Genomic DNA, 144179 nt, shown 5'->3' on the forward strand with positions numbered 1-144179 from the left:
TTTCTATGAAAAACCCGACGTTTCTCTATATTTCACACAAATTACCATGTAATATACTTTACACAATATTTGAATTTGTGTCTAGGGATGTCGAAAGGCCAAGAGCTTAAAAGATAGATACAGTGAATCAGAGAGCTAAAGAGATATAAAATTTAGAGTAATATATTCATCTTGATTGTGCTAACCTTTCCCCACAGACTTTGAATAAAATTACTTCTGGAAAAGAACGAGTGTTCAGAGGCTTTAGGTTGTCGAGAAAATGAGGTCAGTACATAAACGGTGGTTAAATGCATCCATAAAAATGATGACTTCAAATTCTGGTATACTTGAAGGAAGTATTTATCAAGTCATATAGAAGATTTTCTTATAAAACTTACGGATCTTAACATTGTCCATTTGGGGATTATTTAGCAAGGCATATTTAACTATCTCAATATATCATTTTCAGAACTTATTCTTTATAAGTAATTCAACTACTTCACTGTGATTTGTGGTCATTTGGAAGAGATTTTAGGTCTTTTTGCCAAATATTGGGCCAAAGGTAGAATCTAATTCATCTTTATTTTTCCAATAATAAAAAATATTACAGATTTTTTAGAAGAGAAACAAATCCATTAGATAAAGTGTGTCACTCAGACTGATTGCAAACTGTTGACTATTATACCACTAGCCAGAAAATATAGAAATTTTAGTTTTTTATGTAATACAATGCTTTGAAATATTTTAATAGTATTAATTTACATCCCGGTGAGTTATTTTGGGCCACTCCCATACACAAACACTTTTAGGTCAAGTTGAAAAATTATTTCACATATCTTTGTGGTATATATTTAGATTTTCTTCCAAATTTGATGTGGCTGTGTGACTTGCTTTGGCTAAAGTAATGTGTGCTTTTTTTTTTTTTTTTTTCCTAAATGGAAGCCTTAAAATCCAGTGCATGGTTACTTCTATTTTATTCCTTCTGCTACAGTGAACCTGAGAACATGTCAAGGTGGAGTCCTTGTCAGACCAGGTCTCTGAGTGACTACAATGAACAGAGCTTCTTTGCTGACCTAGGTTGCATATGGAACATATATGAGAAATGTACCTTTTGCCCAATTCTGTTCTTGTTTGTCTCTTCATTGTAATTTAGCATCTTATGACTGATACACTATGTGGGAAAAAATAATGTTTATGTATATGAATGGCATTTATGTGTATTTAAAAGCGTAGAGAAAGTTACACATGAACATGATTGTTAGTAGTCTTATCTAAAAAAAAACTAGACACATATAGTACCTAGGAATAAATAATCATTATGAATTATGACTATGTCAGTTCAAATCTAGCCTTCAAGGTTGTTGAGAGAATTTAACCTGACAATGATTGTATGGCTAGGACAGTACAGAGCCTCTTATAGAGGGCACACTTCTTTCTTTAGCTTTTACCTGGTAAGGCTCTAACTAGTTCATTTTTAGCAACAATTTAGAACTTGACTAAAATCAGTATTAACCGTGTAAAACTTGAATTATTGAATTCTCAGGTTACTGCATTAATAAAAGCCCTCATTCAGAGTTCTAGAGGGGAGGAAGGGTGTGGGGGGATGGGTTAGCCTGGTGATGGGTATTAAGGAGGGCACATATTGAATGGAGCACTGGGTGTTATACGCAAACAATGAATCACGGAACACTACATCAAAAACTAATGGTGTAATGTATGGTGATTAACATAACATAATAAAATAATTAAAAAAAAAGAGGGTTAGGGCACCTGGGTGGCTCAGTTGGTTAAGCGACTGCCTTTGGCTCAGGTCATGATCCTGGAGTCCCGGGATCGAGTCCCGCATTGGGCTCCCTGCTTGGTGGGGAGTCTGCTTCTCCCTCTGACCCTTCCCGCTCTCGTGCTCTCTCTCTCATTCTCTCTCTCAAATAAATAAATAAAAAATCTTTAAAAAAAAAAAAAAGTGGGTTAAAGCTCTCATTCACAAAGGATTATAATTTTTTTCTTTTTTTCTCTTTTCTTTATTATTTTATTTTATTTTAATTCCAGTATAGTTAACATACAGTGTTATATTAGTTTCAGGTGTATAATATAGTGATTCAACAATTCCATACATCAAAGGGTTACAGTTTTTAATTAAAGCATAAAGCCCTAAATTATCAGTGATCTACTTCCTCCAGGGTAAAGTAATCATACTAGGTGGGTTTGTATGTATTGATAATTCACAAATTAATACAAATACTAAGTCATATGTGTATATGTGCCATAAAATGGTTGGTGTGTCAGTGTCGATATATGATATATGTCATGTTTTCTCATAGCTACATGCTTACACATACGATGCTTAACACATAATCACATACTACAATCAGATATAGTTGTTTATCTTCCAGACATGTCCATTTTCTCCACAACATTGCGATTTTCTGGATTCATAAGAGAGGATTCATTAACAATTTTATGTATTTTAATGTTCAAAAGAGTGTCAGATATTTAGAAATGACAGAAAGAAGCAACTAAACCTGATTGGGCTTTAACTTATTTCTGTATTTGACTTTCCTGTGATGAAACTGGCCATTTATATCCACAAAATATCCAAAGTCTGACAAATTTCTGCCACATTTCCTCCTGCCATTACTTTAATCTTGACTTTTATCCTTCCACAGAAATTACCACAGTAACTTTTAACTCACTTACTGCAGTCCGTCCCCCTCTTCTTATTAATTCTGCATTAAATCACCAGAGTAAATCTCCTGTCTCTACTCTGTACAAATAAAACAAGCACAGCAATACTAGGAGACAGCACTCCTAAAGCTACCCTCAAATCTCTCCCATATTTCTATATCCAAGTGGTATGAACCAAATATCCTATTTCACCAAAGTGGTCAGTGACTGACCAGTGTCCTAGCAAGGGTTTGTCTTTCCATATGCAGGTTAAATTCCATATTAAGCAATTTCTTCCCTCACTAAACCCCTAAAGAACTTTTATCCCATAAACTTCATTTGGTATTTATTATTTATTGCATAGTATTATGAATTCCTTTGTATTGCATCCACACATTATTTCTGTAACTAAATTTTAAACTCATAGAAAGAATGTTTTGTATTCTCCCAAAATATCTATGACACCTAATGGATATTTATCAATTTAATTCTAAAAATTGATATACTTTAATTTTTTTAAAAAAGAACATTGAAAATTGTCACATTCGTAAGAATTTACATGAGAATTACCCTCAAAAATGATAAACTTATAAATAAATATGTTCTGAGACTTAAAAAAACAAAAGATTTTATATTCTCTAATATTCAGAAAATTTTAGTAGTCTCAAGATCTCTTTTTGTGAAAACTAGTTAAATAAGAGAATTGATCCCTCCTCTCCAATGCTCAGCTTTCACCTTTTGGCATTTATAAATAATTATCCAATCAAGGTGACTTCCATTTTAGTGTGATACTATCTCAAAATGGAGAAGAATAAAAAAGATCCCCAAAATATCTTTTAGAAGAGAAATATGGTTAAAAAATTTAAAAAGACAGAGAAAGAATGAAGGAATGGAAGGAAGGAAGAAAAAGAAAGAAAAAGAAAGAAAGAAAGAAAGATGAAAGAAAGAAAGAAAGAAAAGAAAAAGGAAAATGCTTGTTTTTGTCAAAGCAAACAACAAAGGTAAAGTGGTAAAAGATGGCATTTGTTGGGGCGCCTGGGTGGTTCAGTCGTTAAGCTTCTGCCTTCAGCTCAGGTCATGATCTCAGGGTCCTGGGATCGAGTCCCATGTCGGGCTCCCTGCTCAGTGGGAAGCCTGCTTCTCCTTCTTCCACTCCCCCTGCTTGTGTTCCCTCTCTCGCTGTGTCTCTCTGTCAGATAAATAAAAAATAAAATCTTAAAAAAAGAAAAGATTGCATTTGTTAGTGAGCAAATGGAGCCTCCATGTTAATGAAACAATGGGAGATGTGGTTGTAAACTTAGCTACAAAAATAAAGATTGAAAAAGATGAGGAGGATTCATAAAATGTAAGGAACATAAACAGAATTTCAAGTCCAATTGTTGCAGGTGTGTGGGGAGTTAAAATTGCACATTGCTGGAAGCAGGAAACAGCAGAGTTAACAATGATAGTCCCAGATATTTTATAAATAAAGTCCCAGATATTTTTTTTAATTTTATTTTATTCCATTGTATATATATATACCACATCTTCTTTATCCATTCATCTGTTGATGGACATCTTGGCTCTTTCCATAGTTTGGCTATTCTGGACATTGCTGCTATAAACATTGGGGTGCACATACCCCTTCAGATCACTACATTTGTATCTTTGGGGTAAATACCCAGTAGTGCAATTGCTGGGTTGTAGGGTAGCTCTATTTTCAACTTTTGGAGGAACCTCCATACTGTTTTCCAGAGTGGCTGCACCAGCTTGCGTTCCCACCAACACAGAGAAGGTGTGTTTACTGTAGTATAGAGCAATGATGACTGGGATGGGTCCTTGATAGCAGTCCTCAAGTATTTATAGGGCTTTCCCTGGGAGAGCGGCCCCGCTTAGGGTCTGGGTGTAGGGGACGACACACTTTCTCTGCGAACTGGCACGAACTCTGGATCCCGGGCCTGTCTCAAAACCCATAATGGCTCCAAAACGCCTGGCTGTAGGCACCAGAAGTTTAGCCTGGAGGAACCTAAAGCAAAGTCCCAGATATTTTATGAGCAGAGTCAGTCTATTCTCTTCTCTAAGAATCTGGAAGGCCAGTGGAAAGAAGAAAGAAAATTCTCAGTCTACAAAGACTAACTAGCCAATTGCTTAAATACTAGATGCTAAAAAGTCAGTCCTCCAAAAGGTCACATACCTCCCTTCTGTTTCCAGATCCCCTTAAGAAATAATAATATCAGGTTAATTTTTATAAAATATTTGGTAGCAGAAAGATAGAGCTGGTTTTGGGACTTAAATTTAGAGAGATGACTAAAACTAATTTCTAAAAAAGCTAAATCTAACATAACTGTAAATGCTTTCAGAGAGGAATTATAAAGCAATTGTATCATTTCCCTTCTCCTGGCATTAACCAAGGCCAAGGACAGGATTCAACTCTGGTGAATCTTGGGGTTTATCAGCTAAACAGCCAGATTCCCCCTTGCCCAGGATACAGGGAGAACAAACTTCCTCCATGTTAGAGATGGTGTTGAATCATGAAGATGGTAAACTTTCAGAGTTCTTAGATTGGATTCCTGCTCTTCTGAGTATTTGGAAGCCTAACTTTTGCCTTTGTTTTACCTCCTCACACCTGGTTAAATTTCTGTACTGTGTAGCAATTCCTCTCTGTCCCCCTTTCCTCCACTCTATCCAGTCCACAAAGCTCCTACATTTAGATTTCTTGTCTCATTGTTCCACCATAATGCTCTTTCATGCTGTGCACCCCAACTACAGATGATGGCTGCGTGTCAAGCGACATAGCTCTCTAGTCAAGTCTCAAGTCTTGCCATAGACGATTAACAGCCAGCAAGTTGATTGTTGAAATAACATTGTTCACTGTGCTTGATAACAACACTATTTTTTGCTTTCTTTTAGATGGAAAGAATAATGCATTACAATGAAGGATCTCCACATTTCCTTTTGTCACGGTTCATCTTCAATAAAAATATTAAAATATGATAGTGTCAGCGGCAAGATTTGTATTTATACCAATAACGTGCTAAAATTCCGAAGTATATGTGGTTTTAAATACTTCCACCTGCCCTAAAAACATGGAGATAATCCAATCCATCAAGAATACTGATCATTATAGCTGTGTGAATAGTACCTGGGAAAAGTTCATTGAAGTTTCCATACTTACAAATGGTAGATCAGCACTTAATAGTGTGTATTAAATGCCAGATGGTGTGGAGAACACTGTCAATGCCTCAGTCCACCAAGTTTTTGCTCTTGTGACACAATATTTGTATTTGGATCTTATTCTCTCAAATTCTCATTCTCTATCTTCTTTCTTCCTCTTTCCCTTTCTCTCTCTCTCTTTCATCTTTATAAACAAACCCTGGATGGGAAAATTTTTTATTTTTTAATACAGAGTATATTTTCAGCTGTGTGTGTGTATATATATAATATATATATAATATACATATATATTATATATATTATATATATGTAATATATATTATATATATAGGATATGTTTGTTGCTATTTTGTTTCATTTAATGTACTATGTATATATTTATTTTTTATAATGTAAACACATTAGCATTTTTATGTGTTTTCAAAATTTTTGTTATTTCTCAATGTAGACATCCATAATTTCTGTTATCTTTCATAGGTCAGTCCCAGGAGCTAATCATTTTAGTGGTTCTTAACCTCTAGATTGCCATTATCATGTTATCTCTCTTTGTGCTTAGTATTTGCTCATCCTTAGTGTTGGATCCTCCCCTCTGGTTTTAGGTCAATTTTTACTTCTGTTATGCTATGGGTTTGCCATATTGACCATATCTGTGAAAGGAAGGCTATTTTTCCCTGTGTTCCATATTACCACTTTTTACTTAAACTATATTAACTATACATAATACTTCCTTGGAAATGTGCAAGAGATTTTCTATTTAGGAAAAAAAAGTGAATTCTGTTCGCTATACCTTTTTTTCTCTTTTATGCCCAGTTTTTAGTTTTTTCTAGCATATCTAGCATATCTAGTCCTTCCTCCACCCCAATGCCACTTCTACCCAACTATCTCTCTGGTCCACAAATGTTGTCTGCCATTGTTTCTCTCTTTCTTAAAATATTTTCTAAAAAAAATGTGCTTCTTAACTTTGATGCATGACATCTTGAAATAATTACCTGTAGGTTCCATGCTGGAACTTACTAGAACTGGAACTGCAAAGACTATTAACAAAGTTTCAAAAATTGTTGCCCATCTAAGTTGTGAAACATGATGCCCACTATTGTTTTAGTTTACATTGCCTACCTTTATTATTATCTTTCAATTTGAGAGTATTTCTATGTACTTACAAGCTAATTTTAGTAATCTTCACATCTTTATATTATAAAGATTTCCTATTCCAGAATATGAAATATTCTAGTTTATTCCAGTTGTCTTATATGTCCTTCATTAGTGTCAGCAATGCCTTTATACGGACTTTACACATTTGTAAGTTTTATTCCTAGGTTTTTTGTAAGTTTGTTGTTTTTTTTTTTCATTTAATTTTTTCTATGTTGCATAGAAAAGTTATGAATGTTTATACATCATTATTTTACCTGGTCACTTTAACACTTATGTATTATGTACTACTATATGCAATGACATTTCTAGTTTCTGAGGACAAAATAGTCCTTGTTCTTACAGAGTTTACATATCAGCTTATATGATGAGCTTAATGACAGTTACAAATTTTCCTTTTCAAGAGATATAATGTGTGTATCTTATCAAAGTGCTTCCAAGTTCCCCTCAATTTTTCTGTGAATCTTAAACTGCTCTAAAAAATATAAAGTCAATTAAAAAAATACTTCTAAAATAGTACTGAATAAGAACATCATTCTTATCTAGTCCTTGGCCATAATTGAAAATGTATCTAATTTTACAGCATTAAGTTTGAAGTTTTTGATAGATTTCAGATAGATATTAACCAAACAATTTACTTTTAAATCTAAAATTGTTGCTATTTCTTTGTAATCACAAATGCATGTTAAATTTTCTTGAGTACTTTTTCAATACCTATCAAGATTGAATGGGATTTCTCAACTATATTCAGGAAGGATAATTAAATTAACCATCTTTTCTTTCCTGCAATTAACCATATTGTCATAATATATGATACTTTAATCAGTTTGAGATTTTATGTCATAATCATCAACCATTTTAAAATATGGACTGTGATTCATAGCTTAATTTCTTTCATTATGCTTAAGAAGTAATTTAGATTTCAAACACTGGTTTAACCATTTTACATTGTAGCTACTGTTTATTGTATTCTATATCTCTCTTTATTTAAATTGCTTTGTAAAAAATTCTGCCTTACATTATCATGGAATTCTTTTAAAACTCTTTAAATGACAAGCTGATGAACTAACAATTAATATTTGAAGAGTACTTTTTGACTGAAAATATGTTTCATCTTCCAAAGTTAAATTATTACTGGGAATACAGCTTTGAGTTGAAAATAAATTTCATCCAGAAATTTAAAGACATTATTCTATTTCTAGTATCTAGTGTTTAAAAAGAGAAATTTGATGCAAATTTTATTCTTATTCCTTTACAGTTAATATTTTCATTCCCTCTTAAGGCTTTTAAACTCTTCTTTCATCTTAAGATTTCCATAATTTTGCCAGTTTGTTAATAGGTCAGAGTTAAAGGAAAGAATGAAATAATTGTTTCTCAGCATTTGATAGATTCTTTCAATCTGAGGACTAGTTCTAGGGAAATTAACCCCTTAAAAAGTAAAACTAGGGCAACAGCAAACAAAAGTAACCATAAAAGCTACATACATTTCTCCTCTTCCATTTTCTTTATTCTCTTCTTAAGGAAAACACATTAGAGAGGCCTCTAAATATCTCCTTTGGACTGATGCTCTAGGTTCTGAAAAATTTCTGATTTTTCCTTTCAGGTAACAAATTTTATTTTTATCTAAATCCATCTTTACTTAACTATATTTTTAAATTATAAGTGTGTTATATTGGTTAATATTATCTCCTTTATCCCAGCAGCCTTTTTTTTCCTGGATTAATTTTTCCCAAAAACTGCTCGGAGGGGCACCTGGGTGGCTCAGTCAGTTAAGCTTCCGACTCTCGATGTTGGCTCAGGTCATGATCTCAGGGTGGTGAAATCACGCCCTGCTTGAGATTCTCTCTCTACCTCTTCCTCTGCCCCTCTCCCAAGCTCATCTGTGCATGTGTGTTCTCTAAATAAGTAAATAAATAAATAAAATCTTTTTAAAAAACTTCTTTGAGAATTTCTAGTACTCAGGATCTTCTTTGACTTATGTTCTTTCTTCTGGGCTCAGTTATTTTGGTCATTCACTTTTGTCCTTCTCTTTAGGTCTATTAATTTCCTCAAAATTTTAGAAAATTTATTACATTAAGGAAGGAAAATGGAGACTTATATAGGTATTTAATGTAGGTTTCCATTCAAGTGATATAGGTTGATTTCCCGAACAAGTCTCATCCCAGAATTGGGGCAGGGAGAGGGAGGCTGTCTTCATATTCTGTATAAGTAGGTAAAGTGTTACCTGGCGGGTTTCACTTGAGACTATATGAGTGAAGCATAGAAAGCCTAGTTATGTGCCTTCCTAATTGCCAAAATAAAGAGAATTTTATTCTTGGGATATTGACTTTTTGAGGAGTCCCAAATTTCTAGGCTCTCTTATACTTTTTCTTTTAGTCACTCCCTACCTCTGACCCTTGTCAACACACTAATAAAACTCTTTAGGGGCACCTGGGTGGCTCAGTCGTTAAGTGTCTGCCTTCAGCTCAGATCAGGATCCCAGGGTCCTGGGCTGGAGCCTCACATCTGAGCCTGCTTCTCCCTCTGCCTGCTGCTTCCCCTGCTTGTGTTCTCTCTCTCTGACAAAAAAATAAATAAAATCTTAAAAAAAAACTCTTTACAGAGCTATGCTGCTGTAACAAATTTAACTTCAAGGAAAGTTATATTATTAATTAAATACTCTGAGAATTGACTAAGGAGTCCCTCTCCATCCCTTGTTTCTTTATGTTAATTTTGGAATATCATGGAATTACAATAACCTTTGCAGTAGCTTGCTTTGTATTTTACATTGTGGTGGGTTTGCTTTAGGATCATTATGATCCTAAAGATTATCTATCTCCTAAAAGTTTAAAAAATACATGGCCTATTTATGGTGTACTTTTGTTTTCCAGGGCTATTAAGGGTTTTCCTTTAACAAAAATAGCATTTATGCCAATTCATGATATATAGGCTTGGAGGAGATATATAGGTCTTCTTGATCCTCTGCCTTGATCCAATTTTTGAACCAAACAATCACAATTTGTAAAATAATGCACCATCTTAGCACACAAAGTAGTATTTGGGGTAGACTGGCCCACTTGAAACACTATTCCAACTTCCTTTAAGTGTGTTGAAACTATCTTTCCCAGTTTCCTAGGAGTTAGGACCTTGGATCTGATTTCAATTTTGCTAACCAGATGAATTAGTGTGAGATTTGAATTTGGAAATGAGCTAAGCTAAGTGGGGTAAGAGGTGTCCAAAGCATTTTTTTTTTCTGCTAGGAGATTAGTGAAATGGCTCTGAATCCAACATTCTAGAGGGCCATTCTTAATTCCTGATTATAACTGCAAGCCAGTTGCTCTTGGAGCTGATAATTGCAGTTGCGGCTTTCTGATCTTACAATTTCCTGGTCATGATAGAGGTTTAGGGAGTTCTTCCCAAGAGGTTTAGCCTTGAGTTTGCTACTAAATTCCTTTCGTTTAATATCTTTAAAAGTATTAGAAAAGTGCCAGGCACAAGTTAAGCACACTCAAAAAAACTTTAGGTATTATTATTAATTGAATTTTTGTTTTCTGCTTACTATAGAGCTTCCATAAAAGCAAGGGCTGTGTTTACCTGAATCTTTTACACTAATGTACTCTTGCTGAATATATAAGTACAAAAGGAATATATGAAACTTATTCAAAATAATTTTTTTAATTCACAAATGTAAACTATAAGACCTATGTTAGGTTTAAATTTTACATCTGAAACGTACAACAGAGATTTTATTCTTTTTCCTTAGCAGTGAATAACTTCAGAAGAATGTTTATCCTCCATTTTCATAAAAGTCAAACAGTATTTTTAAGTGTATTCATCAGGACATACTATTAATATAAAGAATAATAATAGAGAGAAACTAAATATGTGTGATCATATTCAAGCCAAGATTACAAAGTAATTATCAAGTAAAACAAAACCTACACCATTTTTAAATAATGAAAAACCTGTAATAGCAATTTAAAAATTATTTTTCATTAATGTTTTAAAGATTTTTTGGAGAAAAGATTTACTATAGAACTGTACACTCATTAAATTCATGAGTATGGCAATGATTTAATTAGATTAAGAAAATTGTCTTACAAAGTAGTTGGAGAGTAAACTGTGGAATTCAAAATGAACCACACTTGAGAAAGAATCTTTAATATTGAATTAACTTTCTTGTTTTGTATACTTTAGCAGCTACAACTCGGTTAGACATTAAATAGAAGGCATATTAAAAGGGGTCACACAAAATTATAAGATTGAGAACAAATTTGTTTAAAAGTAAGTAGAGAGGGATGCCTGGGTGGCTCAGTCGTTAAATGTCTGCCTTCAGCTCAGGTCATGATCCCAAGCTCCTGGGATAGAGCCCGGCATTGGGCTCCCTACTCAGCGGGAAGCCTGCTTCTCCCTCTCCTTCTCCCTCTGCTTGTGTTCCCTCTCTTGCTGTATCTCTCTCTGTCAAATAAATAAATAAAATCTTTAAAAAAAAATAAAAGCAAGTAGAGAAATATTTCATTCCTAACACCTTATTGATTGTTTTAATGGTTTATATAGGAAATCCTGATAATTGCTCAATCATAGCAAGACAGGCATGCCAAGAACAGGGTAGAGAGATGGTATGTTATTTTAATTATAAAAGCTATATTATTATATTTTATATATTTTATTTAGCTTTTATATTTATATTTTATTTATTTACATTTAATATGTTTTATGATTTATATACATCACATATTTTATTATTTACACACACATTTTATAAATACAGTATTTTTTATCTACCCATTGCTTAAAGATCATGTAGTAGAATGATGGTTTTCAACTAGACTCTTTGCAATTCTCATTTAAAAGATTAAGTATTATTGTTGAATGGTACGTGATAAGAACAAACAGCAATGGAAGAAGCAGGCAGGGCTCTGTTACCTGTGCCCTTGATTTATCCATTTCATCTCTGTCTTTACCTTTTTTGTGTATTGGGATTTGTGGTCAGTTTTCCTCTGAGAACAGGACTCTGTAACTAAAAATAAACAAAAAATAAAAAATAAACCAAATGTTTAAAAACAACTGATCTAGTTCAAGCTCTACAATGTCAGATGAAGGAACTTAAAACATGCTTACATTAATGCCAAAATCACAATCTAAGACCAATTCCTAATTCATGCTCCAATCCTATTTATGCAATGACATATTGCTTCTCTTTATGTTAGTCTTTATTCATTCAACTTAATTGCTTATTTCAATGAACCTATTATGCTACTCCTGTATTCCATGCATATATTAAGCTCTAGAGATGTGAAGATGGAAAATACACGATTTCCTCCCCTCCACAATTTCAGTTTATTTAAAAGACAAGCAGTGAATATAAATTTTTCAGAATACACAAGTAAATGCTATTGTGAGGGGCATCATACTCAAATAGAATTAAAGTTTTGTTATGGCAGAAATAATTGAAAAAGGGATTTTTTCCTGATTTTCTTCATTTTGGGAACAAAAATCTTAATTCTAACATTCAGAAAACATCCACATGGTTCATATATCTATATGAAACAGTATTGGGGTGTTTTCATGTTTGTTTTTACTCAGAAATATTTGAAGTTGACAAAAGGATTTACTAGGCATAACTAAGTCTACACTCATTTATGAAAACTATATGGGATTTACTATACCGTTATTATACAGTGAACTCTAAAGGAGAATGACTTTTGAAATTTATTTCCGGTTTCTCTGCATTAGGTAACAAATAACATTTACCCCCCCCCTTTTTTTTTAATAAAAAAGAAGCTGTCGTCCAGTCTGTTTTTTTTTTGTTTTTTTTTTCTGGCATTCATCATGTTCTTTTCCACATCTTCCAGTCAATCCTGAAATGTTTATATTTCACTTCAAGACTCCTGTTACTGAAGTCTTTTCTCCTTGTCACTGTAATGACTGATCTCTATCTCTGATCTGAATAATTGTGTCTCTTGAGCCTCCATTGAATCCATGAGTTCCCAAAGGTATCAATGTTTTTCTGACTGGTAGTTAGAGATGGGTTATACTTTAAATCCCTTTGGCTACAAGAGTTCCTCTGTTCAACATAAAACAAGGCTCCCATTTGCACAGATGACATTCCCAGGGAATCATCATCAGCAATAGCTCAGGACCTGACTTTTTCATCGTGTACTAGTCAATAGCACATGTAATGCATAAGGTGAAGCTCAGTGTAAGCTTAATTTATCAGAATTTTCTGCAGCCTTCATTAGAAAATGTCCTACAAGGAAATATCATAACCTGACAGAACTCTTCTCCTCTTTGAGTTATATATACAATACTAGCTTCCAATATCTTTGAGCTATTACCAAGCATCTATTTTATTACCAGACAGTGACTTAAAGATTCAGAGACCATGGCTCATATTGCTTATATGAATGATTTTTATTTTCTAGTATTTCTCTGTAGTCACCATTACTGTTTGTACTTCTGTACCTGATAAATTATGTTCACCTCTGTAACATTGTGATTATTTAATCTTGTCTTTGAGTAAACCTATGATCTCTTTAATGAGATGCTATGATAAAGACGCTTGAGCTGATGTTGTGAGACTGATTTTCTTCATTAGCAGATTCTGATATCCTGAGTTTAATTTGCAATCATAAAGTACTGTCAACGAACCCATGCATCTAATAAGTTAGAGCTAGTGAACAAAGAAAAGATTGAGAAGATATCTTTAAATTTAGGTGGGAAACATTATGTTAGTTATTTTGGGTATTCACGTGCCAAGTTTCTCTTATGATTAAAGAAACCAATGCTTTTTTACCATTGGTATCTAATTTGCAATTTCTTTCTTTGATGTTTTGCTGACATCATGTTACTTAAATGAAGCAAATATGCTCTTAGCTTTAAGCAGCTACTTAAATCCTTTTGAAGTATAGTAGAAAACAGCAGGGCTCTGGAGTTAGGAAGATCTGAGATTTAAATACCAGCCTGCTATTAAGTAGCTGTGTAACCCTGGGCAAGTTATTTAACTTCTCTGAGTTTCCTTTATTTTGTCTATAAAATAAATATAATAATATTAAAGTGGAAGATTTCTTCTAAGGATTAAATTAAATGAAAAATCTATGCAAAGAGATACATACAAATCCTACTAAAAAGTAATTGTTCCTTTAATGGCACATATTATTAATTTTATATACTGACACAATTTTTAATTTTAATAGTTTACTTTGAGTATACAAATATTTTAGAATAATATCTCATTTCAGCTAATTTTTTCTTTGAAATGTTCTAGAAGCTTTCAATTAGTTTTTCTGACAGAGTTTTTTATTTCCCCCGTGTCTCAATCTTCTTTCTCAATTGTGAAATCTACTCTTTATCTCCAGATGAAAGATATTTCAGTAGGAAGTCAAATCACTGAATGCTACACCAGTGTCCGAAAACTACCACGTTTGTCAAGGAAATATGCAGTGAAGACACTATAGTAAAGTCATTTTTTATTACAATAAAGTGTTTTGTAAAACATTCTATAGACTCTTTAAGCTGTGAGCTAATCTAAGAAAACAAACAAAACAAAACAACAAAATGAAGATGGAGATCTCATAGTTAATACTAAATATTAATAACCCTTCTTGGAAATTCATAAAATACATAAGCCTTTGAGAATCCCTACAAGATAGGAACCTCAAGTCTCTTGAATCCAGGATTTTCATTTTCATTTATTTGAATCAAATGCAGTTGACCCTGGAACAGCATGTCTTTGAACTGCATGGGTCCACTTACATGTGAATGTTTTTCAATAAATGCAGTACAGTATTGTAAATGTATTTTCTTTTCTTTATGATTTTCTTAACATTGTCTTTTCTTGAACTTATTTTGTTGTAAGAATACAGTATATAATACATATAACATACAAAATATGTGTTAATTGACTATTTATGTTATCAGTAACATCAGCTTCTGGTTAACAATTGGTTATTAGTAAGTAATTTTCTGTGGAGTCGAAAGTTCACATGGATTTTGACTTCACAGGGTTTGGTGGCTCTACCTCCCACATCTTTCAAGCGTCAACTATAACTTTTTTTTGGAATAAATTTTTGGAAATAAATAAAACCCTTTAGAATTAGTGTTGTGTGAAAGCACTTCGGTAAATCCTGACACATGGCTTTGACACCACACCTTTACAAAGAACACTGAGCTCTGATCAGCAGGGTTGGACAATACATATTTGTATCAATAAGACTCTCTGTATTCCTTTTCTATGGTCTTCATTAAGTATACTGAGTTATATCCTTGGCTCTTTTCTTAGGTACTCACAAATTTCTATCTTAATTCTTAATATTTTAATGGCAAGAAGAATAAACTAATGACAAACTCAAAGAAAAAGAGACAAGCAGCACAAAGTATATTTCTGATCTGAGTATTAAATACCAGATTTATAGTTTTGGAGATGGAGCATTTAGGTGTAGAAATAGTGATGAGTCTCTAAATTTGAGCAGAGGAAGAGATCAAGAATCTAAGAGACTAGATGATAGAATTGTTAAAATGCAAACACTTTATAAATTTATTGTAAATGGGATAATTTATGTAAAGTATGTAAGAGTATGCCTAGCATATAGTAGGCATATACTAAATGATATATTCATTCATTGTTGGTATCCTCAATTTTTGGTAATGATGATAATCAACAATTCCAAAGCATGTCTTAAATTGAAAAATGCTTTTGCAAACCAATGTGTAAATTTGATATTTTTGTCTCCACTTTATAAATCTGCATATTGAACTCTGAGAGGTTAAGTAATTTGTTTACACTTACATATTTAGAAAAGTACAAGAACTGAGAATAAATAAACAAATAAAACATTTATCTCAAACTACATTTCTCTTTTTACTAATTTCTAGTAAAAGAATATTCACTTTTCTACTTATAAGTACCAGTTTTATTCTTCACAGGGAGCTACATCAAGATAGCTATCATATTTTGCTACTTAATTTGATTTCTCATTAGTCTCCTAAACAACCTGTTTCATACACTAATTCTTTAGTCTCCTGGATTGTTCTCAAATGTCATAACTTTTCATTTGTTAATGTTCCTCTTTATGTAGGACAACCAGAATTAAAACATACAAATGTAGTTTCATTACTTCGGCACTCAGTTTAAACTTTGTTTTCCTTGCTCTTTAAATAGACTTGTATTAATTTAAGTTTTGATATGTATGTACATAAAAGATGTGGTACTTTGACTTCTTTTTCACATGGATTATAGTCATTCCAATCCTTACTTTTTCTGTCATTGTATAATTATTTTTGTATAGCTAAGTGTAAACTTTCATTTCTGCTTAGGATGTAGGAAGCTGCAATAAATGTTCGTGCTACCCTAAAAACAAAAAAAGATTAATAATCTACAAAATCAATACTTTCTTTGATCCCATCAGATTGCTAAGGGGTAAAGGCAACTGTGTAAACAAAGTCCCAAAGAGGACAGAGGTGACACAGAACTGTTTCACTTTTGGCAAGGCTTAGAAGAAAGAGGAGATCACCATACAACTGAGTAAGAAGAAATTAAAAAGAAATAAGCATAATTAAAGGTAAATCAGGCTAACATACCAGTCTGGAATCACTGGGGGCCCCGGATAAAATGGGAGTCCATGTTAACTAGGAAGCTCTTCTTAACAGGACTTCCTCTTATTTTCACAAGAAAGGTTGAGGACAAGATAAAAACAAAACAAAACAAAACAAAACTGGAGAAAGTTGTACTTTGTGGTGCTGGTGTACATGACGATAGGGAACCAGAGGATGACATGGTGCTGACACTCTCAAAGCCCTGCCCGCCTTCCTGGACCCTTCTTTCCAGCAAACTAAGAGACTTCACACCACTAGGAAAGAGGCAACAAACAGCTGCACATCAGGATGCAGAAAAAGCCTTATTGCTTCTGGGGGAGGGGTAAAAGCAAAAATCTCTACCCCTTAAGAGAGGACTAGGAGACTGGGGCTCAAAATTCTATGTATAATGAAGCATACATTTGGTACCACTGGGAAAAAACAGAGGACGCTCCCCCAAGACTAACCATATATAGAAGGAAGAATCTGGCTGTCACGAGGAGGAAGAGAATAAATGCCCAGAAAGCCCTACTCCAAAGTCTAGTAATACAGGGTTAGTCAAGACTGAGACTGCACCGGGGAAATAGCAAACCACCATCTGTGCACAGCACACAGTTCAAGTACCAAACAAGCATCAACGGTCTGGCACTTGAGAAAGGGCAAAAATGTGTAGAAAGATCCTACTTGGAGTGCAGGTGTGCAAAACTGGTTAAAGTTGAAAAGGGAGCAGAAACACTAAAAAAATGTCTAGCATTCTACTCCTTGCTTTATATACAAGGTAACAACAGCCCAGTTCTAGAGGAATTTGAAGACTATGTATCTATATTAGTCAGGGTTCTTCAGAGAAACCGAATTAATGAGATATATGTGTGTGTGTATATATATATATATATATATATACACAGATGTGTAGGAAAAGATTTACTGTGAGAAACTGTCTCATGCTATTATGGAGATTAAGAATTCCGATGATCTGCCATCTCCAAACTGGAGGCCCAAGCCGGTGGCGCAGTTTCAGTTCAGACCCAAAAGCCTGAAAACCAGGAGACCCAATGGTGTACATCCTAATCTGAGTCCAACGGCCCGAAGTCTCACATTCAGCCCAAAAGTTCAAGAATTAGAAGCATTGATGTCCTAGGACAGGAGAAGAGGGATGTCCCAGCTCAAGCAGAGAAAGCAGATGAATCTTGCCTTGCCTTTTTCTGCCTTTTTGTTTTATTCAGGTCCTCAACAGATTAGATGATGCCTACCTGCATTGGTGACGGTCATCTTCTTTACTCAGTCTACCAGTTCAAACCCTAATCTCTTCTGGACCAGTCCTCACAGATGCACACCTGGGAAAAATATTTTACCAACTCTCTCTTAGCCCCGTCAAATTGACATATAACATTAACCATCATAGTATCCCTAAAGATAACCATAACAAAACCCAAACTGTGTTCAGCTATGAACTAAATAAGCACATCCCCTACACTAAGAGCATGCCTATTTCCAATAATAAATATTATTTTTAGTCTTTATCATTGTATACACAATGCCTGATATTTACTTAAAAATTGAGACACACAAAGATGTAAGACAAAAAATTAAGATTATTGTCAAGAGATAAAGTAATCAATGAAATCAGACTCAGAAATGGCCTGATATTTGTGAGATAGGGACTTTAAAATAACTAAAATTAATATTACAGGAGATACTAGAAAAGGTAGATAATATATATGTATGAGGAAATTTAACAAAATGTAGGATAATTTAAGAAAGTAAAATAAAAATGCTAGAGTTTTTAAAAACACTGTCAGAGATGAAGAATTCTTTTAATGGGTTTATTATTAGATTGGACACAAAAGAAGAGAGAAAAGAAAAAAAGAGAGAATCCCAGAGCAGAGAAACGATAGGAAACAGGCAAGCATACATGTAATTGGAGGACCAGAAGGAGGAGAGAAAATTGGGGTACAGAGAAAATATTTGAAGATATAATGGCCAAGAAGAGCATAGAACCCCCATCAGCATATATACTAAGAAAACAAACCAAAACCCACCCACCTAGGCACATCTTATTCAAAATATGGGGAGAAAAGGAGAAAAAGAAAACCTTAAATGCAATCAAGAGAAAAAAAGGACACTTCATGTACCAAGAAAAATACAGAAATTGTCTTAAACTTATTGACTAGAAATGATGCAAGCCAAAAGGCAACTGATTTCCATCATCACACCACCAGAGGAAAAAAAATAAAAAAAACGGGAAGCAGAATTGTACATAAAAATATATCTTCCAGTATTGTTAAAATATCAATGAGCCCAAATTGATTTGTGGATTCAACACAATTTCAAACAAAATCCCAGCAGTGCTTTCTTTTGGGAGGGGGGATTGTTTGGTTTTGTTATAGATTGAAAAGTGTATTCTAAAATATTTATAGGCATGTAAAAAACCTAAAATAGTCAAAGAATTTTTGAAAATAAAGAATAAAGTAGAAGAACTCCCAATACTTGATTTCAAGATTTAAATCTACAGTAATCCAGGTAATTTGATATTGGCATAAGGATAGACATGTAGATCACTGGACCAGAATAGAGAGTTCAGAAATAGGACTTCATACCTATTAGAAATTAATTTCCACCAGAAGGGCAAAGTAATTCAATGGGAAAAGGATAGTCTTTCCAACAAATGGTGATGCACCAATTGGGTATCTACAGACAAAAAAGAAGATTTGATGCATAATTAGCAAAATAAAGAAAATTTAACACAAATTGAATCATAAAATTAAACACAAAACCTACAACTACATCTAGAGAAGTCATACGAGAAAATCTTTTTGACGTTGGAATAGGCAAAGTGTTTTTAGACAGGACACACACAGCAGAAACCATAAAAGAAAACTGAATTGACAACTGTACTTCATCAACCTTAAAAATTTTTAGTCTTCAAAGAACTAAAGAAAATAAAAAGACAAATTACACACTTGGAGAAAATATTTACAAACCCTATACAGGCATACCTCAGAGATACTGCAAGTTGGTTCCAGACCACTGCACTAAAGTGAGTTAAATGAGTTTTTTGGTTTCCCACTGCATATAACAGTTATGTTTATACTATACTGTAGTCTATTAAGTGTGCAATATCATTATGTTTCAAAACACAAGGTACATACCTTAATTAAGAAATGCTATGTTCCTAAAAACCACTAACCATCATCTGAGCTTTCAGTGAGTTGTAACCTTTTTGCTGGTGGAGGGTCTTGTCTCCATGTTGACGGCTGCTGACATCAAGGTGGCGATTGCTGATGGTTGGGTGGCTGTGGCAATTTCTTAAAATAAGACAGCAATGGAAAAAAAAAGACAACAATGAAGGTTGCTATATCTATTGATTCTTTTGTGAACAATCTCTCTGTAGCATGCAATGCTGTTTGATAACACTTTACCCACAGTAGAACTTCTTTCAAAATTGGAGTCCTCTCAAATCCTGTCACTCTTATGTAATATTCTAAATGCTTTGTTGTCATTTTGACAGTCTTTGCAGATTTTCACCAGGAGAGAGAGAATCTCAAGCAGACTCCGTGCTGAACACAGACCCGGATGCCAGGTCAGTCTCAGGACCCTGAGATCATGACCTGAGCCGAAATCAAGAGTTGGGCGCTTAACCAACTGAGCCACCCAGGCGCCCCAGAAGTAGATTCCATCTTAAGAAACCACTTTCTTTGCTTATCCCTAAGAAGGAACTCCTCACCCATTAAAGTTTTCTCATGAGATTGCAGCAGCTCAGTCCCATCTTCAGGCCCCACTTCTCATTCTAGTTCTCTTGTTACATCTACCACATCTGCAGCTACTTCCTCCACTGAGTCTTGAACCCCTCAAAGTCCTCCATGAGGATTGGAATCCACTTCTTCCAAACTCCTGGTCATGTTGATATTTTGACCTCTTCCCATGAATCACAAATATTCTTAATGGCATCTAGAATGGTGAATCCTTCCAGAAGATTTTCAGCTTACTCACCATCAGAGGAATCACTACCTAATGGCAACTATAGCCTTATAAAATGTATATTTCTTAAACAATAAGACTTTAAAGTTGAAATTATTCTTTGCTCCAAAATGGATGTTGTTTTAGCAGGCATGAAAACATTAATCTTGGTACACATCTCCATCAGAGCTCTGGGGTAACTAGGTTTACTGTCAACAAGCAGTAATATTGTTTTTTTATTTTTTTTAAGATATCATTTTTTAAGTAATCTCCACAGACAATGTGGGGCTTGTACTCACAACCCTGAGTCACATGTCCTATCAACTGAGCCATCCAGGCAGCCCTGAGCAGTAATATTTTGACATAAATCTTTTTTTCTGAGCAGCAGATCTCAACAGTGGGCTTAAAATATTCAGTAAACCATGTTGTAAACAGATGTGCTGTCATCCAGGCTTTGTTGTTCCATTTATGGAGCACAGGCAGAGCAGACTTAGCATAATTCTTAAGGGCCCTAGAATTTTCGGAGTGTTAATGAGTCTTGGTGTCAACTTGAAGTTACCAGCTGCATTAGGCCCCTAACAGGAGAGTCAGCCTATCTTTTGAAACTTTGAAGCCACCATTGACTTTTCCTCTCTAGCTCTAAAGGTCTGAGATGGCATCTTCTTCCAATACAAGGCTGTTTCATCTCTATTGAAAATCTGTTGTTTAGCGTAGCTACCTTCATTAACTATTCTAGCTAGATCTTCTGAATAACTTGCTGCAGCTTCTATATCAGCACTTGACCTTTATGGCCTGGAGATGGCTTCTTTTCTTAAACCTCATGACTCAACCTCTGCTAGCTTCAACCTTTTCGGCAGCTTCCTCACCTCCCTCAGCCTTTATAGAGTTGAGAAGAGTTAGGGCCATGCTCTGGATTAGCCTTTGGCTTAAGGGAATATTGTGATTCGTGGTCTATTCAAACCATTCCAACTTTCTCCACATCAGCAGTAAGGCTGTTTCTCTTTCTTACCATTCATGTGTTCACTGGAATAGAACTTCTCATTTCCTTCGAGAACTTTTCCTTTGCATTCACAGCTTGGCACAAGAAGCTTAGCTTTCCATCGATCTTGGCTTTCAACATGCCTTCCTCACTAAGTTTAATCATTTGTAGCTTTTGATTTAAAGTGAGAGACATGCAGCTCTTTCTTTCACATAAACACTTAGAGACCATTGTAAGGTCTAATTTTAATATTGCTGTATCTCAGGGAATAGGGAGTCATGAAGAGAGGAGAAAGGAGAGGGAATGGCCAGTTGGTGGAGCAGTCAGAACACACACAACATTTATCGATTCAATTTGCCGTCTTATATGGGCACGGTTTATGGAGTCCCAAAACAATTACAATAGTAACATCACCATAACAAATATAATGATAATCAAAAAATTTGAAATATTACAAGCATTACCAAAATGTGACACAGAGACATAAGGTGAACAAATGTTGTTGGAAAACGGCACAAATGGACTGGCTTGATGCAGAGTTGTCACAAAACTTCAATTTGTAAAAAACACAGTATCTATGAAGCACAATATGCCTATATCCATTAAAAAGCTTGTATGAACTCTCACAATTCAATAATAATAATAATACTAATACATCCACTAAAAGTAGAAAAGAATTGAACAGACTCTTCCTTATAAAAGAGATATGGATGGCAAACAAACACATTCAAGAAGTTCAGTATCATTATTTATTGGGGAAATGCAAATGAAAACCCAAATGAGATTCATTACACACATATTAGCATGGCTAAAAAAATGGCAATGCCAAGTGATGACAAGGATGCAGAACCATTCTTATACATCGCATTCAGGAAAGCACTCTGGAGAGCAATTTAGCACTTCATATATAATATATAAGATGCACGTATTATGTATGTAACATAATATAGATGTAATATGAAAATAATATAATATCGATAATATAATATAAATAATATAGTATAATAATATAATATGCAACCAGCAATCTCCCTCCCAGTCATCTAGCTAAGAGAATGAAGACATATATCCAGAAAAAGACGTGTATACAAATGTTTATAGTAGTAACTCTATGCATTAAGAAACATGCATCAACTGGTGAATAATAAATAAATCTTGATACAGTCACACAATTAAATATTGTTTAGCAATAAAGGAACATAATATCAATAACACCTAATAAAGTAGAATCTTAAATTTATTATGCAAAATGAAAGACGCAGACACACAAGATTGCATACTTTATGGTTCTATTTATATTACATTCTGAAAAGGCAAAGTATAGAGGTAGAAATCAAGTCAATAATTTCCAGGGCTGGTTGTGACATGGACTAACTACAAAGGTGCATGGGGAAACTTTGTAGTAATTGGAATATTCTATATCTTCATAGCAACAGTGGTTACACAACTGTATCCATTTTTTAAAACCCATGTAATTTTTCACCTAAATAGAAAATTTTACCATTTGTAGATTATACTTCAATTACCATGATTTAAAATAACTTAAATGATGTTCTTTATATTCATTTCTGCATCAAGGTTTTTCAAAATTTAATTCTGTCATTTAGCATATTAGTAAACTTTCTCTCCTAGTTCGTGTATTTCACTGTCTTGCAAAAAAGTCCTTTAACCTCCCTTCAAGGTGACATTGATCAATTCAATCTATACTGTCCTTGTTTGGTTGACTAAACAACCTTAAACCCACAAAGACTGAAGCTACTAGACAGATTGAAGTAACATGGACTACAAGGACATCAAAACTATGACCTTCCACCCTGTCAACAGAAAGTTCTTGCAATGCAGGTAACTAAACTCTAGAAGAGGGTTGAAGTTAATGAAATGATCTCAAAGTACCAATCTCTATCTTGAATTCCTTTATGGAAAAAAGACAAAAACAAAAACCCAAAACTTCTGTGGCTATTCCATGTGTAAATTAATGTGGATAAGTCTTATTGTCTGACTTTCTTTCTCGATCACACGTATTCTTTTTATTCTAAGGGTATATGAGTTCATGGTAATTGCACTATGCTTAAAATTTAAATGATGTTGGTGGTAGGCCTAGAGGAAAGATCAGCATACATGCAAATCAACAGCTGTATGAGTACTTTAGGCCAATAGCCCTTAACCTTTGAGGGAAGGAAATAAGGATCCCTGTAGGTAGTCACATATTTGCTGAATCAATGAGAATGAGATGGAACTTCTTCTGGGGCTGTGGGGGGTGGGGAAGCATGTATTTTATTTGTGTAAAAAGGAGTTCAAAGACTGTGAATCCCAACCGTCCTTTCATTATGAGGTCACCAAACCCTAAGAGAAGGATCACTATTATAATGGCTTATAAATACATGCTAAGTTCTTGGAACTATTTTAACATTCTTAGGAAGGTGATAAATTTAGCAAAGCAGTAGTTTACTTGTATATTCACTGAACAAATATGTACCAAATGCATTTTGACATTGTATTTGGTGATTTTTATGCAGGTTCTCATATCCTTTACTTATGTATCTACTGAGAGGTTTCTTACAAATTTCAGGATTTTACCTACTGAAACTCTGAATCAGATTGTACAGAATTTCTATTTTTAAGTGCTCCACTAGGTTCTTCTGTTAAATAGGCAGGTTTAGAAATATGGTTCAAAACTTAGTAAGTCCTGTGTTACTTTTCAATGTTTATAAAGGCATGAGATTATCTAAATGTTCTTTATGTTAAACTTCTTTTCAATGCAAAAAATTGCCAATGATAAATTTATTTCTAAAGACCATGGCAGAAAATTCCATGCCTTCATAACCATTTTAAACATTCGTTCTGGGCAGAATAATTTATAGATGCCTTTAGCAATAAGGAAGAAACCATTACCAAGTGAAATACTGACTTTAGAGAACTAATAATATAATAATAAAATAAAATATAATTTTCAGAGAATAACACACAGATGTTCATAATTTTTTGACGGGAAAAATATCACTGAAATTAATACTATAAAGACCTTTAAGAATCAGCACTAATCAAATATTCAATATTAGAGAAATCCTTAAAATATTATGCATATATGTTTTGTAAATTTTTTCCTTCCCATCTACTCTACTTATAAAATATTTTAATATAAATTTGGTTCTATATTCATTGCCTCATAATTTGCTTCAGTAATTAATTGTCCATACTCCTGGTCTATACCACTACCCTGTATATCCAGACAAATATATTCCTCTTTTTTACCCATGGAATCTGACACAATTTCCCTGGTAAACTTTCAGGTCTTGTTTTGATGAACAGAAGTGCAGTATACACAATTCTGAAGGGCTCAACTTGCACCAAATCCTTGTACCATCTCCATTTCTGATGAGAAAACTCTCCTCATATTAACCTTTATATATCCCATCCTATGCACCCAAGTTTGTAACAAGTCTCCAGTTCTTAATTATGTTTTTATGACTTAAATGTTGTTCTCATTTCTGTAGATATACATACTGACAGATAATTCAAAAATTCACTCTTTTTCATTCAACAGTTACAGTGTGCCCACTATAGCCAGATATTAGGAACACGAAGACAAAAACGAGAGTCTTTGCCATAGAGAGTTTACCATTTAGTGACAAACACCATAATATAAAATACAAACTGCTATAAATGGAATACAAATACAGCGTAGAATTACAGAAAAACAGATGTAGATATCAGATGATGATTGCTGTGTCATGTGAGATCTGCCCATAAAGATTTTAATGTAAAAATACTTCAATACTGTGACTCAACACATTAGACCTTGTTTATTTTCAAATACTCTTGGAGACTTTGTAATTTGGACCTTTTGCTTTTGCAAAAAATGAGTCAGCCTTCTGTAGAATTTTGTGGGTAGGACCAAATAGCAATTGTGGAAGAAGTGAAAGGATAGAAAGTGAAGAAAAATTGGAAACTGGGGTGTTTTTCACAACCTCCCATCCTAACAACTCAGCTAACTTGCAGAAGAAAATGGCATCCTTGGAAGGGTCCCATTTAATCAACTTATTCCCAGGCAGCTAGTTGATGTCCCTGGGGACTGGTACCATATTGGGAGCTAAGTATTAGTATCTGTTATTAAAAAGCTGGGAAATTATTTGGGTGCCTGGTGGCCTGGGATCAATGGAGCCCTGCATCAGGCTTCCTACTCAGCAGGGAGTCTGCTTCTCCCTCTTCCCCTCCCCAAGCTTGTGTTCTCTCTCTCTTTCAAATAAATAAGTAAAATATTAAAAAAAAAAACTGGGAAATTGTAAGTCAGACTACATTTGTTGAATCTATGTTGTTGGTACTATGCATAACATTCATCCCTGCTGCCATGTCCACTTTATGTAAGAGACAGTCTGTAAGGACAAGGGTGGCTGGAGAAGGAGGCTGATAGTCATACAAGACATCATCTTGTTCATGTGATTATAAACATCTTATTCTGCTGAAACTACTCCTTGGTGAGCATTCATAGATGGATCAAAAAATATCTTGATATTCTGTGCTCATTCAGAGATATCTATCCAGATATCTCTTCCCATTTCTTCCTGTCACGATTTTTCCTATGTGTTCCTTCCAATCTCTGACCTTTAGTCACAACTTAGGAATCAGTGTGGATCCTGCCTCTGACCATCTCTCACTTCAGGAAAAAAAAAACTTAACAAAATAGTTATACTACTCACAAGTTCTGCCTACTGGGAGGACTTTTCTTCCCCACTTTATTTGGAGGCATCATGGAGTGAAACTGTGGAGCTGCTGTTGTCTGCTTTGGGGTGGTTCTAGTCAATCCTACAGAGCTACTTGTAAATAAGGCCTGATTTTTCCTTCCTCAGTTACTAGTCATAGGAAACTCCTAATGGGGTTCTAAGAATAATGATTGAGAGAGAGGGGTAATGGAGCTGGATTATGGGCCATAAGCATCTGAGCCATTTGCTCATGTGACTTAATCTATCTATGCCTTCATGCTTCACTCAAGCCTGATCTCATGTGTTGCTTTCATTTGTTAATAGACTTCTGTCCATGCCCAACAATACCAACTGGTGAAGGGTAGCTCAGGTTGTATGGTAACTTGGTGGCTCATAGAAAGCGTTCATTTTCTGCTATAGACCAGTAGCAAGCCAGAATCTATTTCTTTTTTTTTTTTTTTAAAGATTTTATTTATTTATTTGACAGAGAGATAGACAGAAGAGCACAAGCAGAGGGAGTGGCAGAGGGAGACGGAGAAGCAGGCTCTGCACTGAGCAGGGAACCCGATGCGGGACTCGATCCCAGGACCCTGAGATCATGACCTGAGCCAAAGGCAGACGCCTAACCATCTGAGCCACCCAGGCGCCCCAGAATCTATTTCTTAAAAGAAGAAAATAATCTGAAGAGAATGGCACTGCTTTGCTCTAAAATCTTAAAAGTCTACTTTGTGGTTAACCAATAGGAATTTGTCCATCAGTGCCATAGAGTGTCCCTATCTGCTACCATCATTTCGAACATAATTGGATTTGCAGTATCCCGTGGCCCAAATGGTAGAGCAGCTTATGCAATAATCTAAACTTACCGAATTTTCTCTTTTCTGAGTCCTGATAAAAACAATAAAAGCACTAATAAAGAACAGACTTTAAGGTTACCTGGCAAATGGGTTGGAGTAATAAACCGGAATAAGGAATCTGTTGCCTCCAAAATCCAGAGACATTCTGTTCCTTCCTTAGTAATAGGAAGGATCTGATACAGCAAATTTCCTTTCACCTTCACAGAGATATCTGAACATGTGCAGGCCATTGAACCCCTAGAAATTTCATCAAGATTGTAAGGCCCTGAATTTTTGTGGAATTCTTTACCACCTTCAGTTAGCATGTGTCTTATCAAGGTGTTTCGCATAGTTCCTTCTTCTTTTTTACCAGGTCCAAGCATTATGGTGTCATCAATGTGACAGAACAGTACGATGTCTTATACAATAGAAAGGCAACTGAAGTGCCTTTAGACTAGATGATGTCCTCAGGATGGATGTTAGATTTAGCCCTGAGGTAACTCAGCAACAGTGTATTGCTGACCCTTTCAGCTAAAAGTCAACTTCTAATGGTTTTCACCAATAAAATATCTGCTAAATACTATTTGTCAGGGGACTGTGGAAATTCCAGCAATGAAAACACATGATAACAACACCTTTTAAGTCCTTAATGTGGCAGAAGTATGGTACTACATTTTGCCTATTTATTTTGGTAGATAAATGTAGTTCTGTGGCTTTTACCTGGGTTTTTCTCCACAAGTCAAGGAACAAATCTGGTTTTCTGTCAGTTGCTGAGTCTGTTTCTCACAACCATGCATTTTATGGCTGGGATAAAATCACATGATGAGTTTAGGTGCACACAGGCTTACTGTGGTAACCAAACCATATATCCAATTATCTCTATAGACATCTACCATGGCTACTGGACTACAGTTGCATTTTGGATCTCCAGGTATTGCTTGTTAGTCAGAACCAGGGCCTTAGAGCCTCACAGTCTAGATATTCAACTTCTACAATACACAGTCATTCTGATAAATGTTGGCAGAGAGGAAGGCCATCAAACTGGATTCCCAAAATCCAATGGTGATAATTTAATTCTAGTGATTAAGTGCTGCCACTCAGCTCCTGCGGTCCTGGGGTTTTATCACACCCACTGAATATAGGGAATCCCTGGGATCCCATTATCCCCATTGGATTTTGGGAATCCAGTTTGATGGCACCATTTGCCGCTGTCATCCTTGGCCTACAGGTAATAGCCACCCCAGAATTCTTCAAGGCTGCTGGAGCATCCCTGAGGAATACATTAAGGTTAAGGAAGTGTCCTTGGACAAATTTAGGTGCATAGATTAGAGTTGGTGAGTGGGACAAATCTCTGCTAATAACCATTTCTTTCTAAAACTTTGGATACCTACTTTTCGGTATCATAAATGTTTTAACTTCATTATTTCTTACCTTGGGGTAAAAGCTTTAATCAACCATTAAAGCAAACTGCTACAAATACTCTTAGCCCCTTGATTAAACATATTGAATCCAAAATCTTTGCTTAGTACATGTGCTCATTTAACACATTTTGAAAATCCAGCATTATCCTTCCACCCTGATCCAACAAACTTAGAATTTATACTTATAAGGCTCCCCAGATTTCTGTCAATAAAAATAATTCTTTTGGTGTTCATGGTACCTCGTCACACAGCTAAGAGGAGAGTTGAAGACCATACATGGCTTCCCAGTATTTACCTGTAGTTGCTGTGTTTTTTGCCTGACCAAGGGCTACATGGAGACAATAGAGGGGGGAAATAAACAAGTTGAAGGACCTCTGGATCTTAATGGCTATAGGAAGCTATATTATTTTTTAGCTGCTAGCCAAAACCACACAAATAAACATATTGCGGGCTATAAACTAGATGTTAAGGGAGTTAGGTATTGGATAGGGCCCATTCAAAGATGCTCTGGGGCTACTATTTCAATGCCAGTCCTGCCAGCCAGGCATTTTTTTTAAAGATTTTATTTATTTATTTGAGAGAGAGAGAAAGCACATGAGAGGGGGGAGAGTCAGAGGGAGAAGCAGACTCCCTGCCGAGCAGGGAGCCCGATGCGGGACTCGATCCTGGGACTCCAGGATCATGATCTGAGCCAAAGGCAGTGGCTTAACCAACTGAGCCACCCAGGCGCCCCAGGCATTTTTAAAATAAAATATATTAGACTATATGAGTAATTGATATAATAAAGCTCCATCAAGACCTTTAGGTTTTTCATTAAATGTCAGGCTTTGATGAATCTCCAAGTGCTGGATCTCTCTCCTGTAAGTGTCTCATATCCTAAACAGGACTATATTCCTTTGAAACATGGCTGCTTAAGGGTCATTTTTTAAAACTCTTTCCCACCTTTGACATTTTTATGGGCTGGCCCTTTAAAATAAAATATGAAAGATTTTCACAATAATGATGCCCTAGTATGTAGTCACTGAAATAACAGTGTTGGTTAACCTGAGAGGGGAAAGATGTCTTGGCAGACATATGGATGATTTCCTTTAAAGCTGAGATCATGACTTATTGGTCATCTAAAAGACAAATATCATGTAGCAGGTCAAAAAATGGGCTCTGAAACCTGAATCCCTAGATTCAAATCTCAGCTCTACCACCTACTTGCTATGTGATGTGGGGAAGTAAATCTCTGCTGCTTAGTTTTGCCATCTGTAAAATAAAGGAATTGTAATAGTAAATGTCTCCCAGGATTGTTACAGGCTTTCAATAAATTAAGATATCTAAACAAATTAAGATATCCAATGTTTAGAAAACTGTAAGACTATGTCATTGTTAGTTCTTGATATTTTGTATTTCTTTGTCATGCCTTCTTTAATTACCATAATTTTGTATTGATCATCAAAAAATAATAATAATATCAACAACGAATACTTCTATATCATTTAATGATTTACAAAGAGTAATACTAAAGTTTTTTTTTTAATCTTCATATCTGTTTTGGTAGGAGTAATTTTCATCTCTATTTTCTAATTGAGAAACCTTAGGTTACTGAGATAATTGAGAGATATCATGGCTTGCTAAAAATCACAAAAATAATTAATGTAGACGGATTTAAATTTATGTGACCTAATTCTACATTTCATCTTTTTCCAAATATAACTTAATTATATGATTCATGGTGCTTACAAGGGTTTACTTATGTAATTCCAACTTTCTTGTACTTTCATTCCTTCATTCATTTATTCATTCAGGAAATGGCTCTGATGGGGCAGGATACCAGACATTGGGGACAGTGTGCAAAAAGAAGAAGAGATAAAGTCTTTTGTTATCAAGGAATAACAGCCTAAATAAGAGACAAAAATTAAACAAATGTTTATGGAAAATATGTTTAAGATTGAAGATATATGTAATTTATATTACAGAGAGCTCAATAAAATGCTAGCTCCATGAGAGTATGAAACTGTTTTGTTTATTATGGTATCTTTAGTATATAGAAGAATGCTTGAAACCCTAGTGCTTAGTGACTGTTTCTTAAATCAAATAAATCAGTGAATTATAAAATATAGCAAGTGGAAGGAAGGAAGAAAAAGTACTGAAGAAGGAAAGGAAAAGTACCGAGGAAGGAAAGGAAAGGAAGGAAAAGTACTGAGTGCTACTGGATGGCATAATGGAGGACTTAATTTAAATTGGGGAATTAGAGCTTGCTTGGAAATGTGCCTGTTAATCTGAGACTGAAAAGAGGACTATAGCCAGATGAAGGGGGAAGGGTGAATGGAGTGATCCAGGCATGGGGAAATCACCTGTAAACCCCAAAGGTATCAATGAGTCACAATAATGAAAAAACCAAAAGAGGCTCATTCTGGCTGGAATACTTTGAAAGAAGGAAAGAGGTGCTAAGATGGAGTAGGGGAGAAAGGGAAGGACCAGAAGCTAGAGGGTCTCAAAGGCCATAATAATAATATTACAGTTTTATCCTACAATAGGAAATCATTGAATGATTTGCACAGAACATAGTCAATTTTCTACCATCTGCTAGTTATATGAAAAATAAATCAGAGGTAAGTATGACTGGAAATGGAAGGTGTTGTAGTAGTCCAAGTAAAAGAGGATGGCTGCTTGGATTAATTGGCAGTAGAAATAGAAAGAAGTTGGAGAATGATAATAACAATAGCAATAATTAAGATTAACTGAGCGCTTACTATGTGCCAGACACTGTTCTAAGAGCTTTATATTCATTGACTAATTTCATTTTTACAGCAATCATATGGGAATTAAGGTATTAAAAAATAAGTAAGCTTCTTATTCTTACACAATTAGTAGTAGACAATCTTAAGTTTAAACAAGGGCTGTCTTATTTATGAGACCATGGTCACTGCAATCTACACTGGATACATGGGAGATAAGATCTGGGAATACTGAAGAGTTCATGATAGATTAGATGATGTGTATATCGAGGAAAACTGTGAGGTTTCAGTTTGACTAGGCTGGTATTAGTTGGACATATGTGTCTGAAGTCCAATAGAAATTCCAGACTTGCAATGTGATTTGAAAGGAATCATTTCCTTTTTAATTTTTTTAAAAGATATTTTATTTATTTATTTATTTATTTATTTATTTATTTATTTATTTATTTATTTTAGGTGGGGAGGGGCAGACGGAGAGGGAAAGAAAGAATCTCAAGCAGACTCCTTGTTGAACGCAGAGCCCAAAGTGGGGCTTGATCTCACAACCCTGAGATCATGACCTGAGCTGAAATCAAAAGTCAGATGCTTAACATAACTGAGCGATCCAAGTGCCTTTTTCCTTTTTTAAAAGTTACATATAGATATAGATATAGATAGAGAGCCTGGGAAATAGATGAGTTTGCTTAATATGAGAGTGTGATGCAAAAAGAAGTTGAACTGATATTTGAGCAATTCCACAATGTTGGGGCCAGATAGAACAAACATGTAAAGAAGCTTAAAAAGAGTTAGCTAAAGATGCATGAGAAAAACCAGGAAAGCATGGTATCATGACATGCATGAGTGTTTTGAGAAAGGAAATTGTCAACTGGATCAAGTGCTGATGAAAGATTATAGAAAGCGACTAAGTGGAACATCTACAGGATTTAGCAACATAGAGGCATTGGTGTCATGGGGGCGGAAGGCAGACCATAGAGTTTGGTGAGTGATGAATGGGGAAGAAGTAGGGAAGGATGGCTATTAATGGGAGTAAGTGATAAGCATGGAAGACAGAGTGGGAAATGAGGTTAATATGTGTATATGCATATTTTAATGTTATACATGAGCATATTTGCATATTGGTGGGGAAATCAGATAGAATGGAAAATAGGGAATAAACAAGAAAAAGTAGAGAAAACCAGCAGCAGAAAGCTATATTAAGGAATTACAATACAGAACCAAACAAAAAAATGGGATGGACTTAGGGTTAAAAGCTATAGATCCATTGCTGTCTGCCACCAAGGATCAGTTCTGAACTCCCTCTCTTAGCTGCATTCTAGAGACCACATACAGGATTCAGGAGGTTGGACAGATTGACAAAGAGTGTGCCTTCAGTCTTGAAATCTCTTTGTGTTGGCCCTCTCTTCGGTTTAAGTAATAACTTGATTATATAAATTAAGATGATGTGGTTTGTTGATTTTGATTATATTGACCTATATATAGGAAAAGTAATTAATTCCCATGGTCCCATGGAAGGAGTAAGTTAAGCAACACAATCTAGATTTTGTCTACTTGGCGATGGGCACTGAGACTTACGCTGTTGAAGAGAGATCCCTTAGGGCTCCAGAAATATATAAAAGGCTTAAAGCCATCAATGTGTTTATTCATTTGATTATACATTGAATACTTAATTATTCTGCAGATATGTATTGAGCATCTATTACTTGCTAGCCACTGCTTTGGACAAAGGGGGTGATGAAAATAAGTGAAATCTCTGCCTTCATTGAGCTACACTCTAGGGAGAGAAAGGTAAAGATATACATACTATCATGATATTAAATATACACATATTATAATATGAGGTCTGATAAGCACTATGACTCTTCAGTATAAAATTTAAAAACACAAAACTGACGGTTTGGGCAGCAATCCAGATAGTTTCCAAAAATGGTGATATATTCTATGATACAAATATGAAGTGGTTATTTTAAGTGAACAGAGGACTATATGCACCTGTAATTTAGAACTGATAAGTATAATGCCTGGTGACACATAGTAAACATTCAGTAGGTTTTAACTATTATTATAGGACAGACTATACGACAGACTAGCATGGAGTGAATAAGCAATAAGGGCTTGGGGGAAAAATAAGCCCTAAACTTAACTAGGAAGGATGAAGAGAGCAGGCAAATGAAGAGGAGGAAAAGCTTCCTAAGCTGAGGGAGGAGCATCTGACAAGGCGAAACAAGTATGATACTGAGGGATACATTTAGGAACCTGTTATTGTTTTGACTGAAGTACAGTTTGTGGCCATCTGAAGAAAAGTGCATTGGAAGAACCAGAACAGGACTCCAGTGTCTTCTAGCTCTGGAGAAGCCAGGAATCATGGTAATGTTGAGGGCGGGGTGAGAACAGCAGTGTCCCCTAATCCTCTCCACTCTCCCTATTAGACTGTAGCTACTAGAAATAACTACCTGGTGCCAGGTATTATACTTAGGGCTGGAGGAAATAAATTACATTTGAAACCTACTTTCAATGAGTTAACAACAACGACATTTTTTTGAGTAATTTCTACATACATGTACTGTTTAAAGTGATCCCCATATATTAATCCATTTAATCCTTAAAACAACTCTATCAGCTAAATAGAATTCTTATCTCCTTTTTATAAGTGAAGAAACTGAGGCACAAAGTTGCAAGTCTTGTTCACCATTGTATTCTTAAGGCCAGGCATACTGTCTGACATCAGAATTTTTCAATACATATTTTTAATGAATAAATTAATAATGACCAGATGAATCATGTCAAAAACTGGGTTTGTTGGGGCCAGGGTTGCATGTACATAATCAGGTCACTGTCTCCCTGGTTATATTGTGAGATGATTATAGGACAATGGTTCTCAAACTTTCTGATGCATGATTTCCAGAGGCTCTTGCTAAAAATCTTATTAGGTCTAGGTAGAAGCCCATGAATCTGCATTTTTAATAGGGATCTCAAACATTTTATTCTAAGATGATACCTGAACAAATTCTGGAAAACAGAAATTTGCTGTGCACCATGAGTTGATAGTCATTGGAGCTAGATACAAGACAAGTGATGGTGGTTGTGGCTCAGCCTATCAAAGGAAGGAGAAGGGGAATGGTGACTTCTAAGAAGTATAAGGAAATCATCAAGTGCAGTGGAATGGTGGTTACCTATCTCCTTCATCCATATTGCAGGGGTTCTCAACTTCAGTTTATTGACAATTTGAACTTTTATAATTCTTTGTTGTAGGACAGCTTTCTTTTCAGTTATAGAATGTGTAGCAGCAACTCTGGACTCTAACCCTAGATGCCAGTAGCTTATGCCTCCCCCGCACCCCAGTTGTGACAACTGAAAATATCTTCAGATATTGATAAAGGTCTCATGGGGTCAAATGACTCGAGTTGGAAATGACTGCCACAATGGAAGACAGCGAGCTTTCTCCAGTCCCTTAGCGGTAGCAATTTCTGGCCTTCTAACCTAGAATCATGCATGACACCTGATCTGTTTTCTCTTGAGTATTACTCTGTGAGACACTCTGCTTTTTTTTGACAAGTATAGTATACTTACTTGGCTTTTTCCAGGACTCACAATATGTGTCACCGCCCCCCCCCCATCTGGTTTATTAAATCAAATGAGACAGACTCTCAGGGTCAAGACATGGCTGATATCCAAAATAATTATTCCTTCTTCGGGTTCTGGAGGGCTCAGATCCCTTTTACTCAGTTTACAGGGAATTATAATTAACTATGACAGCAAAATAGGATCAGTTTCCCAGAAGATATATATTATAAAAAGGAAAAAAATCAAAGAGATAGAAATAGTCAGATAAAATTGCTTGAAAGAAAGGAGTGAGATAAATTTGAAAATATTTCAGCATAAAATTGTCAAAAATCTAGAATTTGGAAAATACAGGAAATTTCCCAGTCTGGAAATTACTCCAGTCCTTTATCTTCCATAAAAGTAAACTGGCAACATGTAATCACCCAAGGGTATATCCTTCACCTTTCCTCTCCATTAATTTCTCTTAACTGTTCTCAGCATCTTTCAGTTATATATGGGAACAGTAAGAGTGAAACCTTGTTAAGAATTTTTGATGGAATAACTATCAACTACTATTGTATAACACTATGCAGTATCATATCCCCAGTAATATATGCAAAAATCTTAATCTTAGCATAATGCAAAGAGTAACCAGGCAAGTATTTGCTATTCACTACATACTTCTAGTGAATTAATTCCTAGTTCACTGGCTAATCAGATCAGTGAATTAGTGTGGGCATCCAATGAAACAGTTAAATAGTTACCCAAAGCACATTCTTTTTTTTTTTTTTAAAGATTTTATTTATTTATTTAACAGAGAGAGATACAGCAAGAGAGGGAACACAAGCAGGGGGAGTGGGAGAGGGAGCCCGATGTGGGACTCGATCCCAGGACCCTGGGATCATGACCTGAGCCGAAGGCAGACGCTTAACCGACTGAGCCACCCAGGCGCCCACCAAAGCACATTCTTAATTAAAGCAGAAAAAAAAAATCTACTCAGATTTATATTGACTTCAACTTTTAACTAAATTTATTCACCTCGGAATCTATTATAACAAACTTTATTGTTAAATAAATTATTTGGTATGAGCTACCTTGACTAACATGCTTTGTTGAAGAGAATAATGCTGCCTAATTAACGTTTAGTAGGAGAAGAAAGACAAGGAGGTCAATACTATTTTCAGAGGAGACCAAAAAGATGGAGAATCAGTCAGAGAGAAGAGAAAAGCCCAGCACTGCACCATCTGTTATTTTGGGCCAGGAAATATCTGTAACCTTGTTACCCCCATCCAGTTCCTTTAAGTGATTTCAGAAGATAAGGTAGCAACAGTTACCTTATGCTCATGCACAAACACTGTTACTTCTGCCTTGAATTGTTTGCCCGGAGACAAATACTCTCAAGTAACTCCGTGGTTTTTACTTGCCCTTCACCCCTGAATCTGGTCAATTCCAGGTGGTTGTGGGGTGATCAGCGAGACAGCCAAAGACTCCAACTCCAGGTGGCTTCAGTGGGAAGCAGGGATTGAGGAAAGCATAAAGGCAGAAGACGGCTGGGCAGAGACAGCCTGCTTCTACCACCACCACCGTCTTCGCCCGTACAGTTGTTCAAGCTGCCAGAGGCTTCTGGTTGCCATGGCAACTGTTGGGCTCTGCTGCAAACTCAAAGCAGAGCCTCTGAAGTTAGGTACCAAACACGGAGCTCAACATACCGGAAGGCAACTGGGGATTGAGCAGAGAGCAAGGATTGCCCATGTAATAGGTCTCCAACTCCTATGGCTAAAAGGACCATTTTAAAATAGAATTTTTGTTTATGTTTCTGTAAAATGCGATAGTTCTTGCTGGGCGTTATTCATGAGCATCCTTTGGTGCCCTGAGAGAGGAGACTGCCAATCGTTTCACTCGTAAAGGCAGCGAAAGGGGGGTTGGAAACGTGATTACCAGGAATGCACCGAGCCCGCTCATTCATTCATTCAATTAGATATTCAGCCTCTCCTGAGAGCTCATTTGTGCCGGGCACTGTGCCAGGTGCTGGGACTGCAAAGCGAAATGAGACACCGCCCAACACTCAAAATTAACGATAATTAAACATTAGCAGAACCTTCGTGAGCCTGGGGAAAACCGATTAGGTATGTAAGCTTGCCACGGGTCTCTCTGGGAAGGCGGATTCAGAATTCAAACGCGGGAGAGAAAGAGGCAGTGGCCCCCGAAATAGTGTCAGGCAGGAGGGTAGGCCAGGGGGAAGAGGGAGGCTTCTTCCCCTAGGGAGGGATTCTGTCGAGGCCACTCAAACGTTTCTCCGAGGCTGAGAGAGAGAGCGAGAGAGAGAGAGAAAGAGGTTTGTTTTTCTTTTGGAAAGACGGAGCCCTTTCCCCCACTGGGCTCGATTTCTAGTAGGAGAAGCCCCGCCTCTTTGGGCCTTAGATTGGCCCGACTCTTTTTCAGATAATTTATGCCAGCATCCTCTGGGTCTGATTGGCTCCCCGGCTCGATTCCGCTGCGAGTCGCATCCTACCTGGTTGGGAGGTGTACTGCCTTGCCACTCTCCCCCGCCGTACTCTCCTGGCTGCTGCCTAGGTGCGAGAAAAAGTCCTAGCTTGGAGAACTGAGCGGAAAAAGCGATCCTGATGGGTTCTTGGAAAGCTTTTCTCTTCTCGCCTTTTCTTCTGTGGAGTCAAAGTAGAGTGGTGAGGCTGATGTTCTTGTTACTGACCCTGCATCTGGGAAACTGGTGAGTAAATTCAAGGACTTAAAACTATTCTTTGGGATCAACCCCCTTCCCCCTCATTTCTTTTCTTTTTTTTTTTTTTTTGAAAACCATTCTAAGTCAAGTAAGTAGCATTTCTCTGGACACAAGCGCGGTATTTTACCATCATTTTATTTTCTGGTCAGATACACTTATTTTCAGATAGGATGAGACGAGCCTATGTATGAAAGCATGGAAGGCAGTTCAGTTTTGGATTTGTTTTGTTTTGTTTTGTTTTGGCTTGTTTGACTTGGCATAGTAGAAACTAGTAAAGGTTCAGTTCCAGGGAGATGGAGTAAAAATGATTTTGCTACTAAATTTAGCGAATGAATGTCACTGATGAACTTTCTGGATAATTCTGCATTTTAAAGAGAAAGTTATTTTAGAAACTTGTTACACAACATGGTATGTATGATGATTTTCTATAAACAAATATTGCTTTTTCTCTTACCTTTTTTTTTTTGCTATTCTGGAAAAACCCAAAGTTACATATGGAGAGAGATTATAAATATGGCTTAAAAATCAGGGTTGAGAGTGTGTTATATTTAAGTTAGAGATAACCATGTATATTTTATTGAGCTATCTGAATAATTTTTGTTTTAATTGGTTATCTACAAGGAGGTAAAAAATTGTATGGATATGAATATGTGTGTGTGTGTGTGTGTGTGTGACAAAGAGAGAGAGAGAGAGACATTAGCAACCCCAAGCCTCCAATTTAACAGGAACAGGATTTGGACTCCTTGGACTGTAATATCTTCCAATAAAACTTTGAAATCGTTCTGACAGAAAAATAAAATGCTCAGGTATTGTACCTGGATATAAGAGTAGTGGCTGAATGGAGTTAAAATATATTAAGACATAGACACTATTAAGGTCTTGGACATACTATTCATATCATGTAACTGTATTTTATATAAATGTATATTTAACATATTATTGTATTATGTGATCTTGTTTAGAACTCAAGTAAAATGCAATCACTATGCAGATGGAAACATGTCTTTATAACTACTTGCATCATTACTAAAAAAAATGATGATGATGATTAATTTTACTATACAGCTAGAGTGAATATTTATGTCATTACCAGCAGATAGAACAACTATATTTTCTCTCCAAAAACAGAGAATAGATTAAGCTATGCTAAGCAGTATTTGACTGGCCAGAAAATGTTTGACATATGATTTTTTAAAAAAGTATTACGGTTTTAATTTATTTACCCTTTCCCCTTAGAAACTTAAATTTGTTCTGCATGGGCATGAACATACTACTGACTAATTATTTCCTGTATATAAGTTGTATCATAATCACTTATTTCTTTGAATATATTGTAAAATTATAGAAGATATTTTGGTCAATCATGTATCAGTGTTTTCATGCATCTTCATAATAATACAAATGAATCTGTATTCTCATAAGTAAAAACAGATTTACCCAGTGGTTTTCTGAAGTAACAACCTGTATGCTCCTTTGCCATTGTAAGTGCAAGTTTCCCTTGGAACCTAATAGACAAGCTGATTGATGAAATATCTAAAACAAAACATCTAAAGAGATAGTAAAGAAATCATATCTTTTGTTTTTGAGGCTATTTATATTACAATTATCATAATTGGCTCCAGAACTCTCTTCAAGTTGCTCAGAGTAAAAGAGTTATGTAGTATAGTGGACAGAGATGGGTTCTGGAAGTCTAGAGACATGATCTGTGTCAAGAGTCCTTACCCTCTTTGAACAGTTAATTCATCTAGGAAATGAAGGGCAGTAGGAGATCACTTATGCTTTCTACAAGTTTTCATATTCAGTATGTTTTAGATTTGAACTGAAACATAAAACAACTCAATCGTTGCTCTATTGGCTTTTCTTTGCAGTTTTCAAGAGTGAAATTCTAATTGGAATTCCATGTACTTTTTTTTTTTTTTTTACCATATGTAAGAGTGAGTGAGAGAGAAGTGTTATGCAGTTAAAATAGATAAATAATTCATTTTATCATAATAGTATAGATGATTTGGATTATTTTGGCCAAACAATAAAAGAATATTAAAAAAAATAAAGCTATATGTTGCTGTTATAATTAGCTGTCAGGGCCTCCATGATGAGAGTTTATGTCTTTAAAGTATCTACAGTTGTGGTGAAGTTTTCACCCTTTTAATATTTAGCTGGAGATAATGGGTGTCAACATGTATAAAACAGTTACATTCATATTTCCTTCTCCCTTTCTCCTTCTTTTGAGGGACGTTTCTTTTAAAACTAATCACAAATGGTTCTGTTTATAAGAATTCTGTTGTCATTGCTGGTTTCTAAAATAAATCTTCAAAGTCACCTATTTGGGGATTTGCCAAACTGGAAGTTGTTATTTCTTATATTTAATCAGAGACAATAGCTTGTTTCCTCATTAGTTTCCATCAAATGCATAAAGGAGAGACACTATTGATTTTTATATTGCTGAACTATGAAAGCCTATCCTATTGTTGTAACTAAAAGCTGTAGTCAAGGTTCCTGTGTTTCGTTCTCTGTGAAGCTCTATGGCATCTTGACAAGTTGGTTAAAATCTCCTAAGCTTGATTTGACTTATTTATAATGTTGAGAAAATCTAACTATAATCAGATTTTTAAGAAGCGTTGAAAAAAGTGCTTGGAGGTTTTAGTTATTCTAAAAAGTATTTATGATAAGCTTTGATTAAGAAGTTATATTTTGAGAGAGCCCAGGGAAAATAACTTGTTTTTTTTTTTCCCAATTTCATGAGTCAATAATCATACAACTTAGCAGTCAGTTGCCAAAATGAAAATATTCAAATACACTTCCTTTATAAAATATATTATTTTCAAGTAATTTCAGTATTTTGTGGAGGTGGTAGTGATTGATTTTTCTTTAGGCATCTAATTTTTGACTTAATTTTCTAATAAAATACTGATGCAAACTTGAGGACAAAATTACCAAGTAATGATGTTCCATGATAACAGAATATTCAAAGAAGGACCGAGAGACAAAATGTTTTGAAACTAAAATGCAAATACTGTAATAGATCAATCCCCTGTGTATAGAGTCTTATAGGTATATCCTTCTATTTTGTTCCATTATATACTATGGGACATACTTTTGCCTAAGCAACAAAAGGAAATGTTTGACTTTTCATTCAATCATTAAATAGGCTAATCTAATATTTTATAGTTATATAAAGGTGATTAAAATTTGTCTAAGAAAGTATTAATGAAGGCAGGGTCCCAAAGGAGAGGGGACAAGGCAGGGTGGAAAAGTGGGGGGAAAAAAAGCTCTTGAGATATTATGAAAATATGATAAATGACTGCCATGAGGGAAAGAGGAAAGGTGTGCATAAATTAAATGTATGGGCCTCAGGGGAATAATTCACATATACACAAGGTACCAATTGAGAATCCTGGACTTGGCCATGAGAATGTAAATTCTAGTTCTAGCTCCACCATTTCCCACTAGGGTAATTTCAGGAAAATCTTTGAGGCAGAGAGTCCTCATTTGTGAAAATGGAAATGAAATTCTCCTTCCTAGCTTGTGTCAAGACCAAGAGAGAAAATTATTGCAAAATACATAACACTTAAAATTTTAACTGAAAAGATATAACAACAGATATTCTGAGAATTACAGTGATTCTAGTATTATTTATGCTGGTTAAAGTTGTCTCAAGTGCAGTAAAGTCCTTGAACCCTTATGCATTATTAGATATGTTTTGGATTCTGGAGAGATCATTCATTCTTTTATTCAACAAATATTTCTTGAAAGCCTGTTATGGGCCATACACAGTACAACATGCTGGGTTTACAGTGGCGAGCAGACTAGACCTGAGTGTTACCTGTATGCAGTTTATACTCACTGCTAAGGCCTAGATTTATGGTATTAATCAAAGCAAAACATCTTGTAGTCACAATAAAGAAACATACATTCAGAACTCCCAGGATGAACAGAACAGTCTGCTATTAGAACAGATCTCAATCAAGGAAAGAAAATTAGAGAGCCATGAGATTTCTCATCACAGTACCAGAAGACTATGGGGGAAATGGCTCCAAGATTATAAAAACAAATGTTCAGCCTAGAACGTTACACTTAGCCAAGCAACCAATCAAGTATGAAGGGATAATACTCCTTAGATACTGTTCTTTTCCCCATTTTGCAGATGGGAAAACTGGGGCACAGCAATTTTTAGGAACTTGCTAAATATCTTCTTGCTGATAAATGCTGAATCCAAGACTCAAGTCCATGTGTTCTATGCCCAGAGCCTGCATTCTTAACCACCACACTTCTCAGATTACAAATGCAATATAAGTCAAAGCAAATAACATGACTATGGATGAGTGGGGGGAAAAAGGATAAGAGGGATGGAAGGAATGAGGAAAGGAAAGAACAGACAATGCAATTGATAGAAACAGAGGAGGTATAAAAATCTACTGTGTACCTATCACATAATCTGGAATATTATGTGCAGTGCTAGATTAATTATTTTCGGAAAAACTTTAACAAAGTGAAGCCCTTGATCTAGAAAAAATATCATAGGATAAAGAGTTAAAAGCAAGAATTTGGAATTCAGATAAGTTTTTTTGAGGACTCAAATAGGAACTTATTTCTAAGGATGCTATATAAAATCATGGTTGAATTTATTACACATAGGTATAGCGGGACAAACCATAACCACGTAGTGAAAGCTACGTGAAGGCAGATTTTCTTTCAAAAGGCCTCTAACAGGGGCGCCTGGGTGGCTCAGTCGTTAAGCATCTGCCTTCAGCCCAGGTCATAATCCCAGGGTCCTGGGATCGAGCCCCGCATCGGGCTCCCTGCTCAGCTGGAAGCCTGCTTCTCCCTCTCCCACTCCCCCTGCTTGTGTCCTCTCTCTCGCTGTGTCTTTCTCTGTCAAATAAATAAATAAAATCTTTTAAACAAAAACAAAAGGCCTAACAAAATAATGGATGCCTTATCACTAGACTTCTTCAAGTAGAAGCTTGTTAGAGTTCTTGTACTCTGTGGGAGGCAGATGAAATTTATGTCTCTATTTTTAAGTATCTCAGAATCTAATTCTGTTTGTAGTAAAATAGTTTAACCAACTGAAGCCTCATGTTTCAGGAAATAGTCTTAGCTATTAATTCACTCAGTAAACATTTATTGAGCATTAGCATTCATTCAACAAATATTTATTCAGTGCCTACTATGTGTTAAGCTGAGTTCTAGCAACTGGAGATGCAGTGGTAAGTCAGACAGAATCCTTGCCCTCATAGTGTTTGTATCCTGTGTATAGGGCATGTATGTAACAGAAAAATGCTAGATGTGCAGGACAAAGAGGGCAGAGTCCCTGTCCCCAGTGACCCTGTACTCTAGCCGTTTACATTGATGATAAAATGCTGTATTTGCTATTCAGAATTCTAGATGAGCTATAATGGGGACACCAAGGAAACTGGTGTCAGTTGCAACTCTGGGGAAACACTGAATGTTCTCACTGTCATGGAACAGTATTAGTGAAGGAAAGAGAGAGAGAGAGAGAGAGAGATAACATTACTAGTCTGTGGCCAGTGGTATGGTTTAGTAGGCCTTTTGAAATTGAAAACTGTATTCCTATATCTTCTGGGAGATCCTTTACTCTGGTCATCTAACCTGTGGCATTAAAATAGCAACATCCTGTTATAATCTGTATCATTTAGTTTAATAGTGAACTTCTGAACCGTGGGGATCCTTTTCTCCCAGATACAATGTATTTGGAGATTTAAAATTTCTCCTTATTTTTAGACAAATACATTGAGTAACAGATACATTGAGTAACCCAGTAGTAGAGATCGCGCTAAGCATTAAGGACAGAGAAGTAAAGTTGACAAAGACCCTCCACTCTAACCTGCAGCTACATGGGCATATCAGAAAGTCTATGATGAGAATATAGTTAGCCTAATATAAATATTTTAATATTGGTGTGATTTGGTTCTCCAGGTAGCTTTAAGACTGCTAGAATCAAGGATTCTGTACAAGTTAATATCTGAGTAGAGTTAATATTTGAGTAGATTTCTAGGACTGTTACTTGTACAATTTGTGAATTGCTTAAATGCAGGGACATTACCTAACCTCTTATGCATCAGATATGTATAACTGGCAGAATAATCTTCCAACACATGAAGAAGATTGTTTTGAGTAAAGATTGCCTTTTCCACAAAATAGCCATATTGACTAGAACAAAGTAACCATATTGGCTAGATTAAATTTAAGTGTTACTCAGACATGTATGTTCTATAAACTAATCTGTGGTTCCATGCAGGTGGCTTATGAGTGTATGTTTGTGTTGTCATTTCCTTAGTAAGGGTTCTTTTTGAAAAACCTTCAAACTGTCACACCTGGAATGACTAGAAAGATAGTTTTGCTGCTTTTGTTCTATGCATCTGTATTCTCTCCTTTTTAAGTGAATGGGTCTGAAGGTATCCTTATGTCAATAAAAATATTTTAATCTCTCATTTTGTGATCCCAGGACTTAGGAAAAAAAGGTATATTTTTCTGCATTCAGAGGAACTAATTGCCATTTCTGTCTTTGGTTTAATTTTAAGATCTTTTAATATGTTTTCTAATTTAATAAACCTCCTTTTTGCAAAATTTTTAGCAGACTTCTAGAATTTATCTGATGCATAAGAGCACTGAAGGCTTAGAGAATGTGAATGTCATAAAGAATTATATTGTTTCTAAGGCTAATTTATGTTCTGTCAGGATCTATGTATATAAGTTGGAACAATAGAGAATTTGGTTTTTATTTTAATATACTTTCAAACCAATGGTCATTTTTAATAGACTTAATGAAAATTATGGTTTATTTTACCTCCTCTAAAAAATATGTTTTCTTTTTATTCTGGCAGGGCAAATTTCATCTAACAATTCTCTTGTTTAATGATTTCTTATAAACTCCCATATTGATTCTTCTACTTAGTTATGATGATTTTAACCTCTTACATCTGAATTATGGGATTCTGATTAAAACTTCATTAAATCTATAAGGTAATTTAGAGATAATATATTAACAATGTTGTTTTATAGCCAAAATGTTTACTGTGCCTTTATTTTTTTTTTATATTCTTCATTTTTTTTTGTTTTTTCACATAAGACTTATATCTTCCCTATTACATTTCCTCTTAATAATTTTGTAAGTCATACTGTTATTATGAAAGAAATATTTTTGTTTTTATTTATGAGGGGTTAGTGCTAGTATCAGAAAGATACTTTGTTTTTTTAAATTAATTTTATATTACATTAGCTACAATAATAAATTCTCCTACTAAGGCAAATAGTTATAGTTTTTAGTTGTTTATTTTCTTGATTCACTGTAATTTTACCTGCAAATAGCAAGATGGGATCTAATATTCTTTCCATTTATTCAGTGAGTATTTTTATTGGACACCTACCATGTGTTAGGCATTGGGCTATGTGCCAATGATACCACATTGAAAACCTTAACCCTTACCTTCAATGAGCTTAGAGAAGGTCATAAATAAATAAGGTAGTTAATTAAGATGCAATGTGATCAATTTTATAGGAGAGTTAAGCCCTGAACATTTTGGAAACACAAAGTGGAACACACTTACTTAATATTCTAGGCAAGGCTCCTTTCTCCTCCCTCAAATTTCCTAAGTATTCTTCTCTATGTGTGTTAAGTGATAGATCCTGTATTCCATTGTGCTAAAAAAAAAAAATGATCATCGAATTGAATGGACTATCATTTCACCTCTCTAAAACTCTGAAAGTTCAGATCTGTAACTGTAATGCTTTTACTTCTTTTGCTTCCCTACTAACTTTTACAAATAATAAAAATGATTCAGAGCTACAATTGTAGAAAGGAGCTTTGTACAAAAGAATTTAGCAGCTAGAATATAAAGGAAAAAAGAAAACAAGAAAATTCACATTTTTATTTTTTACTTTACTTTTCTTGTCTTAATTTCAGATCTAAAATCAATGGCTATATCTACTCTTTAAAAGCTAGCTCCCGTAGGCTTTGGCATTAGGATATCTTCTACTCAGAAACATTAGAACAGGTATGTTTCTTTCCTGGAACTTGTCACTTGACTTATGCTTATAGAAACATATCTGATGTTTATAAACAAACACTAATCTGTAATGAGCAACAGCTCAGCTGAGGCCTGGCTTTGGAGTTTCATCTCCATCGTCTAAACAGATTAACGGAAGAATTGTCCCCAGGTGTCAGAACCAGGACATTACAGTCACCTTTATATGAAGTATCTAAAGGGTGACTATATAATTTATCATCCAAATTAGGCCATTTTGTGAGTGAAAGAGGGTGCTATTATTATTCTAGGACAACAGGTGTAAACCAAAGCCATCCTGCGCAAACTCTGATGAATGTTTAGCCTTTTTATGAAAGACAGTTTCTATTAATTGATTGACTTGCTATAGGCTTATATTATTTTTCTCTAGCTATAAAGATGAATTCTCTTTATAATTGTATGGTATAACATATGTTGTTTTACTTAGTCATCACTAGTTCAAAACTTTTGCTTGTTTTATTAAGAACAGTAATACACTCATTAAAGCACTTTTTCACATGCAATAACTTATATAAACAGATTGATTTGTATCATGTCTTAAAATAGCTTAGACAAAAAAAGACAAACCGACACTGATGTAGGTGACTCAAAACTTTTTGTTAGTAAATAATTAGCGCTGTCAATTAAAAAATGTGAGAAGCAGAAGCCTTGGAGATGCAGATGCCAAGATGAGATCAGACATGGAAGAGATTTTTGAGAGAAATGCCTGTGTGAGATAAAAAGGAGAAGTGGAAGCAAGCTGAGGTCTGACACCTCCATGGTGGTCGGTGGGGCAGGCCGGGGGGGCGGTGGGAAGACATTTGTGTCAAAAGAGTCTCAGACTGTCGAGCACTTCTAGTAAAGTTTCGACCAGGCCAGTGAGAGTTGTCTAACATGAGTTGCCCTTTAGAGGAGCCCCTCGTCCTGCAGGGATGGATGTGTACTAGGACTGCCTCTATGTCCAGTTATTGCTGGAAGCAGCCCAGGGAGGTTTGGGTCTGGTGCAGATGTAGGTCTGGTCCGGAGGGCTGGCAGCTGGAGTGTCAGTCCACATGTTCCCGTGGAAGAGCCAGGCAGCAAATTTTCAGGGCTGCCATTGTTTTCTTGGCAGAGCATAAAGCTCTGCTTCTCTCTATAAAAGGCTCTGTTTAATTATTTGATTTTATGATTAGAAATTTATTTAAAAATTCTATCTGACTTATAGGAAAAGGCAGCTCATTTTTAGGTAGGCATTAATGACAAATGTATTTATATTACAAAATTCTACAGAAAGACTGTAGCATACTATTAATATACAAACAAAATTCAATTTTCTACAGCTCCGCTAGTGTAGAATACTTAGTGTACTCATTATGCCGCTTTCCCATTAAACCTTCAGCCATTTTATACATAGGTTTTGGTAAAACAAATTGTTATATGTTATTTTTCGTATAACATTAGAATATGAAAGTAATTTTCTATTTTCGTAGGCTATTCACAAAATCAGTCAAATGGATACATCCATTACACCATAGGGTTACATAATTATTTACTTAAACATACTCAGTATTTAAAATTTGTGCTATCATAGATAATACTGTGATAAACATCTTTTCATATGATAGTCTTCTATATCATTTGTTTGAATAGTTTTCTCCTTTATTAGAAAATAAGATAATTTAGATCAGGAATACAACTTTGTCTTTGCATTTTCAGAAGTTAGCACACTTGCATTACATGATATTTCCTCTATAAATGAATTAAAGCATTGTATTGGAAGTTAAGCACACATGTTAGAAAGTCTTTTCATCGGAGAATGTGTGTGTGATTCCCTGAAATTATTATTCTAACCTTTTGGAATTCAAGGATGGAGATTAGCATCCTATCCATGCACAATCCAAATGTACTAATTACCTACCATAAGTGTTGCTGCATTCTTATGAATTAGAAAACTCACAGTCCAATCACCCTGGATTTTTTAATAAAGATAAAATGAGATGATACTATGGAACCTTCCAAAAAAAAAAAAAAAGTGAGAGAAAATAGCCTTCAAATTAAGTTAATCTTCCTGGTTTTATTATTTAATAGGGTATGTCCTGGAAACTCTATAAATCTATTTTTTCTCATCTGTAAAGTAGAAATATTAATATTTATTTCATGAAATTACTCTGGATTAAATGACATAAGATGTGGAAAGAACGAAGCACACAATTCCTGAAACATGGTAAGAACTTAATGGTGCCCTCTAGGCACTCCGTGGTTGTTAGTAACAATAAAAACATCAATCTTTAAAATAACAGTTACTAATGTTTTATACTCAGGGGTCTAAATGTATTTCCATTAATTATAAAATTATACTTACCCAAATTATTTAAAAGAAGTGCTTGAGCATGAGTCAAGAAAATCTCATTGTTACCTAAGAAAATCATACTTCTTTCCCCCAAATAAATGGTCACTCAATGTATATAAACATTACAAAAATCCCCCAGCCTGTGAAAGATATTGAGACATCAGATAAACTATGTGAACTATTTTTTTAAATTATGACAAGTACTCTTTAATCACCCAAATAATATCAATAAGATCTTAATGTAATTAAAGAATATTCTGAAAGTAATTTAGAAAGCTTGGAGGGAAGATGTAGAAAAATCAACTATAATGAAATTTCCTTTCTATTATTGCCAAAAATGAGGACAATTAGCTTTGTGATAGCACTGAGATTCTCATATTACCTCTGAGATAGCTGGGAAAATGGGAATATAAACCACTATGAACATGTGCTTTTGGATTATCAAGATGTTGCTACTGTTAAAAAATAGAAAAAGCTTTTTATTATTTTTTTTTCCTGGAGACTTCCATTTAACTACAATCATGTTTCAAAGAAAGATCAACTGCTTATATGTGCAGTGGCCTGCCTCTAACCCCCAGATGTTTCATTCTATAAAACTGGGGTTTAAAGTTAAATGGATGCTCTAAAATTTGGGTTGTTGCCAGTATCTTAGCAATTCTAATTAGATAAGATAACTTTCCTGGAGGACACACCAGCAGGGATTCTTAATACTTCAGGATTCTCGGGGCACCTGGGTGGCTCAGTCGGTTAAGCGGCTGCCTTCGGCTCAGGTCATGATCCCGGGGTCCTGGGATCGAGCCCCATGTCGGGCTCCCTGCTCGATGGAGAGTCTGCTTCTCCCTCTCCCTCTGCCTGCCTCTCTGCCTACTTGTGCTCTCTCTCTCTCTCTGTCAAATAAATAAATAAAATCTTAAAAAAAAAAACAAAAACTTCAGGATTCTCAGTGCTTTAGTTTATGAATGAATGTGTGTGTGGGTCTGTATATATTTTATTGAAGGAAATAAGAAATTATATTAAATAAATCATATAACTATATTTCCGTAGTATATACTTTTTGAAGTTAAAGACAGCAGTACAATTAATATAAATAAGCTCTTCATTAAAAACCTGTTAACTAAATGTACCATAGGGGTTCACATATGAATTTAAGTTGTGTACTGTGGTGGTAAGCTACCCCCAAATCTCAGTGGCTTATGACACTAAATGTTGATTTCTCACTCAGGCTACATGGCCATTGTAGGTCAGCTGTGGCTTTGTCCATGTTGTCTTCACTCTGGGAATGAAGTAATGGTGTAGCCTCCAAGTATGGCTCATCTTTTGGTAGAAGGACAAGAGAGATATGGTGAACTGTGCACTGACATTAGATCTTCTGCTTGGTAGTGATGCATGTCACTTATATTCCATTAGCCAAAGCAAATCACAAGGCCACACCCGAGTTCAATAGATCAGGGAAGTATAATCCTCCTGTAAGGAAGGAACATTTCAGGTCACACGACCAAGTTAGAAGTCAGTGGAGTGAAAAGTATAGTTCTCTGACAGGAAGGAGAGAAGAAATATTGAGAATAATAGCCCACCTTATTATCTGCCGATAATAGCTATCAATAGAATTACTATGGAGAAGAAATAAGGTAGCAGATACTATAAAGGTAAAGTTTTAATTTATAATGTTAATTTGTACTCATTAAGGATAAAAAGGGTGGATGTTGATTAAACTTATGGTAATAATTTTGCTATATATATATCAAATCATTCTGTTACACATTTTAAATCTGTAGTATAATATATGTCAATTATATCTCAATAAACCTAGAAATCTTTTTAGAAGATTTATTTATTTTAGAGAGAGAGAGAGTGCATGTGAGTAGGAGGAGGGGCAGAAGGAGAGGGAGAAAATCCTTAAGCAGACTCCCCTCTAAACTGGGAGCCTGAAGTAAGGCTCGATTTCAGGACCCTGAGATCATGACCTGAGCCAAAATCAAGAGTGGGCTGCTTAACTGACTGAGCTACCCAGGTGCCCCTGGAAAAAAATTTTTAAGAAGGATAAAGACGGTGAGGGCTGCATTAGCTAAGATGTTTTAAGTCCAAAGCAAAAGAAATCTAAAAGGATACCGTAGAAAAATCAACTCAAGATACTGAATTAAATTTGCATGTTTACTGCTAGAAGGAAGACTATCTCTGAAACATATGGAAGTAACTCATGTATTTTGGATTTATCTGACTTCACCAATGTAAGTGTTTAGTCTTTGGACCCTTTCTCACTGGAGGACTGAGATTTACTAGAGTAGGTGTTAAGTCTAAGAAGATCATACTCATTTGAAGATGGCATTCTTTATGAGTAATAGAGAAGAGTAGTTTGTTACTTTTGATGAATTGTAGATGAATATCTATATTGCTGCATTTTCTACCATGGTGCAGAATTAAGCTGAATCCATGGGCTTGTTAAACACGGGGGTATAGTGAGAAGCATTAACTGGAGAGTTAGGACTTGATTCTCAGCTTTGCTAATAAGTGAGTTTGTACATTGGCTAGTTCCCTACTGTCTTCAGTTTTCTCATTTATAAAATAAAGGCAGTGGTGTTATTTGATTTCTAAAGTCTCACTTCTAGTCATAAAACTTGATAGTCATGTCCCCCACCATATATGTGGCAGGTGAGTCACCCATTCATGATTTGATGACAAGATATTCTCTGACAAAGTTCTTGGAATATGATGCCTGTGTTCTTCTGAATTGAAAGGAAGAAACATAGATGTGTTCAATACTTTTTCCTTTGGTCTTCTTTTCTACACATGCATTTTTAAATATCTCACCAGTTATTACAAATTTTCCTGTATTTATTTACCTTTTATTTTGTATTTTTGGGTATGGTGGTTTAGAGTCACCACGTACAGTTGTGCAGAGTGTGTAGTGCACAAATCTACGACCACAGTTCACATTTTCAGTGCCTAATCTCTACAGCCTTTAATGACAGCTGTGGTGGCCAAGGTTTAATTTATTATTTCAATATTATGTGTTATGTTTCTTGTACTGAATTCTTAATTTTTGAGTATTATTATATCAGGATGGTTCATATGAGGAAAGGATTAGCCTTACTGAATGTAAAATATTATTAATGCTTTTTCCCCTCTTACTATTTCCTAACAAAATTATAAGAATTATGATTATCTTAAACTCTGTTTTTCAATACAGAATTTGGTTGAACTTTCTATCATTCAAATTTTTTTTGAATTATTTAGTGTTGATAAAGTGGATGACGAAGATGATGAGGATTTAACAGTGAACAAAACCTGGGTCTTGGCACCGAAGATTCATGAAGGAGATATAACACAAATTCTCAACTCATTGCTTCAAGGCTATGACAATAAACTTCGCCCAGATATAGGAGGTAAGTTTGAGTTATCTGTTTGGGATTTTGGTGACTTTGGAAACCTTATTTACTGATGTTATTTTAATCATATAGCTCATATTCCTTGGGTATCTGCTGTATGTCAGAGACTGCTAGGTTTGATAATTATTAGTTAAATTGGCACTGTTGAAAAATTCACAGTCTGATGTGGGAAGAAAGGCATATAAATATTTTTGATGTAATTATTTTACAACTGCTACAATAAAGGGTACAATAGCAAAGTTTTGATAAAACTGCCTGAAAAGCTAAGAGGTATTTCATAAAAGAGAATATCTGAAAGGTAAGTAGGGTTCTAATTTTGTGTCAATGCAGCACTGTTTTAATTAATTATAAGCCTGTAATAGTGTTGGTAATCCTACTTTGTTTTTCTTAGTCATTTGCATTTATGTATAAGTTTTATAATAATTAACTTCTAAGTCCCCCCCAATGGCTTATTAAAAACAAACAAAAATTATAAACCAGCCAGCATTGTTATTGGGATTGCATTAAATCTATGGTCAATATGGGGAAACTGAAATCATTACCGTATTGAATTTTTACTATACTAAATTCATGAGCATCATGTATTTCTTTCTTTATATATATATATTTTTATTGTTGCCTATGAAGAAGTGTTGAATATATCTTACTAGATTTAATTCTATGTATTTGGAATTTTTGTTGCAAGTGTAAATAGATTTTTAAAAATTTATTTTCTAATTTTATATTAGCAGTATATAGAAAAAAAGTTATTTGGCATATTTATTTTGTCCACAGGAGCCTTGTGAAATTTTAATTACTTACTGTTGTATTCTTCTAGATTTTCTACAAAGATAATGACTTACAAATAATGACTACATTGCAAATAGTATCTATTTGCAAATAATGAATATTTTACTTTATTTCCAAAATTATACTGTTTTCATGCCATGTTGCATTGGCTAAGACTAGAGTAAATTTTGGATAGTTTTGGGCTGTTCCTAATATCAGGAAGAGCAATTCATGTTTCACTATTAGGTATGATTGCTGTAGGCTTCTTTTTTTAAGACATTCTTTGTAAATCCTTTCTCTCCTTATTTTGCCAGAGTTCTTTTTTCCTCAATGTTTCAAATAATTTCTGTACAGCTATTGAAATAATCATATGATTGTATATTGCCCTTTATTCTACTTACCATTTGTTCTATAAGTAACTGTCTGATTTTTAAACCTTAAACCAAATTTTCATTTCTGGAATAAATAGCACTTAGTTGTGATATGGTAACTTTAAAAAATATCACTAGATTCAGTTTTGTATTTTGTTTTGGAATTTTACATCTATGTTCATAAAGGAATAGCCATTTATTTTACTTCCTGTAATGTCTCTTTCAGTTTTGGAACCAAGATCATGCTAAGGTCTACAAATGAGTTCTGTTGTCCCTCACTTTTCATCTTTGAAAGAATTTTTCTAAAATGGATGCTATTTCTTCCTTAAATATTTGGGAGAATTATTTGGTGAAGTCATGCTGGCCTAGAGTTTAATTTGGGAAAGAATTTTTTAACAGTTCAATTACTTTAATAGTTTTAGTAAGTTGAACCTCTTAAGGAATATAAATTTTCAAATTTACTAGTGTTAAATTGTTTCATAATAACTTTTGTGATATTTTTAATGTTTCTAGGATCTGAGTTTTTTTCCCCTTTATCATTTCTGATATTAGTAATCTGTTCTTTTATTTATGAATCAATCTTGAAGGACTTTTTCAATTCTATTAGTATTGTCATAAAATCAAAATTTGGCTTTGTCAATTTTCTCTGTTGAAAAATTTACTTTTTTTTAAGATTTATTTATTTGAGAGAGAAAGAGAGAGAGAGAAAGAAATGCGCAGGGGGAGGGATGGAGGGAGGGAGAGAGAGAGAATCCACAAGCTGACTAGGAGTGTGGGAGCCTGGCAGGGAGGCTCAATCCCAAGACCCTAGGATCATGACCTGAGCGGAAACCAAACATTGGCCACTTAACCGACTGAGCTGTCTGGGGGGTCTGAAAATTTTTCTTAAATTTCATTGTTTTACAACATTTGGCTTATTATGTTAATCTAATTTCCTCATATGCAATTTGATGTTTTCTCAGATTGCTTTAATTATTTAATTTTAAGGTAAAACTTAGACTTAATAAAATAGCATCCATACGTGGAATTTCCACAAACCCTTTAACCCTAATGTTAACATTTTATATAACCATAGAAATCCTAACCTAAGTCAAGAAAATAATATCAAGAATACCATTAACTACTCTACAAACCTTATTTAGATTATGGCATGTGCCTCACTAATGTCTTTTTATTTGTTTCTGAACTCCAACAAGGATCCCACAATGCATTTTGTTCTCATGTCTCTTTATTTTCCTCCAATCTGATATAATTTTTATTTTTCTGTATGTTTCATAAACTTGATAACCTTAAAGAGTACTGGCCAGTGGAATGTCTGTCAGTTTGTCTGATGTTTTCATTATTCCACTAAGTTGATACATTTTTTGCTAAGGATAACACGGAAGTGATGTTGTGACCTTTCAGTGTGTTCTATCAGGAGGTACATGATGTTAGTATATCTTACTGCTGGTGATATTAATTTTAACACTTGGTTTAGCATGGTTTCTTCTAGGTTTCTCCACTGTAAATTTATTATTTTTCCCCTTCTAGATTAATACATATGTTGTGAGGAGATACTGTCAGGAGGACAGCCAACTATGTAAAAATGTCTCAGCACATGTTTGTCCATTAAGCTAATATCCATCAATGATTCTTAACTGTAACAGTATTTATTACTGTGCTGTTTGCCAAATGGTGACTCATTATTATCATCACTCCTTCTATACATATTATTTGTAATTCTACTATAAGGAAGAGCTGTGGCTTATCCTCCATTTATTTATCTACTCATTTATACTCAGTGTAGACTTATACATATGTTTTATTTTATAGTTTATAACCCATTATTATCATTATTTTGTTGCTAAAAATAAACTTGGCACTGGGACTTCCTACAGTTTGGCTTCTGTGTCCTTTCATACGTCCCCATCATTTTCTGATCACATCCTTACTTTTTAGTACATAAGATATTCCTGGCTTATCTTGATCCAAGCAATAAAATTCACCATTTCTCCAAGGTATTTAGAAATCAAGATCAGGGGTGCCTGGGTGGCTCAGTTGGTTAAGCGACTGCCTTCGGCTCAGGTCATGATCCTGGAGTCCCGGGATCGAGTCCCACATCGGACTCCCTGCTCGGTGGGGAGTCTGCTTCTCCCTCTGATCCTCTTCCCTCTCGTGCTCTCTGTCTCTCATTCTCTCTCTCTCAAACAAATAAAATCTTTAAAAAAAAAAAAAGAAATCAAGATCAGGGCAGTAGGCATATTCATTAATATTGGGTGTTGTTGCTTCCTAACCATTTCAGTGAGCAGAAGTAGAAAATATATGTTCTACAAACACATTCATGGGCATCTATATTTCTATATCTGTCCCTTCTTACATGTATTATAAACCATGAGTTCATACTGATAGTTCTGCTTCCAAACTAAACACCATGGGGTTCATTCTAGTGTTTCCTCTTTCCTCATTTGTAATTCCTTTTTCCAACAGTGAGACACCTGGCTCTGATTTATCCATAGTATATTTTCTTATTTTTTCAATTCCAGTAAATACAAAATGTAGTTCTAAAATTTTAACATGTCATTTGTCTATGAAAACAAATTAACTAGAATAAAATACTCAAGTACAATTATTTTCATCTTTAGCTTTACAGAATGTAATTAAAATATTGTTCAACAAAGTTAACTTAGGTTCTTATCTTTCCTATTCCCTTCAATGGTTATTTTATTCATTTCTAATACAGTTTGGCTCAAGTATTACTGGCTATATTCCACTTTGAGTGGAATTCATCCATGTCTACTTTTAGTACTTGCATGGTTTTATTTGTTTATATTTAATTCCCTAGTCCATTAGGAGTTACTGTATGGTACAAAGTATGAATCTAATTTTTCTCTTTACTGAATGGCTTTTCTGTTGGCTAAACATCATTTATGAAAGAAATCAATCTTTGCTTCTGTTATTTGAGACACCCACTTTCTCATATTTTACATTTTCTTATGAACTTTGGTTATTTCTGATCTTTCTGTTCCATTCCCTCATTTGTTTTTCTATGTGTCACTACACTATAGTAATAGTAGAGACTCAACAGTATATAGAGGCTAAAACATTTTGTATTAATGTCTTATAAGGCTAATTCCAGGTCGTATTTTCATTTGTTTTGTTTTTCCTTTCAGTTTATCTGGCTTCTTTTTTTTTGAGAGGGAGAGGGGATTGGGGGGGGTGGAGAAAGGGAGAGAGAGAATCTTAAGCAGGCTCTACACCCAGGGCCGAGCCCCATTCGGGGCTCCATCTCATGACCCTGAGATCATCACCTGAGCCAGAGTCAAGAGTTGGTTGCTTAATTGACTGGGCCACCCAGGTGCCTTATTTTTGCATTTTTAAATAATAATAAATTTAGCTCTATTAAAAAAAAAACCTCACAATACTTGTTTGTATGTTTATTGGGATCGCGTTAAATTTGTAAATTAACTTTGGGAGAACTAAAATCTTCATAACACTGAGTCAACTAATATGGGAACATGGGCTGTCTTTGAATTCTTCATATTTATTTTGCATCTTTCAGGAATATTTTAAAGATTTACTCATACAGATTTTTCACATTTTAAAAATTGAGTCCTAAGTATTTAATTTTTTCCCTGACCTAAAGGGTAGTTTCTCAACTATAATGTCCTCTACTGGTTATTAATTTTGTGTATCAATGTTATTGATTTATGAATGCTTATTTTATATCCTACTACCCTCCTGCTGCTTTACTGACTTTTTTATGGTTTAAGCATTATCTGACTTTTCAAAATATGCTATTGTATCGTATATAAAGATAATTTTAGGGCGCCTGGGTGGCTCAGTTGGTTAAGCGACTGCCTTCGGCTCAGGTCATGATCCTGGAGTCCCGGGATCGAGTCCCGCATCGGGCTCCCTGCTCAGCGGGGGGGTCTGCTTCTCCCTCTGCCCTCTTCCCTCTCGTGCTCTCTGTCTCTCATTCTCTTTCTCTCAAATAAATAAATAAAATCTTTAAAAAAAAAAAAAAAGATAATTTTATTTTTTCTTTACCAATTCATATGCAACTAATTGATGATGTCTCTTATCTAATAGCATTTACTAATATCTCTAGTATAATATTGAGTAATAGTGGAGACTGTGAGTAACTTGACCTTTTTCTAGATCTTAGTGGAAATGACTAATGTTTTGTCCTACAAAGATTTACATTAAGAAATTATCCCTCAACTTTCTTGGTTTTGTTTTTATATTATTTATTTATTTATTTATTTATTTGAATGAAATCCTTTTTTTTTTTAAAGATTTTATTTATTTGTTTGACAGAGAGAGACACAGCGAGAGAGGGAACACAAGCAGGGGGAGTGGGAGAGGGAGAAGCAGGCTTCCCATGGAGCAGGAAGCCTGATGTGGGGCTCCATCCCAGGACTCTGGGATCATGACCTGAGCCAAAGGCAGACGCTTAACGACTGAGCCACCCAGCCGCCCCTGAAATCTTTTTTTTTAAGATTTTATTTATTTATTTGTGTGTGTGGGAGAGAGAGAGCACAAGCAGGGGGAGCGGCAGGCGCAGAAAGAGAAGCAGACTCCCCACTGAGCAGGGAGCCTGATGCCGGGCTTGATCCCAGGACCCTGAGATCCTGATCAAACCTAAGGCAGCCAATTAACTGACTTAGCCACCCAGGTGCCCCTTGATTTTGTTTTTAAATCAGGAAATTGGTATTAAAATTTGTCAAAGGCATTTTCTGTATTTCTGGAAATAATTATGAATATTTTCGTCCTTAGATCTATTAATATGATAAATAATATTAATTGAAACAATTTGCATCCTGGAGTAAAGCCTCCTTGGCCATGAGGTGTTGGATGAGGTGTTGGATTCCATTTGCCAATGTACTATTTAGTATTTTGCATTGGTATTCATGAATGATATTCATGTTTCATTTTATATTTGAGTACTGTCTTCATCTTTCTTAGATATCCTTTTTATATTTGTTTCATGATAGGGAGTTTTCATTTATTCTCAAAAGTCTAGCAATTTATTGAGCTTTAGTGACAACTGGTCTTTGGAGATTTTATAGAATTCCATTGTAAAATCATCCAGGTCTCATGTTTTTTGGAAATAATCACCTTGTTTTCCTATGGAAATTGATCTTTTTATACTTTATACTCTGTCAGGATGAATTTTGGTAATCTGTATTTCCTTAAGAAAAATGTCCCTTTTATCTATGTTTTCAAGTTTATTTGCAATGAAGTCTTCAAAGTAGTGTCTTAGGATTTTAAAAAGTTTCTTCTGTTTCAAACTTTACTTTTGCTTTTGTAATTTCTTACTTTATATGTTGTATTATTACCCCCTTTTTTTGGCCAAGAAAATTAAAATACTATTTTCCTCTACTTTGTTAATGTCCTCCAAAGCTCAGGATCCCATTTATTAATGAGTTCTACCATTTTTGTCTTAACTTCCTCATAATTTCTACCTTGTCTTTATTATAACCTTCATTGTATTTTATTTTGTTTTACTTTTTTCTTGTTTTTCTAGTTTTTGACCTGGGAATTTAATGATTTCTTTTCATTCTAAGTTTTTGGCATGTTACTATCTGTCTTTCCTTGCTTCTTTTGTAGATTTTGCCTCATAAAAGTAGCTGCTTTGTTATTTGGTTTATAAATATCCTGTGTATTATCTTCACAATGACTTGTGGCTTTAAACATTAAAAAGGAGACCTTAATTGTCGTTTCTAAAGCTTTTTGACTTAATTTATGCTTAAAATATGCTTCTTTTTCTTCTGGTTCTTCAGTTCAATCAATTCTCTGGTCATTTCTTCCTATTTGTTTTTTTCATGTGTGGGATGGGGAGAGGACATTTCTTTACTTATTTCCTGAATTTCTGATTCAAGGGTTTTTTTTTTTTTCTTACCCTCAAATAGTTGTTTGAATCCTTTCGACCGTTTAGAGTATTGTCTTACAACTTTTTTATTTTTTGGGTTAGTATTTTTTGAAGAGATTTTCCACAGTTGATTTGTCCTGGGTCTTGATTTCTTATTTCTGCAACAATTTTGTATGGATCTCTTCCCTTTTTTCCCTACTGTGTTTCTAGTTTGCAAGTATTTTTCAAGATTCCTAATTCATCGACGTTCTTTTATGTCATTATAGCAAATCCAGATACTTTAAATGAATTTGTTTGTAGGTGGTGCATATTTGTTTCATGCTAGGGGAGGGATGGTATGATTTCCAATTCACTGGTTCTCTTTTCTTGTAGGAGCATGAAATCCCCCCCTTTGCTTCATTTCCTGCACCCAATTTTTAAAGCCCGCTTCTTTTTTCCCTTTTGACATTTTTTTCCACCCCAAAACTACTTATTTTGGAGACTGCTCTTTTACATCACATATATTGGTAGATCGCTTTCCTGTTAGTTCTTGTTCTGGCCATAGGACACATTTTAAACACTTTCAGATTTATGGCACACTCATTCTCTCTACTTGTCCTCTTACATCTACTTTTGGTAAGTAACTCTCTTCTTTCTTCCTCTGTTTAGCTTAGTCTGCTTTGCTTACTACAAATTCTTGCATTAGAACAGATTTGAGAAAGAGCTTGAGAGATTTTTTTGCCAGGATTTGGTGGTTTTTGTTTTTTTATTTTTCTTTTACAGTTGTTTTAGAATTTGGGCATTCTCTGTCTTCAAGTTATGCTGAGGCCATAGTTTTTGGGTACTTGTATTTTTCCCTTTTTTGTTGTTCTATATATTTTTGGAGGAAATATTAAGAGATGAAGACATAAGAAATTTGTACAAATTTCCTCTAAACCTTTCTTTAGCCTTTCACAGTTTATTCCTTTATAATTACTTCTTGGACACATTGGCTAGTTTAAGTGAATAATGCTTAATTTAAAAAACTAGGTTGTGTTGTGGGTATATTTTTGTTATTGATACCTAACAATTCGATTTTCCTCCAAGAACATACTCAAGTTCAGTTTATTATTCTTGTTGCTCAAGTAATCTATATAGCAACTTTTTTGTGTTATTTTTTATATTTTTGTATTAAAAATATCTAACTGAAACCATTAATTTTTCTATTTTTCTTAAGTCCATTCAGTTTTTGCTTAATATATAATGAAACTCTTTAGGTACATACAAATTTAGGATTCTTATGACTTTTTATTGAATAGAAGTTTTATATTTGGATTTTGTTTACTTTATTATTAAGTATTACAATCTTTTTCTTTTAAATAAAGTGGTTAGCGCAGATAAATTTAAGGTAAGTATTGTATATATATTTTTTAAATCTACTGCTATTATATTTGTTTTGTTTTTCTAATCTGCTTAATCTGCTCTACAGTTTTTTTTTCTCTATTCTTTCCCTCACTTGGATTCATCACATAGTTATAGTTTTATTTTCTCTTTATAGTATCTTATTAAATATAAAATTATTTATCATTTTTAGTGATTAAAATGTTTATTCTTACTTTATTAGATTTAATCATAAGCAAATAACTTTATTACAATTCAAGGACATTTCAAGCCATTTACCACAGAAACTCTAGTCCTTTTTTGATATTATATCTATGTATTTTTATGCTATATTTTGAAATAACAAAATTATTTTAAAGTGTTTAAAAGCAATTAATGTCTACCAAGAAATTACTCCCTTTGGTATTCTTTCCTTTCTTCATACTGTGTTTCCATTTAGAAAAATATTCCTCTCAGTATTTCTTCTGGTGTAAATCTCATGGCAAAAAATTATTTCAGTTTTTATTGAAAATATTTTTATGTCACCTTCATTTGAATGATATTTTCAATGAATATTTAAACTCAGGGTAGCTGCTGTTTCCAAACTTTATAAACCTCACTCCATTTTCTTCTCAATTCTATTATTTCCATTGAAAAAAATCACTTTTCAACAACAATGTTACTGTTTTAGAAATAAACTATTTTTTAAATCTCTGTTTGTAGGTTTTCTTTGTCTTTGTTTTCTGCAGTTTTATATAAGGTTCCCAGACTTTTTTGTTGTGTTTTTGGTATTTGGGAGAATTTGCAGGATTTCTTGAATCTATTTGTTGGAATTTCTGATTGCTTTTGGAAAATTCTTTGCCAATATTTCTTCAAATATTTTTTCTATCTCAATTTCTCTGTGGCTCCAATTGCTGATGTTTGACTCTTTCCCTATGTCCAGCATGTCTCATACACTTTTATATAATTTTCATTGTTTCTCTCCGTGTTTCATTCTCTTTTTTTATTATTGACCCCTTTTCTAGTTTCATAATTCTTACTTGTAGTATTTGCATCTGATTTTTAAAGTATTTCAAGTATTTTATCAAATTTGCCATCTTTTCATCATTTTCTTATATATATTAACTGTAATTATTTTAAAGTCTGATAATCACAATATCTTGATCACTTGTGTGACTTTTTAAAAAATTTCTTTTTTGGGGCACCTGGGTGGCTCAGTCGGTTAAGTGTCTGCCTTTGGCTCAGGTCATGATCTCAGGGTTCTGGGATCGAGCCCTGCATCAGGCTCCCTGCTCAGCGGAGAGCCTGCTTCTCTCTCTCTCTCTCCCTCTGCTGCTCCCTCTGCTTGTGCTCTCTCTCTATCTGTCTCTCTTTGTGTCAAATAAATAAATAAATAAATCTTTTTCTTTTTCATTTTATCTCTTGGTTTAAGGTGATTGACCTCTGTTTCATTTATGGTATGTTAATTTTTTATTGAATGCCAGTAGAGTATATTAAAAATAATGGAGATTTAGATGATGTTATTTCTTTCCAGAGAGGATTTTAATTTTGGTAGTAGAGTCAAGAAAGGAAATTGCCTTCATTTGGCTCAAACCAGTATATTTCCTTTTGTAAAACTTTCCTTTTTCCCAGGGCATAACCATTTGAAGTCTCTCAACTGATAGCCTGAGGTTTGTACTAAGAAACCTTTTCCTTGATGGCCCTAGAGATGCCGGAAATAGCTGAAACCTCTCCATATTATTTTAGACGCCTAGCAGCTGATTTATATTTGGTTTCTTAACATCACACTGTGCATATGCACAATTTAGGAATTAGTAAAAACCTTGAGGGGGAATTTCATGTAGAATGTCTGATTGAATCCTCTCTTGTTCATTTAGTTGCAGGGAAGTCTTGGCTGTCTTGACAGCCCTGAACTCCAATTTTGTCTCTCTAGCCCAGTGAGACAGATACAAGTTCTAAGTCACTCTCCTTTTTTAATCACCATTTCTGTGCAGTAAAACAGCAAATGCACCAAAGGGGAAAAGTGGCCAGTATAATGCAGAGCTTACATCACTGCATTTACATTCTTTCCAGGAAATTGTTGCATCATATCCTGATTTTGTTAGCTGCTGTGTGATTCTTTCAATAATTTTTTTAATTTTAAATAAATCATATAGTCATGTTCATTGAGATGGTTAATTTGATACCAATTATTTATCATAAGAAGCAGAAATCTGTACTTCCATTTTACTCCTCATACTTCACTATTATTAGTTGATACTCCCTTTTCTTCCTGTAAATAAGATCCCTGAAATAGATCATCACCATATCCCTGGTCGCTAAAACAATACTTGAAGCATAAATTTAAGGTTTCACTTACTGTTTGCTGAATGAGTATTTGCTGAATAGAAGCCAGTGTATATAATCTTTTTTATTCCATGTGTAGGTATTTTGACAGTTCTACCTCATCAATTTAGCATTTTAAGTACATTATTTCAGATCAAGATATGGACTTTCAAATTCCATGTACATCTGTGACATCGTCACTTAGTTTAATAGTGTAGCTTAAACATGTCCTAAGAACCGTGATAATCATACTGTGCATAGCAGCATTTTCTCTGTGCACCTCAGAGTATACATAATGAATGTCTTACTTGTTGAGGTGCTCTTTGCAGGCATTCCTTTCTGTCCAAAATTTCATTAGCATCTTTATTCTTCACTGATGTTATGAAAACTTATATAGTGAACTTACTGAAGACTTTTAAACTTAATGGCAAATTGACATTAAGGTTTTATAATTCTAGTAAAGGTTGTATAATTCTAGTAAATTTTCAACTACTGTATGTCGAATCCTTTTCATTTCTTTTTTTTTTTTTAAGATTTTATTTATTTATTTGAGAGAGAGAGAATGAGAGACAGAGAGCATGAGAGGGAGGAGGGTCAGAGGGAGAAGCAGACTCCCTGCCGAGCAGGGAGCCCGACGCGGGACTCGATCCCGGGACTCCAGGATCATGACCTGAGCCTAAGGCAGTCGCTTAACCAACTGAGCCACCCAGGCGCCCTCCTTTTCATTTCTTAACAACTTTTTGGGTAGAGTCTATGGCTTTCCAAGAAGTTTCAGTGATTCATATAGTTTGATCTAATCCAGGAATTAATATCTAAATAGAATTAATGCTATCACTCTCCCAGGACACAGGGTAGACGAGTGCCACCAGAGAAGGACTTGGTGGGGTGAGGAAGGGAGCAGATATCATCTGCTCTTTTATTCAATCTGCTTTACTCTTCTAGGTTCTTAGTGATGGGAACATGCAGGAGATATGAAGAGGAATGGTCTTTGTGTTCATTTAATTGGGTGCAGTTGAAACCTTTGTCTTGTGAGTTTTCACTTCATTTCTGGCACACACCAACTGGCCCTTGATGTACTTTGAGAAGCAGTTGTATAAATAACAAGTTTTATGGGTAGGAGGGTAGGATTGGTTTTTGTTGTTTGTTCATAGGCATTTTAACTGTTTATTTCCTTGACGTGGGGAATTGAGATGGCTCTCTCTTTCACCCGCCTTAACTCCTTTCATCAACAAGATCATGCTCCTGGTGTACAACTTTCTTGTGTCAAAAAACTGGTGAGATCCCTCTAGCCTAGTCAGTTTCTTTCGATGTGAGTTATACTCACAAGAAATTACAATATCCTAGACACACTAAAGAGTAGGTATGCAGACACTCCACTGCTTTTCTTTATTTAGATCCCATCAGTCCTTTCTAACTTTCTTCCCACCGCCCTATCCCCCCTGGATCAGATATAGGAGCAGGAGCAGGTTGCTAAGTCTGCTGTCTAAAGAAATGTTTAGCTATAGAAGGAGAAGCCCATCTTCTATTTTCCTAAGATGACATTTCCAATAATTAAATATATATATACTTGATTAAATATATGTATGAATTATATTACATTAAAATAGATTATTAAATATATATTAAAATTGTCATATGTATGTGTATTGAGTACTTGATATTGGTTATTGGCTACGGACTACTTGAAATATGGTTAATATGGCTAAGAGAATACATTTTTACTTTAATTTAATTAATTTCTATTTAAATTTAAGTAGGCATATGTACCTTGCATAGTAGCATTTTTAAAAATTTTTTTATTGTTATGTTAATCCCCATACATTACATCGCATAGTAGCATTTTATCTGTTCATCTCAGAGCATACATAATAAATGACTGAACTATTGAAGAGCTCTTTGTAGGCATTTTTTTCTATCCAAAATTTGGGTTAGTATCGTTTCTGGCTTATTGTGTTGGTATCTATTGGCTAAAGTATTAGACTGCACTTAAGAACTTACTTATCCATATGTACCTTTTCATCCATACGTATCCATATGTAACCTGCAGAAGGAGATGGTGAGTGTTAGTTGACATTTCCTTGTTAGCAAGGCCTGGGAAGAAGTATCTGGACCCCTGGGATATCTTTGGATTGAGAAACCCCACTGTCTATTCTAGGGCAAGAAAAACATATTAGTTATGGTTTTTTCAAAGTCTGTGTATTTTAACGGTAACGTATAAATCATTGGAGCTATTTCTTTTTTTTTAATGCCTATTCTGTCACAACAGAAAAGACTGTTAAACTTATGTTCCAGGATTAGAGATTTTAATTGACCCGAGTTAATTTTTAATTAACCTTAATTAATTAATTAATCTGAATTAATATACAAAAGTGACCCAGAAGCTACACAATCTGCTAAAGATATCTTAGAGCCATTTGAATATGTCATCTAAGAAAGCATGGTTAAAAACAATTATGAAGTATTTTTAAAATCTGTTTTATTTTATATCTTCTGATTAAAAACTGATTACCCATTTCTACAGTTGGCTGTTTTCCGTTTTGCCTTAGCTACATGGAAGCTGAGTGTGGAAACTTCATTGATCCAACTGCTTTCTTCTTTTTAAATTCTTTTTTGCTTCTTCTTACTGTTCTCTGCATTTTCTTTAAGTTGCTCGGAATGTCCATTCTTTCTTATATTCATTCCCACTGAGAGTTTATCTTATATTCTGCTGAGATACTTAAAGCAAAGTACTTAGAATCACAACGCAGAAAGAGGCCTTGCAAAAATAATCCAGTGTCCTCTCTACCTGCCTTTCATCTATCAAAAATGTAATTTGCTAGGGTATTACGTTTCTTTCCGTCATTATTATGCTGTCACAAAAAAAGCGATCTTTCATCTCCATGTGCGTTGAAGAATTAAACATAGTCTGTGCCCTCTTCCTAAAGATCGTTTAATGAGCCTGGAATGACAATTTCCTTTTAGTCTCCTTTTTTATTTTTGAATGGATATCTGATGTTTTCTTTTTTAAGTATCACTAAAATCTTCCAGTTGAACAAACTTTGTACTGAGAAAATCATAGAGCTAAGAAAATGTACTTACTCTACCAAGAAGCCTATATTTTAAGTGATTTCACCCACAAGTATTGTTCATAGTATGAATCGATAAAAGTGGTGATGAGTCATTATTAAGGAACAATGACAGTTTTCTGTTGTTTTCCTCTTTACTCTATATTTTGAAGCATATCATCCCTAGCTGGGGTTTTAAAATTAATCTGAAATATTTTAGTTCCCTTTCAGACTTATTCTTTCTCATGTTTTGGGACTGAAGTTTAAAGAACTAGATGAGGGGCGCCTGGGTGGCTTAGTCAGTTAAGAGTCTGCCTTCGGCTCAGGTCATGATCCGGCTCCGAGTCAGGCTCCTTGCTCAGTGGGGAGCCTACTTCTCCCTCTCCCTCTGCCTGCTGCTCTGCCTACTTGTGCTCTTTCTCTCTGCCAAATAAAAAAATTAAAAACAAAACAAAACATATAAAGAACTAGATGAAATACCAGCAGCCCCAAGTCATAAAATAGGGTACATAATAACTAAGGAAATACTCATAGTTTGCAAATATACATTTATTAAGTTACCTATTGAATATCTTCATCAATAGCAATGATCTACATTGGACTCACTAATGTGATTCTTCTTTTGTCTTATCTCAGATGAACGTGATTTCTGTTGCTCATGAACTATTTCAGTGTGGCTCATGTCCTAATGCAAAAGTTAATACTTTTCTAGTGTTATATATTTGTCTCATGATTGGTTAAGGAAATACTGATATCAGGAAACCAGGATAGAACACTCATATCTAAAACTTTCTATACTATATATGTGAAAAGTATGTCGTATAAATAAAAATGCCCCCAAGAATCATTTATTTCTCAGCATAGGCAATGTTCAGCCCTTATTATCATGTAATAAAGAGATGTTCAGTGTTCGTTGATTTATCAGATGAACTGAAAAAAATCTAATTAAATAAGTCTGGTATGTTGCACTTAATCGCTTATAACCGGCAATAAATATACTTACAAATGGAACTAATAAACGTATGTTTTTTTAAATTAATTGGCTTTCATAAAATCCATTCTGTAAATCTAGCTAAAACTAGCTTAATTGTATGATATTTATTGGCTTCAATTCATAGTCAAAAATAAATGGCAAACAATTAAAGCAAATCATCTCAGAAGTCATCAGCCTAAGTTAAATTATAAAGCCTTCTATAAATCATATGACCTACTTTTATTTAAGAAATCTAATTGTTGGCTAGCAGATTGAATTACATTACCATGTATTGTATAGGTCTAGAGACTTATACTTTTGCATACTAAAACTATTTTTAACAAATATGGTATATACCATGTAATAAAATCTTTACCTGAGGAAAACCAAACTATGTAAACATTATTATGTTTTTCTAAGTGTAGTGTGTTTTTTAATTGCAAAGGATAAAATTAAATATTGTTTTAAAATTATATAATCACTGTTTTTCAAAATACCTCAAGTTTTCCATTGAATTCTTGCTAGCATGGCAAATCTGCCAAATTGGAAGTTTCCAAGACAGGGGGCTTGGGGCTGGATAGAGACTCCAGGCAGGCTTAGCTACGTGTTAGAAGGGGAGGTGTGTCCTGCCAGGTCGAACATAGCGTTTGAATTGTAAGAATGATAAATATTAGGCCAAAAATGGGAAGTCAGATAAACTTTAGAAAGGAGAACTGAGTAAGTGTTACTAAACATGCCACTTTATTATAGAAACTTTCAATCTACAAGGAGGTTTTTCTGCTTTATTTTGTTTGCATCATCTCTATAAAAATCTCTGTGAGATATGATAGGTTTTCTTCTTGAAATGGTTTTCTTCTTCTTGTCTACACTGTGAACCCTTTACATTCACTCTTCAACAAGTATTTGCAAATTAGTAAATGAATTCTTTATATTTTATTTGGTGGGACAGGGGAAATAAAGTAAACCATGTGAAAATACTTTTCATAGCAAACTAAAAACCATAATCCAATATTATTGCAGGTATTCATTAATCATGTCATTTGATAAACACTTAAAAGGCTGGATCTGCACTACACATTTTGATAGACTATAAAAATACTGATATACAATACATAGCACTTAAGACTAACTGAGAAAACACAAATGGTTATGTACAAAACACAATAGATGAAATCCACAGTGACATCTCTACAATACACTCTGTGAAATTTAGACAAAAATACACTTAATTCTGGAGCCAGCATAAACAACCTAAAGGAATGTTGTTAACAGGGAAGAAAGAAGCAAGAACAAATATTTATGAAGCTCCTCATAAGAATCAGACCTGAAGGTGGATGGTTTATAGACATTATCTCCTTCAATCCTCATACCCATGCTTCAAGTCCCATTGTGTGCTAGAACATCCTTTTGCTGGCTCACAATAGCTATTTATTAGATACTGTCCCAACTCTGCATTCAGTGACTTCACGTTTGTATCCTTAAATCAACCATTGTGGGAATATTTACCCATGGGTATCGGCAAAATCTACAAATCAGGGCTTCCCCACTATGGGAACAAGGCTGTTAAACAGTTACCAACACACCACTGATAGGCATTAAGTAGGATTGTGTAATATTTAGGTTCTAATATCCATTCGAATTCTAAAACCCTATCATGTAGCAGAGAGTAAATTATCTAGTAAATTTTATTGAATTTACTTCCTTAATTTTAATGAAGGATTTAGATATTTGTAACTTTTTTAGGTTGTACATTAAAGTGTTTTTAGGGTGCCTGGGTGACTCAGTTGGTTAAGCATCCAACTCTTGATTTCAGCTCAGGTCATGATCTTAGGGTCTGGGATCAAGCCCTGAGTCAGGCTCCACATTCAGCATGGATTCTGCTTGGAATTCTCCCTCTCCCTCTCCTTCTGCCCCTCCCCTTGCTCATGCTCTCTCTCTCTCTCTCCCTCTAAAATAAAATAAAAAAATACTTAATGTTTTTAGTTAAAAATGTTAACTTTTACGTACATAATTGATTTTTTAACTGAAAAGATATTTGTGTTTTTGTAATGGGCAATGTTTCTTAATTTCCCAATGAGGAATATTTTATTATTTAAATGGCAAATGTTATTTATGAAGATTTATTTAAAGCTAAGATTTATTTAACACAACCTCTAATCTTATCTTTGACCATTCTTTGTGTTGGTATTTTGCAGTGAGGCCCACAGTAATTGAAACTGACGTTTATGTGAACAGTATTGGACCAGTTGATCCCATAAATATGGTGAGTGATGAATATTAAAAATAATTGTCTGCCATAGAGTTCTTGAGTATATACCCCAATAATAGAATGGATATGTGATGAATTCTGATAGCTTATCCTGAAAGAGTTCAGAGCAACTGTGAAATGAATGTGTGCCAGGTTCAGGGACTAGCGCTAAAATATCCCATATCTAAGAATGTGTAACCTCTTACTCCAATGTGCTGTGTTGGTAGGAACTATGCTAGGGCATGAAAAATTATCACCTCATCCATCACGAGTAGATCCCTGAAGAAATCTGGAGAGAGATAACCACAAGGACTGAGGGGAAAATAGAGAAGGAAAAGGACTTACTGGCAGAGTGGGAGCATGCACAAGATGATGGAGGAATGCAACAACCTGATAAGATCAGGGGAACTTCCAGGGGTTTGATAACACTGGAACATAAAGTGCAAGTAAGGAAGTGAGGCTGACAGAATGTCTATGGTCCTTATTAAGGAGAGTCTTCTCAGCCATGATAAGAAGTGTGTGTTATATGAATTGTATTCCCTTAGATCAGAGAAATGATGGAAACTTTTCATCAGGAGGGTACCATAGGTGAATTTATATTTTTAATAAATCACTTTCCAACAGTGTGGAAGATGGACAAGACCATTAAGAGGGTTAGAGACACCAGTTAAGAGGTTGCTGTAGTCTGGTCAATGTATCTTCTATTCTGAGGTAATCCCAAATTCATATTCTGAGATACTGGAGTTTAGGGCTTCAATATATGAATTTTAGGGGGACACTAGTCAGCCCATAACACCATCCAAAGATAATTCTTAAAACTTTGCTGATTTTCTCTCTTAACCTCATTTATTCATTAGTACAAGAGTCAGATCATCCCTTTCTTATAGACCTTAACCCCTTTTTTATCTTAATGGCCATCATGCCTAACAGTTGCCTGTGTCTGATGATTACTGTCAGCCCCGTTTTTTCTCTTACTTAATATGACGTTCACATGATTGTCATTAACTTTCACAGCTGCCTGCATTGACTACTGTACTGACAACATTTGGGCCAAACCATAGCTAACATCTTTGTCTCCTTATTACAAAGGAATAGGAATTGGCTGTGGAAATAAGTTGAATTTGAGAATCTGAAATGAGGAACTCTCAGGAGAAAGTTAGAGCTGGAGCAAGTATTTGTCAGAAATGAGCTAAACCTCTTAGAGATGGGAACAACAGTCTTAAAGTAAAGAGAAGAAAAAAGGAATAAATATCAGACCTTAAGGAACACATACATTTAAGGACCTGAGAGATGAAGCTGAGATGGTAAAAGAATCAGCAAGGTTGGCAAGAAAATGGAGGCAAAACAGTGGCAAAGAGACCAAGGTGAAGGAAAGTTCAAATACGTTTTCGAGTATTGGCTCTGTCCCAATTGACTTCCTAAACAAACCGCTGGTTTTTGTAAAGCTAAAGCATTCTCTATGCCTGTGTGTATTAATTTAACACTATGCAAATATGAAATTTTATAAAGTAATAGATTATTAAAATGCTAATTTTCTTCTTAGGAGAATCTTACAACGTTTAGTTTCCAATTAACCAATGCTTAAAGAAGACAGGCCCATTAGAGCTTATGGGCGTCTACATTTTCTGAATTGTATATGTTTAGTCTTGGGTTCTTGTTTTTAATTTGAATGAATTGATTTTAAAAAAATGTGGTCATTAAAATAAAGAGAAATAGGATTCAAGGCTGTATTCATATTCCAGAGATACTTTGACAAGAATGAATACTGAGGGGCGCCTGGGTGGCTCAGATGGTTAAGCGTCTGCCTTCGGCTCAGGTCGTGATCCCAGGGTCCTGGGATCGAGTCCCGCGTCGGGCTCCCTGCTCCTTGGGAGCCTGCTTCTCCCTCTGCCTCTCTCTCTCTCTCTGTCTCTCATGAATAAATAAATAAAATCTTAAAAAAAAAAAAAAAAGAATGGCTACTGAGAAACTTCTATGATGATCTTCCTATATAAAAGTTTCATGGTATTAAAGATTTAGTTTTCTCAGGAGGGCGAACTACATACTTATAACCTTGGCCAGTGATAGTTTTTTAAAAAGCTAATTAAATGAAATTGCTATTAAAACTGGTGATACTAAAGCACATACAAGAAAAGAAGACATAGAATACTTGCTAGTGTTTATTAAAAGAGAAACATTGTCATACTGGGGATTAATAAGGAGGAGTTTACATAGAAGACTGTTTTAACTAAACAATGCAGGGAAATTAGAATTCAGTTTTCATAAAATGAACAACATTGTTTTGCATATGAATGTAATCAAGCAAGCAGATTTGAGTGTAATTAAGCAACCAAGAGGATAGGTTTCCCCTTCCCCCCTTAACAACTCATACAATTTAAGTTACTGGTAAGGAACAAAATTAATGTATTAGCTTAATGGTTTTATTTTTTTTTAATTAGCCAATATTTGGCTTCATGAAAAATGGTTATTTATTTTTAAGACTGGCTATAATAAATAATATCTCTTTAGATTACTGGTAAGACCTAAAACATTATTCTATAATAAGATATGCTTTTCCTTACCTTTTTTCAGGGTTAGATTAATGACTTCAATCGTGGTATCACTATCAAAAAAGTAGGATATTCAATAATTGAACATTGAACAAATGTATAATTTAGTCAATAAATAGATTAATTCTATAGCTTACATTTTGAGAATTTAAATTCAAAATGAGTAACAGATGCACTAATGAGGACTGAACAAGAATAAAATAATTTGGATAGAGGCTGTTCAACTATGTGTGCTCTAATTAAAACTCTGAGTTATGTATGAGCACTGAGAACTGTATAGAATTGCTGAATCACTATATTATACACCTGAAACTAATATAACACTGTATCTTAACTATACTGGAATTAAAATTTTTAAAAAGTTAATAATAAAAAACAATCTTAAATATAAACAGAACAAAAATATACAATCAGAACTGAAGGCAAAAAAAAATGTTAATAGAGGTTATTAGCCTGGATTTAAATGTTTTTTAACTTCTTAATTTTGGGGGCTTTGGAGAAATTATGTGATTTTATTCTTTTGGGTAAGTGTCTTAGGATTATAAAACAATAGCAGCTTTTCCTCTGACTAGCTAATACAGCGTTCAAAGGGCATAGCAATTCTCTGAATCAAGTCAAAATCAATAAGACATCTAGGGAATCCAAGATGAAATTATGGGTAACTAAGGAGGCTAAACACAAGGGGAATAAGGGGGCACCTGGGTGGCTCAGTCGGTTAAGCGTCTGATTTCGGCTCAGGTCATGATCTTGGGATCCTGGGATCGGCCCTAAGGCAGGCTTCCTGATAGGCGGGGAATCTGCTTGTCCCTCTCCCTCTGCCCTACCCCCCAGCAATGTGCTCACTCTCTCTGTCCCTCTGCCTCTCTCAAATAAATAAATAAAAATCTTTATATATAAAAAACACAAGGGGAATAAGTACAGAAACAGTGATAGATGAAAATTCCTGGTATAGCTTGGAGGGAAAGGCCAAGCAGGCTCTGCACGAGGTGGTAGAAATACCACCAGGCCATTGGGTAGGCATACACCATGACCTCCCTGGAAGACACACTGACCATTGTCACTGTGGACCACTCCCATGTCTTCATCTTTGGCAGGTACACCCCCCTGGCAACTCTATCTTTGGCCCCCATGGTAAGCAATACAGACAAGAAGTCCTTCACTGCCATCCTGTATGGCAATGGGCCTGGCTACAAGTGGTAGGCCATGAGCGAGATAATGTCTCCATGGTGGACTATGCTCACAGCAATTACCAGGTGCAGTCTCCCATGCCTGTGCACCCTGAGACCTATGACAGGGAGGACGTAGCCATCTTTGCCAAGGGTCCCATGGCACATCTGCTGCACGGCATCCAGAGCAGAACTACATTCCCCCATGTGATGGCTTACATGGCCTATATCAGTGCCAACCATGACCACTGTGCCTTGGCCAGCTTAGCAGGCGGCGCGTCCCCAGGCCCCCTGCTTGTTCAGCTAGCCCTGCTCCCCTTGGGCATCCTATTCTGAGGGTCCAGGGCCTGGGCACCCACCAACCTATGACAGATGGCCAGCCTTCCTCTTTTAGCACTGCCCACAGCCTGGGAGCCCACATCTCAATGGCCAGGTGGGTGGGGGTTTTCAAAGTCTCTACAGCTGCCAGGAGGAGGACCCAGGAAACCAAAGATGGCTGCCTGCCTCACTCTTCTCTGGAATCTTCCACTGAGGCCAGACCAGTGCCTGGCCTCCAACCTCTGCTCCCTCCCTGCTGTTCTTTTGGCCAAGACAGTAGGTTTCTCATGGGTAGGTGGAGAACACAGACTGCAGAAATTCCCAAAGCATCTTATTTTTCTAGCAAACATATTTTCCAGACCTGGAGGCCCTGGAGCTTCCATGGAACATTCCAGATCTAACCTTTCCACTCCCTTCTCCTCTGGAACCACCAGGCCCCACATGCTCATGTCCCTACCTGCAGAAGAGACCAAGTCCTTCTCTGCAGGATGGGAGTTTGCTCCCTCACTCATTCCAAGGCCTTCCAGGGCTCCCATAAAGTGAACTCCTTGGACTGGCCATCCAACCCCAGGGTGGCAGGGCTGGGAAGAGCAGCCTGGAGAGACAGACACTTCCCAGCTCTCAATATGCATGCCCACTCCTCTCTGAAGTGAGACTCCTGTTTGGAAGGGCAAATTTCTTTTTCTCTTTTTGTTGTTGGTTAAAAGGGAACACAAAACATTTAAATAGAACTTCCCCCGCCAAAAAAAACCCCTTTCTGAATATTTCTGGCAATAAAAAATAAGAAAATTACAGGTATGATTTGGACATGGGTTTACTTATAGAAACTGGTACACCCTTATTTAGTCCAATATTAAGAGATTACTGATATGAGCACTTGGAAAGCATGGGCCCAGAGAGAGAAGCAAACTCAATGACATAGATTCATCTAGAGGGTGTTATGCTAAGCAAAATAAGTCAGTCAGAGAAAGATAAATACCATGTGATTTCACTCATATGTGGAATTGAAGAAACAAAACCAATGAGCAAAGGGGGAAAAAAAGGAGAGGAAGAGAGTGAGAGGCAAACCAAGACACGGACTCTTAGCTGTAGAGAACAAACCGATGGTTATCAGAGAGGAGGGGGAGGGAGGATGGGTGAAATAGGTGCCCAGCACCAGGTGTTGTATGGAAATGATGAATCACTCTGCTGTACACTTGAAACAAATATTACACTGTATGTTAACTAGCTGGAATTTAAATCAAAACTTAAAAAAAGAATGAGGTCCCAGTTGATGTCTGAAGAACTCACTTTATATCATTCTAGCTGCCCGAGTGATACATCACACAGTCCTAGAGTATGGAGCTGAAGCTGACTAGATCCTTCCTGCATTAAACTGCGATTGGTCTTGGTAATGGAGGCAGAGCAGAGGAACCAGGGCACGAGTTATGGGGGGCACAACTTAGAAAGTAGCTGGGGCACCAGCTGGGCTGGACTCCAAAATCACCACTGGCTGGAGATACCTACAAGACGGTCAGCAGGACACAAACCCTTAAATAAATTTAGCAAAAACCAGGATGCTTTCTTCATGGCTAGTGTAGGCATATTTAAAAATAATCCCCCTTTTCAGACTCCTTTTACCAGAAAAGGAAAATCCAAATCTTCCCTATAAAAGAAAAACAAAACACTCTTTAAAAAAAAAAAAAAACTATTTATTTGAGAGAGAGAGAGAGAGAGCGCATGCGTGCAGATGCGCGCGCACAAACCGGGGGAGGGGCAGACAGAAGGAGAAGCAGGCTCCCCGCTGAGCAAGGAGCCCCATGTGGGGCTGATCTCAGGGTCCTGGGACCATATTTTGAGCTGAAGTCAGATGCTTAATGACTGAGCCACCGAAGCGTCCCAAAACAAAACACTTTTTTTTTTTTAATCCCCAAAACAAAACACTCTTAAACAAAAGTATATGTAGCATTACAAAAGTCATAAACATGATTCATTATGGAGTGGAAATAAAGGATTTTCCCAGCAATCAAATTTTGTTCCATTCATTTAAGTGGATCAGCCAAGTATCAAATGTGTGTGTGTGGGGAGGGTGATGGTGAGGGGGGTATAGTTAATAATGTGCATGCAAATGGTGAGGGCTGACTTTTCTTTTTTTTACTTTATCTTATCACTCATTTTTGATAATAAACTCTCCAGACATATAACTTGTGTTTAAACATTCTAGATATATTGAGAAAGCTGGTGCCCACACAGAGATTTTTCTTCAAGAATTTCTTACACTGCAAGGAACAATTTCAGTGTTTCATGCAATTGGTGCTAATGGTCAACTGGTTTCTCTACCTCTCTCTCTCTGTCGTTCTCTCTCTTTTTTGCCCCTGCTGCTTCTAGATTCAAGGAGGTAATGCATTAGGCATAGCTTCTACATATCAAAAAAACCCTGTTTATTCCTTTTACTATATTAACAGGAATTAGTTGCTCCTTGCCAAGTACATTGAGGAATTATGAAACAGCAAAAACATAGAATATATATATATATATATATATACACACACACTTTTGTATCTGGATAATTGACCTGAATATGCTAATGGAGGGAAGACAAAGGGTTTTTGTTTTCTTGGCTGTGATAAAGTACTTGAAGAAATGCATTTATATTTAACGATTTTAAGTTTATTTGCTTGGTTTGTACAATATTTTAAGGCTTGTTTCCATGGATTTAATTTTTTTATTTCTGCATTATGTTAATTTTTTTGGCATTAGATACTCTAAAATCTATTTCTTTTCACAAGCTTCATCTTAAAACAACATAAAATTTACGTACTTTTTGATTCAACACTAGCAGAGATAAAATTAAAATTTATAAACAAATGAGTGTTATTTTCATCTCTATGCTTCTTTGATCCAGTATGCTCATTTGCCCCATAATTAGGAAGTTAAAGTTCTAAAATTAAGGAAATTAAATTAACCTCTGAATCTCCAAAACTTATTAAAATAATTTTATTATTTCTTGATGTACACAAATTCATTTTAATTTTTATTTTGTGGTTTTGTTTGTCTTATATTTATTTACTACCTGTATTGTGACAGTTGGTGTATTGGCTGCTAAGTTATAAAAGCTATGACCTCCTTCCTTCAGAGAGGCATAAAACCTAATGGGGAAGATGGCTAAAAAAATGCAGATCATATCAAAACAGAAGGGGAAGTGCCAGGAAGAATGCAGTGTATGAGCCCATACTTATTTTAAGTTACAAATGGTGACCCTATGATTTTTTTCTTAAAAAAAAAAAAAAACCACCATAAAAATTGTGTTTTTTTTCTTCTTATAAAAGAAATACATGTCCAATATGGGAAAATTAGAAATTCCACTTAGGCCAAAGGAAAAAAATTTAGATTATAACTATCCAGTGTAACTATTGTTACTATCATTTTAATATCTTTATGTACATAGTTTTACCAAATGCTGTAATATTACACATATTGTTTTATAACTTTGTAACTTTCCACTTATTATATCATGACTGCATTCCACTTAATTACTTTTTAAAAAATGTCATTAAATATCACATAATATTAGGGGATATATTTGTACCATAATATATTAATAATCCATTATTTAACAATTGGAATGTTTCCAATTTGTTGTGATTAAAAGTAATGTTATCAAAATCCATTGGCCACCCATAATTATTTCCTTAGAATATGCGTATAAACACCTCTGAGATCTCTGATACAGCTTGGTCAGATTTTGGAGGTATCTATTTTGAATTCTTTTCTAATGATATGCCTCAAGGTAGAGAGTCCCGGGTTAGTTCCAATTTGAGTCCTTTATGAATTAGTAAATATAGAATATTGTAGAATGAGCCCATACTACTTGGTAGGTCTGGCCTCAGGCTAGGCATAAAAGGGAAAGTTCTGGCAGAATGAGGGTCTAGATAGCTGTTTCAACTTGTGACTTTCATACATGTGATTAATAGCTGGTTTTAGCCTTGTTTTCTTCCCAGCTGCTCCAAGTCACTATTTCATTTATTATAGTTGACTCAGACATACCTCTTGATTCCCCTTCTTTTACCCCTTTGTTTGAAATTGAATTATTTGGGTTATATGGTACCTACCAAGGACTTTCAATACTGAACCCAAAGTTAATAGGCAACAACTTAAATTGTTTTGTATCTCAATATAAAATTTATTTATAGAAGCAGAGTGACAAGTGCTAATGCTTTGCTAATAATAGAAAAACATAACAAAACAATAAATGTCTAAGAAAAGGCAGTTTTGCACATGTGGTGGTACTTCGACATGGCCTAAGGTAACTTCAAAGGGTTAATATTTCATGCTTTTAGAAGGCTACATTCTAAAATTGTGTAGAGGTACATATTTTAGTTGAATGTTAAAAAACAAACTTCTCTTAATTACACACACACACACACACACACACACATACACACAAGTTCTCATATGCTGATTAATAAAGGGAGCTTATATTTAGAGAGATGGCAGCCTACATGGTTCATTTTGAGGGAATGCTACATAAATTTTCCCATCTGTAGATACTGACTGCAAAAGGTGTTTGAATGCCCTAAGGTTCACAGTTAGAGATCTATTATTCTGTACAGCAAGGATCTCTCTCTCTCTTTTACTTTCTTCTTTTTTCTTTTCGTTTTTTTTCTTTTTGTTTTTTTGCTGTGCTGAAAACTAGTGGATATAGTATATAAATGGGTGGAAGAAAGGATAGACTCTTGTCAAAAACTTCCCAGCCTTTATAACCCAAACTATATATAAGAAAATAATATTTTTTTTCTTAATAAGAAAAATCCAAATTCTCAGTCATCACTCCAGGAGATTCTGATTCAGTAATTCATGACAGGGATCTGGAATCATAATGTTGAGATGCTCTTCAAAGATTTCTAGTCAACCAAGTTTGGCGGCCGTTGCCTGAAGCCATTTTCAACAATCAATTTAGCGGAAATTAAGTGGGATTAAATGAAAGTAACAAAAACACATATATCTCAAAGTAATTTTATGGGGAAGGGTCATTGAAAAACATCATGTTCATTTTAGCCTTTATCCTTGTTTATGTTTAAAGCATTTGTTTTTAAGATTTTATTTATTTATTTGACAGAGAGAAACACAGCGAGAGAGGGAACACAAGCAGGGGGAGTGGGAGAGGGAGAAGCAGGCTTTCCGCGGAGCAGGAAGCCCGACGCGGGGCTTGATCCCAGGACCCTGGGATCATGACCTGAGGAGAAGGCAGACACTTAATGACTGAGCCACCCAGGCGCCCCATGTTTAAAACATTTTTAAAATTAATTTCTAACATTTTATAACATTCTCATGATCAATAATGTTTTCATGATCACCAGGCTTTAGAGCTCAGGATGATCATAATAATGATCTTGCCTCTTGCCCTCATTTTTCCAGAGAGACAGAGTAAGTGACTTGGTCAGCATTATATTCTAGAAAGTCACAGATTTGGAACTATGGTATGATTTCCTGATTCCAACCAACCAGTGTTCTTTACACTACATCACAACTTCTCACTACAATACCCTCTTTTGAGGTATCCAGACTCATTTTGTTGATTATCTGACATGTATTTAAAATTGTGCATATAATTAAAAGACAATGCCTTATCTCTTATTCAATATGTTATTTTTATATTTTTTAGTGGAAATGATTTTAATAAAATACTAACGTTTTAGGCCTAGATTGGCAGTGAATCTGAACAAACATCATTTGCTCTGCAATTTAATTAAAATATGAAGGAGAAAGAACTTGTTTAAATGTCTTGACATTTGATGTTTTGCTATTATGGAAATTATGACAAATTTCTATAATGGAAATTCTGCAAATTGTGTGCTAAACCTTGGATTTTCTCATAAGAACACTCAGCTTTCTGATATGCACATTATATTCAAACTACTGAGGTAAACACTGGCAATCAGTTCTTCTAAAGCAGTACAAACAATGCCATTCTAGCAGCAGACTGACAGTGTCAGAAAATTCATTTTCTGCATTAAGAATATGGACAATGGAAAGAATCTATAAAGTGGTAATTAATATAAATGATTTAAAACCTGAGACATGCAGATTCTCTCTAAATATATCATTTCCAAATATAATGTTCCATCTTGCTTAGATAGGAAGACTAATTTTAACAGCAAGAAAATCTTTTTCAGCTTTATTGATGTACCATTGACAAATAAAAATTGTATATATTTAAGGTGTACCACTTGATGTTTTGATATACATACACCTTGTGAAGTGATCACCATAATCGAGCTAATTAACATATCCATCACCTCACATAGTTACTTTTTTTTTCTTTTTCTTTGTGTGTGTGCGTGTGTGTGTGTTTGTGGTGAGAGCTCTTGAAGATTTTTCCTTTTTTTTTTAAGATTTTATTTATTTATTTGAGAGAGACTGAGCAGGAGAGAGAAAGAGAGAGAGAATCTGAAGCAGGTTCCACTCTGAGTAAGGAGCCCAATGTGGAGCCCGATCCCACAACTGCAAGAACATGACCTGAGCTGAAACCAAGAGTCAGATGCTTAACTGACTGAGCCACCCAGGCATCCCGAGATCTATCCTCTTAATAAATTTCAATATACAAGTATAGAGGAATATATTTTTAATACAGTGTAACTACAGATGCAGGAATACTTGTCACACTCAGACCACAGAGCAAAGAATCTAGCTATCTAGCATTGAACCAATCAATGGTAAATATTGCCCATGTAGATGGAACACAGATGGTTCATTGGTGATAGGGCTTCTCTAGGAAGCAGAGTCCTCCCTTGAGTATCAATCATCTGTTGCAGAGAATTCCTTACCATGTTTTTAATAGTAACCATGAAGATGATTTCTTTCCAGATGTCATGCTGTGTATTTATACGTTCCCCCTTTAGAATGTAACATTCTCTCACATGTTGCAGAGGTAACAGTATTTGTATAACTCCAGTTTAGATCATAGACCTGTAACTATGAATTTAGTTTAGATCATAGAGCTATGTAACTATGAACTCAGGCATGAATTTATGAGATTTTGGCCTAATTCTTGAAGATTAAGTCAAATGCATTACAGACAGCAGGCATTAAAATATATGTATCATCCATTTATCCCATAAACAACTATTTATTGTCTTTTATATGCCAGACACTATTTTAAGAGTTGAGGTTACAGGTCTGATTCTGCTTTTTTTTTTTTTAAAGATTTTATTTATTTATTAGAGAGAGAGCACATGAGAGGGGGGAGGGTCAGAGGGAGAACCAGACCCCCTGCTGAGCAGGGAGCCCGATGCGGGACTCGATCCAGGGACTCCAGGATCATGACCTGAGCCAAAGGCAGTCACTTAACCAACTGAGCCACCCAGGCGCCCTGATTCTGCTTTTCATTTGTTTATTCATTTGTTTTGTTTTTTAGATTCCACAAATAAGTGAAATCATATGGTATTTGTCTGTCTCTGTCTGGCTTATTTCACTTAGCATACCTTCTAGATCCATCCATCCATATTGTCACAAATGGCAAGATTTCATCCTTTTTATGACTGAGTAATATTCCATAGTGTGTATATATACACATATCTCACATCTCCTTTATCCATTCATCTATCAGTGGATACTTGAGCTGCTTCTATATCTTGGCTATCGTAAATAATGCTGCAATAAGCATAGGGGTGTATATATCTTTTCAAATTAGTGTTTTTATTATTTTTGAGTAAATACCCAGTAGTGGAATTATTGGATCATATTGTATTTCTATTTTAATTTTTGAGGAATCTCCATATTGTTTCTACAGTGGTTGTACCAAGTTACATTCCCACCAAGAGTGCACAAGGCTTGCCAGAGGGGAGGGATGTAGAGGTTGGGCAAAATGGGTAAGGGGGGAGCAATGGGAAATATTGTCTTCCAGTTATGAAATGAATAAGACATAGGAATGAATAAAAAGTACAGCATAGGGAATATAGTTAATGGTATTGTAATAGCATTGCATGGTGACAGAAAGTAGCTACACTTGCAGTGATCTGAGTATGTTAACACATGGAGTTGTTGAATCACTATGTTATATGCTTGAAACTAATGTAACATCATGTGTCAATTATACGCAAATAAAAAAACAAAAAATAAATAAAAGAAGAATGCTTGATTTAAAAAAGGAGTTCAAATTATAGTATTGAATAATCAAATACCCTTTGCCCTCATGGAGCTTACATTCTAGTTGGGAGGCACTATAAAATAAGTAAATATAAAACATATGAAGTGGTAATGAATGAATAAAGAGAAATGAGGCAAAACACTTGATAGGAAGAAGGGTCAGGATGGTGGTGAAGTTCTAGTGCATGTAGTAGCCAAAGGAAGTGTCACCCACTAGGTGACATTTAAATAGAAATCAACAGTGTTAAAGAAGAAAGTCAAGCAGATACCTGGAGGGTGCTTTGCCAGAGGGAATAGCAGGAGCAAAGGCTCTGAGATAAGAATGTGCATGGAACAACAAGGAGAACAGTAGTGTTTGTAGTAAAATTAACAAGGGTAAAAAGAGGTAGGAAAAGTTGGTGTATTAGGTTTCAGATCATCTGGAGTCCTTAATACATTGAAAGGATATTGGGTTTTGTTTTTGTTTTTGTTTTTGTTTTTTGTCTGACTGAATATGGGAATGTGATAGAAAAGTGTTGATTGATCAGAGGAGTGATATGACTTAATATTTTCCATGAGACCATTATCCTTCTGAGTGAAGAATAAACTATAGGAAGCTAATTGTGGAAGCAGGGAAACTAGTTACAAATAATTGCACTGATCAAGGAAAAAGTTGATGATGGTGAAACAAATGAGAATTTATCAGAATCTGTAAATAACTTGAAAATGGGGACACCAAGGTATTTTGAAGACCAGATGTGGAATTGTAGAGAAAAAGGGGCATGAAGAATGAGTCCAAGATTTTTTCACTGAAAACTTGGAAGAATAAAGTTGTCATTTAATGAAATGGAGAAGAGAGACAAGAGGTTTTTTTTGTTGTTGTTGTTTTGGGGTTTTTTTTGGAAGATATTGAAGATCGAGAGTTCTATTTTGAAATTTTAAGATTGAGGTGTCTATTAGCTATCCAAATAAAAACATTAAGGAGGCAGTTATACATGCATGTTGGGATTTCAAGGGAAGTATTTGCACTTGGAATATAGCCTTTGCATTCTTCAGACTATATACGTGATACTTAGTCATGAGATTGGATGAGATTATCTTGGGAGTGAAGAGAATGGAACTGAGTATTATTAAACTGGAGCACTGCATTGCTTAGGCATATGAAAGATGCAGGGGAACTAGCAAAAGGGACTGAGAAGGAGTGGCCACTGAGGTAGGAGAAAAACAAGACTCAGTTGGTGCCCCAAGTTTTGAGTGGGCCAAATATTTCATGAAACAAAAACTGACTAGGTGATTCAATTCTGCAGATGAGCTAATAATATGAATATTTATAGCTTTCCAGAAGCTAGAGAATTTTTATGACTTAGAATCTTGGTATTGGAACTGGCTGTCTCTATACATGAAGAAATCTCCTCAAAAATAAAACTATTTCTATAAAATGTTCATGTCTTCCAGAGGAGGCATTACATGGCTGTGTCTTATAATCTTTGTAAATTGGAATGTTTGCAAAGGCCCTGTTGCCCCCTTTTTAAAATGATATGACGTCTTTCCTTCATTATTATGACCGTAATATTATAGAATACTTATTATGTGTGAAATCATTCTTTTAAGTAATTTACATTAAATATTAGCAAGAACCTTATGTATTATAGACAGCAGGGATTCGAGAGAAGGAAGTGAGCCATAACAAGCTGGGAAATTTACTCAAGGTCAACTGAAAATTGTTATATTCAGAATTCAAACCCCAGAAGACTTCCCAATGGTAGCATTCATCCTTAATCACTACACTAAACTGCCCCCCTCTAGATGCAGTCTCACCTCATGAATTCAGAATAGTCCAACTATCCACACTGAAAAGAAATTGGATTTCTCTTGATTATATGTTAGGTTTTTCACTTGGGTGCTTTTTCTCCAGCCGTTTAAGTTTCGGTCTTTGTGACTGATGCAGTGCTATGGTGAATCTAGAAAGCCTTTCTTTTGCCTTCCAGATTGTCTTTGTTTCTCACTTCAGCTCCCTGTGTTGCAGATGACACACACTTCATGTGCATATCCTTTCCTCTTTTATATCCATCTCAGAAGAGCGGGATGACCGTAAACAACCTTTTGATGCCCATGCATTGGGAAAGTTCCTTGAATTTTTTCAAGAAATTGTCCTTCCGTGTGATATTTGGTATCAGTAGGTCATAATTTTGATGAAACTTCTTAGGGCATGCATAACTGTGGAAGGTTAAATTCACAAATTTATAAATGCTTAGAGGACCTTACTGTTTAAAATTTCAAGATCTGAAGTAATGGATTTCTCATGATAGACTGATAGAGATATTATTGACATGTCCAAGACTTTTCTCATCCTAGCAGTAGATGTCTGGTAAGAGGACAGCCACACCTCTTATTCTCCTATGAATGGTACAGGGAATAGGCAATATTGTATGTTTGATCTCATGCAGCAATCTTAAGGCAGATAACATTTTGGAATTACTTTGCAAAACATATGACATAAATAAACATAAATCATATGACTTAATTTGGAAATCCTATAGTTGAAAAACAGAATTCCAAATTTTATTACCTTTATGCAATGCCAAAATTGAATCTGAGAACTTCTTAACGAGTGGATATCTGTACGGAAAAAAAAATGGTAATCTATATGTTCTGGAGCATATTTGGTGTTTGAAAGGACCAAAAAATCTATTTTTATCCCTCTGCACAGATTCTAAATCCACTGACAAATAGGCGTAGAAGACAGGCAAACAAACCTTTCTAATTAGTGAGTGAAGTGGGGATGTAGAATAGGGCTAGGGATCTGGACTCATGGTTTTGCCAGCACTCCTGTGCACCCACTGACTCTAACTTTCCATTGAGATTTGGAGAGAGTTTTTTCAGATCAAATTTGGAGTTCAAAGAATGAAAAAGAGACAAGAATTTATTAAGAAATGATTTTTTTATATATTACATTTAGCGAGTTGAGCAATATGGAACAGACTTCTCTGAGAGGTAGAGTGAGTAAGAGATGGGAAAAAATGAAGAGTGTAGATCTACACAGAAACATGAGCTGGGGAAATATGATTCTTCCTGCCACAAAAATTAGTCATTTTAATCTGTCTAGCAAATACACACATGCATAATTTTTTAAGGCTTCCTGAATCGATGAATGTCCATTCCTAATGTTATAACTCTGTGATGGTCTATTTTATGTGTCCACTCTGTGATGGTCTATTTTATGTGTCCATTTTATGTGTACCCAGATATTTGTCTAGATGTTGCTGTGAAGACAGTTTTTAGATGTGAGAATCAGTAGACTTTGAGTAAATCAGCTCATCCTTTATAATGTGGATGGGTTTCATTCAATCAGATAAGGCTTTATGAAAAAAGACTGAGGTCCCTCGAGGAGGAAGAGATTCTACCACCAGACTGGTCTCTTGACTTAAGACTGAAACATCGACTCTTCTCTGTTCTTCAGTCTGCTGGCCTGCCCTGCAAGTTTTTGCCTTTGAAGTCCCCACAATTTCTTGAGTCAAAACCTTAAGATAAATCTATCTGTTATATCTGTCTCTGTCCATCCATCCATCAACCTATCCATCCATTCCATCCATCTTATGGCTTCTGTTTCTCTGGAGAACCCTGACTGAAACAGGTTCATAAGGATTGTTCCCACCCCAGATTTTACGTGACTTATTATATAAATCTAGAATCTAACTCTATCTTCTCTAGTATATTATAAACTTTTTAAGGCCTGGGAATTTTTTTTTTTTTTAATTTGTAAATCCTTTGTAAAGTTTAGCTGTCTGTGATTATTTGTTTGATGTTTTATTCTTAGAAATTGTATATTGGGGGCGCCTGGGTGGCTCAGTCGTTAAGCATCTGCCTTCGGCTCAGGTCATGATCCCAGAGTCCTGGGATCGAGTCCCGCATCAGGCTCCCTGCTCCATGGGAAACCTGCTTCCCCCTCTCCCACTCCCCTGCTTATGTTCCTACTCTCGTTGTGTATCGCTCTGTCAAATAAATAAATAAAATCTTTTTAAAAAAAGAAATTGTATATTGACTATTATAGAAGAAATATCTAATAGGAAATGTATTATTAAGTATGGTGCATAAAATTAACACGTGAAGTATTAGGACTCTCAGTTCATAATACTCAGTTCAGCAATACATGGGGATGGATCTGTGTCTAGGTTCCAGAGTCAATTATTGGTAATTGGTAATTTTAGGTAATTGTTTTCAAAAACTCTTCCAGATACAGAATTTTCTGTATATCTGAGGAATGCACATTCCCTGATGGACAGAAAATGCACCACTTTTTCATTATATATGACTTACATTCTTTTTTCCCCATTATGCCCTACATTTTACTACCTTTACTTCCTCCCCACTTTTATTATTTGACCCCAGCATGTATCTGAATTTCATATATCCTTCAGGGTTCAGGCTAAATACAACTTCTGTCATAACGTCTTCCTTAAGTTTCCTCTACTGTTTCCATTTCTCTTTAACTGTACCTTTCCTAAGTTTTATTAATTTCTGATTTTTATTTTATATATAGTATATTCGTAACAGGTAGGACCCATTTTCATCTTTGTAGACCCAGAACAACATAGAAGTAACTTAAACACTGAAAAATATTTGTTAAAAAGTTAATTGATGAGTGCACATGATGTTATATTCTTTTGGCAATTTACATTTAGAGACATAAAAGTAAGAGCCTAAAAGTTTGGTAACTGAACCCAGAATTCATGTCTACTTTTTAAATATCTCTCAGTGTTTTTCTGGATGAATTCAGGTTTATCCTGACATATCATCTTTGTTCCTTATCTCTTTTTCTATTTGAAAACTAGAATAATACCAAGATTTTACTTACCATATTGTGATAGTATCAAGAATCAGACTTTTATAATAACTGAGCAAAGTGGAGCAGCTATCTATGAACTTTTACCACTAAAGCTATTTGTACTGTGGATTAGCTGTGCCTGTACCCTTCCTTTACATGTCCATAGCCTCAGTATCTAATGTACTGTAAACCATTATTTGGCCCAGCATGCTATTTTGGCCACAGTAATAGCTAGTTTAGGGAAAGATTAATGCCAGGGTGTGAAGACCAGATGAGGATCAAACAAACTTCATGACGAAATTATGCACCTATATTAATTACTTAGGCAGGTCTGCATTTTGTGTGAAGTTTCTTCCATTAGTAGAAAGACAATAATATTGAATTAACTAGTTCTATTAAATGTGAGACATGTGCATAATTGCAAGTCTGACCACGTAGTAAGAAAACTATAGGACACACACTTTCATCAACTATGTTTTGATTTGACTGAGTCAGAAATCAAGATGACTCACTTCTTCACCTTTATTCACTAATGCTGTTTTCTCAGCTAACTTGGAAGAAAACAAAGTGTCATAATGTACATTGGATCTCGAATGTTAAATGCACTGTTCCTTACTGCAAAATGCTTATACTAGAAGCTATTGGACTTGTTGTCCTGAGTGAATGGACATTCCTTTTCATGTTTCTTTTGCTTTTTTCTTATGCAGATAATTATAACCTCTAAATAAGGACACGAAGAACAATAGCACACTTTGATCATTTTCCAGAAGTTATACTAATACAATGGGTAAATGAAATTGGATTTTTCGATTACATAAAAATAGCACCGACTTTAATGACCTTCTTATCTCAGTGAAGCACTTATTAAGGATTAGCAATTTAAAAGAGCTTGGAGGTATTAGCATCTGCAAAGGGTTTAAGAAAGTTGGATTATCAAGACACATGCTCTATATCTTTCTCTTCTTGGTCCTAGACTGAGGGAATAATTATGGGTAGAAAAATTTTCCCATTTCCCCCAAGACTCTCTGCTCGGAGTTTACTCTTTAGAAATCATAACTCTTTCAATGGAGATTAGCACTTTATCAACAGGTATTCTAAAAAAGATCCCGTCAGTTGCTAAGCAGGATTCACAGCTGCTTGCTAAATCCCACCCCTGCACATGTTAGTTCCCTCCCAAGTGCAGCCATTAATGCCCTATGAGTTAGAAGCACTGCAGCCAAGTATACCTATCAGGTAGCATGATGTTCCCTTTACCAACCAATGTTGGATCTTTGCCAACCTATAATCCTAGCAGGTAAGCCTCATCCTTTATCTTAAGCAGTTTCTACTGTTGGATTCCATACAAAAGTACAAAGTAATTCTGCCACATAATGTTATTAAATACTCTTTTTAGGATCCACCATAGAATGAGTATAAGGCTTCCTTCTATTTGCATTTACTGTTAAAACCAGAAGCCATGGCATTAACACAGGTTACACTTGTAGACCCTGAATGGCTAAGTTGAAGTGGTTGTTTAGATAAGTCATAATTTATTCCAAAGAAAAGATATCTGGCCTGAGAAGCAGGCGGTCAGAATAAGAGTTAAAGGTAACTGTTGTAAAGCTGTCCAAGTATTTTCCACAAGATTCAGGGAGAAAGTACACCAGTGACATCTTATATGAAGGGTCATTGGCCCCCTAAATGCATGCTCAATCCATTAATGTTACTAAATAATATGATTAAGCATCTACAGAATAAATATACTTCATTATTGTGTATTATGAGATATGTTTTGCATTATGACTCCGCTTGAGTTATGGAATGGACATCAGCAAGCTGGTGGCTATGGAATGTATAGGGCTTACCTGGTTGCAAAAGCATCTTCAACTTCTATGCCACAGCACAACTTGATTCGGTGCCATTCCATACCAAGTTGGAAAAAACGAAATTTTCGTCATCTCTCTCTCTAAATCATTCTGGCAACCTCATGGCAATCAAGACTATGTCAGGAGGGGATTATGGTGCAAGTGTTTTTGTGCTTAAGGACTTTATGTCTTTACATCCGTGCAAAACAATGACACACAATAGAGGCTAAGTATATGGATAGATTACTGAATGATCACATGTTACATTATAATATGGACAAATTATTCATAGTAGGGGCGCCTGGGTGGCTCAGTCATTAAGCGTCTGCCTTCGGCTCAGGTCATGATCCCAGGGTCCTGGGATCGAGCCCAGCATTGGGCTTCTTGCTCAGTGGGGACCCTGCTTCTCCCTCTCCCTCTGCCTTCCACTCCCCTTGCTTGTGCTCTCTCTCTTTCTGTCTCTCTGTCAAATAAATAAATAAATGAAATCTTTAAAAAATATATTTTATAAAAAAATTATTCATAGTAGATTATCTATATTGCTTAACCTCTTTATAAAGCACATCTCATACTCAAATGCATAATGTCTAGGGCTTTGTTGGATTTTAAATAATTACTAATACGTATGTGCTTTTCCCAAATTGCAACACTGTTCATCCAAAATAGATAAGATGATGGTGTTTAAGGATACAAACTTGTAATAAGTAAATAAGCCATAGAGATCTAATGCACAGTATAATGAATATAGACAGTAATGTACCATAATTATGTAATGTAATAAATATTGCTACAATGGCAATCCGATTACAGTATATAAATGTATCAAAGTAACTTTATGTATGCTGTATGCTGTACACCTGAAAATTACATAATGTTACATGTCAAATTTATTCAATAAATAAATAAAAAGAAAAAAACAAAATACATAAAAGAAGGTTTTCCTTTCTAGTCTATATTCTTTCTCTATTCTATTTCCTCACATTCTAGTCACGTAAATTACAATTATAAATATTCTGCCTGGAAATTAGGATTTGATGCAACTTCCCTATTAACAAGTTTGACTCCAGTCAAATCTTCATTCATTTGTCAAACTCTCAATTAAACTTCCATTTCTTATACTAAATATGTCCACCCAGGTAAATTGGCCAATTGCTGGCATTATATCAGGAGAGATCAACCAATCTCCCTCACCACCAGTAACTCATATAATACCTCATATTTTTCAATTTACTCTTTTATTTCTCTCTTAATATCAAAGTTATACACACACATGCATATAATCACTTTTCTCAATAGCGTTGATAATTACTGCATTCTTACTCATTAATTTTATCAAATCAATTTTAATGCTTATAATATGGCAGGCATTTTGTCAGGATGCAAAGGTAGATAATACCTAATCACTCCCTCGAAGGTTCTCTCGTAACCATGAATTTCCTGTTTACAGTCACTTGCTGATAATGGGCATAGCCTGTGCTCTAATCCTGGCCCCGTCAGGCTCCACTAGGACCACCAATATATGTGGTTGTTGTGGATGTGGATTTGGGATTCAGCCTGGTGTGACTCAGTCTCCTTATTATCTGCTTATTTACCTCTGTGATGTGGGGAGAATTATTTTACTTCTGTATTGCTCAATAAATGTGATTTAAAAATAAAAATTATAGCAGTACTTATTTCACAGGTTTGCAGTGAGGCTTTAATGACAGGATATGTACTAAACTCAACATAGTGCTTGGCGTGTTATACCCACTTAATAGGGGTGTGTGCATTGTGTGATTGTTTTGAAACTTTTGAAAACAATGGATCTACATAATTGTAATTTGTTTTGGACAAAAGACAATATAAGATCTTTTAGATAATTTAGTGAGTATTTGCATCTTGATTTTGTACTTATTTGTGATTTTTTTTAACTTCAGCTCCATGTAAATATCACAAAAATTAATATAATTGTTAACATTAAGATAATTTGCTTTTATATTAACATTAATATAATTTGCTTTTATATTTTATATATAGCCCACATATTATAAAATCTTTAGTAAAATTTATAAAACAATTATAAAGCCACGATGGGAAGCAGTTGTTACTAGAAATTTTGGATTTTATTTTATATGACTCAGGTAAACAATTAAAGAGGAAGGTTAAGATAATGGCATAGAAAGGACTGAGTTTAAGAGCTATTTACTTATGGAAACTTTATAATGTAAAAATTTAAACATCTGAAGAAAACATCTAAAATAGTGACTTTACTATTATAGGTTGTTACCCTTCTTTTTATCTTTCAGGAATACACAATAGATATAATTTTTGCCCAAACCTGGCTTGACAGTCGTTTAAAATTCAACAGTACCATGAAAGTGCTTATGCTTAACAGTAATATGGTAGGGAAAATTTGGATTCCTGACACGTTCTTCAGAAACTCAAGAAAATCTGATGCACATTGGATAACAACTCCTAATCGTCTGCTTCGAATTTGGAATGATGGACGAGTTCTATATACTCTAAGGTAATACTATTTAAAAAAATGTAGTTGTTCTAATTCATTTTCCATACTAATACTTGATCAACTCGCAAATTTTCCTTTTTCAGTTTTACAAAGAAAGAAATATGGAGTTCCTTTCATACACTAAAATTTAAAGTGGTGGAATATTTTGGAAACTTTCTTTTTTTAAGCTCAGAGTAACTGGTATATGAAAGGGACTAAAAGCAAAGAAAAAAACCCTCTTGATATCCCCCCCTCCTGAAACATAAGAAGGTGTGGTGTGACCATTATGTGTTTTAACCCATAATACAAATGGTTGACTGAGATTTTCTCTAGGAGTCAATCCTGCTATAAAATTCAATAATGTAGTAAAACATTCTTAAGAAGGGATTAAATGAAGATTCAAGTTTAATTCATTGTCTCAAACATATCTTAACATATCTTACCAAGAATCATCCCAATCTTATTAAGAATCATCCTTAATGGAAAGAAGTTCTTGAAAATTTAAGAGAAAACAATCACCATGCTTAACCATGTATACTCTGTTAATTGTGTGTGTGTGTTTGTTGTGATCCTGAAGTATAAATTTTTAACTGTAAACAGAAATTATACTGAAATATATACAGTGGCAGCTTAGTTGGCTGGAGAGGAAAATGTTAGAATTTTCTTACTCACTTGTGAATGCTATAATATCACCACTTAAAACTTTGAGACATTACAATTATTATTATTTTCTAATATATCACAGTCTGTTAATGTAGGCCAAAATCATTCTTGAAAATTAGACAAAGGATTTTTAATGCTTGAAATTATTTCTTATATTTAATATTTATTTTTTCATTTAAATAGATTGACAATCAATGCAGAATGTTATCTTCAGCTTCATAACTTTCCTATGGATGAACATTCTTGCCCACTGGAATTTTCAAGCTGTAAGTGACAAAATATGTTATAATTTCATAGAATTTTAGCCTCAGACTCTGTTTATTTAAATGTGTAAAATAAAATGAGATAAAATATATAATTTTCAGAAGTGTGGATTATGTTCATCTCTCAGATAAAATAGTTACAAATGACGTATTTTTCTTGCTTTTAAATTAAAAAGTGACAATAAATGCATAGTAAATGTATATATTTAATTATACCCTTGCTTACAAATTTTGGTTTTATCCAGTGTCTTTTTCCTATTTTGATTAAATAAAGTAGTCCTGAAGATAGGTTTGTGTTCAAGTGTTTTAACACTGCCATGAATAAAATATTGTTTCAAATTTTATTCATCTCCTGAAGCAAGATTTAATTTTATTATATTGAATTTTAAAATATGTTTCAAAGATTGGTTTGGTGAATAATATTTACTACATGAATAGCAAATCTTTGAGAAGACTTTAATGAACTGGAAAAAACAAGGTAGAAATAAGGTTATTTTATTCAAAAGAAAGATTGAAACACAGAGAAATGACTAGAGCTAAATAATTTTAATATAAAAAGTATTTTGTTCCGAGAAAATAATTATCTTTGTATATGAATATCAATTTTATTTCATATTTATTAATGTTTACATATATTTTTATAAAAATGTTTTTCTAGATAATATATAATTGAACAAGTCTTAAAAACATGTAAAATGAGTTTAAAAAATGTTATTGCTTATATACACAAATTGTCTGCTATTTTCCTTCTATTGAAACTTGACCTTTTTATATATCACATTCTAAAGTTTATTCACTGTAGATTTTATGTATTCACAAGTATTATCCTGCTTCTTCACTTACAAAATTCCCAAATATCTCTTGTTGCTTTTATTAATGATTTTCTTGACTTTTCTTAAAGATTTTTGTCTCATTAAAATGTTCTTTTAAATTTATAATCTATCTCACTGCTTTAATTTTCTAACATCAACTTCTCAATGAATAAAACAGCCAAATCATAACAAAGACTTGATTAATCCAAGCACTCAAGGAATAGTTGGAATGCAAATATTTGAAAATCTAGCAATTATTGTACTTGCCTCCTAGACACCATGACTAAATTCTTGGTGTGATATCTCTTTGGCTTTGATTGTCATTGCTAGAAATTATTAATCTGTCCCTGTGAATGCATTTGGTTATCACTGACATAAATATAATAATCAGAGCTAACTTTTCAGGTATTCTACATGGATCCAGCAGAGAATTAAGGTTTCTATACCTAATTTCACAACAAATATATTCAAAAATTTCAATACATCCTTATTTAAAAAGTCAGTATCATGAAATTTAGAATAGTTAAGGAACAAGCTCACTATTTTTATTAGTGCACACACTCATATACTATGACTATATTCTATTGCATTGATAATGATAATTTAAAAAAAATACAAATTATGGAAAAGCAGAAAGGTTAGAGCCTGATAGAACAAGAAAGAAGACATGAAAAAAGAAAATAGAGAACAGATTTTTAACAGGTTAGTGGAGAGATGAGCTATTTCATTGAATGGCTGATGAGGATATCCTGGTACAAAGTGATACAATGTTTTGAAAATTTTTAAAGTTGATAGTGAATTCTGTTCCTATAATGTAGTAGACCAATTCTTCTGTTGAAAACAATTTAAAACTTTATATTATTAAAAATCTTCTCAAAAACATGTAAGTGAAATCACCAGGAAGGAATTGAAGCATAAAAAATTAAGCCAGAAATGTTTATAGGGACTTTTGACCCAAGGACATTTGCCAAACAAGGTAAATTTGAGCTTTGACTTTGACAGCTTTGTGGATTAGGGTTCTAATAGAACATAATTCCTACATACAGCTGGGTTACAAAGGCTGGATGCTTAAGGGAACATGAAGAAGCAACACATACATGTGTATGTATGTACAAACATACTAAAGTCTAAAAGAAAAGTTGCCTCTGCAATCAGCATACTAGGGTGAAGTAATTCCTTGAGAGGATATAATTACAAACCCACCTTCACATGAATTTGTAGCCCCAATTTCCTTCACTTGATTACTCTGAAAAGTCCCTGTGGATTTTTCTGACATGTGGAAGAAAAAAAAAAATTTTTTTTGAAAGAATACACCTCCATGCTAAGCAACTTCCAAGATGAAAAAGACATTTTCAACACAAATTACTAACAAAGATCTAGTATTCAGGCTATATAACTAATTCAGACCAAAAAGAGAAAGAGAGAAAGAGAGAGAGAAAACCCAATAAAGGAATAGGTGATTCAACAAGCAATTCTCCAAAGAAGAAACCTAAGAATCTAATAAACATATGAAAAAATGACTAAGTTTCATTCATAATCAGGAAAATGTGAAATAAAATTAGCTTACAGACCAGTAAAAATAGACTGTCCACATCAAGTTAAATGAGAATATGGATCCAAGTATACTTTCATACTCTGGCTGGTGAGAGAATTTATTGGTATACTCTTTATGAAAAGAAGATTGGCACTGTCTCATAAAGTAGAAATTATATGCAATCTGTGACCCCAGCTATTCCATACCTATATATATCCCAGAGAAACTTGCATATATGTATTTTGTGAGGCATGTATAGTAATGTTACTAATAGCAATGTTATTATTGACCAAAAGGAAACATTATAAGTGTCTATGACAGTAAAATAGATAAATTTCAGTACATCTTTATGATGGAACAAATTTACTAAAGCTACATACATTAGCATGGATGACTATTACAAATATCATATCAAAAGAAGTAAAATATAAAGTAATGCATCTAGTATGGCAACAATCAAGTAGAATTCAAAAAGAACCTAAAATAAGCTATATTGTTTCAGAAATGCATATCAGAAAATCTATAACCAAAACACAAGGGAAGGATTATCACAGAAATCAAGTTAGTGGTTACCTCTATTTACAAGAGGGACTACTATATTGGGGTGGACACATGAGTTTTCCGAGACACTAGCATGATTCTATTTTTTTTATTTAAGTAGAGTTACACGGATTATCATTATATAATCATTATATGATTTTTAAACTATACACATATATTTTATGCCATGTTTTCTATATTTGACATACCTATAATACAAACATGAATTTCAAAGAACTTGCCTTGGAATGATGTTGGTATTGAAACAGTAACAGACTTAAATCTTGCTAATCTATATATTTTTATTTTAATTTTTATCTAGATGGGTACCCTAAAAATGAAATTGAGTATAAGTGGAAAAAACCTTCTGTAGAAGTGGCTGATCCTAAATACTGGAGATTATATCAGTTTGCATTTGTAGGGTTACGGAACTCAACTGAAATTTCTCACACAATCTCTGGTAAGAAGGAAACACCAATCACTGAATGAAGCTAGCATCAAATGACTATATATTTAAATCATAGGTTGGAATCTATACTTTTATATATTTTAATAGCAAAAATAAAACTGTTTTTTTCTTCCAGGGGATTATATTATCATGACAATTTTTTTTGACCTGAGCAGACGAATGGGATATTTCACTATTCAAACCTACATTCCATGTATCCTGACAGTTGTTCTTTCCTGGGTGTCTTTTTGGATCAATAAAGATGCAGTACCTGCAAGAACATCACTTGGTATGATATGAATATTATGCTATAGTATCATGAGACTGTTAAAATATTTTAATGTGAAGAAAGTTTATAGTTGAATATGTTAGAATATTCCTCTACATTACAATCAAGCAAAAATTTACAAGTACTCTAGTGCTTTATAAAATGTTGAAATGAATATATGACAAACAAGTAGGAAATAGAATCACAAAGAATTTAAAATTTCAGAATTTTAAAAATTTTTCCTGCTAATGGAGTTCAAAGGAAACATAAATACTCAGCAGGAATTAATAAACAAAAACCACACATAATCTCAATTTGGTCTATATTTTTAATCACTCTTCATCAAGATTTTATTTTATTTTTTAGCTGAACCACTGATAGCCAGCATTTATTAACCGATGTGTGTTTAGAAGGCTTTGAAATCCCCTGCTCTTACAATGGTGCTAATCAACAGTGAACTTTTCTAAAGGGCAAGTCACCAAAAAGGACAAGAAACTTCTGGGCTTCTGTAATCTATAAAATGTGTAATTAGTCTATGAATATTTTGAGAGATGCCTGTACAATAACACTGATTAAAAGGGTAATTTGTAATTCATATATGAAAAAATAGACTTTTGGTTTCTTTCTTTAGCAATCAATTGCAATAATCAAAATCATATAAAAATGTGTGTAATTACTATACGTTTGTTTAAAAGAAAATAGCATCCATTTATGTATTGATATACAAAGACAACTTATTGATCAATTTCATTCCCAAGATCAGTGCAAGACATGAATCACACTACTGATAATTGTGTCTTAAAAAATATAAAGTTGGAACAGTCTGTTTTCAACAATAAGGAGGTTTTCATGTGGTTGCTATGATAGCTGGTGAATAATTCCATTTAATAAATACAGTAAAATGAAAATCACATAAAAGTGGCAAGATAAAGCCTGAGGCACCCAGCTCTAAACTTGGAAAATACAGTCCCCTTGGGAGTCCAAAGAGAAATGTACATATAGCCAGTGAATAAAATGTACTTAATACCTGCTTTTTGTTTCCTATTTAAACTATTATTATTATTTCAAATTATTTTATGTTTAGAACATACTTTAGAGTAAATAAATTATTTCAGATTCTTTGTATGCTACCATACAAAGAGTATGACTTAAATATTACATTTTTGTTTTTAAACACTATTCTCATATTTTTTCCCAAAGAAAATTTGAATGGACTATTTCTTTTTTTTTCTTTTTTTAATGTTTATAGCAGCTTTATTCACAATAGCCCCAAACAAGAAATAACCAAATGTCTGTCAATGGGTGAATGAATAAGTAAATTGTAAATTATGGCCAATGGAATACGCCTCTGTAATAAAAAGGAGCATACTACTGATACACAACACAGAGCTACAATATGGATGAATCTCAAAAATAGGATACTGAGTCAAATAAGCAAGACACAAAAGCATACATACTATAATAAGCTCATTTATATGAAGTTCTTTTTTAAAATATTTTATTTATTTATTTGATAGGGAGAGACAGCGAGAGAGGGAACACAAGCAGGGGGAGTGGGAGAGGGAGAAGCAGGCTTCCCGCCGAGCAGGGAGCCCGATGTGGGGCTCGATCCCAGGACCCTGGGATGATGACCTGAGCCGAAGGCAGACGCTTAATGACTGAGCCACCCAGGAGCCCCCATTTATATGAAGTTCTAAAACAGCAAAACTAGCCTATGGTGTTAGAAATCAGATCAGCAGTTGTCTTTTTTTTAAAAAATATTATTATGTTATGTTACTCACCATACATTACATCGTTAGTTTTTTATGTAGTGTTCCATGATTCATTGTTTGTGTATAACACCCAGTGCTCCATTCAATACGTGCCCTCTTTAATACCCATCACCAGGCTAACACATCCCCCCACCCCCTCCCCTCTAGAACCCTCAGTTTGTTTCTCAGAGTCCATTGTTTCCCATGGTTTGTCTCCCCCTCCGATTTTCCCCCCTTCATTTTTCCCTTCTTATTATCCTCTGTTCTTTTTTTTAACATATAATGTATTATTTGTTTCAGAGGTACAGGTATGTGATTCAACAGTCTTACACAATTCACAGTGCTCACCATAGCACATATCCTCCCCAATGTCTATCACCTAGCCGCCCCATCCCTCCCACCCCCCACCACTCCAGCAACCTTCAGTTTGGTTCCTGAGATTAAGAATTCCTCATATTCGTGAGATCATATGATACATGTCTTTCTCTGATTGACTTATTTAGCTTAGGATAATACCCTCTAGTTCTATCCATGTGGTTGCAAATGGCAAGATTTTGTAGTTTTTTTTTTTGATGGCTGCATAATATTCCATTGTATATATACCACATCTTCTTTATCCATTCATCTGTTGGTGGACATCTTGGCTCTTTCCATAGTTTGGCTATTGTGGACATTGCGGCTATACACATTGGGGTGCATGTACCCCTTCGGATCCCTACATTTGTATCTTTAGGATAAATACCCAGTAGTTCAATTGCTGGGTCGTATGGTAGCTCTATTTTCAACTTTTTGAGGAACCTCCATACTGCTTTACAGAGTGGCTGCACCAGCTTGCATTCCCACCAACAGTGTAGGAGGGTTCCCCTTTCTCCGCATCCTCGCCAACATCTGTCATTTCCTGACTTGTTAATTTTAGCCATTCTGATTGGTGTGAGGTGATATCTCATTGAGGTTTTGATTTGGATTTCCCTGATGCCGAGCGATGTTGAGCACTTTTTCATGTGTCTGTTGGCCATTTGGATGTCTTCTTTGGAAAAATGTCTGTTCATTTCTTGATTGGATCATTTGTTCTTTGGGTGTTGAGTTTGATAAGTTCTTTATAGATTTTGGATACTAGCCCTTTATCTGATATGTCATTTGCAAATATCTTCTCCCATTCTGTCGGTTGTCTTTTGGTTTTGTTGACTATTCCCTTTGCTGTGCAAAAGCTTTTTATCTTGATGAAATCCCAGTAGTTCATTTTTGCTTCTTCCATGATATTTGTATGAAGCCAAAAAAAATGCCATAGTGTCATCAAAGGGAATAGCCAATTGTGGAATTGTGTTGTTATATGAATTCATATTTTTTAATATTAGCATTTTGACTATAAAGATAAGCCATAGCCAGATCTAACTTGAAGAATATCTCTTATAATTGTGAGCCGTATGTATTTGGAGCTCAAGATTTTTTTTAAAACAAGTATAGGCACATACATACATACATATATATGTCATTGAAGTACAATTTCCTGAGCTTATTTATTCCACGTTGTGTTTTAGCAAACATTTACCAAATGCTTTTTTATGAAACAGGCAGTGTTCTAAGTGCTTCAGTGTTAACAGTGAACAGTAGCTGTAAAATCCCCATGTTCACGGCATTCATGTTTTAGTGGGGTGTGCAGGTAATGAACAAATATGAAGAGCATATAACATCAGTGAGTAATAAAGGCTACGAAGAGAAACCAAAATAAATGGCAAGAAAATGGCAGGGGATGTGCGTAAATATGATGTTTGCTATTTTATCCTGTGGAGTCAGGCTCCACCTCTTTGAGGAGGTAGCAGAGACATTACATGGGAGCTAGCCTGGTGGATATGTGATAGAAAGAAAGGCCAGACAGGGACAACCACAGGTCCTAAAGTGGGATCTTCCTTGCCATCATGATTGAAGGTCAGAAAAAAGACAACTATGGCTAGAACTGACTGAAAAGTAGTAGAAAATGAGATTGGAGATATGGCTAATTGTTAGATCATATAGGTTTAGTAGGTCACATTATGGACTTTAGATTTTATTCTCAATGTGACTTGTAGGATTTTGAGCAGGAAATATCAATGAATCTGCTTAATAACCCAAATATCTTCTTATTATCATGGATTCAAAGATATTTTAATAGGAAATCCACTTATTTTTAAGCTAACCATGGTGAAAATAATTACTAAATTAAATAGATGTCTGAAAGCTAAATTCTGCTGTAGGTTTCATTCTTTATGAATAGAAATGTAGTAGTATTTTAATAAAGTGAAATTTAATGCAGTCATTAATATTGAAATCAAAACACACATTGTCTTTAAGGGTTTTTTTTTAGTAAATTGGGACATAAGTATGGAATCCAGGAATACATTTGGAAATCTACCTTTGTCTGAGCGTGGCGATGTTATGATTTAGTCAGTTACCAGAAAAAAACCCATAAGGGGAGGAAGAAGAAAGACTTGTTTATTCATGGAAATCAGCACTTACCATATGCCTAGCTTTATAGTTTTGGTTTAAAAATAATTGAAGCAAAAATTGTCAGGAATAATAGGAGAAAAAAAGAAATCTGTAATTATATTTGGATATTTTAACATCCTTTCTCACTCATTGATAGAACAAGTACATGGAAGAAAATCAGTGAAAATGTAGAAAATCTGAATGAAATTATCAACTACTTGACCTGATTGGTATTTACAGAAGACTACATCTAACTACAGAATATACCATATTTTCAAGTGCATATGGAGCATTAACCCAGATCTCAATAAAATTTAAAAGACCAAAATTTTCCAGAGTATATTTTCTGACCAAAATGGAAGTAAATTAAGAATTAATATAAATAGGGGCACCTGGGTGGTTCAGTCAGTTGAATGCCCTACTATTGATTTTGGCTTAGGTCACAATCTCAGGATTGTGGGACTTAGCCCCAAGTTGGGCTCCATGCTGGGGGCATGGAGCCTGCTTGGGATTTTCCCTGTCTCTCTCTCTCTCTCTCATTCCCTCCACCTTTCTAAAATTTTTTTTTAAAAAGGAATTAATATAAATAATATAGATAATAATGACTATCTATTTGGAAATTTAAAAATGACCTTTTATATAACCCTTGGGTCAAAATGGAAACTGGAAACTATTTCAAGCTAAATTTTAATTAGAATTTCACATATAAATATTTGTGAGATGCAACTAAAGCTTTGCTTAGAGGGGAAATTGTAGCTTTGCAATGCTAATATTAGAAAGGTAGATACAAAATCAATATTCTAAGTATCCACCTTAAGAACTGATAAATAAAATAAATACCTTATGTATAAATGTATTGTAAGTACTAAGCAAGATATTGCTGTGTCAGTTCTTTAGATGAAAGGTATAGAGGAGTTAAGAAACTTCCTTAAGGTCACAGAGCTAATAGATAGAAAAGTCAGAATTTGAACCTAGATTTGCCACCATGACTCCCAATCCATCATACTCCTGTCTTTACTTTTTTTTTTTCAATCCTAAGTGATGATAAAAGTAAAAAGACAGGTGTGTAAGAGAAATTATTAGGACATGTTTCAAAGGAGACGAGGGATAAAGCTGGTATTGCCTTTACTATATCAAAGAGACCCTTTCTATTTTTTTCTTCATCACAGATGTTGCCACTGTATAAATAATTGGCCAAATTAAGAAGAGTTTGACATTACATTAAGCACTCTTTGGAGAGTACATAATTCCACTCATGGGGCCATATTTTGGTGGACAGAGAATGAGAATTATAGCAGTTTAGGTAAGGAGAGATACAGCATGTACAGCTGTGAGTTAGGGGTGCCAAGATTAGCCGTGGTAAGAACCACAAGAAAGCCACGACTGAAGAGAAACAGAGACATACCCAGAGATACAGACACAAGACTGAGGCCCAGGGAGATACCCAATTTTATATGCCGAATTCTTTAAAATACGAAGATTTTCTCTCTGCTTTTTAAGTATTCCATTGACGTAATCTTGCTTGTATTTTTTGCTTGAACTTTGAGATTAAAAAAATAGCTTTAGTTCAAGTTATTGTATAAGAAAACACTGTATTAGTTTGGATTAATTTTAACTGTATGTGGCAGAAAACCTCAAATCACTGTAGCTTAAATTAGGTAGAAGAGTATTTGTTGTTCATGTGAGAAGCCCAGAGGTATGTAGTCAAAGGATGATTTCAGGGTGAGGGGCACAGATTCCCTCTAGTTTTCTGCTATGTTGTGGATGATTTTAATTCTCATGATTATGTAATGTTCTAAGATGGCTGTTGATGCTCTGGCCATTCCATTCCAGCAGAAAGCTATGAGGAAGAAAGAAAGATGGGCATTTTCTGTCTCTTTAATGCCATCTTTTATTTTTATTGAAATACAGTTGACATTATATTAGTTCTAGGAGTACAGCATAATGATTCAATATTTATATCTGTTGCAGAATGATCACCCCATAAGTCTAGTTAACATACATAGTCACAGAATTTATTTTCTTATGATGAGAACTTTGGAGATCTACTCTCAGCAACTTTTGAATATACAACACAGCCTTATTAACTATAATCACCATGCTTTTTGCATTACATCCCCATGACTTACCTATTTCACAATTGGAAATCTGAAATTTTTGACTCCCTTTTTGCATTTTTAATGCCATCTGTTGGACACTGTTTACACCCTTGACTTGATTCTCCTTGGCTAGATCTCAGCCTGTGTCCACACATAGCTGAGCCAAGGTGGCAAAGAAGTTCTTCCATGCAACCTCATGCCAGCTAAAAATTGGACAGTCTCTTGCTGTGGAGGAATGGAAGGATGGGTGTGGGGAGTCAGCTATTTGTAGCCCACAAATTTAGATGATTAAAACTCATTGCAGATGCAAAGAGCACATCGAACATAACGTAGCTATGGTTACCAGTCATTTTTTCTGTAAATCACGAGTAATCATTTCCTTTTGTTTCTCTTGCTTCTTTCTGCTCCCAACATTGCCAAATCAGGTGGAAAAATAAAAATCGGGTGCTATTTTTTATCTTGTATTTTCCCCTCCCTCCACAGGTATCACTACAGTTCTGACTATGACAACTCTGAGCACAATCGCCAGGAAGTCCTTACCTAAGGTTTCTTACGTGACTGCGATGGATCTCTTTGTTTCTGTTTGTTTCATTTTTGTTTTTGCAGCCTTGATGGAATATGGCACCTTGCATTATTTTACCAGCAACAAAAAAGTAAAGACTACTAGAGACAGAAAGCTAAAGAATAAAAGCTCGGTATGTTAAAAATCTCTATTTTCATAAACAGCAACTTACTGTTAGAGAAATTTTGAATACTCATGTTACACTTGCTTAGACTAATAGGGATTCTTGAGGTACTCCAACAAAAGCCAAATCCCATTAAGATGAAACTGGAGGTTTCAATGACTGTTAGGTCATTGCCCACCAGGAAAAGTACATACAGTTCCCCTTAGAAAAGACTTTTGGATCCCCCTTGTAAAGAATGGTTTCTTACGCTGTGAATTTTCCTCAAGTGCTAGATTCTTTGTACCTAAAAAATTATGTAAGATCTCTCTTTGATTCTATTTTTTTGGTTAGGATTTGGGCGCTAACAACAGGCGGCCCACAAAATTATTTCATTTTTAAAGATAAAGAACCCACTTTAATGTTAGTATTCAGCTGTGTTTGGAAGTCATATCTATAAAGTGTTTTTGGTTTGTGTATAATTGCGTGCTCTTACTCCCCCTTCCCTATCATGTATCTACCTCAACACGTATAACATCAAATTGATATATTAGGATTTGTTCTATTAATTCTAAGATACTTAAGTGTTGGATGATTGACTATAAATTCTTATTAGAATGGCAATTACAACAACCTTAAAATAATATCTAACACTTTCACTGAATATGCCAGGTGTTTTATGTGCATGATTTCATTTATGCTCCTATGAGTACAAGTTCAGTAATTTGCACAAGGACAGCCTGAGGAAGTGAAAAATCCAAGACTCATACCCAGGTCTTTTTTGGTGCCAGAGCTGAAGCTTGTAATCCTTCCTTTATATTTCCTGTTCTCATAGGACTCAGAAAAGCAAACATCTGTTTCTCTAATATTGACCAAAAAGGCACTTTATTGCTGATTCCAATAAATGTTTTCAAAGCAGATTTGTTCCCAAATACCTAAATAAATGAGAACTATATACAACAGCTACGCTTGAGTGGCAAGCTTGAAAGCCTACCATAGAGCCTATATAATGAGGCGTGGAGTTTTACATATTATCTCCTAACTTCGTAAGTTCTAGGATGCAATGCTTTTCATCCCTCCTCCCATTTTTCATTAATTTCTTTATAAAACTTTGACATATTTTTAAATTATATTTTACTTTTCATGTTATATTCCAAGGACCAAACCCTATGTAGATTTGCTTTCGGTTTCCCAGAGTATTCCAGGAGAGCAGAGCACATGGCTGGCAGTACACATTTGATAACTTACATTGCAGAATTAGCCTGTGACTTTCTCAATTTGACTTATTTTAGCTTATCCATGGGACATATTGTAGCCCCTGAAGGGACAAACCATCAGAGGGCAATGATGTCAACTTTAATATCCGTTTGCTGAATTTTTAGGTAAAGAAAAATGCAGGTTTTCTACTATTTTCCCTTAATAAAAGCAAATTATCCTCTCTGGATGTTCCATTTTATTTTTTACTCACCTATAGCTATGTTCAATTACTACTTTGAAAATTTTACTTCTGGAAATTGTGAATAAAATCAGGAAATGTACAATCTCACATAGATTCTCTAATTTCATTCTAAGAATATATAATGTACATACTATTATTATATTATCAAAGACACTCAACCAAGTGTCTACTCTGGGACTATAGTTAATCAGTTTGTCACATTTACTCAGTAAACTTAACCATTGGAGTGCAAACCTTAAAATTATGATGTTTTTTTAATCTTCCATTCACCAAATATTTATTAAGGAAACCCATGTCTTAAACAATGTTCTAGAATAGTTATTTAAGAAAAAAAAATCTATATTGAGTATTTAAAATTTAACATCAAGCCCAGGAAGCAAATAGTAAAGATGAAAAAATATGCAATAAAAATTAAATAAGAGCTTTGAAACACTAAATTTCAAACATCAAAATTTAAGTTGATATATATAACTGACTACCTGGGTACAAAAATATTTTCTTTGGAGCCAAAATAAAGTTCTGTAGTCTTTCCTTTCTGTTCAGTTATGTGATTTATGAGTTCTTTTAATACTAAATGACATTTTGATTGAAAAACTGGGATCAGTAATCAAATCTGACTCCCTGCTTGGTTCAGTGTTCAGCCATCTGGTCTTGCTAATCAAGTAAATCAGAATGCACTTTTATGAAGAATAAACAGCTCTGCTTGTTGTCGCAAGTGCTCTATTTAATGGTTTGGTGGAGTCTGCTTTTACTTCTGCCAGCCAGGACAATCAAACACACAACCTAGACCCAGAAATCTTGCAGTGTCTTGCTTTTACACCTTTTCAAATGTTTCTTTGTTGTCATTGTTCTTCTTCTTTCTGTTCTTCTTCCTCTTCCCCTTCTTTCTTCTCTTAACCCCTCCCCTTCCCTCCTCCTCCTCCTCCTCCTTCTTCTTCCTCTTCTCCTCCTTCTCTCTCTTTTTCTTCCTTCCATATCCACACTTTCTTCCATAAGTTCAAAATTCTGAGTAATTTAAAATCTAGCATTTCCTCCTTTTGTTCTCTAGATGACTTATGGTAATAGGTCAGAACCAAAGACCTTGACTAGAGTCATTGAAAGATCAACGTGTCTGTTATTAAGCAAAACCAAAATCACCTTCTTGAGGTCTGACTGCTTAACTGAGAACCCAGAATACTCTAATTTATTTTAAAAATAGATAATATTTAGATGTGTCCAAATTTAGATTTTTAGCTTCCATGAATCCTCTTAAAAAACATAAATTAATAAAAATGCTTTTTACCTTACTCTACATGTGAAATATTAGGCCCTTTCTCTCTCTCTCTCCCTCACTCTCTCTATCTCCCCCCTTAACTCCCACCTTCCTTTCTTCCTTTGTTCTTTCTGCCTTTTCTCTCCCTCTCTCCCTCACTCTCTCTGTCTCCCCCCTTAACTCCCACCTTCCTTCCGTCCTTCCTTCGTTCCTTCCTTCGATCCTTCTTTCCATATCTTTCTTTCCTCTTTATATTTTTATTGTGAATATCAATGACATTTTAATTTGGTCCACATTTCCATCCCATCTAATACATATTATTGTGTTTTTATTTATACTCATTAAGAATATGATTCAGTTGTGTTTATGTAATTATCTATTTTTTAAAAAAATCTAAGTTAAGAATGTTGGAACATGGAATTAAGACTTTATGAAACAGATAAAGGTCATAGAAATGTAATTGTGGTAAGCCACAAGAGTAGTCATGTTGAAACTAGAATATTCCTCCCATAGATGATTAGGAATCTCAGAAAACCATGTTATATATACCTATATCAGGGTCCTGTTTTACCCATTTGAGGACAGACTGACTTATTTGTAACCTCTCAATTTGGTTAAAATGTACAATGATGGAAATTTATTTCACCAACCATGGACAAGGCACTCTGGAGAGAAAAAAACAATAGCATATGTTTTTTGCTTTCATTAATCTTTAAATCTAGTTATGGAAAAATATACCATACATAAAGTACAATACAAATTAAAAATTAAAAGTAAACAAAGATCCTATAGGGGAACTAGCTCAATTAGATGACAGATTTCAAGTACTTTTTCAGAAGCAAATATTTTCTACAATGAATATAAATTAAAAAAAAATTTAGGGGTGCCTGGGTGGTTCAGTCAGTTAAGCGTCTACCTTCAGCTCAGGTCATGATCCCAGACTCCTGGGATCGAGCCCCGCATCAGGCTACCTGCTCTGCGGGGAGTCTGCTTCTCCCTCTGCCTGCCGCTCCCCTGCTTGTGCTCTCTCTCTCTCTCTCAAATAAATAAAATCTTAAAAAAAAAAAGGTTTTTTTTTTTTCACTTTTTTTAAAGACATTTATCTGAGAGATAAAGAGAAAGAGAGCGAGAGAGAGAAAGTATGGGGGAGGGACAGAGGGACACAGAGAAGGGAAGCAGACTCCCTGCTGAGCATGGAGCCTGACACAGGGCTCAGTCTCAGGATCCTGAGATCATGAACCAAGAGTCAGATGCTTAACCAACAGAGCCACCCAGGTCCTCCGATAAAAAACATTTTTAAAGGAGATGTTCATATTGAAATAGAGATAGGTACCACAAAGCCTGAGCTATGTGTTGTATCCTTTGCACTGAGGAAACCTCCAGATACCATATGATGCAGTCTGTGAAACATTGACTTAAGCATATAACACTGAAAAGAGGCTATGTCAATGTGAGCCACAGTGGATGGCTCCCTTTCATTTCAAGTGTAAATAATTCATTCAAAAAGCTGTAAACCAATTCTTCCAAAGGGGATTTGACAGAGAAAATTACAGAAATCATTGAAGTAGTTCTTTGAAGAATAAGTTGCAAATTTCAGGAGAAAAAATTAGGAAGAGCATTTAAGACAGAAAGAACCACATGAGCCAAGTTGAGTCTTACGTATGAGAATAAAATATAGACTGTTATGTGTTCCAAGCTGTATTGTCCAATGCAGTAGCCATTAGCCATTTATGGCTAGGTTGATTTAAATTAACTGAAATTAACCAAAATTTAAAATTCAGTATCTTAGTATCGTTAGTCCACAATTCAAGTGCTCAATAGCTGCATGTGACTAGTGGCTACCATATTGGACTGTGCAGATCTAGAACATTTTTATCATCACAGAAAGTTGTATTGGAGAGTGCTGGTCTAGAAAATAGGAATCTTCAGAAAGAAAATAAGCTAGGTTGAGGATAGAAAAGTGTTTATGGCCAAGTTGTGGAAAATCTCCAGTACTGTGGTAAAAATTTTACATTCTGTACTGTCAGCACTATCAAGCCAGGCATGTTTTTAAAAACAAGATGGCATATTCATATCTATGTTTCTGAAGGATAATTAGGAGCAGAATAGAATACACACTTGAATGGCAGAAGAGGCAGGGAGATAAATTTGGAAACTATTGCAATAGTTCAAGAAGTAATATATTCCTGAAGCAGGAACCATGGTATTAGAGTGAAGATAATGTGTGGGAAAGTTTTTGTTTTGCCCACAATCCCCAACCTGCAGCCCCTTCTCGGCAAAGAAAAGATCTTATTTTCAGTTAGTGCATATCTATGTGCAGAAACATTTGTCTACCTTTCAGAATGCTAAAATAATGAAAAGCCACACAGTTTCACAAATTATACATCTTATTTCCTGTAATGATACTTGGCAAAGTTTCCAGAAGGGATCATTTGATATTGATGAGATGTGAAAAACAGGGTTATTTAAATAACTGTAAAGAGTCAGTGGATGTGGGATGTTTTCAATGGGTAGAATAGCCATTTAATATCAATTGTGACAATGGTCATATAATGCTCTTCTAGAGGTATATAAATACCACCACCACCAACTCCTTGTTTTTTTAACCTTGATTTCCAAATAACACTCCTTGATATTTCTCTTCCTACTAAAACCATAGATTATTGCAGCTGAAGTGCACCAGATTAATCACAAGTAAAAAATCTCATTTAAAAAATTAAATTAAAAAAAAAATACATGCATGGTTGAAACACATGAACAAATCAAGCAATGCAAAATGTATAAGTGAAGAATAAAATTCTTTGCCTTGAACCCTTGCTCCTAGTCTTCAGAATTAACCACATTTTAACCATTTTTGCCCTTACTTTCCTGTGATGATTATTTCCATTATACTTCTGATTCTTGAGGTACCAGATTTCAAAATAGTCATAATTCTTTGGTGTAAAAGAAAAATATAGCTTTCCCACTGTCTCCTTATTCTTTCCTTCAATATTTTATCTTACCTTTAATAATTATTGGTTAATTTTCAAATTTTAAATAATACACCTAAATAGCTACTTCTTAATTCATTATTTCCATAATTATAATGCCAATCTGATTATTATTTCTTTGTCAGTAAAGCTTTTTCTTTTCCTACCTGAAAATGTTCATCTTCATCACTTTCTCCACGGGGTTAAAATTTCTTAAGAATCAGTACACTTTGTTTTTTTTTTTTTTTGACCTTAATCATTTCCTCATTGTTTAATATTCCTATCTTTCATTTCTGAGAATTTTCTTGATTCTTTTTTTCAATTTACTTCTTTTTTCTCCTCTAAAGTTCTTATTAGATAGATTTTAGACCTCTTTGGTTAATTATCCACGTATTCCAGATTTTTTTTATCATATTTTTTATTGAAGTATTTTTGTCTATATATTGGGGGCAACTTCCCTCCTCAAGATTTTATTTTACAATGTTTTAGGTTTTTTTCTAAATTTACAATAACTCCTTGAATTTCTGAGAGCTCGCATTTTCTAACTGCTCTCCCACTTGTTTTCCTTAAGTAGACACAACATCTCTTCAAGTATTTCTGAGTGAACTAATTCAAAAGTTTAATATTCCTTTATATTTCCTAAATTACTAGAATCAGTAATTCAGAATCAGTTTGTCTTCATGTTTTCCCTTTATACTGTTAGTTTACCTTGAAAGTTCTTGGTGATTTTTCTCCAGTAGGCCCGGCAAGCTTGACCTGTATGTAACTGTTGAGTGTGCAACTGTCACATTTCATTATCATGTGTGTGCAAGGGGAGCATGACATCTTACTGCTTCCAGACATACACACATACACTCTAAAAGATGATGAGGGTATCACTAGAACATTCCAATAACAACTTCATGAGCCCTAGTCCTCCCTAGAGTGGCATGAATTTATCTGTTTATTTATTTTTAGAAGTTACAGGGGCGCCTGGGTGGCTCAGTTGGTTAAGCGGCTGCCTTCGGCTCAGGTCATGATCCTGGAATCCCGGGATCGAGTCCCGCTTCGGGCTCCCTGCTCGGCGGGGAGTCTGCTTCTCCCTCTGACCCTCCCCCCTCTCATGTGCTCTCTCTCTCATTCTCTCTGTCTCAAATAAAAAAAATAAATAAATAAATATTTTTAGAAGTTACAGAGTTCTACACATGAGCAGACACCAACCTGTCAGCATCTCTACTTTTCTATATGCACAGATGAACAGCGGTTCAAACAGCTGTAGCTATTCTGGAAATGGACATTTAACTACCGCCATGTGTTCCATCCTGCTTATTGTTTCCATTTGTCCTGCATTAGAGTGTTTCTGAAGTGTCTTGGGTGGGAACAATAGCTCCCACACCCAGGTTTCCATTTTCTGAGCCTCTTCTGAAACGGGGCTTCCTTTGGTCTACCTTATCTGTTGGTCTATTTTCACCTGATTGTCTTTCAAGAACTTAGTATGAATTCTGACATGCTGATTGGCTGCTCCGCATCACCAAGATCCACTTCATGACTGTTTTTAACACTGATGTGGATTTTGTAGTTTTTGAAATCCTGCTTGATACTTCAATGGGCTTTTATAAAAGTGGAGTGGAGAAAACCTGTGCTCAGGCTTGCATTCTCACATGCAAAGTTTTAAATGGGAAATTAATAACAGTAATATTAGTCAGTATTTCATAATATCAGTAACATGACCTAATAACGTTTGATGTTCATATTACTAATATTTAGTAAAATTGATATTAGTATATGATACAAATAATAATTATAATATATAAGCACATACATAAATATAATTTGCACATAAATATTTTATTTACTACTTAACATTTCTTTGGCATTAGTGTATCTTGGTGCTTGAAATATATTTTGTATACTTAACTCTATCACTAACATATAAATAATGTAATATTTATTTTCTCTCTCAAATAATAAATAAATAAATCTTTAAAAAATATAGGGGGGAGCACCTGGGTGGCTTAGTTGATTTAGTCTCTGACTCGGTTTCTGCACAGGTCATGATCTTGAGTCATGAGACTGAGCCTCATGTTGGGCTCTGCGCTGTTGAGGGAATCTGCTTGAAACTCTCTCTCTTTCTCGGTCTCCCTCTGCTCTGAGCCCCCCCCCCCAATAATAAATAAATCTTTAATATATAAATAATGTAGTATTTAATATATAAGCAGACAAACATATCTTTAATAATGAGAATGGGATTAATTTCTCATAATGTTAAATTCAGCTATATTCTTAGTGACTTTTTCAAATAACAACAAAATGGTATATTCTCAAAATTATATTATTTAAAGTAAAAGAAAATCTTAGTATGTAGTTTCTTTTTATATTACTTAAACTGATTTATTTTTTATTTTTTCAATACTTGCTATTTTGGTATAAAATAGGAGTTTTACTTGAGAAATTATAAGATGGGTAAAACAAAACAGCTGCACTTCAGATAAATAAGGTTTGGAATGTGTATATTCTTCTGATTACTCTTTTAGTGGTTTCCAGGTCACAATCTATGTGTCAAAATATTTTATTTTATTGCTACTGTGTCAGCTCTTGGGATATTTTTCTCAGCATCTATAAAGTCTATTTCTATTCACATCCATCATTCATTAAAGTGTAGCTTCTTTTACTATATGAGCTTGTGGTGTTTTGAGGGGGTAGTAGGAAACTGGAAAGTGTCACTGCTGTAGAAGCTCTCCATGATTTTGACCACCAGAAATTAGTCCAGTTTTAAAATGAACCACTTGCAGTTTTTCTCCACTTTTGGACACTTTAATGTTTAATCATCCCCCTCATGCACAATTGGTATCTTCCAACAAACACATAGTCTTCCTATTTATGGCAGTGCTGAGTGATATGTGGAATGTATTTTGTGCCATATAACCTTGAAATTGCCAACTAACAAACTTGTATTTTAATCACTTCATTCTGATTAGCATTTGAACATACACTATTTAAGTATTAAGTGACAAGGAAATGAATACCAATTTGCCTCATTTTGTACATAATTTTACTGTTCCACTAAAATTTCGGAGTCTAGTCAAGTATCCCCAAGTGTCAAGCTCAAAAGATATGTCATTAACATTTAATAATATACTGCTTCTGCTCTTTAGGATACATCCAGACAAGTGGAGTCATGAATTTATTTGTGTTTAGGGCATTGCTCCTTATCTTCAGGCTGCACATTTTGTTTCTAATATTATGACTTGTGTGATGCACTTATCTTTTAAAATATCACTAAATATGGTTATTTGCTACTTTTACATCTACTGAATTTTAATATTTAATAGCTTGGATTCGAAACAAAATGGATTTGAACATAGGTCCAAATATTTAAAAATTCTTTTTTGTGTTTTTAAAAACTTTTCCATACAATGTTTAATTTGCATGGCTTTGAAATTTCTCTATTTCAAAATGCAGGATGAAAAAACTGTTGTAAACATTTTCATCAGGAAGAATTTAAGATCAGGTTAAAATAATTTTTATAATCTCAGCATTATATTTAGTGTTTAGATAATAAAGCCACCAATTATAACAAGTTGTTAAGACTTACATTTTAATATAACCCCTAAAATATGCAGAAATTCTGAAGGGAGAGTTACTAAAACTGTAGTTTTCATTAATGTTTTAATTGCCATTTTATTCAAGAGTTCATTAAGTATTTTTTCCAGTAGCATTTTTTTATGAGGTCCATATTGTTGTTGTTATTGTTGCTTGTTTTAGCATGTATTTTATACCAAATGGTGGTATTTCTTCTTCAAGCATCACCACTAGCAATGACAATGACAACAGTAATATTACCTATGCTGAATACTTGCTCTGTTTCAAATGTTTTGCTTTGTGCTTTATGTACATCATCTCATTTAATTATCAAATGGATCTATGTATTATTGTGACTTTTGTATAGGAGAGGACACAGAGATAGAAAGAAGAGCACTAACATTTTCTGTTCAGAATGATGTAACTCTCCTGGGCAGAGCTGGAATTTCTGTCCAAGCCTGTCTGACTCCAAAGTGATTGCTTTAGTGTTTCATGGTATCCTAGACTTGCTTGATTTTTAAATATTTTTTTAAAAAATCTTTTTATTATTAAAAGTATTAGTCAGAACCTGGCATCATAAAAAGTTAATTTGATATGTGTTTCAAATAATCCTGATAATAATAACTATTATAATTGGACAAGATGGGGCACTCATCATTTAAATAAGACATGAAACTTACTCATCAAAGCCATTACAAAGATTAGGTGCTAATATAATTCCAGCTGTGAGGATAGCTATATTGGTAGAATGAGTCAAATTTTGGGCACAGTTGTTCTCAAACCTGAGTTTGTTTTTTTTTTTAAAGACTTTTATTTAGTTATTTGACAGAGAAAGACACAGCGAGAGAGGGAACACAAGTAGGGGGAGCGGGAGAGGGAGAAGCAGGCTTCCCGCCGAGCAGGGAGCCCAATGTGGGCTTGATCCCAGGATCATGACCTGAGCTGAAGGCAGATACTTAGCCACCGAGCCACCCAGGCGCCCCATCAAACCTGAGTTTTTAACTCCTGCATATTCTGTCTCCAAAATATGATGCCTTATCCACTGCTATAAACCCAACTCATGTCTTTTTTATTCATTCACAGCTCCTCAAAGCTTTTCTGCATTATCAAAATGTCATCTTTGCTCTTTGTTCTTATTATAACTAAAATAAATAAATTACATAATATAATAATAGCAAGCAGATACTTATAGCATTGTGAATGTTTTAGTTTAAAATAGAGAAATACAGAGTTTATTTTTGTTTTAGAATTAGATTCATGTTTAACAATATTTTGGTAGGTTGATTTTCTAAAGCTATAAATATATTGCATATTTGAGGGTTTTTTCCTGCATGGTCTTTGAAATGGAAAATAATATTAAGTTATGTCTTACAAAGTAAATTATAATCTAAAAACGCATTAGGATTGAACACCTCTTTGATTTCTGTAGACTAAGATTATTTTTATTGCATATCAGTCTTTTAGAGTTCGCCTTGAGGAGACAAATTGATCTTTCTTTATGATATTTTTTCTCAAAAGCTCATTTATTATTTTACTCAGATGTCCCCTGGACTCCATCCTGGATCCACTCTGATTCCAATGAATAGCATTTCTCTGCCACATGGAGAAGAGGATTATGGGTATCAGTGTTTGGAGGGCAAAGACTGTACCAGCTTCTTCTGTTGCTTTGAAGACTGCAGAACAGGGTCATGGAGGGAAGGAAGGATACACATACGCATTGCTAAAATTGACTCCTATTCTCGAATATTTTTCCCAACAGCTTTTGCCCTCTTCAATCTGGTTTATTGGGTTGGCTATCTTTACTTATAAGTTTTATTTACCAGGCAAAAATCATAAGAAGTTTAACTGAATCCAATATAATCTATTGCACTTAAGTAATATGAAGTTTAAATTTAAAATGCAGAGAAACCAATGGTTAAAATGTAAAAGCATTGTAACTATTCTACAGATTCATAAAGTAGCAGCTTTCATGTTAATTACTTCACTGTATGTAAAAGAGATTAGTTGCAAAATTCAGTATAGTAAAATACTATTATATATTTTTACTTTAATCTTATTTATTTTACTTGTATCCCATTAGGATTTTGAATTTCTAAGTTCTGTGATTCATATTTTAAAGATGGAATATTTTAATAACTTTAATAATATTTTATTTAAATATAATCTATCATTGTTTGTAATGGGAGCCTAATCTCATGCCTAATGTTTATGTAGTAATTTTTTGCTTGGAAAATATTGTTATTTTGATTTTTTCCCCTTACTTTTTATTTGTATGCCCTGTTTGGAATAGAGCTAGTTAAAACCATAAAGCCATGATTTCCTGGCATTTATATCCAGATGTTTCACTCCCAAGAACAAACTAAATCAGAAGAAAAGACCAATTTTTACCTTATTAAAAGGACAATTTTTATCTGTATTTTAATCAAGTCCATTTCCTGACACAATATTAAATAGAACTGTAGTTACTTTAGTTTTGGTGATTTACAAACTAGGATGGAAACCGCCAAAGTAATTTCTTTTAAATACAGGTGAAAAAAGTTACATTTAACCATTTTATTCTCTGCCTCACAGCATTTATGAAGTATGAAGTTAACACTGAAATGTTTAGATCTACCAACACTGAAATTAAATACAGAAAGAATTGATTTTTTCTTTATGCTCTACAAAAGTGTTAACGTTCCCTAAGTGGATGAAAAACATTGATGAACAGTGCTTGTATTCACTCATTGTGGGAAAAGAATTATTATCTAGCAAATTGAGTAACGGTTCATATTGAAGATATGGTCTTAAATATGTACTATTAATAATTGCCAGACTAAAAACATCCCAGAAATATAGTTTTAGGTGCGTGTCGTATATTGTCTCTGCCAGGTTCTATGTTTGGACACTGTCAGTGTTATATCTTTGTTGTAAATTGTTATGATGTTCTCTTTTTTAAAAAAATGAGAGGAGGTTCAAAGATGATGGTAAAAGTGGAGTTCTATTAGAGTACCTCTAAGGAACACGAGTGTTGGAGTTCTCTAGATTCTTAAAATAGGAGCTGAGAAAACCACACTAGAGTGTAAGGCCTCTTGGTTGATAGTTTCCCAAATGCCTCTCTCATTAAGAGGAGAATTAAATTTAGGCTTTGGTCATTACATTCCTGTAAATAGTTTGGCATATCCGTCGATTATAAGGACTTCACATGCATTCACCACCACCTAATTTTTTGGGAAATCACCAAAGTGATCTTGGAGATAAGCTTTAAAAATTGTTTCCATTGCCAAGAGCAAGCATGAGGATCAGGAGTTTTGTGATCAAAGCTTATCCTAGGGTATGTGGGGGGAGCTAGGGCCTGTGCATTTGATACTAGTTTTGTTTTGTTTTTTAATACAGTAATTCTCCCCATATGGTTAGAGAATACATGAGTGAGGCTCTGGCATGGTTATGCTTATCTTTATAGAATATATAGTTGTTTTTTAATCTAAATACATTTCATTGTGCATTCCTCAGCTAAATCAGAGTTTTTTCCTTTGATTATAAACCTCTGAAACAATGTAAGCATGAATTGAGTGATAATGCCCAATATCCACCGACACTACTTTTTTCGAATGGAGAGCCAAATTAAACTTTGGCCATGTATATATTCACTTACAAATTATTCACGCATTCATTTTTATAGCTGAGTATTGATGGATATTTTTAATGTGAACATTCATTTATGGATAAATGGAAAATAAAGTATCCATGAAGGATAAAACACTTCACTAAAATGTATTATGGCTATTTCCATGTTCTCAGCTATAACCTGTTCATTTTCATGAAGGCAATTTTAATTCTGGGATTCTTCAATTCTATCTGAGCATGACTGTATTTTAAAATACTTTAAAATGCTTAATATAAATAGCTTTGATTTTCTCATTGGTGTTCCATTAACTTGGCTTTAAATGTTAGCAATATTAACAAGTGGAAATAAAATTAATAAAAATATGAAAGATGCTTTACTATACACATTCATTGTTTAGATCATTAAAACAAACACTTTGTTTTCAAAGCAAGTGGAATTTTGAGCAGCTTTATTTAAATATGTAGATCAGAAAGAGAAGTGTGTAAATCTTAGTATTTATAATAATGAGAATAAAAGTTGCAATAAATCGAACTTATTTTTAAAGGGAATGCAGTCTAATTCCTGTCCCTCTCTTCTTTCAAGAAGTTTTATCATCTTGAGATACAGGTTTCTAAAAAATCCTCCTTTCAGAGTTATATCTGAATTTATTGGGCTCCCTGGAGTTTGTGCTTCCTAGCTGCTTTAAATGGTTGTAACACTAATATAGACCAAAGAAGTGGATGTAGAGGATAGGAAGGATAAATGGAGCAGAATCATTTGGGAAAACTTTAATTCATATAGACCCATCCTTTAAATATATGACCAGGATCTACAAGTTCTGAGAAGGGAAACTGTGACTGGCACAATTTTATTCTCTTGAATTTACAATTTCATAATATTTTATTTATTCTTAATTACATAGAAAAACTTAGGCTCACTTGAAATTAATTCCTAAAATGCCAAGTAGTTTCTGAGGGGAAAAAAAAGACAGACAGAAAGAAGGAAAGCAAGAGAAAAGAAAAGAAAAAAAGACAGCCTCCCTGAGAATCTGGTAGGGAGAGGGCAAAATTCCTCAGTAAATCCAACCAAGTATAAAGTTTTAATGTAAATAGAAATCGGACAATTTATTGGATGTTTTTTAAGTTAAAGACATAGATTTCATTAGGGACCTATTAAAACTGATCAACTATAGGTTAAAACACAGTAAATGTGTGTAGCTATGAAATCACCAGGTTGTTTTTTCCTTTAGTGTTCCCATATCTGACATTAATATACTGTCATAGAATATGCTGCAATTTTGCTTAATAACAAGGCCAAAGTGGAGGGCTGCATGCTTGTCAATGATCTAGCATCAAAAAGAATGATTGATAGTACTCTCAAATCAAGGGGCCCATAATTGTAAAATGGGAAATTGTATTCCAAGTCAGTATGTTGTGTTTTGTTTTGTTTTTAAAAGATTCTATGTATTGGGCGCCTGGGTGGCTCAGTTGGTTAGGCGACTGCCTTCGGCTCAGGTCATGATCCTGGAGTCCCGGGATCGAGTCCCGCATCGGGCTCCCTGCTCGGCAGGGAATCTGCTTCTCCCTCTGACTCTCCTCCCTCTCATGCTCTCTGTCTCTCATTCTCTCTGTCTCAAATAAATAAATAAAATCTTTAAAAAAAAAAAAAAAGATTCTATGTATTTATTTGAGAGAGAGAGCAAGCAAGAGAGAGCATGCACACAAGCAGGGGGAGGGGCAGAGGGAGAGGGAGAAGCAGACTAGCCACTGAGCAGGGTCTCCAAAACAGGGCTTAATCCTGGGACTTCAGGTCAGGCCCTGAGCTGAAGGCAGATGCTTAAGGCACCCCCCAAGTGAATATGTTGTAACAAAATGCATCTTGTACTTTGATTACACAAAAGGAGATTTAGATAGGATCATTTGCTCAAGTAAAATTTAAATTAATAACCAATAATTGAATAAGCACCTAATAAATGGATAAGTACATATATAAAATTATCAAACTTCTATGCCAGGGCCATTTTCACTTGGAAAATTTCCTGTAGCAAGATACCACATTCTCGATTATTTCATTGATCTTACTTAGCACTGGAATTGAAGTGATTCAGTGGACATTTAATGAGTTAGCATTTGTCCCACCAAAAACATTTTTGAAAATAATTTCTGACCAAGCTATTATTCTTTACATCATCAAATTTACTTAACTGCTCAATGTCTTGCCATATGAAGTACAGACATACTTGGTCTCATGTTTCTGTTGGTCTTCATTGTTTTTTACTGTTATATGAAGCCCTTGACAAGCCACTGTAAAGTCACAGAAACCATTACCAAATCACTGTCAAAAACACTCCAAATGGGGGCGCCTGGGTGGCATAGTGGGTTAAGCATCCTACTCTTGGCTTCAGCTCGGGTTGTGATCTTGGGGTCGTAGGATTAGGCCCTGAGTGGCGCTCCACACTCAGCGTGGAGTCTGCTTGGAATTCTCTCTCTCTCTCTGCCCCCCCATTCTCCTCTTTCTAAAAATGGATAAATAAATTTTTTTTTTAAATATTCCAAATGGAGTTTCCAAACACTATTGACCATATTGCTCTAGTAAATATAAGGTCAGTTCTGCCTTTTTTTGTCTTTGCATTTTGGAAGAGACATAACCTAATGCAAAATATTTATGCAGCAATTTCTATGCATAAGGTACAATAGGGGATATATAAAGATGAAATCTCAAGAAACATATAGTGAGAGGATTAGTTATGCAATTTAAGGAGGGAAGATAACTCCGGGAAAGTTTCCACAGAGGGGAGCTTGAGAATTTAATATGTCACTAGGTGAGGTTAACTAGAGATCACACTTCCAGTTGAATAAACAGCTTGACTAAAGAAACAGAAGCATGGGCACAAATAAAAGTTCCATTTTAATTGAAAGTTAAGATGCATATAGAGACGATTAAAGATGAGACAAACAAAGATAGGTTAGGCCCTGTGGTAAAGACGCAAAAATACAAACCGCAGTGGGCTGGGTGATAGTCTAAATTCATGGAGAGTTCACAAAGATACTTAAGTAGAAAAGAATCATTGTTAATACTGCAGAACTTTCCTCTTATTGGTGTGTGATGTTTGGAGTAAGAAAAGCCAAAGCCAGTTAGGAAGCAACTATAAAACAGGAGGTGAGGGAGGAAGAAGGTTAGTACTACAGTGCTACAACTTCAGTGGAGGAGAGGGAAAGCTAGCCCCTGAATGAGACAGGAAAATGGAGACGGAACTGTGATTAACAGGCAGCATTAACGGAGTGACATGGTGTGCGTGAGGAGAGCAGGGGTCCTGTAGCGAACAGTACGGACATGTGTGTAAATAGACACGAAAACACTACAAGGAAGTTATGGAGGCATTACAATCTTGTTTGCCGTTACTTTGAACATTTTAATCGAATGCTTATTTTTTTCTATTGATCTATGTTTTTCCCACATTAGGGATGAGGAAAAAGAATAATCCCCTGAAGTACAAATCATAAGGCAGGTCTGTCCAGATTATTATTTAAATCTATTTCTCATTAAAAGGGCTTTCTTTTCAAATAATTTTCTCTTCTTTCTTTCTGAGAAAGAAAAAAATAATGTATTTGGACAAAGAAGGGAGGAAAACTGGCAGTAGGAAATAGGTTGCTGTGGGACGAGACAAATCCAAGAAGTTGATTTGTATTCTCAATTTCTGAAATGTTTACCTCAAAATAAATAAATAAATTTTTATTGTTGGACCATGAAAAGTACCTGGACCATGAATAGTTTGAATCTTTGAATGGATAGGATAAGCCTGTGAAAACTGTAAGGCAGTTAAGCACAAAGGGCTAATTAACAGACTTTAAAGACATGACTGACCTAAATGGAAATAGTTTGGATCTCGATAAATCACTGTAATAACAGCTATTTGCATCCATTGAGTGTAGCCGGTCACTTCATATAATAAAGTTTTATGGCTTGTGATTGTAATGGCTTCTGTTGTCTACTTCTGCCTTATCATTTAGGGGAGCATTTTGTGAGTGTGTGGCAAAGGTATTTCAACTTTTCTAAGTATTCTGTACTTTGATGATTCTAGGTGCAAAATAAAGTCAGTAACTTTGGAATGAGAAACAGTGTTACGTTCTCTTAAAATGTGTTTTTCTGAATAGTTTTCCTGCAGATATGTCCCTTTATTGTTTTGTAGTATATAATCATGACTTTAGTGCTTAAATTAGTTTCTGATCAATGTTGTTCTACGTTTTTCCAATGAAAAACATAAACATAAGGTTTTCTCTTTGATAGAGAGCTCTGAAAATGAACTATAAAAAGGTAGGTAAGGATAGTTCATCTTTATGCATGATTTTCACTACAAAGACTATGAATTTCTGGATTATTCTAACAACCTGTGATTCCTCCTAATACGAACTGTGAGATATTCTTCCCCAGGTGAGTCAGTGAGAGCAATATATATTACATGGATTAGTACTCAGGCCATTCCAAATACTCCATGTCATGAAAATGTCTTATTTCATTTGAGGAAATAGTGACGGAAAATTAAAAGCCAGAAAATCACCAAAGAGGGTATTTTCTGCTTCACCCTTGCAGTTCTCTGTTCTCGGCCACCATGGCAGAGTACTTAAAGAAGAAAAGAATTTATGAGTTTTCCTTCAGGTCCAATGCTGTTTCCATAAAATACTGAAGAAGATGGAGGAGGATTTAATGTTTATTGAGCACCTGCCATTGTCCGGAACTTTAAGCATTCTACATTAATAATGTAGTAGTCAGAGCAAAGAGCTCTATTTAACAGATGGGAAAATGGGAAAACCAAGGCTCAGTATATTAGATTCATTCTCCAAGCTCATATGCCTGTAACCTGAAATTAAATTTAGAGACCCTTATCTTTCAATTACCTGGAACTACTCTAATGACAAAATGATTGTTCATATTCTAACACTAGAACCGATTTCCTCCACAAAAGAGAAATTTAGACCTAAAATTCAACCTACTCAGTTCTGTTTAAAGCACAAAAATATTCTATTATTTAGTAAGAGCATGATCTTTACCAGCTTATTTGTTATTTCCAATGTGGACTTCATTGTACTAAATGTAATATGTACTAAAAGTGTTCTGAAAAATTCTCCTGCCATCCAATCAAATATAATACAGACTGTTGACTTTCTAGAAAAGGAATTGGCAACCTATGGCTACAAGACTGGTGATTTGAACACAGCCACTCCGTTCATGTATGTATTGTCTATGGTTTCTTTTGCACTGCAATAGCACTGTTGAGTAGGTGCAACAAAAATCAAGTGGCCCATAAGGGCTAAATATGTTTCTCTGGCATTTTAGAGAGAAAGTTTGCCAACTTATATTTTGGAATAACTTTACTTGTGACATTTAAAAAGGTACCACATTTTAAAAAATTCATTTTCTTAATTTTTTATTTTAATTTTTTAAAAAGATTTTATATATTTATTTGAGAGAGAGAGACAGAGACAGAGAGAGAGAGAGAACATGGGCTGGGGGAGGGGCAGAGGGAGAAACAGACTCCCCGCTGAGCAGGGAGCCCGATGTGGGGCTCGATTCCAGGACCCCAGGATCATGACCTGAGCCGAAGGCAGACACTTAACTGACTGAGCCACCGAAGCCCCTCTTTTTTATCTTAATTTAAAAGAAAAAGATCTTAGTTAAAAAGAGTTTTATGTGAAATAATGCACTTAATTGCTTTCCACTGTATTTTATAGTTTCAGCCCCTCTCAAATAGACATTAATTGAGGCTATGTTTTCTTGTTTAGAATTTGTAAAAAAAATTATTGTAAATCTGTTTTATTAATGAAAATACATGCTTCCTCATAATTATTTCAATGTTGTTTGAAGTAGATAAAGTAGATTAATCTAGAGAGAAGATTGCTATTGCCACCAAAATTGACACAAGATGCTTTAAGTAAAAGAAAAGTGATAAATGTAAATATTAAAGTAATTTTAATATTTTCCCCCTAGAGAAAACATGAAGTATGTTTTCTCATTAAAATTGTTTGTGTCAAAATAAAATCTTGCTTTTAACATTTTCATGGTATTAAAATCTAAGCAGCCTTTTCTGAATAATTTCACTGGAATAAATATTTAATTTACTGTGCATATTACTCATGTACTTTCCTTCTGCATTTCAGGATGTGTGTGTCAATTATTAAAATTTACATTTCAAATAGTCACCAAAAGGAGTTTGTTAAAAATTGTACACTGTGAATAAAATAGGAATGCTTCTTTCAGATAATTCTATATAAGAAGTAACTTAGTAATGACATACTCAACATTTAGCATAAATCAAATTTCTGAATATTGATTCAAGTATATTACTAAAATTTTCTTATATTCAAACTAAGATTTAGATTTTTAATTATTTTTAACTTCTAACCTTCAAATAATTGTGCTAACATTTCAATTCTTCATTCTGACTTGTCTTTTTAAAAGATTACACTCATAATAAAAATTTTGAAAACCTCATTTTGCATTATTATAAATAATTAATATTAGCATACTGTTTTACTACACAAGTATCTTTATATTAATGATCTCAGCTGACCATTAGCAAAGTCTATGGGAAATGAGGGACCAATAGTAAGTAAGCACTCCATTTGGCAAACAAGACAACTGTAAACCAGAGAGTGTGGGAGACCTAGTGAACATCCCACATCAAGCTCACACCTTTTTCTTATAAATTCTGTGTTTACAATGTAAACTCTGGATTTTAAGGCATGTTAAAAAAGAATTTGAACGATTTGTACAGCATGCATAATCTCTCCCATCTTCCCTAACTCTGTCTCCCTTTTTGTAAGAAAATGTACTTTCACCTCAGTGTTTTTGATGTGTTTTTCAGTCATGATCCCAGAAAAAGAATGATGGGATATTTGAATTGTATAATTTGAGAAGGGTTTAATAAAAGGACACTTTATGAAAGTACAGATAAGAGTTAGAAAAGCCCCCAAGCATCTTCTAGAATCCTGAAACTAATTACAGAAGGAGTAGTGAGTGCTAAAGGACCAAGGGGAAGAGAATAGGCAGGAAGCTAGAAGGAAAGAGCTGTAGTCAAAAGGACATTTGAGAGGTGCCTAGTTGGCTCAGTCCGTTAAGTGGCTGCCTTAGGCTCAGGTCATGATCCCAAGGTCCTGGGATTGAGTCCCGCGTTGGGCTCCCTGCTCAGCAGAGAGCCAGTTCTCCCTCTCCCTCTGCCTGCTGCTCTGCCTATCTGTGCTCTCTCTCTATCTCTCTGTCAAATAAATAAATAAAATCTTTTTTTAAAAAAGGACATTTGACAGGCACTGTGACCTTTAACTGAAGGACACTGGCATCTCATGGCAACTCTGCTGGAGGGAACCTGTAGAATAAATATCTCACTGACATCTCTTCCCTTCTTCCCTTTGATTTTCTGCTAGTGCTCATCATTGGCAAACCCAACTGAAAGCCAGAGGTCAAGGGGGACTTTAATCTAATCCTTACAGTCAGTTTTCTGGGACACAGAGCAGAGAGCAGAAGGCTAGAGGAATTTGGAGGGGAAATGGAACATACTCAGAATAATGTTTGAGGACAATACTGGAAGATTCAGAAATGATTATAATTAATACACCTTAAGGTCATATATTTATTTTCTCTCTACCTGGAAAATAAGAGTTAGAAGCACTCCAGGCAATTCTGAGTTCTGTGCTTCCTACTGCAGGGTCAATAGCCATGACTGGGCCAAGATGCCTTGGCAAGCTTGACTTATGCATCAAGGAAGTTTCTCCGTCTCTCCAGCTCCATTTTCTCTGATATTGGCAGGTAAAATTTTGACACACTGGTGCAATAAATTTCTAAGTATATATTTGCTCTAAGAGCCAAGGACTACCTTGCTAGATTTTTTTTTAAAGTGACATTTGTTGCCAAAGTTCTGGTTAGTATTAGTGATTTTCTTTTCTTTTTCTTTCTTTTTTTTTGGTCTCCATGGTAAATTTTTTTTTTTTCTTGCCAGTTTGAATGGAGGAAGAGAAGCTGGACCAAGAAAGGCAAGATCTGAATCTTCCTAGTGCTTCCTTTCTTGCTAAGGTTACAATGAATATGACATACTTTCTGAGTTTGATAATTGTTATAAAGCATAATAAAATAGTATACTCTGAGCTTTTACTATGTGTCCAGAATTATTTACAAAAATTCAATATGAATGAGGGTGTGACTTTAAAACGTATCGGTAGTATTGGCTGGCCCCACAATTGAACATTTATGATTCAACATAAACACACCATAGTCCAATTCTAATTTAACCACCTTCGACAAATAATTAATATAGGAAATCGCGGGTGACATGTTGAATAACTATCATGGGACTAAGAACCATGTTTTTCTATGAGGACTTGTAGGACAGAATGGCTTCTGAGAATGAAAAAGGAGTGGGCAATAACAAATAATATGACAATAAGAAAAGTAATTATAGCCAGCACATAATATTCACTTGATATTGTCCTAAGAGCTTTATTCATATTAACCAGCTTAATCCTTATAATAGCCTAAGAAGTAGATAGTATTATTATCCCCAATTTACATAAACGGAAGCTGAGGCACAGAGTGGTTGAGATACTTGCCCAAGGACACAGAGAAAATGAGTGGTACAACTGGGATTAAACCCAGGCATGCCAGCCTGGAGCCTGTCCTCTATATCACACTACAAAACTGCCTCTCTGGGCATCTAAGCTCCACATACCCAGTCTAAGCCCTAAATTGATTAAATGTATTTCTTTTGTATTCATTGACATTGAAGGACAGAATTAGCAGGACATGCATGTCCAGAATGGGATTAAAAGCAGAAGATTTCATTAAGGGTCTAACAATCTGGATAAACAAGATTATTTGTATAGCTCTATATAACTGGAGAGTCAAAGGCCACAGGTTAATTGTTCTAACACAAAACTGCAAGGATGCAGGGGTAGATAAAAAGGGCAATCTCCAAATGAAATCTACAGATTTAATGTTTTAAATTATTTTATTAACTAAAATTACTTCTATAATGATCCAGCAATACTATCCATATCCAAAAGAATTGAAAGCAGGATCTTTGTACACCCATGTTCATTGTAGCTTTATTCACAATAGCTAAAAGGTGGAAGCAACCCAATGACCATGGACAGATGAATGGATGAAGAAAATGTAGTATATACATACAATGGAATCTGATTCAGCTTTTTTTTTTTTTAAAGATTTTATTTGTTTATTTGACAGAGAGAGAGAGTGAGAGCAGGAACACAAGCAGGGGGAATGGGAGAGGGAGAAGCAGGCTTCCCGCCAAGCAGGGAGCCCGATGCGGGACTCGATCCCAGGACCCTGGGATCATGACCTGAGCCGAAGGCAGACGCTTAATGACTGAGCCACCCAGGCGCCCCTGATTCAGCTTTTAAAAAGAAATAAATTATGTGACATGCTACAACATGGATGAAACTTGAAGACAATATGCTAAGTGAAATAAGCCAGTCACCAGAAGATAAATACTGTAGATTCTATTAGGTATCTGAGGTGGTCAAATTCACAGAAACAAAAAATTGAATTGTAGTTGCCATGGGATGTTGGAAATGGGGAGTTGTTTAATAGGCATAGAGTTTCAGTTTTGCAAGCTGAAAAAGTTTTAAAGATCTGTTGCAAAATAATGTAAATATAATTAACACATCTGAACTGTACACTTAAAAATGGTTAAACTGATAAACTTTATATTCTGAGTTTTTAACCATAATTAAATATGTATCTGTTAGTAGATAGGTAGATGATAGATTGATAGATGATGGATAGATAGATAGATAGATAAATGATAGATAAATTACCTCTAAAATCTTCTTTGCAGAGTGGATATAAGTGGGTGGCATCTGGAACAGTCATTATATTTAGGAAAATTACAACCCTTGTTGTGTAGTAAAAAACAAAAACAAAAACAAAACGGCTTTGAAATTATGTGGAATTAGAACCAAATCCTAGCCCTCCCTTATTTTTGTATGACCATAGACAAATTTCTTAAACCTGTAAGCCTTACTGTTTTGTTTTAATTGATTTAGTAAAGATAACTTTTATAGAAACTTTTGGCATCTTTCAGATGATCCAAAATTATTAATATCTGCTCTGATGATTATGTGAGGGGAAAGAGTTATGAAAAAGAGATTTCTTGAAATAATGACTTTCTGATCCAGGTGGTAGTAGGAGGATGCATTGTACAGCAGTTGAAAATGTTAGATGCCCAGTTTGTAGCCCAGCTCCGTTAGTTACTGACTATATGACACTGGGGAAACTACTTCACCCCGCCAACCACCCTCATCTCAACTGTAAAACAAGGATGACAATAAATGCAATGACTCCATAGGATGTGCAGTAGATAACGTGAAGTGAGTGCCAAAAAAGATTATTCACAGCTCCTTCTTTCCCCCAGCCTTTCTCTTCTATAGAGGCAAAAGAAGCAAATAAATATTTGTCTCCTTGTACTTTTTTTTTATAATCTAAAGGTGACCACGTGATCCAATCCCCATTAATTAGATGTAAGAAAGTACCTGAGTCTTCCTTCCAGCAAACTTTTCTTTTTCTTGTTAAGAATTATACAAGGCTGGTGGCTACATTCAGTCCTTAGATCTGTCAGCTTTTGGCTTTTCCCTTCTTCCTCCCTCAAATTTAGACACAAGACCTGGAGGTGTAAAAGTTGATGTATATAAAGAACAGGGATCATACCCCTGCTGAGTTGCTAAATAAGCCTGAGACTGTTTATCCCAAGATTTCTTGTCTTTATGAGTTAAAAAATAAGCCTCTATATTTTAAAGACACTGTACAGGCATATTGCAAGCGTTACAAGAAGCAAAGGAAAGAAAGCACTTACTTGCCTGCAGCAAGTTATTATTGACAGACATGGGTGCCAAGTTGCATATGCATCTCATGACCCTTCTATTTCATATTCTATGATGCAGAACATATGCTAGAAGAAGAATGTATTAGTATCAATCTCCATGTAAGCCATAATATTCAATATTTTTATCACTTCCTTAACTTTTGCCAATAAATACATAATTGTAAGAGGCCAAATATATTACGAGTTTCCTCGGTTTTTTCACGGGGCTGTTGTCCAATATATTTTGACTGATTAGTTGAACAGTAAGGAAGGTAGACATTCAAGAACGCATGTGAATAAATTGTGAGAACTTTCAAAGCGTTTGCAAAAAAATCATTTTTGGTAAGAATTTCACAGTTGCACTAAAAAAAAATTGGATGTGCATCTGGTTTGGACCATTTTAATGAGCTCAAAATATCTCGGGGGGAGTAGAGTGTGTATACCATATGCTGAAGCCTTAGTTCATTGATTAGTTTATTGAGCGGTGCTGACTTCCTAGTATAAAGCTGATTCATTTTGTGATTCATCATAGGAAAGCTAATAAGTTGAAATGCTTCTTTGACTATTCTGAAAAATGTGTTTCCTAATGGTCTTTAAATGGTGTGGTTTTCAACCATGATCTGCTTTCCTTAAAACTATCAAGATGAAAATTAAAATAACATTTAAACTAAGATGAAACATGCAATGAAGTAATGATGTGGCTGGCTCTTTGCAAGTACTATATAAAGCAAATTATACTTCCAGAGTTCCATTATTTACTGTATCAGTTGCACGGTAGTCTGTGTTTTTCAGAAATGGTGGCAACAGCATTGCCGAATGCACACGTTCTTCTTACAATGTGATTTTGACCTTCCTCCAATTAAGAGGTAGGATTTATGTTATTTGTTTATAATCTGGAAAGGCTTGTAATTCTAGTGGAAGTAATGATACAAGCATTCCAATGTTAGATCATAAAAAATCATACAACTTTTACCTAGTTCTCTTGGGGTACTCGGTCCTACAACCTACCTAGTATACTGTGAGGAAGCCCAAAATAGCCTACACGGAGAAATCACATGGTGAAATAATATGTAGGTGTTCTTAGCCGTTAGGCCAACTAAGGTCCCAGCTGACAGTATCAAACTACTCAACAAGGGAGTGAAGATGTCCCCAGATTAATTCCAGTCCTCAGGCACTGAATTGCCTCTACCCATTTAATCTTCCCTGAGGCCCCAGACATAGTGGAATCAGGACAAATCATTCCCATTGTGCCATATCTGAATTCTTCATCTATAAAAACCAAGAGCATATCAACAGGAGTGTTTCATGCAGTAAGTTTTGAGGTATTTTAGGCAGTAATAGTAACTACTGCAACTTTTCTTCTTTAGAAATGAAGGAGCTGTGAGTGATGGAACCTAGGATTCTTTAGTGATAGTAATGCTATAACCTATATATTTATTCTATATCATCTCTCCAATTCTGAATAAATGTGAGCCTCATGAATGCAGGGATATATATGTATTTCTTAATTTAAATGCCTTCCAGGCCAGGTGGGTTATTTAAATATACAATTTCTGAAGCAGCCTACCCAAGACTGGTATGAGTAGATAGAGTAGCAAACTGAAAAGCATATATACTAAGTAAGGCACTTAAATTAATATTTGTTTCAATGTTCCAGAAAAACACATACATACTACATACTATATACCTGTTGTTCCTACTTTTGTGATTTATTTGTCTCTAGTTCCACTGTGAGCTCATAAACACAATCTTCATTATCCCCTGAACTCCTAAATTGGCTCAATATTCTGATGTTTCTCCTTCCACCCTTATTCATTGCAATCTAATCTCCACACACTTTTAAGTTTGTTTGTTAATATAAATTCATTCAGTTACTCATTTACTAGAAAGTCATGTAACATTTGGCCTTGCCAACATCTACGAGATTGTCTAGTGTCATTTCAAAGCCCCTGGGGTGCTAGTAACTAAGAACTTTGTTATAATTTATTATTTTTGCTTAGACTACTCTTTCCCCTATAGTTTGCTTTGTTGTCCCTTTCTTATATTTTATATCTAAGCTTAATTGTAATCTAAAGGAGGCATCCTCTGATTACTCTATAAATGTGGGACCCTACAATTATTCTCTGTTCTCCATATCCGACTGATCTGAGTCCCATTTATTCACTTTGAAGCACTTATAATAAACAGTAACTTTTATAAATATTTACACAAATATTGATCTATTGGTTAATTGATTGTCTATTTTCTATGTTGTAAACTTCAGAAAGTCAGGGTCCAAAATAGCTGCCACATAAGAGGAAATTAATAACTATTATTTGAAAAAAATATTGAAATAATGGTTCAAAGACAGAAAAGCTATAATTATACCCTGATCATAAGACAACAAATGTGTGAAAAATTTCTTTTAAAAAGTATGGAACAAGATATAGTCTATCGAGCAAATGGACGGTATTTAATGTATCATTATCAATGAGAAAACAAGAAAATGGATTGAATAAAAATTCAATCAAATAATATAACAAATGCAAGAAAAACCAAAAAAGAGGAAAATGACAAAGACAGAAAATTGTAAAGTGATAAACATGATGTGAATTGAATGGATTAACACAGGCAAGCAATTAAAAAGTAAAGAAGAAAAAGCACTGATAAAACAAGTGAGATAATTCATGTAATCAATGTTGGAAATGTAAGCAAGATAAAACATCAGATAAAGAAAGACTTGAGACATCTTAAAGTACTTTGTATAATTACATAATAGTAACAAGTCAATAAGAACTACCCAAGATTGACATGGAAGTATTAACTATCGCAGTAACACTGTGAATCAAGAAGGAAAGGCACTGCAGCCAGAGAAATGTAACAAGGAATTATTTTACATTTCAAGGAATAGACTAGAAATAAATTTTTTAAATTTCTCAACTTGACTTTCCACAAAACTTATTTAAAATCTGGAAAAAAAAGAGGAACTAAAAACTATAGGCCTGTTGCATAGGTATTGGTAATACATTTCATATGAAATTCCAGCAAACAAAATTCAGCAACTATAATTCCATGACTGACAGAATATTACTGGCAACGTATCACCCAGATCTTCTGAGGTTATAATCCAAGAGGGTTTTGATCACCAATACCTCACAGAAATCATGAAGACATGAATTAAATACATTATGATACATTCTTTATATATTCTTATTATAGACATGTGTGTGTGTGTATATATGTATATACACACACATATATATTATACATTATTTCATTTAATTTCTAGAGTTTCCCTATGTTATTTTTTTAATTTCATTTATTTATTTGTCAGAGAGCAGGGGGAGCAGCAGACAGAGGGAGAAGCAGGCTCTTGCTGAACAGGGAGCTCAGTGCGGGACTGGATCCCAGGATCCTGGAATCACGACCTGAGCCGAAGGCAGACGCTTAATGGACTGAGCCACCCAGGCATCCCTTCCCTATGTTATTTTAAAATGAGGTAGTGAAGGGGCACCTGGGTGGCACAGTCTGTTAAACATCCAACTCTTGATTTCATCTCAGGTCATGATCTCTGTCAGGGTCCTGAGATGGAGCCCCGGGTTAGGCTCCTCCCTCAGCAGGATTCTCTCTCTCTCTCTCCCTCTCCTTCTCTCTCAAATAAATAAAGTCTTTTTAAAAAATTTAAAAAAATAAAATGATGTAGTGAAGGTTTTGGTAGTAGAATTATCTGTTCAGGTCATGTTGTTGGTAAATGGCAGAGTAAGATTTGAAGTTAGATTACCCTGACTAATTACAATGTGTGTTTGTGTGTGTGTTTCTTTTTTTCACAGTTGGATATAGAGAAAAATAAATGTGGTTACCTCTATAAAAAGCAAAATAAATTAACAATTAAGTCACAGAAACGTTAGGAACAGTGGCTCTCAATGTGAAATATTATAAACCATCATGGATTATTTTCTCAAATGATACTGTTTTAGAATAATATTTTATTTCCAAATTGCTGAAATACCACAAATACAAACATATTCTCATTTCAAAAGTGCATTAATAAGTGATAAAAGTGAAGTGAAAGTAATAAAGTGAAGACAAATTGCCCTCGGGATTGATGAGAGCACCTATTAATGAAATTAGACTTTTAAAGGCCATAAAAATGATAAATAAAAAACTTAAACTTTTGTAGTAAATTGTAAAAAATGGAATAATCAGCCTGTTTGTGATAATCGCAAAGTGCTCGAGGAATCTTGCTATTGTTTTAATGCCTATTAAAATTAATTGGAATCTAAATATGATTTCTTTCAGTGGTCACAGGCTACCCCAAACAAACAAAAACCCTGGACTCAGCTTTCTGAGTCCTTCAACTTCTGCCTCCATCAACTTTTCCATGAGTCACTTCTAATTTTCAATTCTACTAAATACAGAAATTCTTCATTAAATATTCAACATTGAATTTTGATGGACATTTACCCAAGAGTATGTAGACAACTTTCAAGTTTGAAATATTTTCTGTTATGTTTGTTTTGTGAAACGCTGACTATGCTTCTGATGGCAATCATTTGACATATATTACACCTAGTGCTTTCATATACACTGGGAAAACGTGCAATTAGAGTCAAACAGACCACTCTCCATCTACTACTATCCAATCACATTAAAAAAAAACCACTTGAGTTTTCCATTTACTAGTTGCGGAGCAATTAGATACCATCCAAGTGTTTTGAATCTCATCTTTAACATCTGAATCAAAAGTCCTTCCAATCTATGAAAAACCATCTGTTATTTATTTCTGTTTCAGAAACTTCTTCCAGACACAGCATGGTATCTATTGGTCTTGAGATAGTATAGAAACACTTGGAGTCATAAGACCTAACCTTAGAAATTAAGAACCATCAAGCAATTTCAAATACAGTTGATGTTATTAAGAGTAACACGATAGCCTCATCTCACCAGAGTCCAATAATTTTTATTCCTATTACTGGTTCCAAACTACAGGAATATTTTATCTAATTTTTTTAATGTGACCTTTTTGAAGTCATGTGTGTGACGTGGTGGGGTGGCACATGTAAACTTATGGAGGGATCATTGGGTTCTCCAGGAAGGAGAAAGTCATGATGCGATAAGGTATGCAAGAGATTTATTGGAGGAGATGCCAGAGGATTTACCATTACCATCTTTACCTTGCATGATTTTTTAAAAAATAAAACTTGGATATATTGTAATTAAATGGTATATTTCTATACCTAGTTTGTCAGGTTTTTTAAGGATATCAGTTTTTTAATATGTAAACGATACCCAAAGCACCTTCTTGACTAAATGTATCTTGTTCCTAGGCAGTGTTCTATGCCATTCCTTTCATTTCAACAATAGAGAATAGATCTTATATCTGGAAGGCCTCTGTTAAACACTCAAACACCTCTTCATAATGATGGAAGTTTTTCAGAGACTTGTCACTGTCTTTCTTCCACTGGCATTGATATGTTTATCTGAACTGTAATATCTACTTGCTTTTTACATGTTTTACTGTTTACAAGGCACCTTACAGGGAACCTTATTTCATTAGCTCTTCAAATGTGAAGAGTAGCTAAAGACTACCACTAACTCCACTGCACTTTTAAGGAAACGAGAACTAGTTATTTTCTTAAAGTTAGAAAAGTAGTCACTGAAGACCAAATATTTGAGCCTTCTTAGGGCTAATTCCAGCATTCTTTCTACCACAACACCATTCCTTCCTGATTAGTGACCTTGCACTTTGGCCAGCCCAGATAATTTAGATGTGAGGAAGGAGACGGAGGGTTCTGTCTGAGAGAAGGGACTGGGCCCACAGGAGCAAATATTCTTTGGATAAATAACTATCTGAGATCATTCGGCCTGGTGGGCAATAAGGAATCAAGGTGGAGAAGAGCTGAAGGCATTGAGAAGTGGAAAAGGAAGACTACAAACTTGCCTAGGTACGGTCGACCTCTTGCCACATAAGAGATTCAATACATTTCACCAAGAAACTCTACAAATCTAATATCGTAATAAAAATACTGAAGGGTTGAGTAGTCATAATACATGTCATTTTAAACTATACCAACTAATTTGATTCCTGAAATAAAACAATGTTTTGACATTTAATTTTCAAGCTAAGAAAATTGGAATTCAGAGAGGTTTGGTGACTTCGATAGAACTCCTCAGCTACCAAGTTCCAGAGTTGAAAACAGAACCAGTTTTTACACCTATCCCCATTTAATTTTCTCTACATAAATCTCAGTGAACTGTACTTGTCATGTGTAAGACATTTTGGTCCTTTGAGTCCTAATGACAACATTAAAAATAGAATTAAGAATAATATTTAAATAATATTGTAATTCCTATGAAACATAAAGTAGTGGGTAAAAGCTAAGTAATCTTAATAGACACATTTCACTTTTCATAATGATGCATAAGTAATCTTTTTTCCTACATATCTAGAATCAAAATGGAATTGGCTTTGACTGAATTTTAGTATATTGTCTTTTCAAGAGAATCCTTAGGACATGTTATCTGTTCAATAATGACAGATTTTCATGTAGATTAAATTTTGTTTATAAATTATAGTACTAAACAAGAAATACAAATAAGCCTGGGAAAATTGATTAATTGTAGTTATACTCAAGTAATTTGTATAAAACCAAGTTTGTGGCTTACCATTAATTCATTGGGGGTATAATTATTTAACAAGGCTGTTAGAAAGAATTAGCAGGAGAAAGAGCCTAGTGAGTAAAATATGATTTGTTTATTAATTTTTTTGCCAAGGCATCAGTGGGAATATACAAGCATTAACATAAAGCCAGAACAGTATTTGCCTACAAAAATAGTGCTTATAGGATTTTTGGAATAATTACCTGAACATCAAGAAATGTTGCAATCAAAATCTATTTCAAATGTAGAAAAATACCTTGATAAAATTTAATCTACACAATGTTAGTAAAATATATTGAATTTGTTCTGATAAAATAATGTAAACAGATGACTGACACTGTCAAGAGCTCAGCTGAACTGAGAAAGATAACAGACACTGGTGTTGGAGTAGCCCATTCAAGCAACAAACCAAAAATAAAAGTGTTAAGCCTTTAATTACTTTTATAATTTAAACAAGAGTCTGAAACTGGAAAAAGTGTCAATCCCCCATTCCATTTCCCCACCCCAAACAACACACCAGTCCAGTGTCAGGTGAGCGGACAAAGACAAAGACATAAGGGTTGGGTTGGCTCACTGTTGAGGAAGCCCTGAACAAAAGGCATTGGCAATTTTAAGGACTTTGGGGTTGGGAGGAGACAAAAGAGAAAGGTTAGGGGCAGAAAAGTATTGGGTCAACCTGAGTAAGAGTGCCTCTAGGTTTTCTTCCTCCTTCCGCTATAAGGAGGTCTCAGCAGAGGCACTGGAAGACCTTTGCACAAGATCTCAAGATATAGGCATAATGAAAGTAGGTTCTATAGTTAGGAATGCAAACATGAGAAGAGCATGACCAGCAAGTGGGGCCCTGAACTCTTGACTTCAACTCCCGCCAGAAGCTGCAATGCAGTTGTGCCCCAAATCTGGTATGGAGACAGCAGCTTTCCCCATAAGGCCAGACATGGAAAGCCTTTGTAATTGCCCATGGTTGGGCCTGAAAAAAAATCACACTTAGGTTTGTAAACAGAAGCCAAACTCCTCACACATAGTTCTCTCTTTCTCTCTGTGGAGGCAAGATCTAGTACATTTCTTTTTAATTCTAAAAAAATAAAATAAATGACAATTCATAATGAGTGCAATCAACCAATGATTCCCTTATTTTCAAGACATATCTTTATTTTTCAATTGTTGCAAGTGTGGGACTTGATAGGTCTGATGAAGGAATTTTAATCTTGTGTTCTGTTTTTAGGGTATAGGAATTTGTACTTAGATCTTAACTGTTAGACTATTTTCTTTACTAAATCACTCTCTTCCTAAGTGATTTCATCCAGGAAACACTGCCGAAATGCTAATGGCTCCCCAATTCATAGCTCTTCCTTGAACTCTATACTCAGCTGCTAAATTATCATCTTTCCTTGGTTCTCCAACAGACATCATAATCCTGCCCCAATTTCTTGATTTTCATCTCCTTAAACATGTTCCTCCTTTAGTCTTCTCCACGTTCATAAAAGATAACTGCATCCTTCTGGTTAGTTGCTCAGGCTAAATACCTTGGGTTTGTGACTGACCAAACACTTAGCTTAAGCACAAATCTTGCTGGTTCTTTCTAAATATTTGCCAGTTTATGGCTACTTCCTGTTCTTCTCAAGCTCTCTCCATGGTGACAAGTCACCATCATATCTTGCCTTGCTTGAATGGACTCTTCATTTGCATCCTCTGTTCTCCACACCACAGTCAGAGTGATCCTTTTGACATGTAAGTAAATCAGATCATTCCAGTCCTCTGCTTGAAATGTTTTAATGGCTTCCCATCTCTTTCAAGTAAAAATCCAAAATCCCTAAAATGAGCTACAAAGTTACATGGACTGACCTGGGACTACATTCCAGACTTCTCCTTCCACTCCCTCCCTCATTCCTTCCACCTCAGCTGCACTAGTTTTCTTACAATTTGCTCAAATACAACACCCATACTCCCAGCCACAATTCGTACTTGATGTTCCTTCTGCCTAAAAAGTTCTCCTTCTGATATCTTCATAATTAGCCTCCTCACATTCTTCAGCTCACTGTTCAAATATCACCTGATCAAAGAGGCCTTCCCTAACCTATATAAAATAACAACCTCTTTTCCCCCTCTCAGCTGCAGTTGATAATGCCTCACTCTGCTTGATTTTTCTCCATGACTTTTCATGACAATTGTGGATTAAATCAAATGATTATTCCCTGATTGTTTTTTTTCTTAAATATTCTATTTATGTATTACCAAGGTTAAGTATTTTTTACATAGGATTTTTAATGGATAAAACTATGGTGTTACAAACCAGAACTGGTGTTCAACAAATCCTTTTGAATTTATGTTCTTTCAGTATTCATTTTAAGTAAAATGAAGCCCTTTCTAATTTTCTTAACAGTCAATATATGGGGCTAAACTTTACCATTATCTAAAAAAAAAAAAAGATTTATTATAGGGGAAAAAGTAATTTGTGAGATATTTTGTTCAATTGAAACAAACTCCTCAAACATTGTCATTCATTTTGCCATTCACTTAACCATTTATATAGGCAGAAACTTTCACTTTGTTCCTTCTATATACATCAGGCTCTAGGTTAACCTTTCTATATGCAAAGAAAAATAAAGCTTAGCTCTTGCTTTTATCTTTCTCCAAATGTGAAATGTCCAATTTAATCATAATTGTGATCTAATCAATAATGCATGTCCTGATAAACTATCCTTATGTGTCAATACCATTTAAAATGACTTCATATTTTATGATCTTTGTAGAAGCTGATTGTCTTTAATTTTCCAAAGATTCTGATTTTTCAGCAATTCAGATAGCATTTCCTAATTCCACATCAGTGAAATTTGATATTAACCTTTATATTTCTCTTTTGCAAGAAACTGCTTTAAGGCCATTTAAAAGAAGACTAATTTGTTCTTTTAATATCTTGCCAAGATAATTGACATAATTTTTTCTACCTACATCTTCTGCAAGATGGATACATTCATATTTCAAGAAACTAAACTTATACAGGATCTGCTGTAATTCTTAAATCATGAAGAACAAAACTACTTACACTGTTGTTGTTGTTTTTTTTTCCCCAAGGAGGATGAAATTCATATCCAGTTGACTTTGGATACACATACACTAATAGAAAATGTTTGTATTTTCTTCATTAATCAGATTTTCCATTCTTTAAAGCAATGATGAGTCCTAACAACTATTATCACATGATATTAGTTACTATGATCCACAAGCATATGAAGTTAGATGTTAGAACATGTAGGTTAGCTGTTTTTTATAACACATGTTCTAGTTATAGTTATAGAGATCTATTTTTAAATACCTTGATGTCTGACTTCCTAACTCCAGGAAAGACAAGGAAATCTGGTAAATCAAGGAAAGATCTAGCAATTTTAATAAACCATCCATACTGAAATAATTTTTTCCTACTTGTCAGTTTATGACTGTAGCATCGAAAGATATCTCAAATTAGATTTTTAAGTAGTGATGAAACAAATGTTCGTTATGACAGGATACCTGCCTACATGAAAGTTTGAATCATATCAAAAAATTACCAAATGACTTTCTGTTTCCATAACTAACCTTTAGTTTTTAATCTCAAGTCAAAATTATCTCCTAGGCTCGGGGTGCATACTTGCATTTTCCCAGAAACTAAGAAGGAAACGAGATATAAAAAAAATGAAACGATGCCCCTTAATTATAAAAACTTACAGTCTTGTTGTTATTATGACAAAGTCAGCTGACATATCCTTAATTACTTTAGAATGTGACAATTAAGTGGTGTTTTTAGTCAGTATTATAAAAATGTCAACTTGGGAAAAGTAACTGATAAATTCAGAAAGCTGCTATGAATTTTTCTTATAAGATTAACATTATTTCTGATAGATTTCCTTTATTGCTTCCTTGTCATTCACCAACTTAGCAAATATAACCAATTTAAAAAAAAATTAAAGCAGAGGAAAAGTACTATACATCAGGTGGTCAGGAAGGAAATATCTATACAAAACAACTATTAAAAAAAGAAAAGAAGTAGAATCTATAGGTAAAATACCCAATATCATACTTTAATGTTAGTGGTAGTTTGCTGAAATGATACAAAAATAAAAATTGAGGAAGAACATATGGTACATCAGAATTCATCAAGAAAAGAGTTAATGATTCTGAAGATTAGAGACAGAAGTGGAGAATAAGCTATTCAATTTAGATAATTGGTCAAAATATTGCTAAGAATTCTAAATCACACCATGAAATTCAGAATAGTTTTGGGAAAAAAGAAAGCCATCAGCACTGCATCCAGACTTTTAATATATCTTTTCTATAAAACCTCTTTCTTTTATATTTGTGTGGACTACACTTGGCCATTATCTCTCATAGTTTCACTTATAAAGAATTAAGCCAAAGGTAATGTAGAAAAACGCTGTATGAAAAATCATCCTGACCTGAATTTATTCTTTTTTTTTTCTTTGAAAAAGAGAGAGAGCACAAGCTGGGAGGGGCAGAGAGGAGAGAAAATCTTAAGCAGGCTCTTTGCCCAGCACAGAGCCTGATGCTGGGCCTGATCTCACAACCATGAGTCAGATGCTTACCTGACTGAGCCACCCAGGTGCCCTCCTGAATTTATTCTTACTTTATTGGTTGCAAAATAGCGATTTTTCTGACTATATCATCTTTTTGGCAATTATTAATTAGCATTGTACTGTAAAGAAGAGCATTCCGTTCTCCCCGAATTTATTTGTTTGCTTGATCTTTAGCGTTAATATGTGATCCATGAATTTTTTGTGCTTGTTGTGTCCTTTTCTTTTCATTGACCAAATCTCTTCTCATTTATTTTCATAGCACCCACGGGTAGTAGCAAACTAATTATTTAGAAAACTATAAAGGAGTGAGACACTTACTCAAAATATTTAGCATACAGTATATAACAGCAAATGTAATTCTTCTGTTATTTTTAATTTTATAAGAAAATACTCCCCGTGTAACTTGAGTATCTGACCCCTTAACAGCACAGAGATTAGGGGTGCCAATGCCCTGTGAACTCAAAAATCTGCATAAACTTTTGACTAACCAAAACTACCTACTAATAGCCTGCTGTTGACCTGAAGCTTTGCTGATAACAAGGTTAATTAACACATATTTTGTATGTTATATGCATTGGTACAAGGTTGTAAGCTAGAGAAATGAAAATGTTTTTAAGAAAATCATAAAAAGAGAGAATATATTCAAATGACAAAAATTATCCCTTTATGCTGATAATGCCAAATAAATACAGTAAGCTTTTTCTTTCCCCATTCTGTACTTATTTGTCTTCTCTTCCATAATAAGAACGCTGGCTCCCAACAATATCAATGTATTTACTCATTTGCTCAGTCCTGCAATACACATGGCATAATTCCTGTTTCTATATTCTTTTTCTTTTTTAAAGTAGGCTCCACGCCCAACATGGGGCTTGAACTCATGACCCTGAGATCAAGAGTCACAGGCTCTATGGACTGAGCCAGCCAGGCACCCCCTCCTGTTCCTATGCTCTGAAAGGGTACAGAAGCAATGGAATTACAGTCACAGTGAGTGCACTGCACAGCTTGCTTTCTAAATAAGTACCGTACTGTATTTATATTTAAAAAAATCTGTATATAAGTGCACTGCCCAGGTCAAACCCATGTTGTTCAAGGGTCAACTGTATGTATGTGTGTGTGTGTGTAAAATATATATAATGTATATATATCTTGTCGTCCTGTACATCTCTGGTCTCTGCAATACTTGTTAAAAATACTCATTGTGTTTTAATCCATAACTGTCATTATTTATTTTGAAGATTTCCTTTCCCAGCTTTGGTCAGTGGGAAATTTGTCAAGTTGGTTCTTGTGTCATTTGTACATGACCCCTCATTTTCGAGTGATTGCATAGTTCCTGGCTCAGTAAGATATTCCAGAATCATCTTGTAATCAACCATTACCCTAAGCACTCCTGTTTTGCATTTAATGAGGAAGAGTATTTACAAGACAAGCTGTGAGGTGTGCTCACTGTGACTGTAGTTCCATTGCTACTATATTCCTTTGGAATATAGAAACAGGAATTAAACCGTGTAGTACAGGACTGAGCAAATGAGCAAACACAATGGTATTATTGGGAGCCAGGATTCTTACTATGGAAGAAAAGACAAATACAGAACAGAGAAAGAAAAAAATCTTACCGTATTTGGTTGGCATTATTGCATAAAATGATAATTTTTTTGTCATTTGAATGTATTATATTTTTCTAAAGAAGCCTTTAACTTTTGAACTCATTTCAGTTTTCTCAACTAATGCACTATTGTTCTTTTCACTTCCATTCCCATTGACATGAATACAATTTTTGCAAGTGTTTTTAACAGAACATTATTCCCACAATATGTGTTAGAGTTGAATAAAGATTTTGTAGTCATTAATTTTGGAAAACACTGTGTTCTCTCTCTCCTTTCTTGAGATAGATAATGCATAACAGAATTTTAAACTCCTAAGAAATCCATCAGCAAAGGAACCTGTCTAATCAGTTTTCCTAAACTATTTGATCACAGAATTCTTTTCCCCTTTTGAAAAGGGAAAAACTAACCAAACTAGTATTGCATAGAATACATTTTAAGAATGTTCTTCTAGATAATTTCTATAGAAAGACATTTCCTAGTTTGTCAATGCGGCCCTTAAGCAACAGGGGCAAAGCTAGAGGAAACATACTATTTTCACATGTGCAAACTGTACAGAAGGATGCTTTATTGCCTTGAGAAAGGAGACATTCAAGGATAAATTCTTCTGGCAAGATCCAAAGGCAAATTCAGCCAGAGTCTGCTGATGAGGCTCTAGACTGCCTCCAGATTACAGCTTGTAGGTGATGGTTCAATATGTATTAGGCAGTCCTAGTCAGTGACTTAATGATCATTTATACAAAGCCTCTTTTTAACACCAAATCCAGGAAACAAATAAATTGCTGCCTCCTCAGTCTTCAAGAATTTGTCTTTCTTATGTAACAGCAATGATTTAAGCATAAGAAGACTTGGAATTACAATATGAGAAATGTTACTGTATGTGTGAGAGCTGCAGTTACTACACATCTACCTCCACTGTTGAAAAATTTATGTCAGCCTTGAATGAATAAAGAGTAGTTAGAAATGTAGAAATTGAAGTTAGTTTATGTAATACAATTTTTGCTAAAGACTATGCTCATGATTATCTTATACAAATTAAAGCTCAAAGAAACTCTTTGCAGACCCTAGATAGATATATAATTTCTTTTGGTAGAAATGATGAACCAGTTCAAGCCACTAATTCTTAAAACTGCATAATACTTTCAATAAATGAGAGAATTACACAATTCAAATGATTAGCTTCTTTTACTATTTTTCTCCTGGTTTTATAGGAAGAAATTGGAAGCATGTAAAAGTAGCATAAATTCATTTTTCAAATTTCTCTCATGCCTCAATAAACACCAAAGCTCTAAAGTTAAGATATCTTAAATGAAATTCATTGACATACGTATTTTTGCATGATTTTTATACTGCCTTTATTTAATATAGGTGATACTGTCTCTTCAGTTCAAAACCAAATTTTTTACTCACTGCAAATATTCACTCAGCCGTATTTGCCAGATACAATTTTAGAGGTTTAAAGAATACAAAAATGAAGAATACATGTCTTCTGCCATCAAGATGCTCACAGTTTAGGAAGAAGACAGGCATGTAATGAGTGATATGAGTGAACAGTGCCAGAGGAACCCTAAAAAATGATGAATGAAAAAAATATATAATGAATAAAACTTTATAGGATGTAGGGAATAGATCAACTACCTCTAATGTTTATAAACACTAACGCTTTTCTGAATTTTCTTTTTTCTCTTTTTTTAAATTTTATTATGTTATGTTAGTCACCATACAGTACATCATTAGTTTTTGATGTCGTGTTCCATGATTCACTGTTTGCATGTAACACCCAGTGCTCCATGCAGTACGTGTCCTCCTTAATTTTCATTAAGAGCTCCACCTTAACCACCAGGGTAAAATTATGTGAAGATAGGGGCAGAATGAATTCTAACATTCAGGAAAAACACTAATATGTTAATTAGAAAATTTTGGAAACAGAAATACCATTTTATTTCCTTGTATTAAATTCAGAATGATGGCAAAGAGGATGCCTTCTTGGTAATAGAAGGAAAGAAGCCTTAATCAGTATTGTGACTCGGCAAGTAGCGCCCTTTCCCTATTTATTCAGTCCTGGTTGAGAACAGGGTTGAGAAGGCAGAGGATGCCATAGACTTCCAACTCAGTTGTTATAGCAGTAAGATGAAGCTGTTGGATCATCTGATTCTTAAAGGGTCTTTGAAGTTTACGATTTTATATATCCAGTGGTAACAGATTAGGTAGGAACAGGGCAGAATGCAAAAAGGCACATCAGAGCTGGAGGTGGGCACAGTAGATCACCAGACCGAAGAAATTATGACAACGAGGTGGAAAGAAAAGTGTATGGACCCCTTGTGGGGAAAGGCCATAAATGATAGGGAAGGTAGCAACAGAGTTGGGGGAGTGTTGTGTAAGAATGAGGCTAGGTGAGCACTTTTATCCAGTTCATTCTCCATTCCCACCATGAATGGCAGGAACCTGGTTCTCCTTTCAGGTATTATTAAAAAATGCTTGCTCTGATTTTCCATGCAGTAACACAGAGAAGCCAAATACCTCATCAACATCTCCACTCCTTGTTACACTGCAAACACACAGAGCAGAGAGTTGGACAACCAATCTGGAGCGAGCACTCTCTCTGGACACGTTAACAGGTCTCTCTTTTTTGTTTAGATGAAAGGTTCCTGGGCTAAGGGGAAAACATTCCCCAAATCTGAATGAATTCGCTTTGGTGTGACATTTATGCATAAACTGGAAGGAGGCTGTTTTCATGTCGTTTGGGGTTTTCTGATAAAAATTTCACACTGTTCTAGTTTGTTGGTTTCCCCTAGGAATCTTCACAAATGAGCCTGTGTGAAGCAGTTCCCAGCAGACATTCCACTTTATTAACTTTCTTCTTTCTCTTGTGGCTGCTTTTTTTTTTTTTTTCTCTTTCAAACTCTTACAGCCTAGACCCTCATTGTTATGTGGTAAGTCAAATTTTCATTGCACCACTCTCTGAATGCCCCTGGTGGGGATGAGATGCTCCTTTCATTGTAGTACATGAACTGAGCACTCTGGGGTGAATTTTTCCATTGGAAAGCTAAGGGGAGTCCATCCAATCCAACATTTCTATTTGCTAGAAGACGAACCTGAGGCCCAGGAAGATTAAGTGAAATTGGCTTCTGTACTTCTATGACCCTAGTGACTTGAAACTGCCACTATGTCTTCCCTTCTTCACTACAACACCTAGTTAAGTGATATCATTGCCTTTAGATTTGCCTTTTTCAATGCACTCTCCACACTGATAAATGAGTGATCATTCAAAAATATGTTCTTCACAGTGATGTCATAAAATCTCTAAGGTTTACCATTGCCTTAAAATAACCTCTAATTCCATTACAAGTCTGTGATTCGTCTGACCACTTCTGATTTTCTGCTTGAACTCTTCTCATCTCTCCTTCTCAAGGGCTATTCACTACCCATACTGACCTCAGCATGCTCTTGCATGCCTCTGGGCTTTGTAAATGCTACTCTTTTGCTCTAAATGGACTTCTACCTTCCCCTTGAATCTAACTCCTACAGATTAGAGGTCAGAATGTGAATGTCATTAATATCTCCTGCATACTGCCTTAGTTCCCTGCACACACCTACCCCTTCCCAGATACCACTTAACAACTATAATATATATTGTAAATATTTTTAAAAATGTATGTTTATCCACTAGGCTATGAACTCCATTGGGGCAGGGTTTTTATTTGTTCTTGCTAATTGCCATAAGCTCTGCAAGTAGTAGAGTGTCTAGCACATAAAAGACTCACAATAATTGCTTATAAAAGAAAGGCAATACTGGAAACAAATTTTTCTCCTTTTCAGTCTAATGTTCTTTTCACTACTCCATATATTTTAATCTCACTTGAATCACCTATTATCCCACAATGAGCTTATGTCCCAACTTTATGTACTACCTCTTCAGTCCACTGTAGTTGCATCTTAGAGGATGGCCTACTGTTCCTCTAAAGTGCCACCTGATTTGAGACTTTGTTCCTCTACTTCCTCTTCAATCTGGTGAAATCCTTTCATAGATCACCACTTCTATGAAGCCTTCCCTGACTCCCCAGGTTGACATTCTTATGCATCTACTATATTTTCATTGTAGTCGGCATACACCTCCATGGTGGCATTTCCTATACGTGTTTGGCACATACTTCGAAGATGACATTTTCTATATTTTTATATGCTTGTCACCATAAAAACTTCAACATTCATGTATTCAGGATTATGATTTACTTTTTAATGTCAATATTTATCACATGGTCTGATGTGTTATACTCAATGAATACTTGTTGAATAAATAACAAAATGGGTATAATATTTTATCTGTTCCTTTTCCCTTTAATTCTTACAAATAAGAGAGGAGAAGCACCCACATAGTATAAAGCAAGACACATACATTTAGTATCAGAATACCCCAGGGCTCCAGTTTTACCATTTATGTGCTCAAGTTACCTGAGGACACTCATCTTACTTTTCTGAATTTTCAACTTCCTGATTAATAAAATGGGTTGAAAATAAATAATTGAATAAATAAATAAAGTTCAAAATTAAGATATTAACAGGGACTCCATAGAGACCATTACGAAAACAAATATAATTTTTTAACCAGTGACATTATATTCAGATGTCATTATTAGAAATATACAGATGAAAAATGAGATCTGAAGGAGAAGCTAAGCTGTGGCTTAATAGGAGGACCCTAGGCTTGCCTTGCTCCTTGAACACAGCTAGATACATATCAAATCATTCTAAATACTCAAGAAATAGACCTGAAGACTGATAGAACAAACTGCACAACTAGAGGGAGAGAAAAAGCCACATAGAGGAAGATAGGAATTGTGGAGACATGGTTTGGAGGAGAAACAGATCATGGATGCTGCAGAGGAGAGGGAACCCTGGTCCTAGAGAAAGGCGAGAGAGAGAGTATAGCACATGGGAATATGCACAAGGAGAACACTTCCTTAAAGCCATTGGGAAGCTGGGAAAATGAGAGGGGCTAATTTCCATGAATTTTTGCAACCAGTAGGACTCAAAGACTAGAGTTTTAGAGGTCCCTGGGCTTGGTTGGGATGGAGACCTGAGGGCGCCACCCTATTCCTGGGGAGAAGTCACACAAGCAACCCTGGGCAGATGGTGAGATCTGAGGATTGCCTAAGGCACATGTCTGGAGACTTTACTTTTCTTGGAGGGCATCTGTGAGAGGTAACATTGCCTCTCCGGGGACAAAGGAGCTGGCAGGCACCATTTCCCTCTCCCGCCCCTCAGTATGGGCACAGAAACACCTACTGAGTGCGGCTAACCTGGAAACTGGCTGTTTAGCTTGCTTTGCTCCAAATCCCATGCCCCTGCACTCTGGCACGACTGCCCTTCTGGGTCAAACCTGCATCAGTCCCAGCATGATGAGATCCTTCACCAGAGGACAAGCACAGGTCCCCACCACACCAGATCCCTAAAGTTTGGGGTTTTAAAAGTCTGCTGGCTTGGCTGGACTGAGCCCAAAGTTCACTGCACTGCTCCAGGCAGACAAGCAACCTGGAGACAGAGAGTGAAAGCAGTGATCTGACAAATGCCTAGGTTGTATGGGAGAAAATTATTCACTTTTCTGAGAAGGCTTTCCTGAGAGCAGCAAGCATGGACTATCCTGTCCAGGGACAAAGATGCTGCTGACCCCATTTCCCTCCCCCACCCCTGGCATGAACCAAGTTCAGTAAACAGCACAGCACCAACAGTGGTGGCCTCACATCCTTACACCAAGCCACCTCCCCTGTGCTCTGCTGGTACTGCTTTTCTTGGGCAAGTGTATCTAAGGACGAGCACAAAGGGCTCTGATCCCAGAAGACAAGAACAAACCCCCAGATGCACCATGTCTACTGACCATAGAGTTCTGCAAAGCTTCAGTTCTAGTGGAAATAGCATCAAGTCTCACTTAACAAGCAGACCAGGGGCGCCTGGGTGGCTCAGTCAGTTAAGCATCTGCCTTCAGCTCAGGTCATGATCCCAGGGTCCTGGGATCGAGGCCCACATCGGGCTCCAGCCCCACATCAGGCTCCCTTCTCAGTGGGGAGCCTGCTTCTCCCTCTCAGTATGTCCCTCCCCACCCCCCACCCCTGCTCATGCATGCGCTCTCTATCTAGAAAAAAAACAAAAAACAAAACAAAACAAAACAAAAACAAAAACAAAAAAAACCAGAGAGCCCGGAGCACACCTAGTTAAAACTCACCACACTCCGGCCAAGGTCCAAATACGGCCCACTGCAAGTAAGGAGAACCTCTGCAGATGACTGACCTGGGGGATTGAGCAGCCAAAACACAGCAGCAGAGTGCACATAGCACACATCAGAGACACTTCCTGAAACCCCAGACCCTGAACATTATATGACCTCTTCTTCATAAAGCCATTACTCTCAGGAGCAGAAAACGTACAAGGATTTTCTAACACAGAGAACAAGACAGAGACCTAGACAAAATACCAAGATGGAAGAATTCATCCTAAAAGAAAGAACAAGAAAAGTTCATGGCCAGCAATCCAATAGCAACAGATATAAGAAATATGCCTGATGCAGAATTTAAAGAAATAATCATAAGGATACTTGCCGGGCTTGAGAAAAGCATGGAAGACTTCAGGAAGGCCCTTACCGCAGAGATAAAAGAGCTAAAAAACAATCAGGCAGAAATGGAAAATGCAATAACTAAGATTTGAAACTGACTGGATGTAATGACCACAAGGATGGAAGACGTCCAGGAATGAATAAGTAATACAGAAAACAGAATTATGGAAATAATGAAGCTGAACAAAAGAGATAAAGAAAAATTGTGGATTATGAGAGTAGAC

The 144179-nt window shown here is 34.9% G+C and overlaps 1 protein-coding gene across 1 annotated transcript; it reads left to right on the forward strand.

Moving 5' to 3' along the window:
• Positions 1–36726: 36726 nt before the first annotated feature.
• On the forward strand, positions 36727–117804 carry GABRG1 (gamma-aminobutyric acid type A receptor subunit gamma1). The gene is made up of 9 exons (XM_006727326.3): positions 36727–37381; positions 50981–51129; positions 67998–68065; positions 89144–89364; positions 90190–90272; positions 93478–93615; positions 93740–93892; positions 100668–100879; positions 111627–117804. The coding sequence occupies exons 1-9, from the start codon at positions 37278–37280 to the stop codon at positions 111894–111896; spliced, it is 1398 nt and encodes a 465-aa protein (XP_006727389.1). The 5' UTR covers positions 36727–37277; the 3' UTR covers positions 111897–117804.
• Positions 117805–144179: the final 26375 nt, after the last annotated feature.

This window comes from Leptonychotes weddellii, chromosome 2 (assembly GCF_054177405.1).
Source record: "Leptonychotes weddellii isolate Sample4059 chromosome 2, ASM5417740v2, whole genome shotgun sequence".
Classification (NCBI taxonomy): Eukaryota; Metazoa; Chordata; class Mammalia; order Carnivora; family Phocidae; genus Leptonychotes; species Leptonychotes weddellii.

What these genes read in the sequence shown, in the direction of transcription:
- GABRG1 (XM_006727326.3), top strand. Translation starts at nt 37,278, where the DNA reads ATGGGTTCTTGGAAAGCTTTTCTCTTCTCGCCTTTTCTTCTGTGGAGT. An exon ending in ACCTGCAAGAACATCACTTG is followed by an intron (nt 93,893 to 100,667) that starts GTATGATATGAA and finishes CTCCCTCCACAG; the next exon opens with GTATCACTACAGTTCTGACT. An exon ending in AGCTAAAGAATAAAAGCTCG is followed by an intron (nt 100,880 to 111,626) that starts GTATGTTAAAAA and finishes TATTTTACTCAG; the next exon opens with ATGTCCCCTGGACTCCATCC.